Source organism: Dermacentor andersoni, chromosome 6 (genome assembly GCF_023375885.2).
Source record: "Dermacentor andersoni chromosome 6, qqDerAnde1_hic_scaffold, whole genome shotgun sequence".
Lineage (NCBI taxonomy): Eukaryota > Metazoa > Arthropoda > Arachnida > Ixodida > Ixodidae > Dermacentor > Dermacentor andersoni.
In genome coordinates this window covers 112907254-113044345 of record NC_092819.1, presented here as the reverse complement: position 1 = coordinate 113044345, position 137092 = coordinate 112907254, and the positions used below count along the sequence as shown (strand labels likewise).

At 47.2% G+C, this 137092-nt stretch overlaps 2 protein-coding genes across 4 annotated transcripts; both read right to left on the bottom strand.

The window, feature by feature from the left end:
* Window positions 1-44023: 44023 nt before the first annotated feature.
* On the bottom strand, window positions 44024-97285 carry Lkb1 (Lkb1/serine/threonine kinase 11). Of its 3 annotated transcripts, none has more exons than XM_055066319.2 (9): window positions 97008-97285; window positions 81886-82031; window positions 76754-76947; window positions 69667-69840; window positions 66518-66650; window positions 60080-60216; window positions 54240-54425; window positions 47416-47624; window positions 44024-44407 (listed from the first exon to the last, which is right to left on the bottom strand). In XM_055066319.2, exons 2-9 carry the CDS (start codon window positions 82027-82029, stop codon window positions 44310-44312), a joined length of 1275 nt encoding a protein of 424 aa, XP_054922294.1. In that variant the 5' UTR covers window positions 82030-82031; window positions 97008-97285; the 3' UTR covers window positions 44024-44309. The 3 variants fall into 3 exon arrangements, with proteins under 3 accessions (XP_054922294.1, XP_050026955.1, XP_054922295.1); XM_050170998.2 differs by lacking the exon at window positions 97008-97285 and adding an exon at window positions 96876-97001; XM_055066320.1 differs by lacking the exon at window positions 97008-97285 and adding an exon at window positions 85485-85635.
* Window positions 97286-100306: 3021 nt separating this feature from the next.
* LOC129382422 (putative nuclease HARBI1) lies at window positions 100307-111940 on the bottom strand. Its single transcript, XM_055066321.2, has 2 exons — window positions 111276-111940; window positions 100307-101156 (listed from the first exon to the last, which is right to left on the bottom strand). The coding sequence occupies exons 1-2, from the start codon at window positions 111834-111836 to the stop codon at window positions 101028-101030; spliced, it is 690 nt and encodes a 229-aa protein (XP_054922296.1). The 5' UTR covers window positions 111837-111940; the 3' UTR covers window positions 100307-101027.
* Between the last annotated feature and the right edge of the window lie 25152 nt (window positions 111941-137092).

Sequence of the window (137092 nt, the reverse complement as noted above, 5' to 3'; positions counted from 1 at the left end):
ACTAGATAACTAGCTAGATAACTGGTGAACTATTAGTCTTACACAATGGGTGCCAAGGAAGGGAAGTGCAGTCAAGGAGGGCAGAAAACTAGGGGAGGGAGTGAAAAACTTTGCAAATTTGCAGGCGCAAGCTGGAATCAGCTAGCGCGATACCCGGATAACTAGAGATCGCTGGGAGAGGCCTTCGTCGTTTTTGTTGTTGTTGTTGTTGTTGTAGCCTGTCACACGTGTGGCTCCTACCCACCATGGGGGATTGGCCAAGAAATGGGTGGATTATTCCAAATTAATATGGAGCATAAATTTCCTAATATCTATAGAATTAGCATCGAACAGCGTAGAATTACGTGTTAAAATAAAATCAGGAAGGTCATAGTGAATTAGTAATAATTAATATAAAAGAAAAAAAGAATTTAGCAGGGCATTCGTTTAAGTTTGTCCTGCAATGAACATAAAGATAGGCTGATGATGATGATTGGGCAGTATGTTTCACCTGCTGAAGAGAAGCCAAAGGCGGTGCCGATAGCATACCATTTTGCAAGGTATTTGGGCTTGGAACCACTTTCCAGAAATACATCAACATTGAAGTGTCGTGAAAGGCATTTCTGATTCCGCTAACAGTTTCGCACAGCACTTTATATAAACCAGAAGCACCTTATCTATAATACTGATGCAAATCCTTGTAAATCTTGAGCACATTGATTGCACTTCACGAGCGCGTGATCTCGTCATTAGTAAATACCCGCATTACAATCTGAAGCCGCAAAAGTAGGTGCTAAAGAAATGTCAGTTTTCCGCAAGCCGAAGAATTGAAAGCTATCGCAAGATTACGTGTTGCGCTGAGGGCGTCCCAGAACGATGGTACGATGAGGAGCTTGCCAGTGCCGCGGCACCAGCTGTCCCCCCTCGATAGTACACGAGTTGGGGCCGAGAAGTGACCGTCGGGGTTAGTCAGAGGCCGTAGACAGGAATTTCAAAAAAAAATTGCTTTACGTTCGCCATGGTGCGCTATGTATACCGCTGCACAGCACGAACGCTAATGTGTGTGCTCAGCCACGCCTGTTCCAGCCGTAGAACCAAGAACGCTGCCCTGGCACCGGCAGAACCGACTGAGCGGAGCGGGACGGTACGTCCGCTTGGATGCGCCGCTTTTTGAATCCAAACGCACTTCGTGGCTCTAGGAGCCATCTAATCCTGCAGACGCGGGCCGCCCATGTGCGGTCGATAGCAGCACATCGCGAAGATGACAACTAAAATGGCGACGCCCCAAATGTGCCTCCAGCTATCGTATAATTTGCCATCGCAGTGGAAGGGGGGCCTGTTTATAGTGAACTTATTCTGCTCACCAGGATCACCCGGCTGCCGCTGTGGCACGTCTGCCTCCCCGCCTGCTTGCTGTTCGAAGTCTTCTCCCCTGAAAAACACACAGCTGCAAGAAATTTGTTTAGAATTTCACTATTAGAAATCATCTAGTTAATGTGAGTCAGAACACTAAGGTAGCTTTGACAATTAGAGACGTGAGAACACTTACATAGTTGTACTGCGGTGGTATCATGCGTGCCACTTATATGCATTAACGACATAGGTAATAATACTACCTGTATTTTACGACTTTTCCCCGATGACTTTGTATACAGACAAATAACTAACCTGCTTCACGTAATGCTTCCACAGTCTGACATGATTCGTTTATATATTTGTTCTGTATCATGGCATATGAAGATCCTTACTATTAAAGCAAAGGTGATTACATTTTATGTACCCACCAATACTCCTACGAATACTTATACTATAAACAAAAGCATAATCGCATAAACATACATTTTAGCGGCTTTGTGCGCTGTTATTGTTTTCTCTAAAGTGGATATTCACACAGAGTATATCACTAATGAATCGCTTCAAATTTTGGTCCCTTAAATGGCCATTTGTCTGCTGCCAACTGCGAAATGATGCTTCATGCCTACATAATCCTAATTTGCACACCATACATCAAACTTGTGCGAGGCTAAAGCTTCGCAAGTGTACAGCGCGATAGCATTTGAGACTACAACGCTTCCCGGCAACTGCAGCTCATACAAACGTAATCTTTACCGAGAAACGCTTGCAGCGAACGCTATGAACGGACGTGAGCTTTCTAGTTCTTTCTTTTTTATTTAGTCCTCACGGCCAGTGCCGATGCTGCCACGCGTGCACGTAGGCGAGCGTCATCTGGTGGTGCTGCAAGGAACCGAGCGCCTATCTGTGACTGGCAGAAACGCGGCGCCCCACACTAGGATTGGTAGGTACATTTCGCACACAGTCAACTCATGGTCAACTCACAAACAACGCCGACGCCACCGAATTTGTACGCCACGAGGCCCTTAAAGCTTCACTTTAATACGCGTCAATAACAGAACAATGCAGAACAGGGCAGCCAGAGTAATTTACATACTCATTATTTTCGAAGTGCGTCGCAAAAAGCTTCTCTCTAATTTTGATGCATGGTGCAGAAATTGTTTGCGATGTTGGGTAGAACATGCGTGCCTTTTGTTATTCTCTGTGTTAACCTGTTTGCATAATTTCTGTAGACGCTCAGGGGCTGAGAAAACTACGTGAACCCCCGATTTTGCCGCTATAGCTGGGCCACACTATTAGTGGAGGAAAAGCGCCAACGGCTTTCCTGCAAGAATTGTTGCTTTAAGCGCGGGAAGAAGGGACACATAGCTTGCAGTTGCCGAACAGCAGCGTGGCTGAAGCGTGACCGGCGCTCAAGACGTCACATTTCTGCAGTGTGCGGCATTTGGGGAGGGCAATAAGACATAGTCCGCAACCAACTACTCCATTTGGAGCTCAAAAACGAAAGGCGGCCGCAAAACAAGAAACACAGGTAGCAACAGCTCCTGCAAGGAGCAAGCGCTCGGCATCTGTGTTTCTCCACATAACCACAGTGTGGGCATCCGGAAACCGCGGCCGCGTGCCAGCACGGCTGCTTCTTGACACCGGCAGCCAACGGACCTTTATCCCTAAAGATTGTCGCAGCAGCTATCTCTGCCTTGCAGTCTAACTAAAGAATTAGAAGTGTCTACATTCGGCGTGTGCGACTCCCCGAGGCAGTGCCAAAGCGGAAGGGTAAACGTCACAATCTGTGGCCGCATTAATTCGATTGACTTCACTCTTGAAGGTGCGTACCGTAAAGGGTACCGTAAAGGGTCCATAGATCACCCCGTTATTTATATTATGCATGATCGCAATCTAACCTTCGCTGACGAACCTCAAGAGAACCGACTTCAAGGCTCGGCGATAAACGTTTTAATCGGCTCAGACTATTATTGGAGGGTAGCGACCGAACGCGCCGAACGTTTCACCGACAGCCTATAAACAGTAGAGACTAATTTGGCTACGTAATTCAAGGAATGTAGGCTAATATCTGCCATGCTCTGTCACCGCGTAACACCAGTGCAACTGCATTGTTCCTGTCTTGTTACTGATCACTTCCGACTGCTGACACACTGAGGTCCGACCTGGAGGCCTATCAGAAATGTGGTGGTTCGATGCCTTTGCTATAACCGATAGACACGTGGGTAACGACACCAAGAAGAACCCAGCGCGCATCCACTCCATCACGGTGCAGTACATCAGATCGCAGGACGCTACGTTGATGCTGAAGACGCCAGATCTCAAGTCATGTATGAACCGGGCTGTTGCTGAAGGCAGGCTCAAGCGTCAGCTTCAGTGGTTCGAAAATCACCCAGCACTTCTGGAAGAACGCGACACCGCAGACAGCGAGTACTTGAAGGAAGGCCATGCGGAGAGAATAGTGCCGTCTGAACGCCTCGCACTACTACCTGCCTCATCATGCAGCACTACGTCGCGAAGCCGTGACTACAAAGGTCCGCGTCGTGTTCGATGCCTCATCGCATGAATACGGCGAACCGTCTTTAAACGACATACTCGATAAAGGCACCACTCTTGGTCCCCACTTCTGCAGCTTCTCCTGTATCTTAAATGCAGCAAGTTCGTTTTGACCGCTCACATCCGGAAGGCCTTCCTCGAGATATACATCCGGTCGGAAGACAGAGACGGTCCCCGTTTCATGTGGATCGACCAACTGCCGGCATGTGAGCATCGCGTCCCAACAATCGTCGAGTGGCACATGACCCGGGTCCCTTTCGGAGCGTCTTCTAGCCCATTCTAGTCCGTTCTACATCTAAATATGGAAAACAACACAACTGGACCATGCATCTCGCCTACAGGGGTCAATCTACCTGGACGACTTAGTCATAAGTGCGCCTTCTGAGGAGGAGGCACTGGAGATCTACCGCGAAACAAATGCCATTATTACCGTTGCCGGAATGGCGCTGAGAAAATGGTGCTCGAACTCCGATGCCTGCTCAGCACCGAGTTCTTGAATGACGGCCTCTCATTGGAGAATGTTAGTGAGCAGAGCTTTAAGTCCAAAGTGCTTGGTCTCCTTTGGGACCGCTCATCAGATGACATCATCGATCCAAGCAAGAAGTACTCTCATATCTTTCAACTCAACCACCGAGAAGCGAACCATTTTACGAGCCTTCGCCAGGCATTTCTACCCATCAGGCTTCGTCGGGCCATTTCACGTGAGTACTCGATTCCTCTTTCAAGGGCTATGACGGAGGGCATCGATTGGAGCACGCTTCTTCCACCTGGTGTTGAGAAGTTGTGGAAGATTTGGGTATCGGAGCTGCCTGTCCTGTCTACCCTCCGCATACCACGTTGCTTATAAATGGCATCGCAAGATCATGGAGGCGTGACAATACATTTGTTTGCTGGCGCCAGCCCTGATGCGTGCGAAGTCGCAGTGTTTGTACGCCAACGGATAGCCGACGGAAGTTTTACCGTCTGGCTTCTCATTAGCAAACCTCGCCTTGCACCACTGAAGACGATCTCTCTACCGCGATTTCTCTTGCGCGTCTTTTAGCGGCGAGATTATGGCATAAAATCCGAAACTACCCGGGGTCTCGTTATGTCTCGCCTACTTTCTACTGATTCAACGACAGCGACATTGCGTCTCTGGCGACGCTAGCCGCTTGGAGACCTTCGTAAGGAACCGTGTTTCTGAGATTCAGATTTTGACCCAACGCTATACTTGGAGACACTGCGTGAGCGCAGACAACGCGGCAGACCTTTTGACGCGCGGAGTGGCAGCAGCGATTCTAGCACGAATAACAAAGTGGCGGACTAGATCTCTGTGGTTGGCCGATCCAGAAGACAACTGGCCTTTGGACCCTTGCACTGCACAGATGGTGCATGACCTTAACAGTAACCTTGCGTCCGGGTTCCCAACCGCAGTCTCACCACAAGCCATACGTCCACTGACACCACTGCTGGACCTCCACAACAACAGATCATTCTCCAGAATTCTCAGAGTAACCGCCTAGATTTTGAGGTTATTTGCGACGCTTTCCCGAACCAGCCATCCTTCTTTTGGCAGCTGACGTCACTGGAAATAAATCAGGCAGATCGGTACTGGCTCAAGTCGGTTCAAAAACCGCCTTCCTAGCTGAAGTCGCCGCATGTCACGATGGCCAGCTGCTGCCGTCAGGTTCCAGTGTGCTGACCCTACGGTGGGAGTTTGACTAGGACGAGTTGCTAGAGTTGGAGGCCGCTTATAGTAGCTCGATGGGCCAGAGGAACTTAAGCACCCAATCTTATTACCAAGTAAACACGCGTTTGCATGGCTCTCGGTATCTGCAACACATGTCCGTCGTCTGCATGCCGGACCAGAAGTTACGTTTCTGGTCTGCCGATCAACATTTGGGATCTTAAAATGAAGACAAACCGTTAAGGAGTTGCTACAGTCATGCTTGCCGTGTCGCCGTCGACGTTTGCTTCCAGCATCGGTCCCGGTGACACCATTACCGAAAGACCCCGAAGCAGAACCGTCACCGCTACACCTAGTGGGATTAGAATTTTGCGACCCACTTTACTGCTGCTCTATGCATCAGTCTACGAAGCTTTATATTTCTCATCATGCCTTGCTGGTGAAGCAGTGCACTGACATGGACACAGTGAAGACACACAAGAAAAGACGACACTCTTGTTTGTCGACTGTGTCCGTGTCAGAGCGCTGCTTCACCAGCAAGGTATGATGATTAATGAGACAACTAGCCCAACTTTCCACATTACTGAACTTTATATTGCTGTTTTCTTCTGAGCGGTGAAACGAGCAGTACACCTAGGATATACCCTCGGACTTGACAGCACGAGCTTTCATCATTGCGTGGGCGGTTTCTGAGAGCGCGTCATCCGGACAATTAAGTATGTGCTGAATGAAGCGCTGCGTTAGACGAAGCAGCCTCAATTACGAATAAAACTGCTCACAGTGCCGGCTGAGCTAGAAACGATTGTCAACTGCCACCCTCTAACGCAGCTCTGCGAGGGCACCGAGGTTGCAGAGACGCTAACTTCGTCGCATTTCTTAACCGGCAAGCGCGTAGTGGGACTACCAGCAAGAACCACCGGCTGTTTGCCTAGCTCCACCGCGTATGACTTGCGAAAGCGGGTGAAGTACGGAGACGAGCTTCTGCGCCAATTATGTAAGCGCTGGAAGAGAGAATATTCGCTTTTCCTCCGCTTCGCTCATTACTGCCAGCCATCGCTTTCGTCCCGACTTTGCGATGGTGACTTCGTGATTGTCAAGGACGGCAACGTGCCAGCGCTGCAGTGGAAACTCGGCAGAATGGTCGAGGCGTTTCCAGACAGGGACGGCATCGAGAGATATTTCAAAATTGCCTTCCCAAATGGCCAGCAAGTCAGGCACGCGGCTCAGCAGTTGTACCCCTTGGTGGCAAGCCATCACACTGCGACCCCGGAAGGATGCACGCTCGGAAATGCAGTGGCGGGGAACGCCATGCGTCGCACAAGACAACTGTGTAAGACGAGTCGCATGCGTGCGGCGAGCGCGCGTACTCGTGAACACGCAATAAAAAAGAAAAAAGATGAAGTGTTCGATCAGGGTAACGCTGGTGCCGGTCACTTCTATGTCGCTGCAAGCCTCTTAGCTGTAATTACCCGTAACCCCCCGCAAAAGTATTGCAGAAGCTGCAGCGCTTACCTTTTTATTAGAGAGTTTAGAATAGGGGCCCCAAAGAAATAGCGTCGAAGCCACTGCGCATGCGCGAGACGCAAACTGCGTTTGGGTTTTGCGTTGGGAACGCTATTTCACCGATTTAGCGGGAGCTCAAATAGTGTTCTTTGCGTCAACAAACATGGCGGCACCCATCGAAGCGACGGCTCTAACCTAGCACCAAACTGGGTTCGATTCGCGGTAATGCGTGAAGTTCGCAAGCTAGGAGAAGTGACTGCAGTTATCGCTTTCTCTCAACTAGCGTGTGTTATTAAGATTGATTCATTAGACGCCGCTGATTCCGAATTCGAGTGTGGATTTTATGGCTCGTAGGCCTAACACGGCTAAGCTTGGCTGGTGAAGGCACGTAAAGTTGGTTTTGTTGCTCCAAACTAAGCAAAACTAATTGTTTGCTGCTTGAAGAATAACCTCTAAATTGTAATTAAACGCGAATACACGCAAGTCAATATTGCTATTCATATCTTAAGATGGTATATTTTAATTAATTATTTTTAATCGTTTTTCTTAGACGCCGTAGTGGCGCTGTCAGCGCAAGACGCTATCTGCAAACGCAAAGCCCTGTTCTAAAACTATTCACTCCTGCGTGCCCCAACGCTAACACCTGCAAAGCTCTTTGGGGCCCCAAAATATTGGGGCCCCTATTCTAAAACTCTCTATTAACGTGCTGCTTCTCAGGGTGCAGCGAAGGGAGGAATCCTAGGCAGATTATGGGTAAACCAACGCGTTTTTTTTTTGTCGTCTTATGTTTTCCTTCTTTGTTTTCCTGCTTTCCTTCTTTCTTTCGTTTACATTGTTTACCCACGAGAGTCCACAAAACAATGTATTGCAGTTCTTGGAACTGAAGCTTGAGTTCTGTGAACGCCATGTGTGTTGGGCGTATCAACCCCGTGCAAAAAAGGAACTTTTGTCCTTTAGGTCTGCGCAGTCGAAGATTGTGAAAAGAGTCATTGCGTCGTCATGTATGGAATTGGCTCTTAAGAGTTCGTGTGTGCACAATATGCAAGAAAGTTTTCATAATCAGATCAGCCGACTTTTGGCAGCTGGGTTCCCTATGTCGCTTTTGACTGCCGTGGTTGTAGCTCCGATTCAGAGAAGAAAAACCACAAAAAGGCCGGCCGCCGAACGTGAAGCGCGAAGGCCTGCGGTGGTCCCTCATATGCGTAAGGTCATTCATCAACTCAAGAAAGTTGCTTGCAGGCACGGTGTTCCTTTGGCGTTTTCTGCGCCTAACAAGCTTTCAAAGCTATGCTCCCGCACCTGCGGAGAGAGCAGAGGAGGATGCCAAATTCGGCATGGTGCCTCATACGAGTCGTGCGCTGTTGGCGTGGTTTATGGCATTCCACTCTCATGTGGTAAGACGTACGTTGGCCAGACAGGGCGTTGCGTTAATGAGCGACTCAGGGAACATGCGCAAAAAGTAAACAAAAATGTAGATAGAGGAGCGCACCTTGTTGCGCATATAAACTCTTGCAGCAATTGTGAGGTGCATCTTGATAGGACGGTAATTCTTGGCAAAAGCAAGAATGAGCATGCATGGCTTGCCTTAGAGGCAAGCCACGCATGCTCATAAAAACATAAAAAGACAAGGCGATAATTGCATCAGTGACACATCTTTGTCCCGGCACCCATCTGAATTTGAATTGCTAAGTTTGCGTATGCGATAAGTTGGCAGATCTCAGTAATGTAATATGTGCCTGCGCGGTCATGTGGCCTAGGGTTTATATATGCATCAACGACGAAGAAATAAAGAAGTTGTTAGTCAGCGCCAGTGATTGTCGTGTCTTCCTTTTGTGGTTCGTCTAAGGTGTTTGCGCTGTAAGGTTAAGTTCAGAATTATGTACCAACTAGGCCCAAATGAAGTTTTAGTGAATAAGCTGACGCATTTTCTGCGCGTACTGCTTGCCTCATAAATCCACCGATTTTGCACCATTTCGATCCATCTGCCTGCACGGAAGTTCGCATTGATGCAAATGGCTACGGCATTGGCACTGTCTTGTGCCAACATCAACAGGATGCAAATCGCGTAATGACTTAGGCTAGCCACCTTCTTTCAGCCTCAGAGTGGAATCAGCCAATGACCGAAGGCAAGTGCCTTGCGCTCGTTTGGGCCATTGCCAAGTTCCGCCCTTACTTGTTCGGCAGCCATTGTTCTGTCATCACAGATCACCACGCTTTATGTTGGCTTTCCTCACTCAGAGACCCCACATGTCATGTTGGGTGCTGGGCTTCACGTTTACAAGAGTACGCCTTCTCTGTGTCCTATAAACCTGGACGGCTGCATAAGGGTGCCGACTGCGTCTCCTGCTATGCGGTCGATCCACCCGACGCCAAAGAACTTGAAGCCGATGCTTGTGTTTTGTCGATTTCCGACTTCCCCAACGTCACCTTTGAGCAGCGTCGTGACCCGCCTTCACGATACCTTATCGAGCGCCTCACCTCAGAAAAGCACGACCGTTCCCTCCGCCTGTTCCTACTACTAGATGACACCGCTGGGTAATTTCAGCCGATATAAATCCCAAGTGAACCTTTTTGCCGTGTCTGCTCGAGTAACAAGTGGGTCGCCGTCGCGACGGACCATGCCACGCGTTATGCCATTACACGGGCGCTTCCGACTATCTGTGCTACTGATGTAGCCGTTTTCCTTCATCCCGAAGTGATCCTGCCCAATGGCGCTCCTCGTCAGCTACTCACTGATTGGGGCCCTCGCTTTCTTTCAAAAGTTGTCGACGACCTTCTCCGTTCTTGCTCTACTTCGCACAAATTCACCACGGCTTACCGTTCCCAGACAAACGGACTTTCTGAGCGCCTAAAGCGCACATTCACAGACATGTTCTCTGTGTACGTCTCCGATGCCAATGGGAATTGTGACTGCACTTTGGCGTTTGTTACATTTGTAGCGACCGTCCGTCCCTACACGTTGCCTCCGCATATGGGAAATCCAGTTACCTCGCCTGGCCTCCACGTGGCGTTCATTGACCTCTGCTCTCTCTTGGAAGTGAAGTGGCTGCCTGACTGGAGCGCTACCACAGCCACTCGACAAACCTGTTTTTACTGTGGAATAAAATCAATCGACTCTCCGTTCTCAACCTGTCAAAACGCGTATTACTTGGCTCAGCTAAACCGGGCTCCCAACGATGCTGCTCCTACTCCTGCTGAGAGAGGAGACACCACGATTACGTATCATGCCATCGCCGCAGAGTTTCAGTTTCCCAGTTTTTGGTCAAAGAATCCTCGAGTTTGGCTTATGCAAGTAGAGTCCCGTTTTCACTCCGGCGCATCAATTCAGGAACTGCAATATACCTGCACGTCGTCGCCGCGCTACACTCCAACCTTGCCGATGCCATAGACGACCTGCTGCGGGTACGCCTTCAGCCACAGCATACAAGGACCTGAAACGCAAGGTCCTGCAGCTCCTCGAGCCATCGCAACAGAGCAGGTTTCAACAGCTCCTCTCGAGGAACTCGGCGACCAACGACCGTCACAGCTGCTGCACCGGTGGCGTCATTTGCTAGGTGGCTACTCCGCGAATGACAGCCAGCTTCCAACTTTAATCTAGCTGTTCTTGCGGCGCCTCCCACAGTCAACACGCATGGTGCTGTCGGGTTCCGACAAGACGAGCCTCGATCGACTAGCTGTACTCAGTGACCGCATAAGCGACTGCTCGTCTGTGGCACAGCTACCAATCGCCGCTGCGAAATTCTCAGAGCCAGGAGACCGACTCTCGCACCTGGAGCAAAAAGTCCACGGCCTTACAAGTGCATTGGTGAAGCTGACGACGGGTGCAACATTGACGACCAACTTTCGCTGAACCATTCGCCTTCACAATCCCACAGCGCACCTAGAGACTTGCCGCGGCAGTTGTGCTGGTATAACCGCCGCTTTCGCGAACAAGCAAGTCGCTGGACTCAGCCCTGTTCCTGGAAGGGAAACGCACCGGCCAGTCGCTAACTGCGGCTTGCGACGTCGGCCCTCACGCAAGCCGCCTGTTCTGCGTAGTCGACCGCATCACCGGCACCCGCCTCCTCGTCGACACCGGAGCTGAGCTATATATCGTTCCCTCCATGGCCTCAGATGACCAACGCGACAAGTCCACACCCATGCTGCACGCAGAGAAAAACATTGCCATGGCACCGTGTGGGCTCCGTTCAATAACGCTAGACATCGGTCTCCGACGCTTGCACAGATGGGTGTTTGTGATCACCGAAGTCAGCTTTGCCATACTGGGAGCGGACTTGCTCAGCCATTTCAACCTAGACGTGAGTGTTCGCGATCGGTGGCTGAAGGATACCGTCACATCCCTCGATGACGGTATCCACCTCCCTTCATCTCCACCATGATCACCACCTCCCTTCATCTGACATCCGTTCGTTTCGGCTGGCCTCAACGCACGACAAGATGCTTGCTGCGTACCCGCAACTCCCGAAGCCCTTAAACGATGCGCTGCCTAGTAAACACAAGGTGATGCATCTTATCACCACCACGGGCACACCTGTCGCCGCAAGGCCACGAAGGCTCTCTGGACGGAGGTTGGAAGTCGCCCGCAGTGAGTTCGAACACATTCGAACACATTCCTCTAACAATTGGTCTTCACCTCTCCATATGGTTCCAAAGCAAGACAGTGGTGACTGGCGGCCTTGTGGTGATTACCTGGTTTTGAATCCCGTCACTGCACCGGATCAATATCCCCTTCCCCACATACATGACTTCAGCGCCTGTCTCGCAGGCACCAAAATATACAGCAGCAAGATAGATTTGATGTGCGCGTACCTCCGAATTCCTGTCGAACCCAGCGACACTATGAAGACACCAATCATTACTCCATTTGTCCTATTACAGTGTGTCCGTATATCGTACGGTTTGAAGTATGTGGCGTAAACTTTTCAAAGGTTCATGGACGAGGTCACGCGCAGACTCCCGTTCACTTACATTCTCGTTGCAAGTCGCACCGACGAAAAGCACAAAGAGCTTCGCCTGCTATTTGAGCGACTGGATCAACACGGACTAGTCCTAAAGCCTCAGAAATGGATTTTCGGAGTTGAAGACCTGCATTTTCTCGGCTATCGCATTTCACCCCAAGGCATCAAACCAATAAAATCACGGGTGCGGGCAATGGATGACTTCCCCTCTCCAACCTCCTCCCGAAAGTTGCGCGAGTTCCTGGGGCTCATGAATTTTCACAGGCGCTTCATGCCATCCTGTGCGCAAGTTCTTCGGCCGCTTACCGACCTGCTGCTTCGTGACTCCAAAAAACCGCCTACCTTTCACTGGTCCTCGGAACACGAAATGACTGCAGTGTTGCTGATTCATCAGTTGTCCGACGCCCCAACGCGCCTTATGGTACACGCGTCGACCGCGGCGGTGGGTGCAGTACCGCAGCAGTACGATGGCAGAGACTGGAGGCCGCCGGGCGTCCTCTCAAAGCGCCTCAAACCCACAGACACTCTTAAAGCACCTTTGTGATGGAAATGTTGGCTATCTATTGCGCTGTCAAGCATTTCAGCTTTCTTTTTTTTCTTGAAGGCTATAGCTTTTACATTCTGACCGACCAAAAGCCGTTAAGCTTTCTATTCAAGATCAACAGTTCCTCGTACTCAGAACGTGAGCTTCGGCAACTTTCCTTTATCTCTGAGTTCTATACGGACATCGGCCATATCTCTGGGACCAAAAATCAGGCAAATGACGCACCATCACGGATCGGAGCTGTGCCTGCTGCCCCTGTGGATTTCCAAGCTCTAGCCTCCGCCTAGAGAAACGACCCCAAACTCCGCCAGTGACGGAAAAAGGCTCGTCGCTCCAGCTTGCGGAGGTTCCGCTTCCCAACACAACATTGCTCACGTGCTACACATCGCAGGCAGCTCCTGGTCTGTTCGTGCCTCATCAGTTTCGGTGGCCAATATTCGATTCGCTGCATGGGCTAAGCCGTCCTGGCATCAGAGAAACACAGATGCTTATAACCGACCACTTCATCTGGCCAGGAGAGAGAGAGAGATGCAAATGAGAGAAAGGCAGGGAGGTTAACCAGACATAAGACCTCCGGTTTGCTACCCTGCACTAGGGGAAGGGAAAGGGGAAGTAAAGACGGAAGGAAGAGCGTGACAAAAATAAAAGCGTGAGAAAAAAATATGAAAAGGCATGAAATGGGGTCATTATAGTCTTTCTAATAGGCTACTGTCACGTAGAAAAGTCAACAAAGCCTTGACCGACTTTTGCTGCGACGACAGTTCACGTCGGCATTCCAAATTCTGCATTCTGGCCAAGGTTCAACAAAGATGTTCGGAGCTGGGCAAGAAGCTGCCAAGCCTGTCAAGCCGTGAAAGTGACCAGGCACACGCGTTCAGTGGTGCAGCTGTTTCAACCACCAGAGAGCCATTTCGATCACGTGCATTTAGATTTGGTGGGGCCTCTTCCGCCCTGCCAAGGTTTCAGGTACCTATTCACGTGCGTCGACCCGTACTCAAGGTGACCTGAGGCGACACCTTTACACGACGTCACGGCCGAAACAGTGGCAGAAGCATTTCTTGCTACGTGGGTGTCGCGGTACGGTTGTCCTTTGCGAATGACTACTGACCGAGGGCGACATTTCCAAAGCTGGCTTTTTTCTGCCCTGCCGAGACTGCTCGGCACGCGCCTTAATAACAGCATGGCTTACTACCCACAGAGTAGCAGCATGGTCGAGCGTCTCCACCGACAACTGAAGGCGTTGTTGACTGCCACCCTCAACAGGCAGCACTGGGTGGAAACGCTACCCTATAGTACTACTGCGGCTACTAACAATAAAGGATGACCTCGTAGTCAGCGCATCCGAGATGCTCTATGGATCAGCAATCCGCAATGCACGCCGGTTTTTCGGCATCCAGCAATGCACTCGGCTAGCGGCCGCGCAGCACTCCTGGTGCCAGCAGCTTCGACCTACACCGCCACGTATCACCCGCGGGCAGCCTGTGTTTAGCTTCCCGACAATGGATACAACCATGCACGTCTTTCTGTGGCACGACTCTATCAAACCACTCCTTTCACTCCTTTCGTGTGGTTTCGCGTTCAGGAAAAACCATGAAGATTGACGTACGCGGGAAAGAAGAGACATTATTGTTCTACCACACGTGAAACCAGCATATATCTTGAACATTAACGCTTCGTTTTTTCCACCATTCACACCTAAGCCTCCGGCATGCTAGGGGGGAGCCCTTGTGGCGACTGTCCGTCACTATAAATTGTCCCCGCTTCTAAGAAATCCAGTTACCTCGCCTGGCCTCGACGTGGGGGCCGTTGTCCCCTGCTCTTTCTTAAAATTGAGGTGGCTGCCAGACTGGGGCGCCACCACAGCCACTCGGCTGTGGAATAAAGTCAGTAGTCTCTCCGTTCTCCACCTTTCAAAACGTGTTTTACTTGACTCCGCTCTCTCCCTTTTATCTGCTCTATGACCGCGACTCGCTCCTGCCTCTAGACTCTGCTCCCTCCTGATGCCAACTCCGCTACTTTCTACGCTCACGATGCCATTGTTCGCGCGGCCATGGCGCATCACATCACCCGTGATTGACTTGAGGCCTCTCAGACGACCCAAAATCTCATTTATGACCATCACCATTGGGATGTTAGCTTCAGCGCTGGGTCCCTTGTCCAGCTCTGACTGTCTTCGCGTCGCATGGGCCTGTCCCAAAAACTGCTACCGCGCTACGTCGGGCCTTACCGGATCCTGCGCCAAGTGACCGAACCAACATACGAGATCTGATTATTTGCTTCGAATGCTTCCTCTGATCCACTACTGACTGACGTTCGTACACGTTTCCCGATTGAAGCCTTATAATTCGAACACTCATTCAACACACTAAAATACACCGGGACGGTGCTTCCACCTTCGGGAGTTAATGCTACGTACTAGTTTGTACAGCTATAGAAAGAGGTCGTGAGGAAAAGAGGAAGATGATGTAACGCTGAAAGCGATCAGTGGTATCGCTCTGCCCTGTGGTTTCGAGCTATGCATTCTCCCTAAATTTGTGTCCCCTGTAAATATTGCTCCCTGTAATATTACGGTCTTATAAGTCTCCTTATGGAATTAAACGAATGCACATTGTTTATATTTCACTGAAATTGGAGCAATGTTGTGCCTCATATACCACAAAATATTCAGCTCTGGAAGGTAATAAAAGCGTTTGTATCAAATTACTTATGCAAGTTTTCCAGAGTCTTACAAGCGTATTTTATGAACCGCAGAGAAGGTTTACACAATGTCTTGAAAGAACTTTACCTGCCAAACAGCCAAATTGTCAACCAATAGGCGCATTTAATTATTGACAGTCGTTGAGAAAACTTTCAAGAATGTCAAATAAACATATTTGAAAAAAAGTGTGTGAATCAAGCGCTCCAAAGTGTCCTAAGCGCGTTATCCACACTGTGTAAAAAATTTCTAAAGGATCTGCACTTGACACCAACTTTACATTCTGTGAACTTGTGAGGCATGTTAAATGTAATGCGTGGCGAAGCTTTCATGTTTGTGGCTTAATTTCTAGCTTTTCAAATAATTACCAAAACCTCAATATTCCCAATTTATTTATTTCCTACTTATTCCGTTATACGAGGACCGTTTCTTTTCCTTCAACCTCGGCGGACTAAATAACGCACTTGTTTATTGTAGATAAAATTATAGAGTAGGTTACGGTCTACCTGTACACAAGTGGGGCAATGCGTGTGGCCTTATTTCGGTCTTATGTATCTAATTATGTATGCAAGCACTCGCAGCGTTTTGAATGTTTGAGAATCGGCGCAATATTGATCCCACTACTTGACAGAACTCTGCATGACACCAGGAATAAAATAGTACAAGTGTGCAAACTGTTATGCGAAGTCCAACTGCTCAGTTATGTTAGATTGCGGTTTTATGGACTTGTGTAATATACTAGTTAAAAAAATCACAAGAAAATATTATACGGGCCTTTATCCGCTATATTTCCCAATTATCCAAGATTGGCCTACATTACGTGCAGCTTACACTGGAAAGACATCGAGGCATGTTAAGTTTTTCAAAAAAAAAATTGCTACAGATTTGCTAAAACTTTGCTGCTTCCAGAATAATTAGCTGCTTTGCAAATGAATAGTGAACGTTTGTTTTTCTTCATATTGAAGCGTTATACGAGGTTCGCGTTACGCTTTTCAGGTGTCCTCAAAGAATTAGACAAGGCACCTTGTTTACATTTGGTAAAAATAAGACGAATGCTTTAGGTGACGTGATGGCAAAGTGCAAAACATGCAATATTTATTGGACTAGTGACCCCAGACAACCTCCGGATCATTTCTGAATAACCTTTTTGGTATTTGTTGATAACCATCAAAATGCTAAACTTCCCTTCATTCGTTACGCATCCCTCTTCTATGCCATCATCATGCCTCGTCCAACCCTTATACACACCGGTTCTCCTCCGGCTGCTCTCCTTTCAAATAAACTCTTTCTCATAATGCGTGCAACCAATTACGCATGAGAGCGCTCCGGATTGATATACAGTGAGATCATTTTTAAGTTTTATGGAATTTTTAAAAACAGCCTGTTGCAGACAACGTAATTCAAGTCCTTGAGCTGGATTATTCAAAGAGGCGTACATCACATGCAGGAAAAATCGAAACACATATTCAACTAATTAACAGCAATCTTCCTTTTATCTTTTAAAGTAATTGCTTTGCGACACGTATTGCAATTTATTTATTTATTTATTTATTTATTTATTTATTTATTTATTCATTTATTTATTTATTTATTTATTTATTCATGTTTCCTTACCTGTTCCGTCAGGAACGTTGAGTAAGGGGGGCGATTGAATCAAACACAAGTTTAACAGAAGCAATGCAGTATCAAACAATACAATGAGGTTACGCAGTACAAATAAGCAAAAGGTTAACATGAAACAACTACACTATAGTTACAAAAAGGTTTTGGTTTGCGAAGGCGCGATAACGCAAGAAAGTAAATACACAAGGGGTTGAGACAGCATATTCAATGCGCAGGCAATAAGCGCACGGCAGCAACTGGTACCGTAAAAAAGAACAAAATGGCGACAATACACCCCCACGTATTGATCTTACTTTTGTAAACAATTCAAGAGGAGCCAATTGGGAAAATTCAAACTTGGATCTCGGAAGCGATCATTACATCATACACATTACCATACGCATACTGAGACAGGAAACTAGAATCTTTAAATTCACTGATTGGGATCAGTTCAGAAAAATCAGGGCGAACAGAAGGAAAGTGGGGCCTCTAGATTCCGAGCAGGAGCCCCTTCACACATGGGTCATCCAGCTCAGAGAGGACATCAAGGAGGCCACTAAAGAAATCAGGACAGAGGAAAATATTGAAGCTATGGACAGCAGGCTGGCGCATATGATTGCGGCCAAACAGGCTGTATTACAGAGATGGAAAACGCAGAGACTTAACAGAATGTTAAGGGGAAAAAAATAGCGCTATTAAACGGAGAAATTGATGATCATTCGAAGACCCTCGTGAAACAACAGTGGGATGAGATCTGTAATTCGGCTGATGGTAGACTCAAACATGGAGATAGCTGGAACTTCCTCAAGCACTTGCTCAACGAGAATGAAACAAGGACAAGTAAGAGAACAACTATAGCTAAGTTGGTTCATCAGGAAAGCCAAGGTAAAACAGAGAGGGATATCATGGATAGTCTCGCAGCCAAATATCTCCAACTTAAACAACCAAACGAAGGAGACGAGAGCCCCGAATATACGGGAGGCATATGTGAAGAACTTCACCGGGACTTCACTAAGAGTGAAGTGAGGGCGGCTCTTCACAGTCTTAATGGTATATCGGCGGCTGGACCTGACGGAATAACTAACAAGATATTAAGAAATCTAGATGATTGGGCCAATCTCTTATCTAACTGACCAGTTCAATGAATGTTGGAGAAAAGGGGTATACTCAGAGGAATGGAAGGTGGCCAATACTATCCTCATACCAAAGCCAGTCAAAGAACTCACTCTAGACAACCTCCGTCCTATTTCCTTAACGTCATGTCTAGGCAAAGCTGTAGAACATGTCCTCCTAAATCGACTCACGAAATACGTTGAGCAGAACGACATCCTCCCATACAACTTGATCGGCTTTCGTCCCGGGCTGTCAACTCAGGATGCTATGCTGCTGATCAAACATCAACTTATACAGGCCAGCCCAGCGCATACGAAAGCTCTTTTGAGATTGGATGTGGAAAAAGCTTTTGATCGTATAAAGCATAAGGCAATATTTGACGTTCTCTCGGAGATGGGTTTAGGTAAGAGCAGGCACGTACGCAGGATTTTTTTTCGGGGGGGGCCCACCACCTCCATCATCATCATCATCATCATCCTGTTTTATGTCCACTGCAGGACGAAGGCCTCTCCCTGCGATCTTTAATTACCCCTGTCCTCATCCAACCGATTCCAACTAGCGCCCGCGAATTTCCTAATTTCATCGCTCCACCTAGTGTTTTGTCGTCCTCGATTGCATTTCCCTTCTCTTGGTACCCATTCTGTAACCCTAATGGTCCAACGGTTATCTAACCGGCGCATTACATGACCTGCCCAGCTACATTTTTTTCCTCGTGATGTCAATTAGAATATCGTCTATACCTGTTTGCTCTCTGATCCAAACCGCTCTCTTTCTGTCTCTTAACGTTATACCTAGCAATCGTCGTTCCATCGCTCTCTGCGCTGTCCTTAAGTTGTTCTGAAGCTTCACTGTCAGTCTCCAAGTTCCTGCCCCATATGTCAGCACTGGTAAAATGCGCTGATTGCACACCTTCCTTTCCAATGATAATGTTAAGCTTCCAGTCAGGAGCTGGCAATGTCTGCCGTATGCGAACTCACCCATTTTTATTCTTCTGTGAATTTCCTTCTCATGATCAGGGTTCCCTGTGATTAATTGACCTAGGTAAACGTACTCCTTCACAGTCTCTAGTGGCCGACTGGCGATCCTGATCTCTTTTTCCTTTGCCCGGCTATTTATCATTATCTTCAACTTCTGCATGTTAATATTCAACCCCACTCTTACACTCTCTCTGTTAAGGTCTCCAAACATTTGTTGTAACTCGTCTGCATTGTCGTTGAATAGAACAATGTCATCGGCAAACCGAAGCCTGCTGAGATATTTGCCGTCGATCTTTACTCCTAAGCCTTCCCAGTTTAATAGCTTGAATTCTTCTAAGCACGCGGTGAATAGCTTTGGAAAAATTGTGTCTCCCTGTCTGACCCCTTTCTCTATAGGTATCTCCCTGCTTTTCTTGTGTAGAATTAAGGTAGCTGTAGAACCTCTGTAGGCATTCTTACGCGAAGGACGAGTCAGTAAGACGAGAAACTATTTACAGATTATATTTACGACAACGGTTGCAGCTCTGACCGGTTAGATTCACAGCGCGAGCCCAGTTCGTTCTTCCTCCTCTTTTCTGGAGTGATGGCGCCTACGCGCCTCGTTCAAACAAACAAATACCACACGCATGTAGCAATATTTTCCAAGCTTTTTACGTAAGCGTTCTGTACTCCTACATTACGTAGTGCCTCTACGATTGCTGGTATCTCTACTGAATCAAATGCCTTTTCGTAATCTATATAAGCCACACAGAGAGGCTTATTGTACTCTGCAGATTTCGCGATAACCTGATTGATGACATGGATGTGATCCATTGTAGAGTATCCCTTCCTAAAGCCAGCCTGTTCCCTTGGTTGACTAAAGTCCAGTGTTTGGAGATTATTTTGGTAAATATTTTATATAATACAGGGAGTAAGCTAATGGTCCCATAATTTTTCAATTCTTTAACGTCTCCTTTTTTGTGGATTAGTATAATGTCTGCATTCCAGTTTTCTGGGACCCTTGCAGTCGATGGACACTTCGTGTAAAGCGCCGCCAGTTTTCCAAGCATTATGTCTCCTCCATCTTTGATTAAATCGACTGTTATTCCACCTTCTACTCCCGCTCTTCATCGTTTCATGTCTTGCAGGGCCCTTCTGACGTCATCGCTAATTATAGGAGAGTTTCTGTATCCTGTTCATTACTGTTTCTAAGTGAGGTATCGTGACTCCTCTGGGTACTGTATACAGGTCAGCTTAGAATTTTTACGCTGCTTTTACTATATCTTCGAGATTGCTGATAATATTATCCTTCTTATCTTTTAGTGCATACATACATCATGGTTTGTCCTATGCCAGGTTTCTGTTTCACTGATTTCAGACTGCGTTCAGTTTTTACGGCTTCTTCAGCCTTTCTCATGTTATAGGTTCGAATATCAGTTATTTTCGCCTTGTTGATCAGTTTTGACAGTTCCGCGAGTTGCGTAACGCTGTGCGGCCGCCAGTCCCACACGACCGCGTAGAGCGCAGGACTCTGCAATTCTAGACGTACTGCGCTCAACTTTCGCGGTGAGCGCAGTACCCACATAAGCACAGCAGAGAAGTGGCTACGTGTGGCGGTTCGACCGATAACTGTAGAAGCGTCATTCAAAACAAGTAATTGTTCTCCACTTCCGGCGGCGTTTTCTCTACTTCCTTTTTAAATAAAAAGATGTTGCTCCATAAATATTCTCATAAACAACGGTTAACATTTTTATTATTCGCTTTTGCTTGCAGTTCGGTTGTTGCCTTGGCTCTCTCCCTTAGTAGATCGCTTAATTTCTCAACTCCTTGCGATTTTTGTTTCCAGTTGCCAATTTTGCACGAAAAGTGCTATACAGTTAGGGAAAAACAGACGAGGTAACGGGCGACATTGATCTTGCTTATGGGCTTAAGGGTTATTGAAGGGTTTCATGATGGACGCTCTTTCACATTATTTTATTTGCCACCTTATCTAACCCATATCACGTGTATATGGTTCCGGGCATCTGCCAGCGTCGCGGCGAGTCGTAACTCAAGGAAATAATGAAGCAAAGGGATAAGTTAAGCGCAATTGGCGTTTTCTCCCGCCGCAACTCGTTCCATGAGAGTACAGACCGGCTGAGTAACAGCCGCATCCCTCTCCTGGTCCGAGGATCAGCCTAAACAAAGAAGGTTGAACTAACAAAAGCAACAGCTATGCGCGTGACGGTTGAACAGATGGTGACAACTGAACGCATATCGAGTTAATCGCGCGGGTGCGGAATCTATGAGAAAACTGTCCTTCACATTGCAAGAGATGCCGATAACTACCGCCATCTAAAAGGAGTGAAAAAGGCAGCATAATGCTGACCGATGAAAAGCTGCCAAGTCTCAACATTGATCTGGCGGCGCTTTAGGAATGTGTGAGGAGTGGTGGCGTGGGTGGGGAGGGGGGGGGTATGCCACTTGATTTCGGGGGGGGGCCCGGGCCCCCCCGGGCCCCCCCTTGGGTACGTGCCTGGGTAAGAGACTTTTTAACATGATTAAGGACTTTCTTAGAAATAGAACTGCACAACTCATGCTGGGTGCGCTTAAATCAGAACCTAAGAATTTGGGAAATAGGGGCACTCCACAAGGGGCTGTGCTCTCACCCATGCTATTCAATTTAGCAATGCCCAAGGTTGCAAGAAATCTGGAGAAAATTGAGGGTATTCATTAGGTGGTACATGCCGACGACATAACCATATGGAGCGCCAAGGGTAATGTAGGACAGACAGAGACCAGATTACAGGAAAGTTTATATGTTGTAGAGAACACACTGAAAGACATGGGGTTGAAATGCTCGGCAGCCAAATCAGAACTCTTAGTCATTAAACATCGCAGAAAAGGTCGTAAACCAAGAGGTTACATTCCGAAAGATGAGCCAAGAGTGTGCTTATACACTCATGAAGGATCCGCAATTAGGCTAGTTGAAAAAAATCAAGGTTCTTGGGTATCACATAGACGGAAACAATACTAACTATAGAACAATACAACATATTTAGAATAAAACAGATGAAGTTATTAGGTTACTAAGGAGAATTACCGATAGACACAGAGGCTTAGGAGAAGACAGCGCTTTGAGGCTAATACACGCCTTTGCTCTCTGTCACTTCAATTATGTGGCTGGATTATTCAAATGAAAGCAGGCAGAACTTAACAAACTTAATGTGATGCTCAGGAAGCTCGTTAAAGTAGCCCTAGGGATACCCAGTAACGCTGCAACCGACAAACTCATTAGTCTAGGGGTGCACAACACAATGGAAGAAATCGCGGAGGCCCAACAGCTAGCGCAACACGAAAGATTGACAAAGTCACGAGCTGGCAGGAACTATAACGTCGTCCGAATAAACCGAATAAACGAATAAACTATAACGTCGTCCAGATAGCACAAACAGGCGGACCACTTGAACCCCTGAAGCAAAGAGTCCATCATTCGTTCGAAGGTGGCGGGCGCGTTACAGAGACCGAAAGGCATCACCTTGAACTGATAAAGGCCGTCAGGGGTAACAAATGCAGTCTTCTTTCGGTCCATGTCATCGACGGATATCTGCCAGTAGCCGGACGGTAAGTCGATAGAAGAAAAATAGGTGGCACCGTACAGGCAGTCGAGAGCGTCATCAATACGTGGCAAAGGGTACACGTCCTTTTTTGCGATTTTGTTCAGGTGGCGATAATCTACACAAAAGCGCCACGTTCCATCCTTCTTTTTGACAAGTACGACGGGAGATACCCAGGGACTACAGGAAGGCTCGATAAGGTCCTTTGCAAGCATCTTTGTGACTTCCTGTTGGATAACAGCTCCTTCTGACGCAGAAACACGGTATGGACGTCGGTGAGTAGGGTTCGCATCGCCAGTAATTATGCGATGGGTCACGACGGACGTTTGACCTAAGGGTCTGTTGTCAAAGTCAAAAATGTCGCGATAGCCTTCAAGAACGCGGCAAAGAGCTTCAGCTTGAGCAGGTGTAAGGTCAGAGGAGACCATCTTCTTAATGTCGACATCAGTACCGTGCGATGACGTCACGGTATGGGCTGAGCTGTAACGATCTTCCACTGTGAATGGCTCGACCTCATCATCCTGCAAAGCGCGAATTATAGCCAAGGAGATCCCCTGAGGCAGAACTTGCGCGGTTAGCGTGAAATTGACAAGTGGAAGGCAGGTGCGGTTGCCAGTAATTTTCAGCACAGTGTGCGGCACGGTAACACCATGTGTAAGCATAACGGCCGGAATTGGTGCGGCCACGTAATTGCCGTCAGGTACAGCTGGAGAGGACAACAAGTCGACGTGGGTCATAGAGTGAGGTGGTAGGCGAATAAAATCTATGCAGCTCAGATGGCTTGGAGGCGGGTCCACAGGGTCGGCAAGGAGAGGCAAGTCAAGGCGAAGTGAGCCGGCGGAACAGTCAATGAGGGCAGAATGATGGGCAAGAAAATCCAGACCGAGAATGAGTTCGTGAGGGCAATGCTCGATGACGGTGAAGAGAACGACGGTGTGTCTCTCAGCAATGGTGAGTCGGGCAGAACACATGCCAACAATAGCGACAGTTCCTCCGTCGGCGACTTGTACAACTCGGTTCGGGGCAGGCGTCAGAACTTTCTTGAGCCGACGGCGAAGAGCAGCACTCACAATGGACACATGCGCCCCGGTGTCAATCAACGCGCACACAGGAACATTGTCGACGAGAACGTCCAAAAGATTCTTGTGCGTGGGTAAGGTGCAGCGAGGATTTTGTGCCAATGTCGTCAATGCAGCTTCACCTCCAGAAGCTGCACTGTCTAGTTTTCCGGTCGGGGGTGCGGCGAGTAGGTCGGAGAAGGAGCACGGCGTGACGGGGGCGAGCGAGATTGGCGGCGGGAGGGAGAAGGCGAGCGGGAGTAGCGGGGTCATGGCAAAGGTGTCGCAGGGTCAAATGATGGAGCGGGCATAGAAGGGGCGAAGGAAAAGGATGCGGTATAGGGGCGAGGGGGGTAATCAGGATAATAGCGCGTCGGAGAAGTCCAGCGGCTGCGGCAGTGGCGAGCGACATGTCCAATGCGTCGGCAGTTAAAACAAATCGGCTTGTCGTCCACGGTTCGCCATTCCGAGGGGTTGCGCTGTCCATAAGAGGAGTAAGAAGAGCGCGGTGGGGACGTGCGTGGAGGCAAAGGTTCCGAGCGTACGGGACGAATGGATTGCACGCCGACGTTGGACAACTCTTGACGGACGACGGCCTAGATCAAGGAGATTGTCACCGGAGAATGTTCAGGTAACAGGAATTAAGGGGCCGCCGGTTGTGCCGCTTCGACCTCACGACGAATGATACGGGTGAAGTTGTCACATCGCGACGGCTGGTGGAAGAGGTCGTCACAGGATGACGTAGCAGCTGTGTTGGGAAGTCGCGTGATGTGCTGGGATACCCGGCGGCTTTTAGTATGCTCGAGACGGCGGCACTCCTTGAGGATGGTATCGATGCTGGTGACGTTCGTAAACACCAGTAAATTGAAGGCGTCGTCAGCAATGCCTTTGAGGACGTGATTAACCTTATCCTCCTCAGTCATGTGCGGGTCAGCCTTGGCACAAAGGGCCAACACGTCGAGAATGTACGACACGTAGGACTCGGTTGACGTCTGCACACGTGTGGCAAGGGCTTTCTTGGCGTTGACTTGTCGACCAAACGGATTGCCAAAAAGGTCGCGTAGCTTGTCTTTGAAGAGATCCCAGCTCTAGATCTCCTCTTCGTGAGTCTGGAAACACGCCAATGGAGCTCCGTCGAGGTAGAAAAGTACGTTGGCAAGCATAACAGTCGGATCCCACCTGTGACTGGTGCTGACACGTTCGTATAAGCGGAGCCAGTCGTCAACATCAGGACTGCCGACTCCATTGAAAACACCAGGATCCCGAGGTGGGGAAACGGCGACGTAGGTCGGGGCTGCAGGCGGAGACGCTTGCGCAGATGAAGTACCGCCAGCAGGAGCCGAAGTTGCATTGTCGCCGTTACGACCGCTGCGAAGCTCCATGACGCGTACGGGGAACGTCCACCTCCACCAAATTAATGTTACGCAAAGCTGAAGCCGAATACTGTTTACAATTTATTTACAGGTAAGCTCACGGAGGCCAAAATGGCGACGCTATATCAAACCGGCACACACGTCGTCTTCGCCCTCCTCAGTGCAGCCACACTGTGGCGGCTGTTCCGTAGCAATATTACAGGCAGAACTGCAGGTGCAGAACTGAATATATCAAGGAGCCCAAAAGAGGCTGAAGTAGAATTAAGGACTCAAGTTAGGAACAAGATCAAAACCAACCCTCTCCCCAGAAACATGCATCCAGAATATAATGTCGAAAGGAGAAAGGCAAGAGCTAAAGCACTCTTGCAGGAAATAGAGCAGCAGAACCAACAGGCAGCTATAGTTGATGCTACCTAGGTGAAAGGTAACGAAGCATATACGGCCATTGTATCAAGTTATCAAGGGAAGGTGCAAGACGCTCTCACTATTTTTACCAAGGACCCCATGGTGGCGGAACAAGCGGCAATTGCTCTAGCCATCAGGAGTAATAAGTGGGCCTGCATTTACAGTGATTCGAAATCCGCTGTAAAGTGTTTTGATAAAGGCTTCGTAGCTGGAGTTGCAGCTAAACTTTTTGAAAACATTGGGATTATGAGAACTGAAATCCGATGGTTTCCTGCGCATATGGGGAAAGTGGACGAGACTCGCGTAAACCTCAATGAGGTTGCTCATGACTTGGCACGAGGACTTGCCAACCGTGACGGTCACAACCGAGCCGTTCACCATCAAGCCAGGGAATCTAGAGATCATTTAATAACACACAATGACGTTACCAAACATTACTATTTAGGACGCAGACAATTCCCATTGCCACATTCAAAACTGAACAGGGCTCAGGCAGTCTCACTGCGCTTATTGCAAACGGGTACATATCCCACACCGTACACCCTTAATAAAATATATCCAGAGAGGGAGATTAAGGTGGTCTGCAACGATTGTAATGGCATCATTGGAATCAGTCATATGCTGGCGGGGTGTCCCGCGACTCTCCCCAACCTCGTTGAAGAATGGACACAGTGGGAGAAAAGCATTCAAAGCCCATTGTTTCAGGACCAACTAAGGACTGTCCAGAGGGCCCATGATGTCGCTGAAAAGGCTTGGCCTGACAGTGCCAACGTGGGAGCGGCCCGCCTTGGCTTAAGAAGTCGAGCCTCCGGACCTCATCACAATAAAAGTTTTCACACACACACACCCCCACGTATTCCCAAGGAAACATCGTTGCAGTATTTAAGATATGTAAAGCTGATACACTTAGTTGCGGAACGATGCGTGATCATTTACTGAAACGATGTAGTTGGGAAGATCATTTCATAATGTTATTGCTCTGGGCAGTGTCGATGAGTTGAATGCTTGTGTGTGGCCGTAGATGCGCTTTAAAGAGCGATGATTGTTTAATCGATTGGACATGCGCATGGGGATTCGAGGAGTAGAGGTAAAAGATAAGCGCACTTTATATATTTGTGCAGCAAACAAACGATAGCGACAGAACGACGGGTGTCTAAGAATTCGAGAGTATTATCAGTTTTTGTTTCAGTTATGCTGAGATGACGGCTGCATTTCTTAGAGATGAAACGAGCAGCACGGTTTTGTATCGCTTCGATTATGGAAATGAATTGTAGCCGGTGAGTTTGTTGCACTTGGAATGGATTTCTAGAATGACACCAGTTTAGATATGCGCCATCAAATTTACCGAAAAAATGTACTGTTGTTCTACTTAACTCTTTTTCACAAAACGCTCTTTTATGCATTCGAGCACAAAAGTAACTGGAACGCCATTGTATTTCTTTCTACACTTTGTCATAAGAAGCCAACAAACACTGACACCAAGGACAACATAGGGGAAATTACTTGTGCTCAATAAATGAAACAAAAAAACGATAAATTAATGGAAATTAAAGTGGATGAAGAAACTACGGTGGTCATCCTAGAAATTAATTTCAAGTGGATACGCCGTGCAAGCTCACCTGCTGCAATTCGTAAATTGCAACAAGTGGCATAAAATAATTAAGAATTATTCAATTTTTCTTAATTAGTTGAACACGTGTTTCGATATAAATGACCACCTCTTCGAAGAAACCATCTCAAGGGCAACAATTATGCTACCTGCTAAAGGCGATTTCAAAAACTTCCATAGAACTTAAAAATCATTGCCCTATGCTTTTAGTAACGACACAGAATTGAGGCCCTTGCCTTTTAGAAACTCTGAATGCCACCGACATCAAATTTATTGACAACATGGAGAACATTTGGGCCCATCAGCATGCGAAGTGTAGATAGACTGAGCAAATGGCAGCCATTCTGAAAAAGTTTTTGAGCAAGGGTTCGAGCGAGTTATACGACAGTTATGCGCTATGTTATCTAGTGTTCCGAAATCACTGTACATCACACCACGCCTTTGTTTGGGGAAACGACAGAACGTGTTAATGGCGATGTAGCAAAATGTTATTGCTCCGGTCACAATTCGCAGTCCTGCGAACAATCACTGAGCCCTCACTTTTTCCTTCTTTTTTGCGTTATATGAGCTAGCGATTATGTTTTCCCATCATCCTCAGTGAGCTAAATGAAGGACCTTGCTTATTTTTAGGTTTAATAAGATGTACGTTATCGGAAATGGGTAAGCAAAGCTCGCAAAATTCGATGTAAGTGAGGTATCTCTAATAAATAACGTACAACAATGTTTCGCACATCTAACGCTCGTTTTGGAATACGTGTGAGGCGGATAATCAAATGCTATGAAACTGTTCTCCGACGCATATTGCAGCATAGGTTTGATGGTAAGCCGAATGCGTGACGACGACGGCATCACGAGAGTGGGTTGACGAGGACTTTGTGAAGACGATGGTGGGACGACGACAGCATAATGAGAGCTTGATGACGAAGTGGAATGACCCCGATGCAACATGACAGCATCACGATGGCCGTATGACAACGAGTGCACGGCGATGACGACGACGCAGTGGCGACGATGGCATGACAACGGCGGCATGATCACAACTTAATAACGACAGCATGATTACGGCGGCTTGATGAGGCCGGAAAGATTTAAAGATAATTTTTTATCCAGAAGCGTCATAAAAAGGACGGACAGACAGACAGACAGACAGACAGACAGACAGACAGACAGACAGACAGACAGACAGACAGACAGACAGACAGACAGACAGACAGACAGACAGACAGACAGACAGACAGACAGATAGACAGACAGATAGACAGACAGACAGACAGACAGACAGACAGACAGACAGACAGACAGACAGACAGACAGATAGATAGATAGATAGATAGATAGATAGATAGATAGATAGATAGATAGATAGATAGATAGATAGATAGATAGATAGATAGATAGATAGATAGATAGATAGATAGATAGATAGATAGATAGATGCTGAAATAGGCTAGCACTTCTAATCGCATTATTATAAGAAAAAAAATGCCATCGGAAATGACGCCCCATACCATGAAGAGGTGTGTGTGCTTTATAGAGAGCTATGAGGCAAAATTATATACGCAGGTATTACCTATGTCATGATATACTGTTTCATACGCAGAACAGAGGCACGCTCACTCCCATGAATTTGACAGTCAATATGCAGTGGTTGTAAACCCCGATGTTATATAGATACGCACAAGCATATCCTCCAAGATAATGATGGACGCAGAACACAGGTGGGCTAAGCAACCAAAGCTTCCATTTATAAAAGGCTGTTCCGCATGCATTCTCAGTTCCCGGTACTTCAGTCCCGCAATGAATAATCTTTGATCTCAATGCAGCGGCTTTCACTTGTGACCGTGCTAGCCCTTTTGCAGTCGTTCTTTCTCCAGTATCGTGCACAGGTGCATCCGTCCGAAACTCGCCCAAAGTCATTCCCGATGCCAAAGTCACTAGGAGTTCGCATTCCTCCTTCGCTCGAAACTTTCTCTTTCAGTATCTTTCAGTATTCAAGCCTGACTGCACTTTGGCCCAGAAATGCATAGAAAAGGCCTTGTCTCTTTTTTTCTTTTTCCTTTTCTCTTGGGGGGGGGGGGGGGGCGTCAACGAAAACTAGGCGCCTAAATTTTTAAGCCGTATCGTTTACTACTCTGAAACGTCACTTGAGTAAGAAGCGGGTATGGCATTCGCTCGTTTGTGGCCAATAATTCGTCGAGGCTACTTCCAAGAGACAGCCGTTAAAGCTCATCGCCAAGATTAAGTGCACTGACGCTGCGTACATCGAGGCCACATTAACAAGCATGTATGTATGCAGACCAGCGCGCACACGTAGCCAGCATCTTGCGGAGGACGACGTGCCAGGGATCACTGATCAGCAGCTTCTGTCGATAAAAGTGCGGTCAACATGCGGCACACGTACTGCCGGGAGGAAAGTCGTGCTGCTGCCTGCTGCCGCTGCTTGTGAAAAATACGTTGTAACATCCCCATGCGTTGTGTCCGTGTTGTGATATTCAAACTCCGCTGCCACCCGACTTTTCATTAAAAATATTCGTAAAGAAGATTGAGGCAGGATTGCTCCGATAAACAGTGAGTCGGGGGGCAGTCGCACGTCCGAGAGAATAAAGTTGGCGGAGATGCTGTAGTTTCGTGATTTGACTTTAGGCCGAACACAGGACAAGCAGTAGCAGGGAATACATGGTGAGCGCTCGCAAATAGACTTAAATTCTTTAGTGATGTCTCTGCAGATTCACAACGCGTAGGTTTTGGCTGTTGCATTTTAATGCGCTAGCAGTCTTAGGGTACATCACGCACCTTCCTGGGGCTGTCTGCATGTCTCATTTCTATATCTATCTCTGTTTCCACCTAAACGTTTTCCCGCCTGTCTGCGTCACTGGCTAGTCCGTGGTCTAATGATTAGCACGTCTGGCTCAGTGCATACCCATCGCATCGATGCCTAACCTTCGGGTGGGTAAGCACCGCTGTTCGAGGAAACTCTGCGACACCAACCTGGAGCACTGGGTATCTGCTACTCGGTCTGCGCTGGTATTCAATGAATCTTTTTATGCCAACTAGGGTAGCTATAGGTATGTTCCACTGGATATGTGCTGGCTTACAATGACAAAAAAGATCCCTGAAGTCTATAGGATGCTGATGTGAATTAAACGCACGTCACAAGGGTCACTCAAGGACCGCGATCCGATGCATTAGCATTCTGCGCCACCAATGCACTGGGCACGTGCTGCTTTTCAATGAGCGCCTTTCACGCCAACGCTTGAGCGAGATACGCCATAACTTCATTGGGCATGTGCCTTTCATCAATGAACTTAAATAAAAAACAAAAAAACTGTTCCACGTCCGTAATATCAACAGTGAACTTTCTCTCCTGCTCCTAATCTTTAACCTCTCCCCAGTGTAGGGTAGCCAAACGCGCTCAGTACTGGTTAACCTACCTGCCTTTCATTTATCTTTTTTTCTCTCTCTCTCTCTCTCGTCAACTTGACTATGTGCCATAGAGTTTGCAACAAGCTAGGGAACAATTCTCAGCCTCCGCAGCCACCGGCGCGGCAAGCTTCTCGTCTCGTGTGCCACACACGGCCTTCTAGGCAGCGCCACTGGATGAGGCCGCGTGTCTAGAAATAGGCGCTAGTTCCCGCCGCAGCACATCTCTCATACATAGCCCATTTCGACGGTGGTAATATGTTGTGCGGCTACATTGATTCAATGCTAAAGCATTACCACGGACAGTCCTCGTCAGATGGGTTCTGCCGAATTTTTTTGTTTCTTGTCTATGTAATAATGTTCTGCTTTGAGTAATCATAGGAGGCATTATTCGTTTGACCCTTGCGTCTTTTACCTGGCAGATTCAACTCCAAGTGACATCACGCGTAGAAACTGCGTGTGCATTCGGTGGATGTTGTGCGCATATATGCACGCACGTCTTTGAATGAAAAGAGGCGATCGGGAAAACTGGTGTGAGCGACTTGAGTCCTAGCAATCGGCTATACCGGGCATTCATTTAGACTTTACAGATTTCTTTAATTGTCTGTACAAATACAGTACAAGCGTAATCCTCAAATTGGATTGGTAGAAGAGGCTGAAACTACTTTCACGATAAATAAAATGCATATTTGAGTAACAAGATGTTCGAATAATCTGGTTTCAAATTAGGCACATGTTCAGATCGATGAGTTGTAATCAGTGATATAGAAAGGTATATCCACATGGAACAAATTCTGAGGAAGACACCCTTTTCGACGTAGGCACAGTCAAACTTGTGGTAAAAATACATTTTTTCTACTGACATATTTGAAGAAAGACGCGGTTTTAAGGATTGGATAACAATAGCCACTGGAATGTCAATGCATTTCGCCACACCTTGCCACTGCAATGTCCAAACGCGGTTCCACATCTAGAAAAATAAAACAAGTCGCGTACGTTTATTTCAGGCCACGCGAAGTACATTTTAAAAAAAAAGGACTGAAATAATGTCTTGAATATAACCTAATTACGGCCGCAATGTCTAATTACTAATTGGTTTACAGAACAAGTCATAACAAGAACCTTTCTCGAGCCTATCAAAAACGCCAGTATTTGCCACGCAGTAGATTTTCCGTGCCGAACTGAGAATGTTGAGCTATCAAAACAGCGTATCTTACATCATGCGTTGGGCATTAAAGGATTGAACGCGCGTCATCCAGTGAACTCGCTGCCATTGGCTACGCCTTGTGAATATACAGCTACAATTTATAAATTACAACTGTGTGCCATAAATATTTCGTTATACGCTAATTTAGTAAAATATTATTCATCACTCTATGATATGATTTGAGGTTTCTCGTGAATGTCCACGTTGTGTTTTATGTCATGTCTACCTTCATTTGTCCCTAATATGTTGGTGAATGCGTATATGTTGTGTACATCACACCTATCGTATCACAAGTTCCTACGAGATACTGGGCCCAAAGCTATATTCGTTTGCATAGAGTCCTGTCATATTACTGCGGAAAGCTAGTTGCATTTACGCTCTGTGCACGCTGAAGTAAACACATCAACTTACACGAGTTTTCAGGAGACACCGCGTGAGAATGCCTGAGTTGCGGAGCGCATTTGCGAATTTGTCAATTGCAGCTGAAAATTAAAGCAATCTTGGCACTGTTTAGCTGAAAACCAGTGTTACGGTTCACTTTGTGCGGCAACGAATGGAACGGATGCCAAACACATGGGACACGGCGTGCCTAACCGTCACGCTAGTCACCATGAACAGACTTGTCCGTCGGGTGTGTGCGAGGGGATAATGAGCGGAATGTGCAAATCCTACTCCCCTCTTCACCACGCTCATCCCTCCTACGCCAAAGGTAGCATCGAGTGCTGTCATTTTACTGGAGAAAGCTAGTTACACTTACGCTCTGTACAAACGGCAGCAAACTCATAAACTTACGCGAGTTTTCAGGAGGCACCGCGTGAGCAAGCCTCACTTGTGGAGGCATTTGCGAATTTGTGAATTGCAGCTGAAAATTAAAGCAATCTTGGAAAGGCCTAGCTGAAAACCAGTGTTATGGCTCACTTTGTGTGGCAGCGAATGGAACGAATACCAAACGCATGGGACATGGCGTGTCTAACCGTCACGCTCGTCAGCATGAATCGACTTGTCCGTCGGGTGTGTGCGACGGGATTATGCGTGGAATGTGCAAATCCTACTCCCCTTTATACGACACTCAAGCACTCTACGCCAAGGAATGGATTCCCTTCCGCGTCCCTCCGGATGGGTTGCCCCGACGTGTCCTGATAAGGCCGTCTAACAGAGGGTAGCACATAATGCGGATGTCCGGAAAGTGGAGGGTATAAGAAAGCCAAAGAGCCGTTGCCGCGCATAGTCGCATCTTCTCTGCCTTCTTTTTTGCTAGGAGCGCACTGCTAACACGTAGCGATGTATTAAACTTCTGTTATTTATTTTTACATCACCTCGCCTTCCCTGCCGAACTCTTTCCTATGGTCAACCTGGTTCAAGCACCAAGCGACGTTGCTGGAGGTTCACAAAACCCCGTCCCCTTACCAACTGGTAAGCAGCGGTGGGGCACAGATCTACACGAGCCTCGTCTACCAAGTCGCAACTGAATGCAGTGTTTGCGATGATCTATGGCGGACCCTTGCGGCAAGGTGGTGAGTGTGGGACTTTCTCTGCTGAGTTTTGCCGATTTTTTTTCAATGGTTAGAACAGAACGGGTAATTCGAGCTATTGCTGTCACCTAGTTAGGTTGCCGCAACACAGGTGTGTGCAGTAGAGGGAGCAGCACTTAAAACAGCCATGAATTTGAAGTCATTACGTAAACCGGAGTCGTTGCCGCTGGCGAAGGAGTTGCACCGGGATGTCCCTGACGCACTCTGAAAACCAGAGTTGATAGAGGCTGCCCTTGCTCTAGAGGCTGACGATGATTAGGTTAAGGAATGCCTGGAGATTATTAGAGATGGAGCCTGCAAAACGTCAGGCAGAAGATCGTGAACAACGGGAACGTAAAAAACAGAAAGAACGTGAAGAGCGGGAACGTAAGTAACAAAAAGAACGTCAAGAACGGCAACGTAAATAACAGAAGAAAAAAATTCAATAATGGGAACGTAAAGAACAAAAAGAACGTCAAGAACGGGCATGTAAATAATCGAAGACAATGTCAATAACGGGAACGTAAAGAACAGAAGGACCGGGAACGTAAATAACGGAAAGAACTTCAATAGACAGTTTTAGTTACGCGTACGCAGAGACTTCACGCACGTAAACGTGAAAGCTCTACGTACCATACGCGCACTGCACCTGAAGCGCTTTTAGCTACACGTACGCGACGCACGCTAAAAGCTAGGGTGCCTCGATGTCCTCCTCGCCCGCCGCGAGCGCCGGGCGAGGAGGACATCGAGGCACCCTACTAAAAGCGACCATGTATCGCCATCTATCGCCAGGTATAAACACTGGTGTAGCCATTGACATCCAAAACAAATCAAAGCCAAGCCAGTCGAGTTGGATTGGCGCGCAAAACACGTAAAATTTTGTTCTTGGGCCGATCGGAGCTTCGCAATGCTTAGAAGTGCTATACCACATGTCCTCGAAGGGGTTGCACTCCCTTACGTCTCGCAACAAATCCGAGTCATTTTTAGAAAAACGAAGGCGCGGAGCTACCTTGTCGGCGTGTTTGGCTGCCATATTGCAATGATTCTCTCGCTTGTTCGAGATCTCGCGTGACCGCCGCGCGGAGCTCGCTACGTGCGCAAAGAACGCATGCAAACTTTTGAGCATCACATACGTCCGTGAGACTCACGCAAACCTTTTGCGTTCTGCGCAGGCGCACTGCTCCCACGTTAGCGCTCTCCGTACGCAAACCATTTACGTACGTGAAACTAAAACTGTCTAATAACGAGTACGTAAAGAACGTCAAGAACGGGAACGCAATGAACACAGAGAACGTCAAGAACGGGTATGTAAAGAACAGAAAGGATGTAAAGAACGGGAAGCGTAAGGAACCGAAAGAACGGGAACGTAATGAACAGGAAGAAGGTGATGAAAGGGAGTGTAAAAAACACAAAGAACGCCAAGAACCGGAACGTAAAAAACAGAAATAACGTCAAGAACGGCAACCTAAAGAACAGGAAGAACGTCAAAAACCGGAACGTGAAGAACAGAAAGAAGGTGATGAAAGGGAGCGTAAAGAACAGAAAGAATGTCAATAACGGGAACGTAAAAACAGAAAGAATGTCAATAACGGGAACGTAAAAACAGAAAAAACGTCAATAACGGGAACGCAAGGAACACAGAGAGCGTGAAGAACGGGAACGTAAAGATCAGAAAGAAGGTCAAGAACGGGAACGTTAAGAACAGAAAGAATGTCAAGAACGGGAACGTAAAGAACAGAAAGACTGCCGAGAACGAGAACGTAAACAGAAAGACTGCTAGGAACGGTAACGTAAAAAGCAGAAGGACCGTCAAGAACGAGAACGTAAACGACGGAAAGAAGGTGAAAAAAAGAGAGTAAAGAACAGAAACAGCGTGACGAAAGAGAACGCGCTCTTGAATAGAAGCGACTGGAGCTTGAAACAGAATGCGCTAGAGCAGCAGGGCAGACGGGCAAAGGAAACATTGCAGGAGAGCGCGTACCTTTGAAGATGACAGAGCGAAAGCGGCTCTAAGTTTGGAGAGGACACTGGTTTGTTCTTGGTGACCTTCGAGCGGACGTGTGTGAAGCAAGGGTTCTCCCGCGAATCGTGGCCACAGCGTCTGCTCACACTATTACCGGGCTAGGTAGGCAATGGGCGTTACGCTCGCTTAACAAGACGGGAAGATGAGAATTATGGTAAGTTAAAAGTCCACTTTGCCGAGGAAGTGTAGGCTGTCAGCGGAAGTACCGCGAAATGCAAAAGGCTAGGAATGAGTACTATGCAGAATTTGCATATAAGCTTACTTCAAACGTGGAGGAACGGCCAAGGAGCAAGAAGCCTATGGTGATCACGCGGGGGTTGTTCAGTGCTTTGCACTTGAACAATTTTGCAACTGGTTACCTGAGAACGCGAGGTACTGGGTTCAAGATAGGCCAAAAGTTAGCATGATAGCCAGAGCCGCTGATTTAGCCCAGGAATTTCTGACGCTTCGGGGTCGCGAAGTCAGCGACGATGGAAAAGTCGATCCCAATTTCAGGCGCGGCCCGTCGAAGCTAAGGCCCGAAAAATCAAAGGACGAGCCTATGTTAGAGGGTACCTCAAAATGTAATACTTCCTGGTCGGAAGGGACCCCTGAAGTCAAGGCAGAGCAGAAAACGAAATCGGAAGTGAGGAAACCCTTTCTTTGCTACAACTGTCACAAACCAGGGCACATTTCTGCGCAATGTAACAAGGCAAAGGTAGCGTTTTTATCGGTCGGTTGCAATGACGAGAACATGAAGCTGCTCGAACCTACATGTGCTACTTTGAGGCAAACGGGAAACCATGTCGCGTACTGCGCGACTCCGCGGCTGCTATGGACGGGTGCAGTGGGCTGCCAGCTTGCTTGGTTCGGTGGTCGCTTCGGTGACGGTTTAGTCTTCCACCGTGACTTCGGTCTCCCGCTTCCTTTTTTTTTTTTTTTTTGCGAAAGGTCGGTACATTTTTATTCTCGCGCCAAAATTTATTTCAGGGATTGCTTTTGAACGTATAGAGGCATCGTTCCTCGCCTCAGTTTGGGCGAAAAGGGGTTATTTCTGCCATTTTGCGACCTTTCCCCGAGGCTAGCTGCTGGGCAGAGAGCCATAATGGCGCATACCGGCTAGCAGGGCATGGCTGAAATCGAAGTCCCCAGTGCTGATGTACCTCCCGAGGGATGTTCTTCTTCGGCAGGCAGCTCCCCGAGGTAGGATCAATCCGTATTTTGCGGTGGACGGCGATCGTCTAATCGCTGATGTTAAGGAGAAGCCCGCTGAGCGCCGGCTGGGTGGGTAGCGGATTGCGGAAACGTGTTCTGAGCGCGAAGGAATCGATGCGCCCTTTCGGCTTGATTTCACCGTTCGTCGAGTATCATAAACGAATTACAGACATCACGTTGAACAACAACTGTAAGATAACTATGAGGATGGAGATGCAGGAGTGTGCGGACATGCGGGCGGTCGCGGCGCGGCAATGCGGCAGGGCCGACGAGTTAGGTTACTGACCAACTGGCGCGAGCGTGTGCGGCTTGCTGCACCCAGGCGCCGTTCCCTCAGCACCGCCGGTGATGTCATATATATACCGTCGTGGGCCCTGTAAGGTGCATCTTTGGCGACTGCGGGAGTTTCTGTCTTCCCAACTGCTGCTGCGTCTGCCCCAGTGCTTGCCTCCATGGACGCCACCACGGAGAACGACTTGCCATGGCGAGAACATGCATAAGTGATGTGTTTATCACCTCGCGCTCCCACCAGTCCTGCGCACGCGACCTTTCGAAAATACTTAAAGCAAACATTGACCCGTAGAAGAAAAAATAGGAGAGGTCAGGAGACGCAAAACGCCGCACGGTCTGACCGCGCTTTCCAACGATCTCGCGTCAGTGCAGCGGCTGAGGACGACGATAGAGAATAACACACTAACGAAAACGGCAATGCCGGTCAGGCTAGTCGAACAAAGAAAGCCGTAAGTTAAAATTACTGGTGTTAGCCCTGACGTGCCGGAGCTTATAACTTGATCGCACAGATTAATTCGCGCCACCCGGACCTTAACCTCGACCCCTCGCTGTGCGAGGTACGTGTTTCATTTAGGGAGTGGTCGGGTAATCTTACACGTCATCGCGCTGAACCCCGCGGCGTTCCCCGCGCTCATGAGTCGCGGGCGCGTCACAGTGGGGTGGACGTCCGCTACCGTAGTGGAGGATCTGCGCGCGTGTCTACGTGCACGTTTTAACGCGACAGCGTTAACGAGCTCGTGTCGTAGAAAAGCCGGTGTCGTCGGTGTCGGCGTCAGCGGCGTTGGCCGTGAGCGATAAATCCCAGAAGGCACTTTATAAATAAAAAACGTCTAGCAAGATGGGCTGGTGGGAATCGAACCAGGGTCTCCGGAGTGTGAGACGGAGACGCTACCACTCAGCTACGAGTTTTTTTTTTTATTACCGGCTTGGCAAAAGAAAATACAATGTGAGTATTACATGGTCATAAAAAATAACTAGTCAATGCCGGATCAGTGTGGTGTGATAAGAACGATGTAGGCTAGTCACTTTGTCCAAAGCACTTAGCCAATCAGGAGGATCACTCGGTGCACAGAAGAATTCGCGTATATATAACACACTTTCAATGAAGTCAACCGGAGACGATTGAGCATATCTTTTTGGACTGTCATGACGCAGTGTTTTTGTGGGATATTCTAAAACGTAGCCTTAAAAAGGAATTGCCGTTAAGTGCTTTCGGGATACGCTTCCTGCCATGTGCGAAACCAGAGGGAGTGCCTGTCGATCTGTTTATGCTTCTGTGCATGCACAGTGTGTGGCGAACGCGTATGGATTTTAGACATGAGCGCATTGTTCAGGCTCGAGCACATGAACACTCAGCTACGAGTTCGTTCCTTCAAAGCGGGACAAAATCGCCTCTAGTGAATGCGGTGTTACCTTAGAAACGTGCCGCAGAAAGTTTTACTGCGGTGTATATCGGTAAGTATGAACATGTAACTTACAGAAGTCGCAGTTTCACGAGTAGCGAAGTAAGTTTCCGCTACATTTCTTCTGCGCTCTGCGCACACGCAGAGCCATCTTGCGGCAAACACAGAAGACCTCCTCCTCGCAATGTACGGCGTTGCCCCGACACATGGCGCGCCACTCGCCCCATGATCGCGTCCGCCTTCATGGCGCGTCGGGGCCCGGCTATCTGTGCCGATCACGACGTTTGGCTGGCGTAGCGCGTTTGAGTAGGCGGTGCGAAAGGGGTGCGATAACGCTATCGCGTTCCACTCTTGAAGGCGAAGCTTAAGCGTCCTCCAATATTTGTGCCACATACTGCCACCTCCGGCGCGCCTCTCCACTGCCGTTTGCTGTTGACGTTTGCTTCCGTGCCGCTTGTTAAAGACGGCTGCAGCTGGTCCGTCTCTGAAGAGGAAATTCTCTCCGACCATCGATGTATTGAGTTTTCGCTCTTTGGTGCCACAAGCGCGCCGTTGCGTAGGCACACGAACTTCGCGCGGGCGCAGATTTTTGAGACTCTTCGGAACGACCGGTAGTTCCACAGCATCTGTAGTTGTGCTTCTTCTTCAGCGCTGATGCTGGACGTCGCGGTAGAGCGATTTTATGCCAAGTGTAGCGCCCTCCATAAGAAAAACCTTCGCATAGTTATGGGGAGAGGACGAAGTCATGGTGGACACCTCAATTAGGTGAGGAGTATCTCCAAGTACGCGCTTTGCGACGACGCTATCAACGTGCGCGCGCAACCCTGCTATGCGTAAAATTTTTCGTAGTCAACACGCAGTAGCCTTTGGCGTCTATAAACGTCACCTCCATCAGGCGAAGGAGACAGCTGATAGAGCTTTGTGCCACAACATGACGGCGTAAAGCACCTTTGGCGAGCCGTTTAAACTCGATTTCGCAAAGCTCTCGCCTGCGACACGCTTCCCCCCTCTTGTGGCCCCGAGCGGCGCTCTCACTGCCTCTGTTCTGGCCTCGGATCAGCTGCTGTTGCAATCGCATGTTGCCGTGTATGAACCCATTGCTGATAACAACTTCCATCACCGCATTCGGACAGTTGTGGGATGTCCATGTCCCGCAACACCAAACGACCACCCTTTCACGCTACCAGAAATACAGCGAGCACTGCATCTGGGGAACCCGCGCGCGGCGCCAGGACAGCACGGGCTCACAGGCACATTCATGCAAAATTTGTTTCGCTTACATCCTGAGTTTTTTCTAGTAATCTTTAACGCTGCCTTCAGATTACGACATTTTCTCTCCGTTTGGAAGGAAGGCCGCATGATATTTGTCCTGAAACCAGGTTGTTCTCTTCACCTGCCTTCCGCTTATTGACCTATAGTGTTATGAACTCATTATTCAGAAAAGTATTAGAATAATTAATAAATTCCCACCTCTATTACTTCAATTCGCACAACCTTATACACGCTAACCAATTTGGTTTTGCACATGCGCGGAGTGCCCCTGTGTATATCTTAAAGCAGAGACTACTAAGTACACTGAAAGCGGCGAAGACACCGGCGAGCTTGATTTGAATGGATTTCACTGGTGCTTTCGACAGTGTATGGCATGACAATGCTCTATTCTTTTTACGGAAGTATCGATGCCCCTCGAATACGTACCACATTCTTAATATATTTCTGACGGGCCGCAGGGTGGTGTTTAGAGCGCACGCTGGTGAAGTATCGTCTTGCCCTTCGATATATAAGCCTGTAAGGCTCACCGATCAGCCCTTTACTCTGCAACCTACTTATTCACTCCCTTCTGGATTTACATCTTCCAGAGGGCGTGCATATCCAAGCATACGCAGATGACACTAACATGTTTCTTTCCGCTTCGTCGCGACTGCAGTTGCAGGCTCTTGCCGAATCTGTTCTCCCCTTGGTTTACTGTTGGGCCCTTCAAAACAAGGTCAACATTAGTCAACAGAAATCTTTTGTTTTTTCTTCGACAATGGGCACATTGGCACATCCAAACGGCGTCCACCCATTTGACTAGTCGGCGCTTTCCTAAAACGCAAAGACCACCTTAAACTTCTCCGCGTGGTCTTGGATGACAAACTGAATTTTCACGGCCATGTTTATTACCTCAAGACTAAAGCCGAGGTATTGGTTATACGATTGCCAAATTTTATCCGCATGCATTTCACGATGCATCCAGTGATGTTACGCCGCTTATACAGACAGGTTTTGCTTCCTGCAATGGCAGACACGTTCCCTGTCTTGCGGCCCGCTTTCCCAACGACGCACCTTACAACCCGCATGCTGTCTGTTCAGCGCTCCATTGTTATTGCTTTGACGGGAGCACATCGCGCTACTACGACATCGGCGCTACACGTTCTCGCCAAGTGCCTACTACTTACAGTATGTGGAACTTGACAGATTAGGTGCAGAGTTCTCTCTATTCTCGCTCCACCAGTTAATGCATTATGGCCAAAACACATTTCATCCGGATGCTATTGAACAGCCTTTGGCCAATGGTCACATCACCCAAGAGAAGCCTGCCGAATTTAGTTTGAGCGATTCAGCCCTCCTTAAGCTAACCGCATTTCTTGCGCTCACGGCTTCCACATGTACACCGATGGAGCCTTTACGAGCACTGTAACGGGCGCGGCTTTTGTCATGTGCAACCCACACGGTAGATTGACAGCTGCTCGCAAGTTACGGATGACCAAAGCGACTAGCGCCTGCAATGCTGAGGTCATTGCATTTGCCGAGGCGCTTGCGTTCGTACCATCCCTGAGAGCAACAACAGACATACCACTTTATACTGACGGCCTATCCTTACTGACTGCCCTTTCGACCCTCCGCATCACTGACGTGCGCATCTGGCAATGCAAAAAGTCGCTTCTCGAACGTGCCCTTGGGGGAAATCGAAATACAGTACCTGTACTACGTCCCAGGCCACAGGAGCATATTTGATAATGAGCTTGCTGACTCGGCTGCATAATCTGCATCAAGCATGGGCTTGCTTCGTGAAAGTCACGCCTCAGTGAAGTCAGTGCGCGCACAATTCTTTCACATCGCACGAAGCCAGTGGCACAGCTATTGCTAGCACGAAGGGAAAACCACCACTTTATAAATGTGTATACACAGAATATATACGATATTCCACTTTGGTTCCCGTCTAATCGTCTTCTAGTCTACCTTTTCACTGGGCATGGGCACTTTCCTTATTACTTAAATCTATTTAATCTCCGTGCTTCCAACTTCTGTGCACGCCTTGCTCAAACAAGTCACATTACTTCATGTCATGCCCACGCACTGCGCATATTGTGCATCAATTGAGCACCGCCACACATGGCGAGTCCTTCCTGCCTAGTACTTACCCGACCTTGCTCCCCATACTCGGAAATTGCGCGCCCTGCTCCTGCAGATTGCGCACATTATTCTTTCTGTCCCTCCCTCTCCTTCTCCTGGTTCTTCTGTTTTCCCACACGCACACTAACTTCTTTCTCGCTCTCCTCATTTCACTACTTCATATTACTTTTGCAGGTTTGTTTCATATCATCTCCACTGTTTAAGCTAACCATGGTGGTGCTTACCTGTGCAAGATGGCACTAGCTGCATACAACGTTCTCATTCTCCTCTTCTTTTCCTACCATCTTTCTTTTTCACTACCTTTCCTGGTCGTTTTCTCCTATCTCCTTCTACGTGCACCTCTTTATTTAAAGTCATGTGGGCCAAATCCTTTTCTGCAGGGTGCTCTCCTAGGACGGCACACACTTGGAAGTCATGCTGCGCCCGCCTTCTGGAAACCAAAGCAACGCACCAACACCTGCCTACTAGACCTTGGAAGGGGCTGTCACATGCCGAACACCTGCCCTTTTCCATGCATTCATAAATGTGCAGCATCGTGATAACAGCGCATCACTGCCAATACTTTCCCTTTTCAGATGGCTACTCTCCTTCTAAACTTTATTTTTGGGGCTCGGGGGGGGTGCGCGCGGCTTGGGGCTACACCATAGTTTAAGCAACCTTGGGGCTTATAAGCATTCACTTCGCCTAGACTTTTCCTATCTCTATTCATATGGACTTTTTGACCATATATCTCATCCAACGTTTCGGCCCCTACTATATTATTTTTCAAGTTGGCTTGATTTACTAAATTCTCTTATGAGGTTTATGGTTGGCGGTAGGGTTAACCATACCGCCTTTTCATTTGTTTCTATCGTTGTTTTTTTTGCCCGTTATACCTTATGGTGGTGTGGGCTCAACCCCATATTTATTTTTAGTTTTTTTTTCTGTACCGGGAGAAACATAAATGCTATGAACGTGATTCACAGCTCTTATGTCTTGCATGAGATGTTCACAGCTGAATGCGGCTGGATTAAGCAAGCTGTAGAAGCTCAGTGTTTGTTTTCCGGTCGCAAATGTTTCTAGCTATTAAGGGTCCTTTCCACACATTTGAGATGAGAGATGCCATATCTCCTCCACTTCCTCCGCAGTACCTTACCTGTTCTTAAAAAAGCCAGATCAGATTCTGTGCGAGAAAGGGCTAATATTCGGGGCGGCTAGCTTGATAGCACTAACGAGATCAAAAGCTGGTGAGTTAGCTGCAAAAGCAGTCGCGGAAATGGAACTAACTGAGGCGGATGACGTTTCGGAACCACAGAAAGCGGAGATCGAGAATGCTTTCGCGTTGAAGCCACAGGAGACTGGATCCACGCAAGCAGTGGTCCCGGTAGTTGGCGAGCTTCCTCGGCTTTCTCGACGAAATGTTCAGTGGTGTCATTCCTTGTGGTTCCGTGGTCTACCGGGAGCATGGCGTCTAAGGGGGTTGTAACGCGACGTCCGTAACCAAGCTCAAATGGTGTAAACTTTGTGGTCGAATGCACAGCTGTGTTGTAAGCAAACGTGCCGTATGGCAAAATTTCATCCCATGTTCTGTGTTCCACATCAATGTACATGGAGAGCATGTCGGCTAATGTTCGAGAGCAGGGGGAAAGTAAACATGTCTGCAATAGAGATTAGTAAGAGGCGATTGGAAGATTGGTGGTAGGAAAGTAGGGAAACGACAAAAAAACGGAGGCGTACAAAAACAAAGTTCACAATAGGGGGTCAGGAAATTTGGTTATGGGAATTTATCATGCATATTTTTTTCTTTTTTTACCTAAGTAGGACATTAGGCAGTATAATAAGAAGAGCTTGGTGGCGCAACCCACCGCCGTGTTCCAAAGAGAATGCTCATAACATCCATCCATCCATCTATTGTCTTGTAGCAAACATGGAGCGCAGTGTGAGAAGAAAAGCGTAGTGCTGCATAAGAGTTGCAATGAATGCTAGGAGATGGAGCTAGAGGAGCACTTCGTCGTCTATTCACTGATGGCATGCAGCAAACGCATCCAATGATATTATATATGGAAACAAAGTGCTGCATGAATGGAGGTCTGTCGGCAGCGGCTGGCGGCTGCTGTGAATCGTGCCCACCTGTCTCCAGATTAGGGGGCAGTCGTGCCACACTTTGCTCCATTTGCAACGTGCCACACAAGTCAATTTCTCTGTGCCAGCCACTATACAGTGAAGAAAAACACGTATACAGCTGTGCTCAAATTTCACATAAGGAAGTATCATAATCAGTGAAATTTTTTAACATGAAATATTTTGTAAATGCACTTCTTTAGACCTTATAAGCGCCCAACATTTTTAAATAATGTCATCTGAGAGGGCCGAGGTATAGGTTTGTGTTTAGCATGGAATGACTCAAATGAGTTTTCCACGCGACAAAAGACAGCCCATACGCACCGGCATCGATGTCAGCCAACACCTCCCAAGTCAGTTCAGGTATGATTGTGTAAGGGTCTATTATTCTTGACTGATGGAAGAATGTAAGGAAGAGAAAAATGGGATATGTCCATTTTGTAGTTAATGACTGATGTCCACAGTTAAAACAAAATTGAAAATAAAGGCTAAGTAAAACACCAAAACTGACAACAACGAAAAAGAAACCGGTTTATTGGGCAAATATCTCAATGCTCTGCTACTATCGTTAGATCCCTTCGCAGTCCGGCTGCTAGAGTGTCTAGTCGATACAAGATGGGATGCACATTTACCCCATGGGATACCTTCCGGGAGTGGAGGAGGGGAAGGGGGGGGGAGGGGTCAGAGCTGGGCCCATGCGCCGCAGGTGTCACCGTTGTCTGCAACATAGTGTAAACAACGAAGGCAGTGGGAAGAAAAGAACACCAGCAGGACTTGTGCGTGGGGGGAAGTGAGCATTCAGGACGGCTGGCAGCCGCTGAAGACACGCGATCGACTCAGGAAACCTCGCCGAGGCACACCGGCTCCACAGCTCTCGTCCGTGCGCTGCCGCAGCTCTGCATTAGAAACAGACAGACCAAAAGGCCCGGGGACAGGCTTGCCAAGAAGAACCAGGATAAACACCCAGCAACATAAAATGCCACTAGCTTGTTTGCATCTTGCATGATTAAGGCTGGATTTATAATTGCTGGAGCCTGATGCAAGATAAAATGCCGTAACACTTTCTCATGATGCTCAAGTTTAATTGGTAGAAGGCAGAGGAATTCTGATGATAGATGGAAAAGTGCTTTAAATCCTCAATGCTTTGAAGATACAGTTGAACCTCGCAATAACAAAATCGGCGGGGAACAGGGAAAACATTGCTTTTGGGAGAATTTCGTTGTTGCAAAGCGAGACAGCACACATAAGTAATGCGCCGCAGAAGGAACCTTTACAGTCAAAATTTAGTGAGCCTACTTTGGCAAGCTTGCTCGAGGATATAGAACCACACTGCTGACAGCACAAAGTGTGCTGCATGCATTGATCAGCAGTGGCAGCAGCATTTGTCCAGCGCACACTATAACCCGTAGGCGCCAACGCGTCCGGTGCCGATGGCAAAAGTGATCGTATCTCGTATACCTGAAGGAAGTCTATCGAGATTACGGCCCCTTCGCGAAAATCTACATCCGGTGCCAAATCTGCATGCAATGCCTGTCAGTTGGCACCAAAACCAGCAGACTTGAAGCAAGGAATGTGTAGTCCCGGACGATCGCTGAATCGCTGCCGAATGCATAGCACTCCCCATGCTACGACCACCATCTCACGCAAACATGAATGTGGGTTTCTTTGTTTTTGCGGCATTTTTCTCACTGAGGCACACATTATGCAATTCACTAGGGGTACAAAAACTGTCGTCACATGTCGGTAGCAACATGTGTGCCGCTTCAAACAGGCAATCAACAAACAAGATGGCAGCCATGATGGGTTTCTGCCATGAGCGCTTCTGGTGCTTGGTCGTTTTTGTAAACAAAAATGCAATTTTAGTGCAACACAATTGCATTTGAGCACAGTTTGGAGCCCGCTAACCTTGCATGAGTAGGTAATATGTGGGGTTACGTACCATCAAATTTCATTGATGCGGGATTTTAGTACACTCACATTTCATTGTAAAGAGGTACAAAATGCACTTAATCCTATGGGCGTTTGCCGGGGATACGAAAATATTTCATTGTCGCAAGAATTTTGTAGTCACGGGATTTCGTTATCGCCGGTTTTGACTGTATAAGGGATGATTTCCTTGGTATATACATAGGTGAAGATTGTGGGAATCCTCGGCTCCCATGACCGTCACACGCGAGGTGTTCGTCGTGTCAGGGGCACATGCGCCAAGCAGGTTGGTGAGAGGGGAACACTTCCTTTCACAGGGGGGGGTGCACGGGAATTGCAAGCGCTATCAGTGCCACCGGGTGTGTCATGTGAGCAGAGTTTCTTTGGTCAGCAGCAAGCAGCGAGTGTGGAAGTCTTCGCCGCCACTCCCGTTTTTCCGTACGTGGTAAATCAACCGCGTTTTTGCCTTAGCAGTTGCTGCGGCCGCCCGTATCCCTACTTGGCAAGTCGGAAGCCCCTTTTTTACCTAGCGTATCATTCTCTTTGAGGGAACCCTCAATGATGTCCACTACAGCTAGCTGGCTTGCTCAAAGTGTTAGTTGCAATCATAATGAATGCTTTCAGAGTGTACATGTGGTTGTCGTCTATTGTTTCCTCGAGTTTGTACTGGACGACAGTTTACGGGCAGGCATGTACCAACCGTGGGGCTCAGTGTGCCGAGGCATAGCGCTGTGGGCACTTCCCCCCTTTATCGCGACAAAATTTACTTATAAAGCACATGATTAGGGCGCAACTTGTTTCCAAAGGCACATATCTGGCACATGAGAGCGCGAAATAACCTGCAATGACTCAAATGGAAACTAAAATTCAGATAAAAAGGATGGCAGGCTATGGCAAGGAGCTTAGACTTACAGTCATTAAATGATAAAAGGAAACATTGTTGCTGAATTCACTAATGTTAGCATGACGCAGACAGGAGCTGGGAGACAGTTAAGGCCTGATGAGGCAACAAGCTAAGAAGGCAGAAGCCTAACAAAGCTTGACAAAGAATATGGCATTGAGTCTGTTGACAGCGGTCTAATGGTTGTCACTGCATACCTGTACATGGCTTTATCACATGATAATGTGGGTGCGTCCAGTAATATGGGTGCATCCAGTTTCCTAACTGTAATATCGCACATAAATTCACCCCAGGTGCATCAAGGTCACCAAGATCACAAGAGGTCACTTAGTGCACCAAGGCACAAAGTGACCCCTGAAATAAGCAGGATGACACATTTCATAGTGAAGGGGGTAATGTAGTGGTAGAACATTATTGTTCTAAAGCTTTTTGGTAGCACAACATTTTTCTAGTATCGACATGCACCTAGTAGTTTAACAACATGTACTATTAAGCATTTAATGTCATTCCTAAGATGCATGTGGCAGGGGCATAATTCTTAGCTATCAGCAAGTGAATTTTAATTCCCTTACCAGATATTCTACCACCTGTACCATTGAGCCCAACCATAGCAAACAGGTTCAAGAACAAAATGCAGCTTGATGTATCAATTAATTCAATATACCCGAACTCGTGAATAAAGAACTTAAACTTCTGTGATGGGTTTGTTATATATACGGATCTGTCATCTCCATCAGAGAAAAGAAGCAGGGAAGAAATCCCTTCGCTGAAACAAACTACACACAATAGTCAGTAATTTCTTCCTGTGCCTGAACATTAAAAGAAATAACTGCTCTGAATCCTGTGTTTGTGGCACACAAGCAGCTTGATAGCACTGGCAATGGAAGCTCCTTGTTCAATGTATCCAATGCCCAGTTTATTTTGAGGGAGTTATTTTCCGTGAGTACTGGGAAGTGCCGCATGTTCTAGGTAGAGAGAATTTTCTTTTATGAGAGTTTGTCTTAATCGTCTTTGAATGGATCCATGCCACGCATTACTTGACCTGCTCAACTACATTTTGTTGTCGTGCAATTGTACCCTGGAGGTCGTGCTCGGTGAAGTACTCCTGCGAGTCGTCGTCGTCCTCTTCACCCTGGCTACCCCCTCCGCCCTCAGCACCTGGCGTCCGTCCGTGAAGCAGAGGCAAGTACGGGATCACTGTCATTGACCGGAGTGGGTTGCTCCCATTGGTCCGGTCGGGAATGCTGACGTACTCGAGAAGCCGTGGTGGCTTGCGGCGGACCCAGCTGCACACATAATGACAGCAACACTGAGGCTGGAAGCCCAAGAAACAGAAAATCTCTTCACAGTTATCCCATGCCTGTGTAGTTTGGATAGCTGGTCAAAATGCATTTGATAGTTACAAGTAGTGAAGCACCATCAAAATGGGGCAAAGACTGGCTATCCTGTCATTCATTTCACCAAGTTATTCAAATTCGAAAGCCAGATAACTAAAGCGATCAGTTAGGTTGTCTGGTTTTTCGTTGAATAATATCTGGATATTCAGATATGTGGATATTTGTTTTCTTGCAGTGGTACCGAAGTTCTTTGAATTGCTGTATTCCATGACGTGAATATTGAGTGAATAAGAAAGTCACGAACTACTCCAGGCGTATGTAAACACTGTGCATTAGTCTGAGCAGCCCGTTTTTGAAAGCCACGTGCTGCACAAGAGCTAGTGGGATAAATGCACTGCAGTTTGCATTGGTCCAGCAATTTCAGCCTTTATTGAGAGCCACGAAAGCACAACATTTTAAGTCAGGACAGGGGCCCTAAGGCCTAAAATTTACAAAAAAGTTTAGTTTTGTAAAATTGCATTTTTGAAATTTCAATAATCTATTATTTCCTTTGTCCACCAAGTTTCTTATTCTGCATTTCGATATTTCAGGCACAATATTTCAATTTTAATAATATAGGGTTGGTGATTTGTTTACTGTCTTCATTTCGTCAATATGCTAAACATGCACACTAAACAAACCTTTTACTTTGATACATCTACACTTACCACAGATAGAATAATTCTTTGTCAAGCATGAAGCTAGCTACATGATTGGAGCACACATGAGGAGCTCAGTCTGCTATAAAATAACAAATAATAACCCATTTATAAAAGTGCTTCTATCCCTGCGTGTCTTCTGCTTTCTACTATCGATCCATGTGTCATATGTATATTCTTGTGCAGTAGTTATTTGTCTATAGTTCTAAAAGAACAAGAATTTTTTTATAACTAACCCATGAAACAATGAACCTACAGAAACTGACCCACCGTGGCAGCCTACAGTGGGTATAGTGTTTTGCTTCTGATGACTATGTTATGGGTTCGACTACCAGCTGTGGCGCAAAATGTAAGAAAGAACGACACTGCAGACCTGTGTGACCTTGCAGAATCACAGACCATTTTCTAGCAATGCTGTTTCTTTTGAGCAGTTGCAATAAAAATTTCAGTAGGGACTAATTAAATCACACACATTAAAATGTTGCCCCTATGTAAATGGTGCGTTTTAAACCTTCTTGCATATTGTTACATTGTAGCGATGGTAAAGAACACAGTAGCAAAACTGAGAATAAGGAAACTACTAACTTTTTATTGAGCGAACCGGTGCCCACAAAAGTAAGTGACACTCGCAGCACAGCAATAGTGGCCAGCAGAGCCGGCAATCATAGAAATTTGATCTGCGGGTCAAGCGCACTGGCTTTTATACATGACTCGTCGAACGTTCCTGCGTAATCGCTGGTGCCCACGTGTCTTCCAGAAAGTACTATACAATTCATGTTGTGCACACAATCTGATTACACAAAGTTCGGTGAGAACATACGCAACAGGTAGAATCAACAATAACAGCTGAGTAAATTCTAAACCATGCAAGCGCCTCCTGCGCTGAGCGATAACCTTAATCTCCAAAGTTGAGGCACAACCAAGGGCCTTGGCTGCATCTTCACTTCGCAGAATAAGATGAACCAACTAGCCCAGCAACAAGCACTGATAGCCTTAGCCTGTTAGCGCGTGAAATGCAGTCTCCAAACAAAAGGATAAATAAATACTGTGTTTACTTGCATAGTGATCGCACCCCTGAATTCTGTCCTCAATATTCAACCTTTCTTTCTTTCCTGCGTAATGATCACACCCTGAGCTTGCCGCAGCGATATGTCGTGTGCCAAGTCTAGCTAATTATGATCGCACTTACCATCTGTGGAATGCTGTCGAACGCTACGCAAACGACTCTCCAAGACATACCAAGCGGTCTACATGCACCCAACAGATTCTTAAGCACATGCCCCATTTCATCCCTTTCATCACTTTCCACACTTCCATGAAAAAGGAAAAGCTACAATGAAACTTGCCTTCGCTTTATTATTTGTAGGCTTTATGGTGGTTGTGATCAAAACAACAACAAAAAAAGCGCCTTTTGATTACTCTCGTCTGCACTCGTGGGCACGAAAAAAATCGCGAGTGGGAACGATAGTAGCCACGCTTACACTGATATGTTAGAAGTGTACCCTATTCATACGCCGACGTTTGTAACACAGCTAAGCTATTGGCCCACCCTTAGTGGAAACGTGCCATATTAGGATAGTAGTGAAGACAAATGCCGCAGTTTTCACAGCATGCCCACCATGTGTTTCCATGTCACTGGCAGCTAAGCGCGCCCATCTATGTTTCTGTCTCCTCAAAGTGGACATGGCTATATAATTGCCACAACCTTGCCACTATTAACAATAACTTTCCTTACTGATATGGAATAAACTGTTTCAATGCACATAATGTACTCACGAGAAGAAAAGAAATTGTGTTCAGCTTGCTCTGCCAGCCGCCATTTTTGTTTTGGTGTCCCGCACTGTTACAGAGGCAGCATTTTCTTGTTTATGTGGGTTCTAGCGGCCGGAAAACATATCGTACAGTCGCAGTTTGGTGACGTATTGAATGTTCATGCCGAAAAATCATGTTTCCGGGGAACGTTTTTACCGGTTCATACGAACCGGTAAAAAATTAGCATAACTCAACTGGGTAATTTTTTCTGTTCTCGATCGTGAATGTTGGCGCCGGAAAAACATATGAAATGGAACATATCAACGAGGTTACCATATCATATCAACATACATAACCCCCAGAAAGTGCATGAAGTATTCTCTAAGAATGCTAACATATTAAAATAAAAGGAGTCTGGCACTCCCATGCCACCAACGTCTCAATAGATGGGTGTCATTCGAAGTGTCCCGAACTCTAATAGTTGCTGAGCACCTGGCCGGGAGTGCACTGGTACTGATTTTACCGAATGGTACCGTATAGTGCAGAATATAGGTCAAGGTTTTTTCAAAAAAATATTACTAAAAGGTCACCCCTCGACTTATATACCGGCCCTTGGCACAACATGAATAGTCATCTGGCAACATGTATGAGCGCAGACCTTTCGGCATCCGCATCGTTATCGCCCCCTTGGTGACCGACCTGGCCCGACGTTAACGCGGCCTACGCAGTTGGACCAACGCCATCTTCTCTTTTTGTGCAGCTATCGTTCCTGGCGTTGCTAATTTCCCGACAACCCACAAAATGAGTACCAGTACTCAACGTAAGTTCACCGCAGCGTTTAAAAAGAAAGTCATCGAATATGCTGAAATGCATGGGAACATGTCTGCCCAGCGGCAATTTGGCGTCTCTGAATAAAACGTCCGGTACTGGCGAACGCAGAAAGTCAAGCTGTCTGCCTGCAACGCGTGGACGACGTCCTTTCATGGGCGCCGCGCGGTGCACCCGGAGCTCGAAGACAAGGTGGCGGATTTCGTTCGCAAGCATCGTGCCAGATCTTTGCCAGTGACAGCGGAACTCATCCGCATCAAAGCTATTAAATCGCCCGAGAATCCGGACTGCCCAAGGAACAATTCAAGGGCTCCATTTATTGGGTTCGTCGCTTCATGTGACGCAAGGGATTCGCACTTCGACGCCGCACATCAATCTGCCAGAAGCTGCCAGAGGCATACGAGGACAAGCTGGTTGAATTTCAATGCCATGTTATCAGTCTCCGGCAGCAGCATGGCTACATGTTGGGACAGATCGGCAATGCTGATGAAACGCCGGTGTGGTTCGACATGCCGTCGCCCACCACAGTGTGCGAACGCGGCGCAACAGAAGTCAAGCTTCTTTCTATGGGGAACGAGCATTCGCGCTTCACGGTGATGCTCGCGTGTACCGCAGGCGGCAGAAAGCTGCCCCCATACATAATCTTCAAGAGGAAGACGCTGCCGAAAGAGGCTTTCCCGCGGGATGTTGTTGTTCGCGTGAATGAAAAGGGCTATATGGACGAGGCCCTCATGCTCAATTGGATTAAGACCGCTTGGAATCAGCGACCCGGCGCACTCCTGCGGTGTCCGAGCATGCTCGTCTTGGATGCCTTTTGCAGGCACTTGACCGCAGGTGCGAAGCAGGCACTCCGCGACGGGAGGACGGAACTCACCGTCATTCTGGGAGGCATGACCTCAACACTTCAGCCACTGGACGTCGTGCTCAACAAGCCCTTTAAAGACCGTGTCCGTGAACAATATAATCAGTGGATGGCCGGCAACGACCCCAATCGGCCGGCTGCGCAGGCCGCCTCTCGCCACTGTGGCCACACGGGTGTCGCAGGCTTGGCGCTCGCTGCCCGACGATATGGTGGTGCGGGCATATGGAGGTGCGGTCCAAGGAGTTGCATCAGCAACTCCTTGGATGGCACCGAGGATGACATGTTGTGGGACACAGCCAGCAAAAAGCAGTCGTCTTTGGACGAGAGTTCAGACAGCTCAGACGAATGAGCAGGTGACGAGTCTGGCGGCACCACTAAATAAAACAAAGTTTCATGCCTTATAATTTTTATGTTGACTTCTTTGCTTCAATGTAAGGGGGTCGACCTATATTCCACCTCGACCTATATTCCACATTATACGGTACCTGGTGGCAGCACTTGTCCGCCTCCCTCAGCAGCCACAGATGCTCGGATATTTCACCAAAGCTGTAGTGGTGAGACTCTCACAAATCTTTATAGTGCCCCCTTTCGAGATAAGAACCGATATAAACAAGCGAGCGCCAGGTTGTGGTGCATATCTACTCATTAGAAAAAATGGTTGGTTTCCAGTGGCACCACGATCAAGACCTGCCAGATCTTGAAGCCTATGATCTGACGAGTGCGGTGTCAATCGGAGGAGGCCTTAGGGGGTATATGTATCGGCACATCGCATCTGCACATTCCATGCATATATACTTTCATATTCCGCGCGTGCCTTGCATCAGCACCTGATGTGGCCTTTGCTTTTAGAATTTTTAGATGTGCCTAGTGCTCCCTACCGGTTATGTCCCAGCCTTTTGAGGCTAACCCTTGATAAAATGAGGAGCGGGTACTAAGCTGTAGGCCCTTTCGCTTGATGCGGCTGGTATCTTACAAGCAATCAAATCTGTGAGAAGAAGGATGTCGCTGCTCGTTTTGAGAGACTACAAGGCTCGCTCTCCATGATTTATAAGTCAAAAGAAGCTACCCTTGACTACACGAAGGGACAGATTCCCGGTGAAAGCAATTGGAATATCGAAATCAACAGACTACTTTTGCTGCAAATGAAAGTGTTTCAGGTGAATGCACTGCACCAGCACCAAGTTTGGATATAAATAGCCAACCAATTTTTCAGAGCTGCTTGATTATTTAACTGCAGCATCGCTGCCTACTCTACAAGACCAACTTGCTGCTGTTCTTTGGAATGAATACATAATGCTGACTAAAATTTCGGATGCCTTTCGGACACCCTGTGAGGTCTCACTAGGACTTGAACATCGCCACCTATTCCATAAAAGAAATACTTAACGGAATGGCAAATAGGTGAGAAAAACATGAAGAGGAGCATACAAAAGAGAAGGGTAAAATTATACTAAAGACACTTGCCATCCAGAAATGGAACTTCACGCACTAACGGTGATATTGAAGGTGAACCCACACCAGTGTCACTGTTTTTTCTTATAAAAGAAGCTTCAACTGTCTCCATAGTTCACGAGTCATCATTGCGATACAGTTCCTTTTCTTTTTTGTTTACTCCTCTGTTCATGCTTTTCTCGTGTATTTATTCTGTGTGTGATTAAAATATAGTTGTAGTCTGCACTCGTCGTGCCTCGTTCTTTCCTCGTTGCATGTGTTTGCGCTTCCAATCAACCATGAATCTATGCCAACTGGGCCTGTTATCCACTCTCCTGTGTATACCAATGCTAAGGTGAACCACCATCTTTCGAGAATGAACATGTGCATACATGATTGGCGAGTTGGCATCGCCTTTACTAGAGCATCTACACATAGAGTTATCGGTTTTCGTTCTTTCCACATTTCAGCTGACGGATGGGGTTCATGCTGTGCTTTACATCTCCCTCGTATCTGTGTCTTTTGTGCTCGCTGTTAACATATTGTCACGTGGTGGTGACGTTGAAGAACACAGTAGCAATACTGTGAAGGACAATACTAACTTTTATTGGGCGAACCTGTACCCACAAAAACAGGCTGCACTTATAGCACAACGATAGCGGCGAGCACGGTCGGCGACCGTCAGAAATCTGATCAGCGGGTCAAGCGCGTCGGCTTTTATAGAGCAGTCGTTGAATGTTCCAGACTAATCGTTCAAACCCGTGTGCCTTCCACAAAGTTCTACACCATTCGCGTCAGGCGATGAAATCAGATAACACAAGGTTCGGCGACAACAGACTAGCGGATAGAAGCATCGATAACTTTCCAGAAACTTCGGATACATGCAGGCGCGTCCCGCGCAGTGCGATAACATTTGTTAGGCGGCGAAATGTGGTCGCCCGATTAAGACAAACAAGTACACGTGTCAATATGAACAAGCCCTTCGTCACTCACTCGTGCCGCCGCACCAGTTGCAGGCTAAGGCGTGCCTGTGGGTCCTTGCGCAGCATCCCACACAGCAGGTCGCCCAGTGTAGGCTCCACGTCAGAGGGCAGCTCGAAGTTTCCCCGACCAATGCACTCGAACAGGCGGTAGATGTTGTCCCCCTCGAATGGGTACTTGCCCGTTGTTATGTTGAATCTGCACGAGTGCATCGGTATATGGCTGTCTTTAATGCACATAATATATGTCACATACGACAACACAAATGTTCAATATTTTGCACTACGTGACCCCTCCAGTAAAAGGATGTTCCACATCTGTCATTATGGTTGCGAGTTGTGGCATTGGTTAACAGTGCCACGGCTAGATCTAGTACACATAAACTACCCCAGAAAGTGGATGAAAAAAAGGTGCCACAGCGGCGCAACTGGTAAGAGCATCGCACGCATAAAGTGGAGATAAGGTTCCATTCCCAACTTCAGCAGGTTGTTTATTGTCCACTTTCATTTCCCTTTACTTCATTATTTCTACATTTCAGTTTAAACAAGCAAGTAGTACGTAGCACCTCGTTCAGACGTTGTGCAAAAAAAAACGCGAAACTTACTAGCTGAGAAAGTGCAGTATCCATTATTACTACAAAATTTGGCTGACTCAACTGTAGTTGACTTCTACGTAAAGCCAAGTGTTACGCAAACTGTTGTTGCATGAGACACGAACACTTGCCTAGCAGGTTAGGCCCAAGCAGCCCATGACTACTACAATGCGCATGTCTGCACTCCTCAAGTTTAGCCCGAGTAAGAAGCTCCTTCAAGCGGGGCATTTTGGCAGCTAGTTTTGACGTGTCCAGTTGGAGTAAATTGTTGAGGCACGAGACGAGACGCCGATGAATGTCCTGCTGCTGGGACCTCAGATGCACATTGTTTTCCTACTGCGTAGTGCTTTAGACAGCAAGGCGAAAAAAAACAATATTGAGCTGGTAGGCAGCACTGGAATACGATGCCTATGATGCCACCGGAGCAAAACATCACTCTCATTCTGCACCGCCAGCAGCACGGAACAGTGGCGCGTTTGGGTTATACCTATTAAGGGGGGACATGGCTTTCAAAATCAAATTCCTTATTTCTTCATGGATTTTGATGAAAGTTTGCACAAATATTTGAAATGTCACCCTGATGTGCCCATAAAAGTTTCAGAGTGGTGTCTTGAGAATATGTTATTTAGCAGAATTTTTCACCTCTGCATTTTCTGGAGGGCCTGAGGAGCATAAAAAATGCAATGGAAGGATCATTGAGTAATGATTGCATATGGTAGCTAAATGCGTGCTGAAGGTTGCGACATTCTTGCTTTTGTTTTTGCACAAGTTTTTTGGATTGCCTTTTTTTCTTTTTTTGTAACCTTCACATCAAGCACACTTTTGAGGTGCACGGTCCGCGAGTTGACAATCGACGAGCTTATATGGGAGTTCGTGGTGCCGATATGCGAAAGGCCTAGCCGCGAGCCCGAGGAATCAACGTTAGATGCGCTTATTCATGCAGTCCCAGGTTTTGATGCGCAAAACGATTAGCCGCAGGTTTACGGAGTCGACGCTCGATGTGCTTATTCGCATATTCTTGAATTGTAACGCGAAGTGGCACACACACAGACCAAAAGAAGAAAGGACAAGAGCTAACTCTCAACTGAATCTTTATTGGCACTATCAACATATATATAAGTGATTGCGAATACAATAGCATACGAACGTGACAAGGTCTAAAAACGTCAGTTAAACATATCAAGAGAAAGGGAGACCAAAAACCAAACAACAAAAGGCACTACTTGTGATTGACACACATGCTGAGAAGCTATCGAAATTCGCTTTCCAACAGAGATATTGATGCTTGGCTCACACAAGTCTCCTAATCTTTTATATGTGAAATGACTCAATAATTTTGCTTGTGGTTTGGCATTTGTGTCTTGAAAGGAATTTTGTGTCTTCAAAGAAAGGTTTACAACCGCAATTGAAACAATGCGACGCTAGACGTGAAGCATTGGTTACTGGGGTTGTTAAGTGATTGTTCATGTTCTTTTAGTCTGATGTTGAGCAGCTGCCACTCTGTCCAATGTAAGCTTTCCCACACTTGAGTGGAATCTGACAAACTATGCCAGTGTTACAAAGCACAAAAGGGGACACATGCCTAATGCCGCAATCATTTTTTCTTGTTTTTCCCCCTGTTCAAGTTTCCTATTTATCATAGGACACATGATAGACAATTTTCTGGGGGGGGGGGGGGGCAATAAAACTGCATTGAAGTCATATCTACTGGCCATGTTCATTAAACCGTGCGACAACCTATGTATGCACCACAACAAACCTTTTTCCTTTTTCTGTTTTTCATATTTCTAAGCAGCACATTTTACCCATTTCGAAAGCTTTTCGCATGTTAGTGATAACAAATGAACAGGATAACCAGCCTTCTCGAGCCTATCTATCTGTTGCAAAAATCTGTTGTATACGGTGTTGACATGACTTACCAATGGCAGACCTAAGAGCTGAGTATGCTATCTCCTGTTTAACAAGCTTGGAATGGCAAGAAGAAAATTCAAGCAGTGGTTTCTTTGCCCTAGACGAATAGTACCAACAGACATGTTCCTGTTGGAACATTAAGCACAGATATAAAAACTGTCATTTGTTGTTCTAGATATGCTCAAGCATGAAACCAAGACCCCCCCCCCCCCCCCTACATCCTCTAAATACTTTTAAAATATCCGTAGCTTTCTTGGTATAGTTATCGCATGAACAAAACACCAGGTAATCATCTACATATCGAAAGGTACACACAGCCAATTCCTTTAGATTGTTTTGTAGCTTTTTATCGAAGTGACTTAGATAAATATCACTAAAACCGGCGCAACTTTAGAACCAATACAAGCTCCTGATTTTTGTACATACATAGAACTACCCCATTTTACAATAGTATACTCTAGGTAAAACAATAAAAGCTCTAAAAAAGGTTCCAAAGGCATCCCACAGTCCTGAGTAAACCGGAACTCATCATTGTAGAGCCTAGGGCCAAGAAACCATTGTTTTAACCGTTTCAGTGTTGGGTGCTTACATAGAACCAGAGCTGTGTCATTCATGATGAACGCAGCCAGTTCACTATGCAGGTAAGGAACTCTGCATACCACATTCACACGTGACAGGCAGCACGCTTCTGCTTTCAAGAGGCAGATTTTCCCCTGAGCACCACCTCAGTGGTGCCACTGACAAACTGAGATTTGGAGCAATTTTTGGAGCAGCAATATGCTCATTTTGGAGCAGTTAAGAGCCCCCCCCATATACACAGATATTTGAGAACTTTTGGGGAATCCGGCCTTGCGGAAACAGTCCCGCATGCAAGCGGCTGTCCCCTCTGCCCAGGCCGCCTTCACCATCTCAACGGCTGAATACAATGCAACTCGAAGCAGCAATCTGGCGGCCGGGCGGTCAACATCGATGAGCAAGTGTTCCACAATGCGGCGCCTATACGATGCCTTAAAGGCACATATGTCCAAATGAAGCGACTGTGCTTTCGAAGTGGTATTGGGCGGCAGGAAAAGTAGTCACTGCTGTCAGAGAAGTTCGCACGTGGTCTGCCAAGCAGTTGTCCAGCACGAGCAGCACGCGCTTGCCTAGCCTCTGCATGTCAAACTCGCCCAGCCACTCTGCAAATAAATTGCGCGTCATCCAGGCCTTAGTATTGCGCTCGTAGGGCACGGGTACACAGCCCCGAAAGTAACATGACTTCCTTGATTTTCCGATTACAAAGGGCATGGGCTGGTTGCTACCATCCATATTAGTGCACAGAAGTACTGTAACGTGCACTTTACTGTGTTTGCCACCAGCGCACAAGTCGCCTTTCATGGCGTGCCTTTTGTCCGGCATCATCCGATAAAATAAAGCAATTTCATCTGCATTGTGCTTGTGTTGCTCCGTGTAGCTTCCAAATAATAGCTCGGTTTGTTACAAGCCAAGTGGCAACGTCTTGGTCACTTGCCAAAGCTCCCTCGCCAACAATCGATTTAAAAACAATCCCATGCCGCACTTTGAATCAAGGTAGCCAGCCACTGTCTAGGCAATAGTCAGGAAAATCTAGCAGAAATGTGAAGTTTTTGGTTTTTCCCAGCATTACTGGTCCACTTATCGGAATGTCGCAAGCCTGGGTGTCGATGAACCACTTGAGCAGCCCATCCTCCACGTCCGCACAGGTGGCCTTCCGCGGGCACTCCCTGTCTGTGGAGTTGGCGTCCAAGTTGGAAATTTTTTCCTTGTTCTTCAGAATCGTCGAGATGGTTGATTTCGACAGGTTGTACTTCAACGATGTGCAGTTTTTAGCACCTTCAGACAGTTCCATCAGAATTGCTTGCTGCGTTGCAATGTCCAGTGCTTTTCGTTTTGTGAACACTGCAGGCACGGCTTTCCTGTCCGCCACCCTTAATACAACTTAAGCCGGACTAGAACAAACTAGCTCGCTCCAGGACTAGCTCGCTCCACACAAATTGAAAGGAAGAACAAAGCACCACAATTGATGAAGCAGACGTGCACAACGAGAGGGCAATTTTGGAAGCCACAAGCCTACACTCGTGGGCAGTGCGTGTTGGGGGAGGGGGGCAGGGTAGCTCGCTTTAGAGATCGCATGACACGGCCAGTTCGCCTGCGAGGAGGCTGGGATAAACAGCCGGTGCCTTTAAGGGGTCAGAGGCCATTGTTTTTGTACATCGGTGCTGGGTTCATGCCTCCCCTTCGCTGTAACTGATCGGTAGGGCTTAAAGACATTCGTTATACGTGCGATTTTGAGCCGTTGAAATAACTTACATTTTGATGGTTACATGGGTCTTATTCACTTTAAGCGAAAGTTTGTCTTAAGTGGGGCCGTTATTTGTGGGCTCGACTGTATCCCCAAAAATGGTCATCCAAGAATACGGCACACTTTTTTAGCCACTCATGGAATAATGTCACTTGTTTTCTGGCAAATTTTGAATTTTGGACTCCCGATCAATCGCACACTTAGGGGGTCACCGTCGAGTCCGAATTCTTGGTCATCAACACATAGATAACGTGAAGTTCAATTTATTAAGCCATGTGCGCTAAACTTTCGTTTAAAACAAATGAGACCCATGTAACCGTCAAAATGTAAGTTATTCCAATGGCATAAAATCGCAAGTATAACAAACGTCTGCAGCAGCCATATACATACTATTGTGCAGTTGCTGTTTTTTTTCACAATTCGGTGTAAAATCATGCTCTTTTTTTATCAGGATGGCGCAGGAAATCTCCCCTGGTGCAATTTGGCACAGGGCTGGCAGCTCTGCCACCTTCTTTACACATTTCTTTGAACATCTCAGCAGGTTTTGGCTAATGCTTGATTACTGATAATCTTCACAACATGACTCACCAAAAATATCAGCTGAACGCTGTGCTCTTTTTGAGGCTAAGGTGTCCCTGTGAATCATGCAATGAATGAAGAGCACTTTGAACTTAACTTGTCTTATCAAATCTATCAGAATGAGTGCCACAACAACCAGCACGCCGACTATTCTGTTAGGAGATAACATCAACACCGGGAAGATTACGAAAAGCCTGTGCATGCACTTCATGCAACACGCCACTGTCTACAAACACATGTTAGCACCAAGAGTTTGTGACTTGATCTGCTAAGTGTCAGACCAATAGCACCCAACTGTTTGGCTTGGTAGGCATGTTTCTTTCATCAGTAATGTAGCCACCCATTCATGCTCTGGCACTCAAACACACTATTAGTTCAGCAGCTTGCCATCACATCTCTTGCATTTACAATTCCACACCTCATGACAAACCATGCTTCTTGGCCACTCACAAAGTGACGCCCGACGACCAGACATCCACTTTGAAGCCAGAGAAGGAGTCCAGGCCATTGGCAATCTCAGGCGGCTGGAAGGCCGGTGAACCCTGGCTTGTATGACAAGTGTCGTCCACAGCAAAGCGATCCAGTGCCTGCACATCATAACACAAGGATGACAGACAATTGGAATATAGTGGATAGTTTGGTGAATCAGCGGTGTTAACACTTTCCGTGCAAACTTTTTTTTTTTTTTGAGAAAGCCATCAGAAGTTCAAACACACTTTTTATACTGATTAACTGTGAGCATCTTTTGTTAATGTAATGTGAGCACTTAATTAGTTGTTTTCTGTAGATATGAAGCTGGAAATTTCTTAGACCGAAATTGAAGTGTGCTTTCATCATCCTCCATGTGAAGCACAATTCCTGGCTCTGCAAGAAAAGGAAATCACAGAGGCGCAGGCAGTGCAGCGTTTTCGCTGAGCCACATCCACGCGAGAGAAGCCATGAAAGGCTCGAACTCTTTCTCACAGCCGTCACTACTTAGCTGAAGATCTGAACACTACTCACTGCAGCTTTCCAGGTTCAATTGTTTAGTTCAGGTAAACAAGCGTCGAAGAACCCACCAATTCCGACATTGAAAAAGGCAGTCATCGCTGCAACTGCCTAACACATTGACACCACTTTTAAAACCCAGAGGAGCCAGACATCCACTGAGTTTCTGCCAACATCACCTATAAAAATATCCATTTTCTGGGAAGCTAGAGCCATCTAGTTGCACCACGTTCACGCCAAAATGATAAAACGACTGCCACTAGTTCGTGGCACTCAGTATATGAAAAGAAATCCCTGAATAAGTGAGACACGTCCTTGGCATGGAAAGAGTTAAGGACTTAAAGCAACACACCGACCACGAGAAATGCTGTTTTGAAGGTCTTCAAGTTAATGTCAACCACCCAGAGCTCATTCATGTACGTCTGAGTCATGCTATACAAACATTTTTGGATTCTGCCCCCATCAGATTATGGCTGCCGTGGCCCTGAATCGGGCCCTCAACTTTGCGCTTAGCAGCAGAATGCCACAGCCAGCCAGACGATGTGGCAGGTGGATAACTGGCCTGACTGGTAAATTATCAACTTCAAATTGTGTATATCTTGTATACAATTGTGTCATGTCTGTAAACATGATCAACTGCACGAACAAACACAAACCATACCAGGAGACATGAGCAACGTGCAGAATTGCACTTCTCAAAGTCACATCTCCTTGTGTGGCGACTTTGTTGGTCGAAATTCTAGGCTATACAAGCCGGAGCATCTGGTGTCACATACACAGTTGCCTAAGGATCATCATCATTATCAGCCTATTTAGGTTCACTGCAGGATGAAGGCCTCTCCCAAGAATCTTCACCTTTGGGAGAGGCCAGCAGACCCCATCCTCCTTTGCCTGCAAATTTTATAATTTCACCACACCACCTAATTCTCTTGTCTTCGACTGCACTTCCCTTCTCTTGGCACCCATGTGCTAACTCTAAGGAACCACCGGTTATACGCGCTACGAGTTACGTGACCTGACCAGCCCCATTGTTTCCTCTTAATGTGAACTAGAATATCGGCTATCCCCATTTGCTCTCAGCATCAAGCTTTTTGAACCACTATTAAGAACTTTGTTTTATTGCGATAGCAATTATATGAACATTCCAGGCGCAATTTTGTCGTCGGCATCGGTGTCGCCGAGAAGTTCCGTATAAAGCCCAAGGACAATGGAATCATTGCCGCGTGCTGTACGTGCGAGTGAAAGCGTGAAAGCGTGAGCTGGCGACCGCGGCTCAATCTCACATGTGCGAGCAAGGAAGGCGGGGCAGAAGCGCCCTCTTCCGTCATGCACAAGCCAAGGAGGTGAGGCTGCTTAGTATCTAGGCTGGACCCTATTCTAAGCCAACCCCCAAAAACCCGACGTAAAAAAAAAGCATTTACATTGAACGTAGGCCAAACAAAAAAGCAAGAACAGCGTTCACAAAATGAAAACAGGATTTATTGAATATGAACATGCCTAGCTCATTTTACGTCATCATCTCTGCTAGCCTCACTACTGTCAACCTTATTACTGCCATCCCCTCGTTGCAGTGCACACAAAAAGCGTCTCCCATTGCCCCCTCCAATGACGGATGTTTTTCTCATCAATGCCGAAGTCCTACCTGGCTTCAACATTTTACAATACCTCTAAGGCTAGCACAACTTTTTGTGTGAAAGCGGCACTATACAGTCGAACCTTGATATATCGAACAGCGCGGTGATCGCAAAACAGTTCGATATAGCCAGAATTCGATATATAAAATCACGTAGAAAACGCGTAAAAAACTAGCGCAAATCAATCAATGAACCAATCGTGGCGCAATAGATACTCACATGAAGCTTCAAACAAAGTATTTATTTAGTTCGCTGAAAGTACTGAAGCAGCGTAGCCTGCTTCATATTGGCAACCGCGTGCTTGACCACGGCGTCCTCAACATAGTCCAAACGGTCCACAAGAGACAGTCCGGTGACTTCTATTGCGCCGCAGTAGCGGCGTACAACGGCCAAAGCAGCTACAGCCTCAGTTGCAGTCGGGAGCGGGGCAACATCAGCGCTTGCTGGATCAGCCTCGGCAGCGTCTTCGTTTGGCCGCTCAGCAGTCACTTCTGCCGCGATCTCCACGTCTGTTAACTCCGCCACTGTTCCGGTGCTGTCGTCACCGCCAACGATGTCCGCAATGCACATGATGTGTGGCTCAGCACCGACAAAGCGCTCCAACTGGCTCCACGGCCGCCTCGATCACGCGCGCACGGCGGGGGCAAGCCTCGCCGTGCGCGCGTGATCGAGGCGGCTTGCCCCGCCGTGCGCGCGTGATCGAGGCGGCCGTGCTGGCTCCAAGCCGCCGCGTGTGTACGCCGCTACGTTCAAATGGCGCCCTCGGCGCAACCGATGTGGGCAGCTGTCGTACGCAGCAGTCTGGAACGCCGATCGCGCCACCGCTATCTTCGAGAGTGTTGCGGGAAAGCTCGCCTCATGTCAACAGAGCGCACTTGGTCTGGGGCGGCGGAGTTCGATATACCCATTTTACATCCGGCCCCGTTCGAAATAAAGAATTAAAAATGCATGCGATTTTCCATGTGATATGGAAATTGTTCGATATACGCAATAATTCGATATATCCGTGTTCGATATATCGAGGTTTGACTGTAGTAGCGTAGCCTGTTTGGTGCTATTACAATAATGCCACCCGCCGTGGTTGCTCAATGGCTATGGTGTTAGGCTGCTGAGCACGAGGTCGCAGGATCGAATCCCGGCCACGGCGGCCGCATTTCGATGGGGGCGAAATGTGAAACACCCGTGTACTTACCGTACTTACTCAAATCTAGGCCGACCCTGATTCTAAGTCGACCCCCTAAAGTCCGAAGCCAACAAAAAAAGTATATTACCTCAAATGTAGGCTGAACAAAAAAAGCGAGGACAGCGTTCACAAAATGCAAACAGCATTTATTGAATCTGAACGTGCAGAGCTCATTCAACGTCGTCCTCGCTGCTAGACTTGTGGCTGTGTTCCTTGTCACTGTCACCTTCAAACTGTGCACTATCTTTGGCACCGTCAAGCGCATTAGATATGCTGCACTTTTTAAAGGCGCGCACGATCAAAGTACCTGGGATGTCGTCCCACGCTGCAGCTACCCAGCCCACCAGCTGCGATAACGATGCCCGTTTGATGCGGCCCGTTGCTGTCACAATAACACCATGCCGCACACCAATACGGCCGACACGACACAGGTCAAAATGGCAACCTCGCTTGTGCACGGTTGGCTACTGGCACGGCTAGTATTGGCTGCAATACTGACTTTTCTAGATGGCGCTAGCTATGTGCCATATTTAGCAGTTTCTGGTGCATTTCTTAATATCCTCGAATCTAAGCCGACCTTAGAGTTTGGAATATGATTATTTGAAAAAACTATCGGCCTAGATTCGAATAAATATGGTAGATTTAGGTGCTTGTTAAGGAACCCCAGGTGGTCGGAATCTCCAGAGTCCTCCACTACAGTGTGCCTCATAATCAGAAAGTGGTTTTGACACGTAAAACCCCATAATTTAATTTTTTAACAATAATGCCACGCCGCATGCCGATACGACACAGGTCAAAATGGCAACGCCGCTCATGTACTTCAGTTGGCTACTGGCACGGCTAGTAGCGGCTGCGATACTGAGTTTTCTAGATGGTGCTAGCTATGCACCATATTTATCAATTTCAATGAAACACTAGAGCATTTTTATTTTTAAATCCTCAAATCTATGCCGACCCTAAAGTTTCGAATATGATTATATGAAAAAAGAGCTATCAGCCTAGATTCGGATAAATATGGTATTGTTTTTTACTGTTTCCATACATCTATTGCCTTCGTTTATCCATACGCCAGGGTATTTGTATTCTTTTACTCGAGATATTTCCCGACCCCATGTTGACACTATCCATTTACTGCTTTCATTGAATACCATAATACCTCATTTTCTTTAGGATAAATTTCCATCCTAAACTCGCAAGCTGCATATCACTTTGCCTGTCAGCAAGCAACACAATGTCATCCCCATAAAACAAACCTGGGAGTTGCTGCTCTACTACCATGCTCGCCTGCTTGTTCTGGGACCTGAACTGCCATATGGGTGTTGATCCATGTGCCCTTGTTTCCACAAATGAAGAAATGCTCCATTGCTGAGCCTCGGGAGGACAGAATAAGAGAGACTGTGCCACTTACCCTGACCCCCTTCTGTTGAGAACTAGAAAGCAACACAAGCAGCAGCAATGTACCATGTATGTGTTCAAACATCTTGAGTGTGCAGTGATATACCACATGGCTTTTCAATTTTTGTGTCGGGGTGCGGCTGCGAAAAATATACTCCTGCAGCCACTGTGAACTCCAGTCACATGTTAAGACACTTTCTCCAGGACACTGCTTTTCTCTCGTCATTTGAACAGAGATGTAACTTCGCAACGTGGATGACTGGGCCAGTCGGTAAGCCCAGTCATCCAGTTGTACGTGAACAGTCAAAAGGCGACATAGGGACAAAAATCGCACAAAGACAAGCACTAACTTCCAATGGACTATTTATTAGTAGGTGCGCAACACAGTAGACTTCTGTTAATCGAACTTCGGTTAATTCGACCCCAACCAAAGGTTTTGGCCGGCGCGCATTCATTTCTACAGATCCAGACTTCCGTTATTTCAATCTTAAAATTGATGTCTGCTGGATAATTCAAACTTGACCAGTCAGCATGCACCTGCCTGACCTCTAGGTGACCCCAATATCGACAGCAGCCTCTTTAGTGGCACTGCCTGTCTCAGCAGAGCTTAGGAGACAGTGAATGCATTGAACACACATCGTCTCCTGTCAGAAACACCTACTTTCGGCCTGCCCTAGAAATATTTTTCAAGCAATAACAGTAGCTCACAATGTCTGATTATGGTATTTGCCCAATTGTAACATGTGCCATCATTTTCCCCAGGAAATTGGGCTGAAAATTGCCTGCGTGGTGCAATTGGACACGAAACCCAAACTGCCTTCGTGGTGTTTGTATGCTTTAGTGCACAATACTGATGTGATGCAGCAAAGCTGACTAAGAGACCAGTTGCCAATGTGCAACATGTATAAGACCTTTGCCTATTTCTCTTGCTAGAAAATCAGGTGCACATTTGATTTCTACTTTTTAGGAGCTTCAGTGCCTTTTCTAGGTTATTTTTCTGCTTTGTACACATTGAAAATGGGCGTGCATTTGATTCGGGGACGTGTTAGAATAGGGCAAATACTGCCACATGAATCAGCAGTGTGTTTTGTCGTATTTTCTGCATCTTGTTCAATTCGGCTCACCAGATAATCTGATAAACCTCGAAGGTCCCATCAGGCTCGAATTAACGGAAGTCAACTGCATACTGAAACGTGTACACAATGATATTAAAACATTTAAAGAACACCCTGTGCAATCCCAATTGCCCGCACCAATCTCTGTCAGAGAGGGCCACCAATGGGTTGCTGACACATCAGCATGTTTGTAGTATGCGTGCACACTGCAGTGAGACCGACACTGCACAAAAATACCGTCGCTGGTAGGTGCCAATGCGTTTTGTGCCGGTCACGTGAAATCTTGAGAAAGTTATCACCGAAAGTGATCAACGACAATAGGGCACCTCTTTTGAACACTTGTGGAATAAAGTCCCTAATGTACTGGCCAATCCAATATTTCGAACTCCCGGTTATTCTGACATTTAGGCGGTCTTCGTCGAGTCCGAATTACTGGTTGGTGACTGTGAATTGCAGCCAGCAATAAAACCCAGTAACTTATGCTTACCACCAGAAAACCACGTACACTAAGAAACCATAGTGGATCTCTAGAGGAACTGCTGCGCCATGCTGTGTGGCAGAGAGATTGGCTCACCTCAGCGACGCCCAGGTCGGAGATCTTGAGCGTCTCGCAGTTTGTGAGCAGCAGGTTGCCCGGCTTGATGTCCTTGTGGACAATGCCCTGACTGTGCAGGTACTCCAGGCCATCCAGCAGCTGGCAGAAGTAGCTGCAGCCACACACAGGGTCAAAACTTTAAAAAATACAATGCTGTTTATGAAAGACAACGCAATGCACAGGCTAAGAGATGAGCAGCACCGAAGCGGGGCCCCTTGCATTAATTTACACGAGAGCTTCGAGGTGACAGGAATTTCAAACAGTAACGGACAGCACAGAGGACGACCAGCTTTGGGAGAGAACCAATGAGACAAACTGGTTAAATGATGAGGGCAGTAGAAGCGACGAGGATACATGCAGCAACCTACCCGCCTACCCGCCTGAAAATTTCGCGCCTGAGTGCAAAGCTGGTGCTCCTGGATTGGCCACGCCATCTGTTGACTCTTTCTACAAGTTCGTATATTCACCCCGATCTGTGTTAATCCATGTATTGAAGAGTACAGTGCGAGTGCCACTCCCCACTTTCTCTTTGCTGAGTGGCGCGGTGGCTCCGCGTTCGCTGGATCATGCGTCGCGCGCGTGTGGTTATGGGTTAAAGGGTTGTTCTGCCATCTTCGCTGGTTTGAAGGTTTTTATTTTTCTTCTGTTGGTGTGTCTGCTACGGCGCGTCAAGTTCAGGCGCACGTGCCGTTGCCTCTCCAAAAAGAGTGACTCGATTGCTGCTTTCGCTCTCTCGCCGCACCCTCGCTTCCGACTTGCAGCAGTCAACGTAAAGCCCTTCGAACTTTGTTTAGCCTTTTTCGATCTCCCTCTGTCTTCTTGATCACGCAACGTCCCATTTCTCTCCGTTGTGCGGGCAAGTGAAAGCGCATCCTCCCTGCGCGCGGTTACTTTCGGATAGCTGAGTGCGCAGGACCTTCGTCTGCTCATTGGAGCGGTGGCTCAATTCCGATTCAGAATACGAGCCGAGCTCGGATTCGGACTCGGACAGAGTCGCATGCGAGGAAGAGGGTTCCGCATCGTCAGATTCGGATGTTGAACGGATTTTATAGTCAGGATGATGATGATGATGATGTTTACTAACAACAGCTGCAGAACACTGAAGTGTGCTTATTGCATTGACTATGTTATTTGTATACCAATCATAATCAAAAATAAATTACTATGTTCATTCCCTGTTATGCTCGTTCCCTGAAACGAAGCCGACACTGGGGGTGCGTCACGGCCAGAAAGGTCCGACAGCGAAAGGGTTAAAAGGACACATAGAATGCCTGTGAAATTCATGGCAAATGCGAAAGCATGGATGACACGGGACATATTTAGTGACTGGTTGAGAGTTCAATATTAACAAGAAACAAGGCCGCAGAATCTGTCTATTTGTAGACAACTGTACTGACACCATGACACCACGTTGAAGGCCTCAAGCTGTCTAACACTGAACTCCAGTTTTGACTCGTCAACTGTACATCACTCATTCAGCCCTTTGACAGAAGAATTATTACCAGTGTGAAGTGTTCCTATCGGCGTAGACTAATCCAAAAGCTGCTTATGAACATTCGTCTTCAGTGGGAAACAAAGGTGGATATTTTTCAAGCAGCTGAGATACTTGAAGCATCCTGGTGGGAAACAAGTGCAGACATTATTATGAACTGCTTCAGCAAGGCCCGGATCACAAAAGAGGTTCAGGCTGCGGAAACTAACAGTGGTGAGGGGGAGCTTTCAGGCTAGCCCAATCTCGCCGAAGCTTGGGTTTCACTGCGTGCGAATGGAGCAACCCCGGACGACGAGCAGCTTCGCAATTTTCTGTATACGGACGACTGCGCTGTCACTACCGAAGTGATCTCAGACAAGGCATTGGTGGAAAGTGTCCGATATCACAGTGATGACGACGGATCTTTGTAAGTCGATTCATCACAAGCTTTGCCTTCCGCAAAGGAAGTGCTGGATGCCATTAACATTTTGCGTCATGTTGCGAGCTCGCTAGACGATGATGGAGCAGCATTGTGTTCCTTGATGCCTTACGAACATTCTTCAGTGTTGCCGTCCATCATGAACAAGCAACAGGGCAAAATAACACCATTTCTTGCCCCTAAATAAATGCGCTATGGGTGAGTATCTACAGTTCCCCCTTTGTTTAATTTGTGCATTTCTTTTTCAGATTTTCATGCTGAGACTGCATTTAACAAAAACCTCTTTGTAATGATAGTTTTCAAGCATTTGTCAATTTCGTTATATCCGGGTTTAAATTTACGAAAAATATCCCTTAAATTTATTCGATGCTGAGCAAAATTCAAACCATGTCACAAGCAACCAGATGCATTAGCAGGCTGCTCCACATCTGCCCTAGGTACACGCCGCTTTTCGATGAACGCCTTTCATGCCAACGTTTTAGCAAGCTGCGCCATAAACGCACTGCGTATGTACCACTCTTCAATGAACCTATCGCCAGCTTGGGTCACCGAGTATGTGCCAATGAATGTTTGGCAAGCGAGGGAAGAATTTTCAGTGTTTGCATGCACCGGCACGCCACACTTCTTGTCTTGGAGGCCAAGCGTGCACTTCTCGGCAGTGCCACTAGATGGCACAGCGCGTCCACAAAGAAGCACAAGAAACAGCTGCACGATGCGATTCTCAGCATTCGCAAGTACTGGCGTGCCATGCATTTTGCAGGCCACATGCAGGCTTCGCGGCAGTGGCACTGGATGGTGCCGAGCGTTCTCAGGAAAGTTCAAAAGAGGAATCCCACTGCAGTATCCGCCTCATACATAGCGCGCTTTGATGGTGGCAATACATTCTGACGCTACATTGATTCAATGCTAATGTATTACCGTCGACAGTCATTGTGAGATCGATTCTGCCACAATTTTCTATCTGAGAAACCCATACATCCTTTGTAGATTGGTGTCACTGTGCAAATTGAAAACAAGTAGTACTAACAGCATGCACGTGGTGCAAGTCCTATGTTCCTTAACTAGAAGCCACTTATAGGCAGATGCCAAGCCAAGGACAGGCAATTGCAGAGTAGGGATCGTTTTCGATATTCAAACCACAAGCCGGCCTCCACTGAATGCCAACCTGGACCGCAACGTCCGAATGCAGAAGTGAGGCAGATGAAGAGTGGTGCCTACCCGTGCGCCTGCCACAGGGGCAGCCGATGTTCCTTGGCGCTGTCGAGCAGTTCCTGGAGGACAGCCACGCAGTACTCCATGACCATGTACATCTTCTGCTTCTGCTCGCTGTGCAGCACCTCCACCAGGCGGATGACATTGCGGTGGCTCAGCTGACGGAGGAGCTGGATCTCCCTGCATTGCATGCAGCACACACCCCACCCCACCGATGTCACTAACACGCATTCACATTGTGTCTTGAAGTCAACTCTATGAAAAGTATTGTCATTTTTTCTACAAAGCTGAAAGCTAGGTGAGTTAGCTAACATTTTTCAGCACAAAGCAGCACACTGGCACATTAAAAAAGGAAAAGGTAGTAGTATTTTTAAATAGGTAAGAAAAGCTACCTTGATGTGCATTGGTAGTGCACGCAAGCCTCTACATACAGAGGATGCAAATGTGACCATGAATTCAGTTTAGCTTTTAATTCAATAGAAGGTTTACGAAATTTTGCTACTAAAGATAAATCTGAGTCCACCCGTCCAGTCCTCTATCTATCTATCTAGCCTCCTATGTCATGATGCCTTCAAGGTCGTTTGTTCAACTGGATATATATAAAACAGGCACAATGTAGGGGCATGACATGTGTGCATACATAATAATATGTAACGACATCAATGCCATGACAGAAATGCTATGAATGACATGATAACACCTGGGCCATTTCCTGAACTTTATAAATATCAGGATATGCATGACATGCAAGCATGATCTGACATGGACGACATACATGTGATGACATGAATGGCATGTATCTCATAATATGAGATACAGATTGCACGATATGTCACGTGTGTCATGACATGAATGACAAGAGATACATGCCCATGTCATGTTATCATATCAATGACGTCATATGCTTGTCATGGCACATATTTCATAACATAATTGGTATGAATGGCATCATGCCATCGTGGTCCTTTCGTTAACTCAATACAGTATACAAAGTGTCCCAGAAGACCTTCCCTGATCACAAACATGCAGATGAGTTCCTCGGGCATCTGCATTCCCGGAAAAGGTCCGTTCTTCGAGATTTGCCTCGAGTTACGCCGAGGGCGTCTAGCTCAAGACCAGCACGGGTGAATACAAGTGCACACTTGTTATTCCTCTTTATTCTGTACTGTACGTATTGAACTGTTAGAGCTTGTCGATCATTATTTTCTAGGGTTTCGTGAACACCTATCTGAACTGCATTGTGATGTGCCTAGCCAAAATGTGCATGTGTGTATGTAACCACCTTATTCAAAGAATATATTTCGTGGAATTTCGACAACTCTGGGCTCTGCCTCGGTCTGTGAACCACAACTGGCATTCGCTGGCGCACCAGGAGGCCTCTTATTAATTTTACATGCTTTCATGGAGTTATTTTCAGAAGCTGATAAAGACGGCTTTAGAATTTGGCCCGGCACTGGTGCCTCATTCACGGAGTGTGTGACAGCATCTGAGATCCGAACAGCGCAATGTCAGCGGCCATACAAGTGTGATGCTTATTTGCTGCAGGCTGCCACTAGATGGAACAAGTTACTGTCAAGCTAACAATGGCATCATCATCACCATATCCCACCGGATCACAATAATTGGATAACAAGGCACAAAAGATCCAGTGTGCTTCAACAGTATCGGCTGTTGCAGCACATTTAGCTGCATCATGGTTTCGGCGCATTAACAGTGCATCGTTGAACAATTGTGGCCGTGCATATTGAATGCGCTTTGTTCAGCTCGTTTGAGACTTATCAAGAGATTCATGGTGATGGACATTTTTAATGGATGGCTTGGAGGACGACCTGCTTTGCAGATTGCTGATGAACTGAATTCATTGAATGATGAACACAACTGAATAAAATGTTCGTAACTGGCCACTGGTGGTTATGTTATTCTACTCAGAAGTACTATGCATGTGCTTTGAGGCTTCGGTTAGTAAGCATAAACCTGCCTCATGTAAGGCCGTTTCTGCTCTTTTACGTAGCAAATTTGCGGCACTCCGTGCTTGCCACGCATTGAGCATTGTGCAACTTAACTGGTATGAGGTCAAATACACTAAATCCTCATTATAACGAACTAATGAACTAATGGATATAACAAAGTCAATGAAATTCCCCTTGAAATCCCCAGAGAAGTCCATGTATTTAAAACCTCATTTTAAATAAGTGAAATTGTATGGCCAATGGATATAACAATCTAGATTAGACTACAAAACCAAAAAATACCAAACCTGTTGCGTGCCAAGCACATCGCTTTCTGCGGGATTCAGCACTCATTCACCACAGCAGTTTATACCTGGCATGTCCCCGTGTTGAATACGTTGTCGAGCAACACTGGTCTTTCTCACCATTGCACGCAGCTGCACACGCACCTGTGAAAAGCAGCAGCTCAGTATTGTACTTCCCCATTGACTTTGCTTTTTGCACATGCCCGGCTGCACAGCTACGCGTGGTGGTGTGAAAGATTAGTGCATTCACTTCTACACGGCATGCAGGCATGCGCAGCTTGGCACGGCGTCCGAGATCTCCCCCGCGCAATTTGGAGGGTCACATGAAAGCCTGCTTAGCTACGCATGGCGGTACACAACATTAGTGCATTCACTTTTCTAGTACTCTATGGGGTGCCGTGCAAGCAGCCACAGCTGGACTGGCTTTAGAGACTACCCCGGTGCAATCTTGGGGGTCACCCCAGGCCATGCATTCACTTCTCCCCATCTCCCTGCGTCAAGCCGCACAGGCTGGCAGGTGGATGTGCCCTTCGAGATTGCACCGGCATTGGTGCGATCTCGGAGGCCAGCAGCGGTCGAGCCAAGCTGGTGTGGCGAAACTCGCTTACCTCCTTGATCCCACAGAGGAGCGCTGTGTTGCATGCCACATGCTGCTCGACCATGAGCCAAGTGGATAGCAGACGCAAAAAACCATCACAATACAACAGAAGGCAGTTATCTAAAGGCTGTTGCGTCGGATGCTAAGAGTCACGTGACATGCAGAAGATTCTTTTGTTGTTTTATTCAAATGTCATTGCATGCCTGGCCATGTAGCTAGCAGCTCCGCGGGCCATAATGCTGCCTTCTTAAATACATGTTTATAATTGTGTACCTCACTGGGCATATATTGGAGTAAATGGCAACAATGGCTATAACAAAGTAATTTCGGCTCCCCCTACAACTTCATTATAACGAAGTTCGAGTGTATGTCCAAATTAACTAGCGTTTTATGCCATTAAATAATGAATATGCCTACCAGGACACGAGAACAAGTCAGAACTATACAATTTTCTTAATTAACGAGGGTTGAATTAACAATATTTTACTACCTCTACCCATTTTGGCTAGTTAGTTAACTATAGCGCGCCATTGTTCTAGATTGCAACACGGTAGGACTAAAGCATTCTACATAAGATTTATCACCCTGAGCGTCTACGATGCATTTGTGGCCAGGCAGATGAGGACATACATCACCCTTTTGCCGTAATGTCTGCGCTATGATCGTGAAAGACTACCTGATATGCACGTTAATGGCAACAGACCGGAGGCCCTTATCCATTAAAGGATCCTAGGAGCATTAAAGGTGAGCACTAGTGAGCCTCCAAATATTCACGGAAGAGAGTAATATTGTTCGAAATTCTTAAGTGCTGTTTCTATTCCTTTCTGTGTCCATAACCTTCTGAACTTCTGTGACCTGACCTTGTGTTTTCTGTACTTAGTGTACGACAGCAGACTTCACGTTCCAGAATGTCTTAGGTGACGTCTGTCGTGATTTGCATTTATGATATGTGGGCTGACTGTCCATTCTAATGTGTTGCGAGTTGTCTTTTCCGAATTTATGTGACATGATCTAATGTTCAATTTTTTTTTTTTGATGTGATGTGATTGGTGTGGTGAAATGTTTAAGTGGATATATGTCACGTGACTGTCTCACTTTATTGTTGTTAACTTTCTTTTGTTAGGTGGCAGCAGCTTATGACATATTTAGTACAGTAGAACCTCGTTCATGCATTTTGGAAGAAAAAAAACTAGAGAAAAAGTGTACTAACCAGGAAAACATATAACCCGAAGAATGTAAAAAAATTTGACACACTCAACTATTGCTGACATCTACGTAATGCAAAGTGTCACACTGATCGTTCCAGCGCGTCGACCTGGTGGTGTTCCGGTGGCCAGAGGCGCGTTTTGTTGTTTTCCTATCGCGTGATGTTTTAGGAGGGTGACGGAAAACCGAAACACAATCGAGCTGGTGGACGACGCCGAATGTCGCCAAAGCAAAATGGGATGCCCACATCGCGCTGCCTGCAGCAGGGAACGGCGGCACGTTTGGATTATTGCATACTAAAAGCATGCAGTACGCTACCAACGACACGATGCACCACCCATTGCAAAACAGATGGATGAAGATGCCTGTTGCAATAGGTCTGGTGGCAATAGCTGTTAATGCGGCGGGCGACAACCCGTGCAGAGATTTGCTGGTACCGGAATAAGAAACTGCGTGTGCCGTCGTTTTCATGTGAGACGGGCAGCTATATGCCAATCTCGATCGCGAGTGTCTTGCGCCTTTTCTTGTTCATGTATGTTCTAGCAGCTGGAAAACATATGCTATCACAGTCTGCAGCAGGGAACAGCGGCATGCTTCGGTTATCACCTATTAAAACTGTGCGCTACACTTCTGACGGCACCATGCGGTGTGAACTAGATAAGTGAAGATGCTTATCGCAATGGGATTGGTGATGATAGCGGTGAATGGCACGTGCGACGACCCCGGAGCAGATTTTCTGGTACCAGAATGAGAAACTGAGCGCGCCGGCGTTTTCACGTAAGACGGGCGGGTGGGTATTACGGTGAAGCTGCCGCCGCGAGCAGCTATATACTGTTCTCAATTTGGCATGCCTCGCACATCTTCTTGTTTACATGGAATCTGATGGCTGGAAAATCATACCATCACAGTTTATCACAGTATCGTACCATCACAGTTTGGCGACGTACTGAATGTTGGTGCCAAGAAATCGTGTTTTTCGGAAACGTATGAACCGATACAAAATGAGTCATCTAAAGTCAGGTCATTTTTTGTGTTCTCGATTGCGAATGTTGGTGCCGGGAAACTTACATTACGGGAACATATCAACGAGGTTCTGCTGTACATACTTATTGTCTGAAAAAAAGAGCAGCCAGTGTCACCTAAAGGCATGAATGTCTATGCCTAATATCATGCATTTAAATACAAGGAAAAAGAAATAAAAAATTTGGTCAAATTTGCTGCAGGTATAGGCTGGCAGTGTTTGGAACTGACAGGGTCGGCCTTCTTCAGCAGACCCCTCGCCCTCCTCATCTCCCCCCCCTTCTCGACTTCTTCCACATGAGAGTTAGCAACCCTGGCTGTACTACCTACAAAGAAGTGCTGGCCTTACACACGTAATTACGGGATGACCTCCGAGATAGGCAGCATAACGGAATGTTATGCCGCAAGATTTCGAAGCCATTCCAATACAACGGCATGGCGTGAGTGGAGCCTGGAAGGTATTGCTCATGTGGGCAAGGTGACACACAGCACTGTCGAATCACAAAGAGGAAGGGGCCAGTCGCAAGGGTAGGGCAATCACCACACAATTTCAACCATGCAAGACACTTTCAATGAGGATAACGTCTTCCAGTCAAAGCATTTCCAAAAATGTTTCGTTGGAGAAGAATCTTGACCAGATGCCTTTTAGCACCTGACACAGTCCATACTTTCCATGAAACATGTTGCATGGCGCCCCCCTAAAGCAAAGCCAAGCCCTTGTAAAATCTGGAAACAAGACTTGCAAATTGATCCCTTGATCTATCTTCAGCCATTATCAATCAGGCTTTCAAGGCATCATCACCCGCAGACATCACACCAGAACAATCAACAAATAGAACATCATGCCAGCTGATATCTTTCACATCGACATACCAAAATGCCAGCTGATATCTTTCAATTCAACATACCAACTGCCATTTACAATTTGTACCTGTAACAAACATGTCCTTTTGTTGTGAGCATGTGACAACGCTTTGTACATAAAGATTTCCAAACACTGTGTGCACTACAATTTTCCACATAGAGTCACCGTCCAATTTTTCAGATACCCTAGGGACCACGAAAACGCATGAAAAATTCGGTGGTCTAAAAAAGTTACCGCGTACGTTTTACTACCCTCCAGGGCTAAGATCGCCACAGCCACCTCCGAGATAGCATTGAAGGCCTGGCAGTAGACATTTTAGATGTCCCAGCGCTCATACTGTGACAGGAGATACCAATGCGTGGGTATATACATAAAGAGCAGATACTCTGTCCCATGACAGTGGCCCCTTTCCACACTTGGTGTGCTTCACCGCAATACACTGCATATGCTTGACTGCGTAACATTACTGTATTGATGCAAAGCTGACTTTTGGAACTGGGCATTATCCCGTTTTAGACCTTCGTCGTGCTTTCCACACTTAAAAGCTATCAGCAAGGATGGTAAAGGCGGAGTTAGTGCTGCTGATAATGGCGATGAATCTTTCCAATGAGAAACACAGCACAGAGCAACAGGAAGGTCGGTAGCAAACATTGAACAAGCTAGGCCTAACGACAACACAAAAGGACTACTATGGCTGCCAGTAGATCAGTGTGCAATAGCGTCGGTTTGATGCTGCGAGATAATCAAAATGGCAGCAGTGTTGGCTTTGATTAATGCCGCTTCGGACCTGTGGTCATGGCAGACGGTCGAGAAATCTGACAGCGAAAGGTTATCTTCGAAATTTTAGCTGTCTTTATACAATGGCTCTTTGGGATACGTGGCGATGCCACGAAGGCGTACAAAATATCATGCATGTTTGAAAATTTGGTTGACTCTATTTATTATTTCTATTACTTTTTTTATTTAACAATGGTTCAGACTCAAAATTTCGGACGCTGCATGTTCATGAAATTATTTTTTTTATTTGTTCCCATGGTCCTGATTCTACCATTATCCCCTCCTGCTTGGAACTTTCTTTTGGTCTGCAGTATTATGTGACTAAATAAAGTATCAATAAATAAAGGCAGACGCAAAACATGGAGCCACCCACCTTTGCACGTTCTGCTCGCCATTGGGGATCTTGCGCAGTTTGCGCCGCTTGAGGATCTTGACAGCTCGCCGGCAGAGTGTCTCCGAGTCGAGCACCTCCTTGACCTTGCCGTACGAGCCCTCCCCCAGCACATCCCCCATCAGGTAGCGGCCCACCATCTTGGGGCGCTTCTTCTTCGCCTTGTATATGATGTCCTGCAATACACAGGAAGCGCACCCACGTTCTTAAAACCTGGTCAGGTACCCCACGATGCACAGAGCACACTGTTCCCCACTGAATGAACACAGATCGCGGAGGACAGGGAACATGTTCATTGCAGACACATAACATCAATTTAGGCTGGTGAGTAACTTAAGAATTCATTATTATTTCTTTGGCAGCAAAAAGTTATTAGGTGAGAAAATTACTGCCGAAATGTTTTTCTTGTGTTTCATGCCCTAACTGTTGTGGGTTTCATGGTGTTTTCAATTGTCTGGGCCCTTTCCTGCAATAGAAGTCACCGAAAACTGCTGGCCTGACTTGATTTATTTATCTACACGTGGCATGACAGATTCTGTAATGGACGGCTCTGAATTACTGTATTTATTCGAATAACGGGCTAAATATTTTCTAAAAAGCTTTGGCATCGAAGTCAATCCCCGCCTTATAGAGGCTGGTGGACTCAGTTCAATATGATGTCGGCAGCGCCACATTTACAGCAATCCAGATTTTAGATGGCAGTGCAAGTTGTGGCAAGTAATAAAACTTGGCATGCGAGGCAGTACCGTATTTTTTATCAGATAACCCGCATCAAGAATTTTTAAAATTTCACAGCTAAAGCAGGGTGCGGGATATATGCGAATTTCACCTTCAGGTGTGGTTTCATGGCAGGGCAAGCCACAATGCTATAACACCCCACCATAAAGCGAAATTCACACATAACCCGCACTGAATCCCCGCTGAGTCTAAACAGTTCATCTGCTACTCCATATCACTTTACAATTAGTGTGCCAACTTAACTGCTTGTTCTCGGGTATCCTAACTGCACGCTTATGTTATAATCGTGACCACCTTACAATTAAATAAATACGGTACTTGTGATCATTGCAGCTTCTTTAGCACAGAGTGCAGTCTGAAATATTAGTAAGCAAATTTATGTACATATGTGTCCCTGCCCAACCAAAAGTTAGTCTGCCATACATGAAAATCAAACATGCAACCTCATGCCTCTTTCCAATGCCATGCCCGCATGAACTTGTGGCCTAGACAGTACACAGCTAGTCTAGTAACAGATAGGCCTAGGATTCCATTCATCGCTTCGATTTATGAGTGCTGGCCTTTCTTTTCTTTCTTTCTTTTTTTTTGCCTAGCCTCGTTACCAACGAACCAAACAACAGTGCAGCTCAGTGATACTCAGTGAGGAACTACGACAAGCAGATGCTGCCCACAAGCAACATATAAAAGATTGCAGAAGAATAAATTAAAGCATTGATTCGGTCTCTCACAGAGCCCTTAGATAAAACAGAATCTTTACACTTCTTACACCTTCTAAATGGTCCTCTCACCAGGTTTGGGTAATACAAACGGGTGAGCATGGCATGCAGGTCATGTGCTAGCAACTGTGCCTGCAATGTAGTATCACATCGATATAGTCTTCATTTGCTGCTGTATTGTTCATTGGGGCCTTTGAGGTTCACACAGATGTGACCACTCTCAGAGACCGCATGGCACACAAACAGCACCACACAAATTTCAAAACACCAGGCTGTAAACAGCGCATTGCCACAGAGGCATGAATATTATTCACAGTGGTTGTGATCGTGATTTATATTTTGTCATACCGCGAGAGTAACATTGACGACGTGGCCTGACAATGACACAAGAACGACAAATTGACGATGATGATGTAATCAATCATTGCGTGACTTCTGTTTAGGAGAACACGGTGGAGGAATGCAACACATAAGCAATGGTCAAGGCACCAAGACTGCATCTCGAGGCCGCAAGTATGCTGCGAGGTGGGCAGCTTACATCCTTATTACATTGCCTCACATTTCACTTGCTTTTATCTCCATTAACACTAAATACCTTTAGAGGGCAACTCCGGCATTTTTAACCCTGTTAGGATATTGTCATTTTCAAATGGCATTGACAGTCCTGTCACCTGTCATCATCATCATCATCATCAGCCTGGTTACGCCCACTGCAGGGCAAAAGCCTCTCCCATACTTCTCCAACTGCCCCGGTCATGTACTAATTGTGGCCATGTTGACCCTCCAAACTTCCTAATCTCATCTGCCCACCTAACTTTCTGTCGCCCCCTGCTACACTTCCCTTCCCTCGGAATCCAGTCCGTAACCCTGAATGACCATCGGTTATCTTCCCTCCTCATTACATGTCCTGCCCATGCCCATTTCTTTTTCTTGATTTCAACTAAGATGTCATTAACGCGCATTTGTTCCCTCACCCAATCTGCTCTTTTCTTATCCCTTAATGTTACACCTATCATTCTTCTTTCCATAGCTCGTTGCATCGTCCTCAATTTAAGTAGAACCCTTTTCGTAAGCCTCCAGGTTTCTGCCCCGTACGTGAGTACTGGTAAGACACAGCTGTTATAAACTTTTCTCTTGAGGGATAATGGCAACCTGCTGTTCATGATCTCAGAATGCCTGCCAAACGCACCCCAGCCCATTCTTATTCTTCTGGTTATTTCACTCTCATGATCCGGATCAGCAGTCACTACCTGTCCTAAGTAGATGTATTCCCTTACCACTTCCAGTGCCTCGCTACCTATCGTAAACTGCTGTTCCCTTCCGAGACTGTTAAACATTACTTTAGTTTTTTGCAGATTAATTTTTAGTCCCACCCTTCTGCTCTGCCTCTCCAGGTCAGTGAGCATGCATTGCAGTTGGTCCCCTGAGTTACTAAGCAAGGCAATATCATCAGCGAAGCACAAGTTACTAAGGTATTCTCCATTTACTCTTATCCCCAATTCTTCCCAATCCAGGTCTCTGAATACCTCCTGTAAACACGCTGTGAATAGCATTGGAGAGATCGTATCTCCCTGCCTGACGCCTTTCTTTATAGGGATATTGTTGCTTTCTTTATGGAGGACTACAGTGGCTGTGGAGCCGCTATAGATATATTTCAGTATTTTTACGTACGGCTCGTCTACACCCTGATTCCGCAGTGCCTCCATGACTGCTGAGGTTTCGACTGAATCAATCACAGTACACGTGGCGCCAACACAAAAGAAGTGAAGCTGACGACGCCTCCTGACAACACAGGGAGCTCTTACAGATCTTCCGAACTACTAGACCACGGTGATTTCAGCGACGATTTCAGCGAAAGCGGCATTGTAGACTCTGACATCACAAACACAGGGTGGCTAGAAAAAAGTAACAGGCCGGGAACATGCAACCAATCTATAAAATTTATTTTCAGGAAAACTAAATTACTTGCAGCCATATTATTTGGCATAGACGATCAGAGTGCAAAACAGAACGTATATTCAAAATTTTATTAAGATCAGTAGACATTGAAAAATTGCCATAGTTGCACATGTTCTCTTGCGATAGAGTGCTGCTCTAACGGCATTTTACAAATTCTAATCTAAAGCCAAAATTTTTTATCCAGCCAGGTTAGGGGTCTTAAGGTAACATAGGATGTGGGTGTGGAAACTTTAGCTACATCCTAATAAATAAAGTATGGTAACCATCTACTTTATATTGGTAGTAAAAACAACAGAAACTAGAAAAGGAAGCGAAGTGCCACTTGACTAGCAATTGAATGAAAAATACACAGTTTTGCCTGAAAGGCAAAAGATCAATTGCAACACATTTTTAGACAGCTATATGAAGTAAGGATAGTAGTCTTATCGGCCAGAGAAACTTGTGTAAACATTTGCTTACTAAATAAATTAAAGAGCATGGTGTCACGAGTGCACAGGCAAACATTAACATATCTCACATGATGACTGTGGACACTCTGTCAAAATGCTGGCATGTGGAAGAGTGGCAACAGCAGCAAGCGAATTGCTCTTCATGCTGCCTCTTGTTGCAACATGAAGTAGCAAGAACACAGTGCACACAAAGCTATCAGGCCTTGGCGCACCTAAACTCTGTACCAACCACACGCCACTTTCAAAATAGAGCCCACGCAACCACACTCAGCTTCACTATATGCAGCCACAGTAGAACGTCTATATAATTGTTATAGCTACCGGGAGGCGTGACAGTGTGATTCCGGACAACAGGGATCCCCTTGCCTCGTACAACGAACCCACAAAGTACTCTTACCTGGGGAGGCGGAAGTATCCGCCGCTGCACAGTAAACTCAAGAGGCCTCAGGCATTGACACTCAGACTCTTGCAAGTCCGGGCATACCGTAGCCCCGCACTCTTACACCGGATCTATCCGGAAATTCAAACGTCAAACACTTGCACGCTTTGCTCAGACTTTGGAAACTTGGAACATATGCTTTGGCGGTACCCCATGTTACAGGACAATGAAGACGTTACATTGTCCAAGTGGGAGGCTGCCCTACTCAGTCCCAATCTTGAAGCCCCACTATGGGCGCTCCAACGGGCCCGCGATGTGGCAGAGAGGCTAGGCCTATCTGTCCTGTCGTGGGAGCGGCCCACTATGTGCTAGTGCATGTTCCGATGGATCTCAATAAAGTTTTCCATTCCATAGCATTCAAAAGAGAGCAAATGTAATACGTTGAGCTGAGCCAGTTGGTATGCATTCATTTCTCTAATGTGTACAAATGAGGACAGAGAGAAGACGCACAATAAACAATAGAAAGGCTCGTATTGTTATTTGTTTGCCTTCTCTGCATCGTTGTCTGTTCACACCAAGTTAGGGAAATTAAAGCAAATGTATGAAAATTATATGCAAGTTGAGATTAAAGGAAGCAGTGAGTTGCACCAGCCCTGTAATGCTTCCAGCAGATAACTGGTCGTCTGTTAGATTAACAGGGTGGGCACCAAGAAAAGGAACATGTGGTCTAGGAATGCAGAGGATTATATGGAGTGCTGAGATTAGAAAAATAGGCAGGCATATGACAAGGCCACGTGATGCATGACAGGAAAAGCAGGCTGGTGATGAGAATGAGTATGTCTCCAGCACTTTCAAAAGGTGTAACATGCCCACCTGCGAGTTGACACGGTAGAAGACCAGCGGACCTTCGTCGTCGTTAAGCCATCGCTCCAGCGGCTGCCCCTCGTCACCCAGTTCCCCATAGAAGGCGTCTGGAGCCAGGTCCTCTTCGGGAATGTGTTCCTCCAACTCCTCCATGCCTGCACAACAGTGACACTCATTTATTCATTTGTCTTCCTTATTTATTTCTTTTTCGGGCTACCAAGGCCCACTGGCATTACAATGTGGATAGGCATTAGTAACACTATCAAGAGGAGCATTCCTGAAGGACACAGTGTCGGTGATAGCAGTACCACAGGTGGGAAGCTGGTTCTATCCACCACCAGTTAGGGGGATAAACAAAGTAAAGCAGGCAGTGGTATTACATGCATCAATACAAAGCTTGGAAGAATTCTTACAGAATGAAATAAATAATTGGATGACATTTCATTTAGTTTAGAAGTAAATTCGCACTGTAAGGAAATGAAAGAGAATGCCAGACAATAGGCGTAGGACTCAAGCATAAGTTCCAACAAGAAAAGGCCCACCTTTAAATATTACAGGTTGGCATGACAGACCTTCTGGAAGCATAGGCGCCAACTACAAGGGGGCTGAAGGACTCGAGCCATCGCCCCCCCCCCCCTCAGAGATTAGCAATGGGGTCAGGGGGCACCATGTCTTTTTTTTGTATGGTCTTGGACAAATCAAATGAACTACAGTTGCCTAAATGTTCAGAACACCACAGCCTTAAATTGCCACTGCTACATAGGTTTGCCTCCCACCAACAATGGAGAAGGATGACAACACCAACACTTTTAGATCCATCGGGGATTCGGACTGGCAACAGCAGCTCTCTGAATGTCCAATGTCCTAAGTTTCTGTGCAGAAACAAATGAATGGCCACTTGATAAGTGCATCTGTTTCTTTCATGCACATTCCCTTCTAAGACTTCAAACCCTTCCTGAACACCAAATCAGCTCTTCACTCAAAACTTCAACTATGAACTTACCTTTAAAAGTAAGCCCAGTAAGGACTACATATAATTCTTGCAAATATAAATATAACGTTTATAGCAAAATGAATGGGACTGTGAACTCCATAATAAACTCCACAGCATTAAACCCATCTTGAGCGAATGGCAGAGTGCCAGACACTAAGAATGGTTCTACAAAGTGGTCTTGTGTAATCTGGGAAGCGTTTTTACAATTGCTAGTAGGTACAGCGGGGCGTGGTGTTTCTCACGGTGCTTGACGTTTCTGTGCAGGTGCAAGTAAGAGTGGGTGCAAGAGAGAAAATCTGGGGACCTTTGCTCCTTCAGTCTGCCTACACACTACGGAGGTTTCTTAACGCGTGTTGCATGTTTGTCCCCTAGGCGTGCCAACATAGCGGAGTGTGGTCCAATTTGTTTACGCTCCACCGCTGGCTGCCCCCGTGGTGAGGCAGTGGGCACACACACCCCATTTGGTGATCACTGTGTCTGGAGGGGCAAGGTTCTGAATGGTGTTGTATAAGTCACGAGTCGCTTTTTTAGTCGCGACGATAAATTGCATTTTTTACAAGCACTGCTCCAGGAGGGCACATGTAACTGGCAAACGGAGGCCTCAAGAGAGCATTCGAGGTTATATTAAAGCAGGCAGCGCAGGATCTCCAGGGCACCCAAGCGGTAGCGGGGCATGAAAACTGAAGCAAGGCGGCCCGTGGGTTGGGGCCGCGGAGGCCAAAGCATGCCAGGAGGCGTCCGCATAAAAAAATGGCTGTCCGCAATAGCAGACAGCCGATGTTATACTCCCCTGGCACACGCAGGCCTCAGCGAGCCCCAACTCACGGGCCAGTCCGAATTCTAGCTTTGATGTCCCCGTTGCCACTTTGGTGTCCTGGAGGTGCTGCCAATAATGCAAGATAATGACACATTGTTTAAATTGGTAAGAAACACGATTGAATAAATATATTTACGTCCAGCCACCAACTTGCGACGCTAAACCGCACCCCACGACTTCTGCCGGCACACCTAGGGACAAACGCATACAACACGCACTAAGAAACTCCTCCGTAGTGCCTAGGCAGAGTCGTAAATTCTAGGAGCAAAAGTCCCCAGATTTCCACTCTCGCACCCGCTCTTACTCGCGCATGCGTGCAAACGTCCGTCGTCTCCACAAGTGCCACAAATGCCGGGAACTGGCCACACACACTTAACCCACAGCCATCTCTTAAGAAAGGGGGACCCACTGGTCTGTGAAGTGTGCTCGGACTGCTTATCATCGATACATTCCAGTGGAGTTCTTCTCACGGTCTCTACGGGAAGCCGTCATTCTTCCCCTGGGTGTTTAGTCAGCTTTGGCAGCTAGAAGCGTACGGTGAGGGGCTAGTTGGTATGACATTATGAGAACAAAGAAAAACTGCGCTAAAAAGGATAAAGGATGTCCTTCTTAGCGCAGTTTTTCTTTGTTCTCATAATTTGGCAGCTAAGTGGAAAGCTTTTGTTACTTCTGTGTGTGTGCTACAGTAGTGTTTTTGAAGTGTTTTATAAACCAAGTTATTTTGCTTCTCTGTGTGTTGTTCATCCATCGTCTGCAAGACCGCCTGCGACACATCCACCACCAAATCAGTGTGTGCCTCATGGTAGGTACCAAAGTGAAGAAAGAAGAACCTTCAACTTTATCTATCTGTCCTTTATACGTACGGACTGCAACATTGTTAGCACGGACAAATGACTGGCGTGTTTTTTTGTGTTTTTACAGCGAAGCTGTTTATCTCTAACCCCCGCCTGAATGAGCTACATGTACGCTCTCGCAGAAAGGGCATCTCAGTTGGCAAATGTACATGTAGTGGACAAAAACGTGTTGCGGCAAAGCCAACTTTATTGTGAATGCACTGCAGAAAATGGCTGCAAGTCGTTTTATCAAAAATATGCAAAAGAATTATATGACAATTGGCCGCTAAGACGACTATCATTACACCAAGTTTCATTTACTTTTCATAATTGGGTAGTCCACAGTAAAGTTGTATAATTCTCGTCTGCTGTCAATAGATGGGCTTCTGTGGGAGGAAAACAGACAGCCCCATGTTTTTTTGCTAGGATAAAACTCTAGTCCGTCCGAGTTTCATTAAGCTAATTAACCAAGAAGTATGCTCAATTGCTAATTACAAACGTGTTCTGTTTCATGGACTCGTTTGGCTTTGCTACCCAACGATGTTCACACCATGGTTTGGGAGTGAATGTGGGAGCATGACAGCTTCGCTGGCATTCCACCTTCACAGAGTGGACTGGCTCCCAATTTTTTATCTTAACCTTGGAACATGATTTTGGCACTCCATTCTTTGGTGGTCTTACCACCCTGGTATCCTATTTCAGGAAACCGTGAAAAACAATGTACAGACATCTCATCAAGAAGAACAGAACAAGAGGATGACGCAAGGAGGACGATGCAAACCACCTGACATGGGACCTTCAACGTCTGCTTCTGAACCTACTGAGGTTAGCCTTAGTAGCAAAAGCTCGACAATTGCCACTGCATAACCACTGCCTTTGCACACTTGCAAATAGTTGGGGAGGATCAAGTCCGCAACATTAAAGCACAACAAAGATGACATTACGAACCAGCTTGGAAACATGCCTACAAATGGCTTCTGTATGACGTGTCAGTGGTCAGGGCATTTTGTGAGACCTGTGGCGCTGCTTGTGAGATGAACATTTTTCTTCCAAGTACTTCAAGTTCCAGGGATAAGGACTCTTGCTTGACACTCCTGCAAAAATGGGTTCTCTAACTGGAAGAAAATAAGATTTAAAAGTCATGAGGCCTCGAATCTGCACCGTGTGGCCACGAGCAGAACCACAGCTGTGAAAAGGGGGTTAATGTGGCAACTGCTTGTGTAATTGAGAAACGAAAAGAAATGGAAAATGCAAGGAAAGAACTGATAGCGACATTATCCTCATTGCAGTACATAGCATGCCAGGGATTGGCAGTAAGTGGTCATGATGATGCAGAAAGTAATCTAAGACAGCTTCTGGAACTTCGTGTCAATTACATTCAGAACTGCAATCACGGCTTTCTTGAACCAAGTATAGGTGGCTCCTCACGACATTTTAAACGAAATGTCGAAAATATTGGCTTATGCTGTTTTCCGGTCACTCCCAAATGAGTTTCATGAAGTGGAGCACCATGCTGTGATCATGGATGAGATGGCGGACATATATGCCAAGGAGCAAGCATCGATCTGCTTTCATATTTTCTATATGAACTTCGAAACACATGAGCTGTTCTGTGGATTTTATAATGCTACGGACACCAGAGCGGTCAGTCTTCTTGCCCTTCTAAAGGGCGTCCTCTTCTGTTTTGATCTTAGCATTGACAATTGCCATGGTCAATTCTATGATGGTGCTACAGGTATGAGAGGGCAGCACGGTGGGCTGCAAGCCCTCATAGAACAAGAGGAGCCACAAGCACTGTGTGTACACTGTCATGCGCACATGCTTAACATGGTGTTGCAGGACATGAGTCAGAAAGTGGAAATGTGTCAATTTCTTGGGCATGATATCAGAAGTTATAAACCTTGCTATGTGCTCCCCAAAGAGCGTAGATATGTTCCAGGCATTTTAGAAAGAAGATGAGAGCGTAACCTTGCAGAAGTTTTGTCACACGAGAGGGATGCTAAGGGCTACTTCTTTGAAGTCAACAGACCAGAACTATAGCAACCTGATCTCATTTCTTCATGCCATAGCATCCCAAGAACAAAACGGCACCAGAGCCAAAGCCAGTAGATTTTTGAATGCGCTGTCGAAGTTCGACCTCTACTTCATCCTCGGGCTCCTGACATTCGTGTTTTTGCCATTAGAAACAGTAAGTACTGCATTGCAGAAAGCAGCACTGAGCACTGACATTTGATCAAGCAGAAAAAATGGTCACCGTCATGGGAGAGTCTTAGTGCACTTAGGAAGGATTTTGCCGATTTTGGAACGAACCACATGCAGAGGTGCGTGAATCGGAACTCAATGTTAAAGAGAAAGAAGCTCCTGCACCAAAGCAAAGGAAGACTCAACGACGGTATGATTTGGATCTGCACTTCGCGCATTTCCTTCGGCCGAGGACATGTACTGCCAGCGGCTCTACGGGGTATTGGACACACTAGATTCCTCGCCTAATGACAGGTATCCACCACAAATGTGGCAGTACATGACACACATTGAGCAGTTTTTGACTGGGAATGGTGACAGCATGTACCTGTACAAGCTCTATAGGCAATCTCTTGAGCCTGAACAGCAATGTTCACCGTAGTATGCTCATAGATATAGCAAGGCAGTGCAATACACCCTTGAAAACGCTTCAGGATATTCTAGAGATGCTTCCAGGCAATAAATGTGATCAGTTGCGAGATCTTTTGCCCGAGGTGGCTCAGCTTGTCAAAACTGTTTGGACTATGCCACTCACTTCATGCGCATCTGACAGATAGTTTTCATGCCTGCATCGTGTAAAAATGTACCTGAGATCAACAAATGGGACAAGCGCCGTTAAATCACATAGAAGGTCTCCATGGGTACAAAGAGCTAGCCCGCAAAATAAATCTCAGTGACATTGCGCATGAATTTATTCAGAAATCAAATATGCGTAGACACACATTCTCGATTGTACAGTAGCCAGTGTATAAAATGACAGTGTGCTTCATCACAGTGTAATGACCCAGCTTTATTCACGCTGTCACAGCCCCTGACCTTAATTTATCCCCATCCATAAAATCTGCATTTTGCCACTTCGTTATTACAAGCTCTGCCTTTTGAGTATTGTTGTCTTTTTGTTTTGTATCGAGTTTAGTAGTTCGTTTGCATTTTTGAAAGACTAAGAGTTGAAGATCTGTCATTAGATTTTATACTGTTAGCCTACTGTGGCAATGTTTGTACTGTAAAGTATTCAAAGATTTTAAGATCTCTCTTTAATTTTTGAATTGTTAGCTTATCGAAATGTTTGTATTGTCCTGTGGTTATTGGTGGTATTGTAATGATTTTGTAATATTAATTGCCAGCTTCCGGAGGAAATGTTCATGTTGCCCAATCTTTTCTCCCACTTTTATTAAGGGCGTTATGAATGTCTACCAAGAGTTTACATGTTTTTCAGTTTCTTTTTTCATTTATCTATTTAGTATCTTAAGAACCATGCGGTCATTCTCTTTTGCATATTCGCCTGACTTTAGAAATAAAGGAAACTGATGTCTACATATATTGCCTCTCTGCCTGTGCACCCCTTGCCAAGGAACATGTGCGGGGGGAGGGAGACCGGGGGACAAATGAAAAAAAAAAAAAAGAGGGCACAAATTGGGCGCCAGTCCTCCCGCCAGGTTGAAAACTCGGCATCTATGTCTGGAACAGACCCAAACAAGGACAATATCAATTTACATAACCCTTCTATATTACCAGACAGAACATTTGTGTTCATATGATAATTTAGGCGAACCAAGATCATCCTTAAGAGGAAGCTTTAGCTCGGGTGCTCCCATTTAAATACATGTAAAAGGAGAATTCGTTTTTCTCGGCAACCACTGCACCAAATTTGCCAAGGTTTGTTGTATTTAAAAGAAAAACTTAAAATCTAGTGACTGTTGATTTCGAAATTTTGATTTAGGTCGTCAATTTTTTATTAAAAATGTTCAAAAATTGAAACTTTTCAGTAAACGAAACTATCAAGTTTAAAACTCTATAACTCAGCAATGAAAAATTGTGACACAATTCTGTTCATTGCATCTAATAGTACATCTAAAGCGGACAAAATTGATACATTACACATGAATCTAAAGAATTTAGTATCATGGAAATACAGCTTTTGCAGAAACCTTGTAAACAATGTAAGAAATTCACGTAAGATATAGAATGACATATTTAATTTGTCCACTTTAAATGATCTAATAGATGCCGTTTACAGAACCGCAATATCTGTTTTTGATGTGGAGCTATTAATTTGTAAACTTCCTGCTTATATTTTTTTCAAAGTTGCGAATTGTTGAAAAATCTTTTATTGAAATTCTGCTTCCAACAGTCACTAGAATTAAACTTTCTCTCTCGAATACAATAAATTTCATTAAAATCGGTCCAGGGGTTATCTCAGAAAAACGGTTTTGCATTTTACATGTATTTGCATAGGCCGCATCAGAGTTGGGCCCGAGCTAAATCTTCCTCTTAAGTGAGGAAATGGTAGTGGTGCAGTAATGATAAAGAAGTATTGAAACTAGACTGGAAACAAATAGTTAAAGGTGCTCAATAGACATGAGTCATTTCCACTTCCACAAATGAAGAAGCAGCTTTTCAAGCTGAAAGCCCTCGAATCCTGGCAGACAAGACAAGGTCAGGCTGCCTGGCCAGAAAGATTGCATAAGCCAACAATAACTTATTCTCTGACATTTTCTCGCTTTTTGTTTGAGATCTAATTTTCATATAAAATGTATGCACTTGAACACAAGCACAGCTTTGGATAAAACTGCTGCAGGTTCACGTTTATTTTGGCAGGAATTATAGAAAAATTGGCGCGCAGATGTGCTCAAGGCATGGCATGACTTTGTCGCATGCTAGTGGAATCTTGGGATACTTATATGGCCTCTTCATCACAACTTTCCATGCAAATGAGTCATTTCTTGGCACAACGAAAACACTAAAAGTTTTCTGGAAGGATGATTTACCATTTCAGATTTGTTTGACATTTTCTTTTACCATGCGCACAACCATGCTACATTTTGGAGCAGTAATCTGTTCTTTAGCAGAACTGTGTTTTCTAGCAGCTTGGTAAAGCTTAATGAATCTCAAATACGAGCAAAATAAGAACAGCAAAGAAAATAAAGCTGGCTAATCGAAACTGTGGAATAGTGTCAAGCAGCTCCGATGGTAAAATAATTTTTTAGCTTGAAGCACAGCACAAAATATTTTAATATCTTCACAACTTGTGCAACCAGTGTAGTAGATTCACAAGGTGAAACACCACCGAAAGTATTCACTGTCCTTTCCTATTTGTTTGAGTCCACCCATTGGATGATGGCTTCAAGATATCTTCCGAATAAGTAATAAGCTGCAAACCTCCCGAGATCCCTTTCCTTCAAAGATAAAAACAAATTCAACAAGGCAGAACTGGTAGTTGAACTTAAAGAATTTGCCAATTACTGCACTATTTTACACGTTTGCTAGTATTGCAGAACAATAACTGCCACTTAAAAAGGAAATGCGTGAACCACTTTCTCTTTAGTTTAACAGCACTGATGCTGGGAACACAGAAAGCCATTCTTGTCTAGATGTGATTGCACCTTTATACTAATGAGTCCAGAGCAGCAGTTAGCACAAAACAACTGGGCTGCACATATGTGTTCCTCTATTAATGAAAACATAACTATGCAACCAAAAATAAGAAATAGTGTGTAAAGCGACAAAAAGATAGGAAAAATAGATCGAATTTTGCAGTGTGAATAACATGCAACATAGCAAAAGAGAAAAAAAGGGAACTCATTACAATTAAAACATACATTAAATCATAATTGCAACCGTTCACTTGACCCAAAATAATGAAAGCCAAGATAAGGGGTAAAAGTAAAATCTCTACTTTTAATAACTGAAGACAATCATTGCTGGAACAATCTGCACGCTTTAACCTTCAATCTGCAGCCCCAGGCCGAGTTCATGCACCATCTAGCCTGCAGTCTGTATGGACCTCTTGCTATTCACAAGCAGAGGCACCACAAGGCTTGCAATCTTGCAAAAGGGCGGACACACGGGTGAGATGAAGTGGATTCACAGTTGGTTTCAGTAGCGCGACAAGACAAGTGCAAAGAAGTGTTGAACGGACCAAGCACAAGTTGCTCGTGCTGCCATCGCAAGCAAAAATCAAGATACGACCATGCTTGTGCAGCAGAAAATAAACAAGACATGATAAAGAAAAACTGCAATGTGTATCGTGGCCTAAGCCTGGAACATTGTGGAAGCATTCTGTTCAAAATTCTGGCGTTATCTTGTGCCATAATCCTGATCTGCTTATGAGGCAGGCAATAGTGGGGGACTCCGGATTAATTTCGACCACCTAGGGGTTCCTTAACGTGCGCTCAATGCATGGTACACAGGCATTTGTTCATTGCGCCCCCATCAAAATGCGGGCACCATGGCCGGGATTCGATCCCACAACCATGTTATTAGTGGCACAGTGCCCTAGCCACTAAGCCACCACGGCGGGTCTGGGCGTTGTGTTCAAGACGCCCACGAAGGAGGGTCATAATGGCGGAAGAGGCAGCCTGCCGGACTAAGGGCCTGGGCTTCTCCTGCTCATGCCTGGTGCTCACGAGGCTCTGTATCCTAAGCTGGTGCATGTCTGGGCATCCAGTCAGGCACCGTATACAACCTCTGTGTTCACGTCATACGTTTGTGGGTAAATCCCAAGCACCTCCTCAGAACATGTCATTCTGCTACACTTCTACAGTTGAAGTCCTTCATCAGTTAACGTCTTGCGTCACTGTTCCTGGAACCTCATCACAATTTACACAGCGCCTTGGTGATGCGTGAACCTCGGTATTTTCTTTAGCGTAGTTCTCGGATTCACTTCTTGGCAGTGTTCGTTGCAGATTTGTGTATGAGGTGTGTATTTCAGAATTGATAAAACGAGTTTGTGCAGGTGTGTGCACGAGAGAAAATGCATGCTTCATCTTTACTTCCTATGCCTGTTCACATTTATTTGCTGTTAACCATTAATGATGGCACGTATAAACATCTGATAGAAATGTTTACTGTCTTGCCAAATTTGCAAAAAAACAGAGAATAAGCCATTCAACAAAAATAAAAAACGTTTTGATAAAAATTTTTTTAGCAATGGGAAGGAAACAACAGGCAGAAAACTGGAAGTGGGCTTCACCCCAAGCTGCCTATGGCTTCGTTTGGAATTCCTACAGACAGCCCTCGTCTTATGTGAATCATAGGCATAAATTTCATTTGCTTTACATCAGGTGCGTCATACCATTGCAGATCTTGCATCGGTATGTCTCTTCTGACCATGCTTTCAAAAGAATGAGTCATGTGCTAAACATCTTTGTCCTGTGTTCCTGCTCTAAACCAACAAATGATGCTTGCTGCTTGTCAGTGAGTATTGGCCAAAGACATTTAGCAAGAAATTTCATAATTAACGCCAAAACAAGCTAGAAAAAGTTATTCTTCTGGAAAATTGCCTGTATGCAACACTCCGCAATAAAGGGTAAAGACCTGCCACAGTAAACACGCTTAAACCATGACGCAGCACATGTCCCGTCAGTTTGCTACTTCCTTGTCCTTGTGTTGCTGCACTGCCAGAACTAGCTTGCAATTTTTAACTCTAAATTGTTTGCTATTGTTATCAGACCAGAAAGATAATGTTGGCAAGAACAGTATTGCAAGAACTGTCAAAATTGGGATAAGCTGGGCCGAAAATCATCCAAGGTTTATAATTTATTTTGGACTAAAATAAGCAAGAAAAAATATGCACATACATGCAACATACAAGGCGTGTTTAATTCAGTGCATGATGATGACAAATCATTAATTCAGAAAGGATTGCGCTGTTCATGTGGTAAAGGAAAGGGGGGCAGGTACTTAATTCAAGAGAGAACTTGCCTTTAGTTTTATGCAGTAGCCATGATGCCTTGGCATATGCCAAATGAAAATGACATGCCACATAAAAAATAATAATTCTGGAGCTTTATGTGCCAAAACCATGATGTGATTATGAGGCAGCATGAAGTGGGGGGCTCCACATTAATTTTCACTGCCAGTGGTTCTTTAAAGGGACCCCCAAATGATTTTGATGATTTTGTACAAACGTACAGAGTAGGTCCTTCTGATAATTAATTGACACATTTAAGTGCTCCACTTAAAGCATGCAATTTATCATAAGGTTTCAAAAATGTAGATCGCTGCCGATCGCAGCGTACTCCTCGGATGAATTTTCAGCTGCCCCTACCTATTTGACGTAAATTGCCCTAATGACGTCAGTAGGGCGAGCTATCCGATTGGCTGCCCAGGGCACGTCATCAATAATTTTTCCAACTTTATAGTGAACAAATGTTCATAATAGTTGGAATGTTAATTTTTTTTCTATAAAAAGAAAGTAACAGAAAGAGAATGCACAAGAAAAATTTCTCTTGTGTTACAACGTGCTCCGTCTTGACAAGAGCTCCACGGTCAGTGTCAGTCAGTCTTTTCGTTAGCACCATGAATTGCATTTGTTGCCTTGTGGGCTGCAAACGTAGCGACTGGCAATATGTCAAGCTGCGACATCTTGTCCCTCTGCAAGACAGCAGATGAGCGGAGTGGCTGCAACGCACCGGACTAGCCGTATCCGATCGGCACCACGATTTGCGCGTTTGCAGCCATCACTTTACACCGGAGGATTACTAACACAATAGTGTTTTGCGAGTCTGGTATTGGGATAAACGGAAGCACAAGGGGAATAGGCCAGGCTGTTTGACCGTGTCGTTTCCCGGGATGAACAGAAGCGCAAACGTGAATAGTCTGCACAGTGCAGCCACCTGGTGGCACAGGGGTAAACCAAACACAGTAGCAGTAACACAGTGTATTCTTTTTTGCTGCTGGCGTAAATTTCTTGCAGGAGCGTAATTGTTAACACACTTTTTGTATATGTTTAAAATGTTTTACACTTGGTTAGAGCAATGTTAGTCTTTTGTTTCGCTGCTTATGCTCTGCGCCACCAGGTGGCTAGACCATGCAGACCAATCAGGCTGCTCACGTACGTCTGCGCTAAAGTTTCATCAGCTTGAGCTTATGCCTCCACCCATCCATCTTAACACCTAGCTCGCCTGTGGTTACCAGAATACCAGACACATTTGGCGCTGCGACTGAATGCTCGCAACGCAAGCTGCTTCGATAGCTCTCACTTGGGGTTGACTGCTAAACAGTTGGCAGAGGGGGCTTCGCGCACTTGCTCCTGGACAACCGGAAATAGATGACACGACGTGCCATCGTGACGCAGAGCCAGTGAAGGCAGAGCTTAGCCCCAATCACTCGACAAACGATTTGAGGAGAAAATGCATGACTATGGAGGAGGGTAACTTGTAATCATCCGTAGCTCTCTTAATATGAGACGCTTCACACAAATTGTGATATGAATGATCAACCTTAGCTATACCCTACGCATCTACCGTTTCATGGACCCTTTAAGGTGAACCTAAATCCAAGTACATGAGCACTTTTGCATTAGTCCCCCATTGATAGGCGGCCACCGCGGTTGGGATCAAACCCACAGCCACTAAGCTACCACAGCGCTTCAGGCCACACGACAGTCCCCCAGTTGAATTCGCTCCTCGTAGCTGGTGATCCCTTCCTGACAAAGTAGTATTTTACGTGTCATTAAAAAAAAAAGAAACATACTGCACCTGTACTACAGTGAAGAAAAAAAAAGTTTACTGCTGAGCCGGCAGGCATGCACCAATGCTACGGCACAAAAGAAAGCATCAACAAAAAATAACTTGCGTGCTTTGTTGTACAATACGACACACAATGATAATGTTGCACCAGTGTCAATAAGGCTGCATACATACAGGCACACCTAGAATTCTATTGTAAACTCTGCTATTCCCGAATTGGGCCCTTAAATAATGGGACCATACTACTGCAATTAGGCAGGATATCTCTTTCAGCACTTAGATGGTCAGACACCTTCATGATCTCCCGAAAGAGTGGCAAACCAGGTCTGTTATTACTCTTTGCCAATGCACATTTTGTAAGTTAAATTCCCCCTGTCGTCTATAAGTCACGCTTTGTGAACACAAAACTAGAAAGTCACCAGTCTGCAGGTAAGCAATTTCGCAAGTTCCGTCGCCTATAGGTGGTGTGCAACGTGACTCAATATGGCACTCACAAAGAGTATAGAACCCCTGGGCACATGTGCGTCTTTCATGTCAGCTCATATTTGGCTTAGCACTTGATGGCTCTAGCTTTTTCGAAATCACTGTCGCTGAGTGACATCATGCGCCGCATAGACACCTATAAGAAATGCAGATAGCGTGCCTCATTGAAGGGGAAGAGATCATGAAGGCCTGCAGCACATCATCTGTCGCTGTGAAAGGGCTTTGTCTGCAGACGTCACTTGCCCGACAGAAGTCGCATGAGCTGGAATTTATCACCGGGAAGGTTCTATCAAGGAACGTTAGCTTGTCTTCTATCTTTTTCTTCGGGCTAATTCTGATGGCAAGCAAAGCGTGCCTTCCGCGCATTGCCGTTTCGCAACAAAGAGTAATTTTACTGCTCTGCGATGTTGTCGAGCTCCTTTCACGGAATGAGTTATGAGGAGATATTTATATTTGATAATTAAAGGAAGAATATCCCTAAGGTTATCACAACTGCGACTTTTCAGACTTCTTTATACATTAGCGCATGCAGATGTAATGAAAGCCGTGCCAGTTGCTTGAGTTTTCACTTGTACAGTTGTATTAGCGTATGAGTGTTGAGAAGTCATGACAGAAGTTTGTTGTGTTCATGTCGTAAATTCGGTGCCTGTTTTTTTTTTCTCTACCAATCTTGTTTTCAGGGACACTGTAGCCGCAAAGCTTGGCAGCGCTTTGGTGGACGGGGTACAGCCCAGAATGTAAACACAAGCATTTCTGGTGGGACGATACAACGCTGACCGCACTGCGGGCTGCTGCCGGTGAAACACTGCCAAATATTTACCACACCCGCCCACGTACACCTACTGTAGCATTTCTCTAGAGCTGCGACAAAGTGCTACAAACATGTCCATTTTTATGTTAAATACTCGTGTGTTCTCGTTGCACTGGCCACAAGTGCACAGCTCAAGCTCGGCTGCGCAGAGGGCCACGAGGTGCAGCGAGAACGAAAACGTGCATTTCTGGTGAAACGGCACACCACGGGAACCATACACTATGAGTTAATGCAGGTGAAACGTGAGCAAATACTTCTAACGCTCGTCCACATACTACATATACTCGCAATCAAAGTTGTTTGCGCTGCTGCAACACACTGTCACAAGCTCTATTTTTCTAACTAATGTATCGATTCTCCGACGAAAAACAAATACAAGAATGCACATAAGCAAAGAACTTTCGTTTTCTTAACTACGTGGCTCCAGAAAAAGTCCCTGCCAATGAAATGCACACTGCACACTTCCATGGGTGGTGTGGCTGCCTTGCCAATTCACAACTTGAAAACCCATTCTTTCTTCTTTGCCACATGTTTGGGTGAACGAGTAGAGGCTCACTTCACTTGCCACAGCTTTCTTGGTGCATTGCAGCACGCAGTACATGCGATTTCTTTTGAATTTGATCTTGCACAAACGATGCATCAAAACATATAATCAAACCTACCAGCCACCACGAAGAAAGCAAGCAAATGTGCTACTGCCACACCGCCTGCGGTTACTCCGATTATCCTTGAAAACAATTCACCCATGGCTGTGGGGTGACGTGACAGTCCACGGAACTTGCGAATTGATTAAGTCAGTTAGCATGTGGAGCTCCCTTTGTGCTATGAGGTGACAGTTTTTGAGGACTCTTGTCATGATGTACAAATACAAATGTATTTCTGTGCTGTGTAGAAAGGAGCAAGGTCGAGTCGAAAGGTTTTTCTATTATTTTTTTTCTATTATTTTTCAGGTCTATCACCAAGTTCAAGTTATTTATTTTTTGCTCCACATTTTCTAATGCTAAGTGGGCCAGAGTGCAAGATGACGCCTTCTAGACAACCCAAAACGGACGGACGTGCAGAAATGTGCGTTTCCTTTCATTCGGGGCTTGCTTACTTGTGGCATGCCTTGACACTACTACAATGATAAGGACGAAAGGACTAAAGACGGTGGATCTAATCCAGATTGTCACGTTAGTCAAGTAACAGGCAGTCTTCCTTAGAGCGATGCGTCGCCTAGTTAGCATCTTACAGCGACCGGACGCCTCACCCGCTCGCAATACTGGCGGGTATCTCGCAGCGACACCAGAACGAGCAGCTCGTACTACGCAGCGCAACAGCAACTTCGAGAAGTGAGCAACATACGCACCCGTGGTTACGCGGTACTCTTCTATTTTACAGGAACCACAACGGTGTCATCCGCTTCTCTATGAAACTGCGCGCGTTCTAACTGCCAGCGACATATGCTAGGCACAGCATCCCGACACTGAGTACTTCCTACCTCGGAGTTTAACGCCCGAGTCGCTAGAGCGAAACCAGCGCGCCTGGCATTCCTCGCAGTTTTCCGCGACGTGAAGGCTTCACGCCAGCAGCCAGCAGGGGCGCACACGAGTGCCGGAGCACCGGAACATGGCCCTCGTTGACCGACAGTTGCTGCGAAAGTCCACTGGCTGGTCCAGTAGGCATGAACTTTGGGAAAAGTTAGCGAAGCGGCGGCAACCGCAATGCACTCGGCCACACACGACGAACAAGCCTGCACAGCTACGCTATCCTACAATTTTACAGGGTGCCGTGAACTTAACAAGACGTTTATTTCGACGGTGTTTGTCGTCATTTCGTAGGGCGGCGTAGTCGAATATGCACGAGCTTTTCTGCATGAGCGACCTCGCTATATTTCAAAAGCAATGTTCCTAGCTATTGTTTTTATCATAAAGATTCTAGGACTACTTGTTCCACATCACAAACTTGACCGATTTTCAGTCGTCACCGGCAGCCTCTATAGCGGGAAATTCGAAACTTCAGAGTTGTCCAGCGCTGCGTTTTACACGAAAACACAAATGGAGCGGACAACACAAACGAAGGTGCGAAAGCTGAAATTATCAACCGTTTTATTCATGACAAGGGGTTCCTATGGGGGATGATAGGCAGGTTACCGTACAATTAAATTTACCGAACCGTTGCGCTGCACTCGCAGCAAATAGCGACGCAGAACTTGTGTCAGAAGCGTAAAGCAGAACACCAGCACGTTGCCAGTTTGAAAAGGGAGTTCAGCGAGCTCACTAAATATCAACACACTGACATTTGCCAACACAGTTCTACTTATACTAGACTTCAGCGCTGCTTGTGTTCAGGCGGAGTAGCGGCTGCCGTAGCACAACATCGTCTTCGCTATTCATCCTCTTCTGCTGTGGGAATTCCCCTTAGAAACATTGATGGCCCTAAGGTGCTGGCATTACGCAAATTAGGACCATCAATTACGTCAGCCGTGATGGTCACTGATTCGTTATCATTGTGCTCATCCCTTACTGCTTCTAGTGATTCTCGCGTGATGAGGACATTTCAATCATTGGTATACTGGTTACTTGAGAAGCGTGCGTTTGATTTGGGTGCCTGGCCATAAAGGACTAATCATTAATGAAATTGCAGACTCTCTAGCCAAGGCATCGATAAGTGGCCCGATTCTCCCTTGCTGCCCTTTGACTGCTTATGTTACTGCTGCTAGATTTCGCAGGAGTATGATTATATAGTCAGTATCAGGCTCCGCAATTACTAACTCTGTGGATTACGGACATCTCCTACACCCTTGGAACAGAGATTTTTGCCGAACACGGAAAATTGAAGTGTCCATCACGAAGCTGCGCTGCCGTATACCTGCATTGAACTTCTACCTCCACAGGTCTGGTCTGGTCCCCTCACCATTATGCTCATTCTGTGGCGAAGCGGAGACAATCGACCATTTCTTGTTGTCTTGCAGACGTTTTTCTACTATAAGAAAACGGCTACTCGAATTCCCGCTTCGCTCTATTGGTTTAACTTTATCAGTGCCTGTGATCCTATCCTTTGGAGCCTCCATTGTTGGGTTCAGCCACAGAAATGTTTGCTTGGCGATCCAGAATTACCTCATTGAAACCAATCGATTTCCATGTTAGATTGATCGTTCTCCCTCCCAACCATAGCTTTCTTTTATTTCTTATCGCCTTCGTGCTATGCCACCTCGCTTATTCAGGGGCTATGCACAACTGGCTCGTATCGGAGCGCAACAAGATCAGTGCCCTAATTAGAAGAGTCTTCAAGCTTGCCCTCGGCCTTCCCATCCGAACGCACACAAAAGACCTCCTCAATTTGGGAATTCACAACACGTTCGAAGAAATCGTTGAAGCCCAAGAATTTTCCCAGTTTGTCAGACTCTCCGGTACCCCAGCGGGCCGAGCCATACTTGGCAAGCTGGGACGTAACCCCACGGTCGTCAGTCTCGACGCTGTGAAGCTGCCTAGCGACGTAAGGTCCAAGATTTACATACACCGGTTGCCACGAAATATGCATCCCACCTACAACGAAGGACGAAGACGAGCCAGGGGTAAAGCTCTGCTCGCCAGTGCCCACTTGAACAAGGACCGAACATGCTTCGTAGACGCTGCTTCGTATGTTCAAGAAGAGGCCTTCTCCTCAGTGGTCATCGACGGTGATTCTAAAATCCTTAGCTGCGCTACCGTCCGCACTTCTAATTCCAGCGTTGCAGAGCAAGTTGCTATTGCTCTTGCATTAACGGACAGTGTACATGACACGATTTATTCTGATTCCAAGGCCGCTGTCAGGGCCTTTCAGATGGGAATGGTGGCTCCCCAGGCCCTACGTATCATCCAAAGTGCCAAAGACATGAAACATCACTCTTTGGCCTGGTTCCCTGCGCACCTTGGAACCATTGAGGGTGCCTCGATCAACCCCAGCGAGGAGGCGCACTCGGCTGCACGAGGTTTGACTGACCGTGCGCTGGGCAACGCGTCCTCTCTTGGGCGACCCGAGCCTCTCTGCTCGTACAACGAAATCTGCAAATGTAATTATCTGTCAAGAAGAATCCTACCTTCGCCGCACTCCTCGCTGTGCAGGGCCCAGGCAGTCACTCTAAGGCTTCTGCAAACAAGCACTTACCCGAGCCCCGCGGCGCTGCACACAATGTACCCCGAACGGTTCCCAAGCCCGGACTGCCCTCTGTGTGGTGATTATGCGGACTTCGAACATGTCCTGTGGGGCTGCGCCTCTGCCGGTCCCCCTTTCACTCAAGAGAAAATGATGAAGTTAATTAAGGCCCAGGATCAGACCTCTCAAATCCTGGCAGTCCAGAGGGCTCGCGAGAGGGCCGTCAGGTTTCACCTGATGGTCCCCGAGTGGGCCTAGCCAGGTGACGTGGAGCTTGCTTACGTCTATAGTGGACCAAATAAAGTTGTTTCTCTCTCTCTCTCTCATGGAAGTGCACGAGGACGTTAATACATGGGATCATTAAGCACTCAATAATTGCAGAATATTTCCGCAAATGCGTAGTACGAAAACTTGTAAAATAGGCATTGTAACGAATAGCCACGCTTATGACACTTTCCAGCAGGCTGACGTCCCCACCTGCGCCGTGGAAGTCGTCGTCCAAGCTACAGACGAGGCTGCGGGCGTAAGGAGCACAGCGGCACGTAAGCATCAGAGGAATGAGTGTTTTAATTATCGCCAAATGTGTGTGCAGTTAGTAAACATTTAATGTGTTTACTGTACAGCGGCAGAGGATCCACCGCGCAGTGCGTCGCCTACCGAAAGGGTGGCCGCTGCCCCTGGTAAGTTATTGATCCTCAAGCTGTTAAAGAAAATGAGCTCTCGTATTTTTTTAAACTAGCCCAATAAGCCATAATATGGCCATAGCCACTTTTATTCGTACCATAATATGCAGTGCAACTGTAGAAAATGCTGCATGCTTTCAGTGTTGCAGCACCCTGTTCGGCCACCACGTCGACAGCGACCGCGACGGGTGGATACCTTGACGACGACGTCATCGCAGTGCGCCCGCAGCGTGGAACAGGGCGACGAGATGCTGCAGGTTGGTTGGTCCTTTGGTGTCATTTTACATGAAGGACATAAATATTCTTTATGCTTTGTTATAAGTAAATGATGAATCTGAAGAACAAATCAGCTTGGGATGTAAACAAGAAATATGCGTTGTACAGAGGGCTCGGTATCGTGTCTTGCCTACGATCAGCGGCAGGGCAAAAGTTTGGTTAGCCCTGAAAAGGGCTGTTTGGTGGTGAGAGATGCATTTGAGTAGATGACGGAAGAGTAGTTCCAGCAGGTCTTTGTCTATCCAGACAAAGAAGGCATAGCTTGTATGCGACGCTTGACACTGCCAAAGGATGCCATCAGGCCAGTGGCTCTTCAACAGAGAAGGAATCGTTGTGCACGTTGCAATTCTTGATAATAGCAGCTTCCAGGCGTGAGCTGGTTGCGAGTAATCGGCAACTCATGCGAACAGTTCCACCATGATTATTCATTCCAGGTGCTGCGGAGAATCGAGGCCTCTACCAGCCGCCTCGCTGTCGCGGCAGAGCGGACGGCAGCAGCTCAAGAAGGGATCTTGGAGCAGATGCGCGCCATAGCGCAAGACATGGCTGCCCACCTGCAACAAGACAGAAATTAATTTATCATTTTTTCAATATCATTTTATTCATTTGTTTCATCAGTTCCATTTGTTTTATTTATTAAGTGCTTGAGTTTTAGTGTTTTTAGTTGCCTTTATAAGTAATAAAGGAGGATTTTTTGGTTGTAAGGTGTAATGCGTGCACCCATTTTTTGTTCTGTAGTATTTGCTTCTTTCTATTTATGCTTATCTAGCTGCAATGCCAGCGTGCTTTCTTTATTTACACATTTCAAAGGTGCCTAGTCATTAGAGAGTTTTAGAATAGGGGCCCCAATATTTTGGGGCCCCAAAGAGCTTTGCGGGTGTTAGCGTTGGGGCACGCAGGAGTGAAGAGTTTTAGAATAGGGCTTTGCGTTTGCAGATAGCGTCTTGCGCTGACAGCGCCACTACGGCGTCTAAGAAAAACGATTAAAAATAATTAAATAAAATATACCATCTTATGATATGAATAGTAATCTTGACTTGCGTGTATTCGCGTTTAATTACAATTTAGAGGTTATTCTTCAAGCAGCAAACAATTAGTTGTGCTTAGTTTGGAGCAACAAAACCAACTTTACGTGCCTTCACCAGCCAAGCTTAGCCGTGTTAGGCCTACGACCCATAACATCCACACTCGAATTCGGAATCAGCGGCTTCTAATGAATCAATCTTCATAACACACGCTAGTTGAGAGAAAGCGATAACTGCAGTCACTTCTCCTAGCTTGCGAACTTCACGCATTACCGCGAATCGAACCCAGTTTGGTGCTAGGTTAGAGCCGTCGCTTAGATGGGTGCCGCCATGTTTGTTGACGCAAAGCATTTGGGAACGCTATTTGAGCTCCCGCTAAATCGGTGAAATAGCGTTCCCAACGCAAAACCCAAACGCAGTTTGCGTCTCGCGCATGCGCAGTGGCTTCGACGCTATTTCTTTGGGGCCCCAAAACGTTTGGGGCCCCTATTTTAAAACTCTCTATTCACACTGGAATCATTACAAATAATTGTCGATTTCTGTGTATGGGTTTTGTACTGTGATATTTATATTGCTTCACTGTGTTGTAGCTTACTGCACTCATTATGAAGCGTTAGCGCATAGTGTTTGCACTGTGATATTTTCATTTCGGCACAGTGAGGCTAAGGTGCAACAACTACACTGTGCTCTTTTTTCAGAGCACCAAATTAGTCACTCTTTAAGTTGCATAGTTTCACAAATGAAAATGACCATCATCATTGCACCACGCCAGTGATTGGTTTCCTCTAGTCTTCGTTACAAGGGAGTCATTGCAAGAACAACTTTCACCTGTGACACTTTCTGGGTGCTGTGAGATTGTAGAGCCAATTATTCATGTTTTATGTAACATGTTTCATCACAGCTGGCAAGTGCACTCACCTTTTTACAATTATGATTCACCTGTTGTTTAGCATCGCACTACAATTGCTGCCGAGAAATGAATGCTTCTAGTCAGTGACTCATAACACTGACAAGGGAACGGACATACCTGTGAAAGTCATACTTTCTTGCAAGGTCACGTAAATGTAACTGAAAGTTTTATGTGCCGTGGTGAAAACGAATTGTGTGATGCTGATGTTGCAATGATGTCACATGCTTTGCTACCTGAAGCATGCTGTACTACAAGGTTTGTGATGTACTTGTCATCATAGAGTGTGATAAAGTTGACCTATCTATTTTTTGCGCTTTTACGTTAATTTACGTCAACCATTTGGACATGATGTGACAAGTGTAATGTTGTCACTACACTCAGCGTTACATTTTGTTTGTGTTTGAATCCGCATTCATTACGCTTTACTTGCTTGCCTCGCTTGCCTTTACTTGCTCTACCACGATAGCGCTTTAAAACCACGGCGCTGCAATTTTGCTTCATAGACTTTCCTTTCCTTCCTTCTTCTCCGCCCTTAAACTGGCTCTCTTAACTACTACACGCAGAGACAAAGCAACAGCGCGCGCATCAGATCCCATAGATGAGATGAATATTTACAATTATTATTAGGGTTATAATTATATTCGAGTGCTGATTGCCGTGTTATCGTTTGTTACCGAAGCTTTCCCTCAAGTTTAAATATTTTAAGGCAGTTTGTCGTGTGCGTATCATGGCTACGCACGCTTATACCGCCTTCCGTTTCTCTACCACGGGTGCGCTTTAAAACCACGGCGCTGCAGTTTTTGCTTTCCTTTCCTTCCTTCTTCTCCGCCCTTAAACTGGCTCTCTTAACTACTACACGCAGAGACAAAGCAACAGCGCGCGCATACAATGCCATAGATGAGATGAATATATATATATATATATATATATATATAGAGAGAGAGAGAACTATCAGTCATAGCTCTCGTAGTATAGCCCTCTGGGCCGTTTCCTTCTTTTTTCTTTTTTCTTTCGAAAGTAGTCCTATTAGGGTTATTATAATTACACGAAGGTATTTCGCCCTCGTCAGCAGCAGTCCTTGAGATTGTTATTCTGGCGGCTAGCTTCCCACGCTATGCGTGCCGCCATCGCACCTGGTTAAGCTTCTCCTAGACGCTAGAGTTACACTATGTCCGCGCAACCTTGAGCGATCGGAAAGCGCGTTTCCCCCTTTTGGCCGGCGGGGACGGGAGGCTTCGTTCCGGCCGCGAAGCTCCCCACGTCTCAGTAAGGTGCCTTGTGGTGGTCTCGTACGGACGATGCCCTCTCGGTGAGCGCAAATTTCCCCTCATCTTTTAAGAGGTTCAATACTTACAAGCATTTGTCTCGCAAACCATATTTATTTCAAGGAAATTTTCCACGTCTCAATAATTTCTCTCGTCGTATTCGAGTTCTGATTGCCGAGTTATAGTTTGTTAACGAAGCTTTCCCTCAAGTCTAAATATTTTAAGGCAGTTTGTCGTGTGCGTATCATGGCCACGCACGCTTATATCGCCTTCCGTTTCTCTACCACGGGTGCGCTTTAAAACCACGGCGCTGCAATTTTGCTTCATAGACTTTCCTTTCCTTCCTTCTTCTCCGCCCTTAAACTGGCTCTCTTAACTACTACACGCAGAGACAAAGCAACAGGGCGCGCATACAATCCCATAGAGGAGATGAATATATATATATATATATATATATATATATATATATATAGAGAGAGAGAGAGAGAGAACTATCAGTCATAGCTCTCGTAGTATAGCCCTCTGGGCCGTTTCCTTTTTTTTTCTTTTTTCTTTTTTGCTTTTTTTCTTTTGAAAGTAGTCCTATTAGGGTTATTATAATTACACGAAGGCATTTCGCCCTCGTCAGCAGCAGTCCTTGAGATTGTTATTCTGGCGGCTAGCTTCCCACCCTATGCGTGCCGCCATCGCACCTGGTTAAGTTTCTCCTAGACGCTAGAGTTACACTATGTCCGCGCAACCTTGAGCGATCGGAAAGCGCGTTTCCCCCTTTTGGCCGGCGGGGACGGGAGGCTTCGTTCCGGCCGCGAAGCTCCCCACGTCTCAGTAAGGTGCCTTGTGGTGGTCTCGTACGGACGATGCCCTCTCGGTGAGCGCAAATTTCCCCTCATCTTTTAAGAGGTTCAATACTTACAAGCATTTGTCTCGCAAACCATATTTATTTCAAGGAAATTTTCCACGTCTCAATAATTTCTCTCGTCGTATTCGAGTTCTGATTGCCGAGTTATAGTTTGTTAACGAAGCTTTCCCTCAAGTCTAAATATTTTAAGGCAGTTTGTCGTGTGCGTATCATGGCCACGCACGCTTATATCGCCTTCCGTTTCTCCACCACGGGTGCGCTTTAAAGCCACGGCGCTGCAATTTTGCTTCATAGACTTTCCTTTCCTTCCTTCTTCCCCGCCGTTAAACTGGCTCTCTTAACTACTACACGCAGAGACAAAGCAACAGCGCGCGCATTAGATCCCATAGATGAGATGAATATTTACAATTAATATTAGGGGTATAATTATATTCGAGTGCTGATTGCCGTGTTATCGTTTGTTACCGAAGCCTTCCCTCAAGTTTAAATATTTTAAGGCAGTTTGTCGTGTGCGTATCATGGCTACGCACGCTTATATCGCCTTCCGTTTCTATACCACGGGTGCGCTTTAAAACCACGGCGCTGCAGTTTTTGCTTTCCTTTCCTTCCTTCTTCTCCACCCTTAAACTGGCTCTCATAACTACTACACGCAGAGACAAAGCAACAGCGCGCGCATACAATCCCATAGATGAGATGAATATATATATATATATATATATATATATATATATATATATATATATATATATATATATATATATATATATATATATATATATATATATAGAGAGAGAGAGAGAGAGAGAGAGAGAGAGAGAACTATCAGTCATAGCTCTCGTAGTATAGCCCTCTGGGCCGTTTCCTTTTCTTTTCTTTTTTCTTTTTTTTTCTTTCGAAAGTAGTCCTATTAGGGTTATTATAATTACATGAAGGTATTTCGTCCTCGTCAGCAGCAGTCCTTGAGATTGTTATTCTGGCGGCTAGCTTCCCACGCTATGCGTGCCGCCATCGCACCTGGTTAAGCTTCTCCTAGACGCTAGAGTTACACTATGTCCGCGCAACCTTGAGCGATCGGAAAGCGCGTTTCCCCCTTTTGGCCGGCGGGGACGGGAGGCTTCGTTCCGGCCGCGAAGCTCCCCACGTCTCAGTAAGGTGCCTTGTGGTGGTCTCGTACGGACGATGCCCTCTCGGTGAGCGCAAATTTCCCCTCATCTTTTAAGAGGTTCAATACTTACAAGCATTTGTCTCGCAAACCATATTTATTTCAAGGAAATTTTCCACGTCTCAATAATTTCTCTCGTCGTATTCGAGTTCTGGTTGCCGTGTTATCGTTTGTTACCGAAGCTTTCCCTCAAGTCTAAATATTTTAAGGCAGTTTTCCTTGTCTCTAAAGCCGCTCGAGTTCGCTCTTCTCCTCGGGCAGCCATTTTTCCAAGAAAGTATGCCTTCCAACCACAAAAACCGATTATCGCGGACAACATGAGTCCCTTTCCACGTAAGTGTGAGGTTTGGAGCAGGAGCTGTGGCGCTTGAAAGTAGCCTGGGGCCTGACAAACCAACCGACTGAGCTATCTTTTCGGGCAACATCGGAGGGTCACGAGTTCAAATCGGCTGTTATGTTTCTTTCTTTTTCCGCCCCTTTTTCTTTCTTTTTTTTTCTTTCTTTTAATGTCTCCTTTATTTTATCACTGTACGGGAACCCTCCTAAATTAAAAAAAAGAAAGATATATATCTTCAAATATGTATGACGTCACATGTGCAGGTCATAAATACCAGGTTCTCTAGCCGAGTGCCATCCGTGCGGTATATCCGAGCTCAGATTGGTACACCTTGACTGATCAAATAGGGCACCACTGTATATTAAATGAGGCGTACAACTCCTGCTGGACCCGCCGTGGTTACTCAGTGGCTATGGTGTTAGACTGCTGAGCACGAGGTCGCGGGATCGGATCCCGGCCGCGACGGCCGCATTTCGATGGGGGCGAAATGCGAAAACACCCGTGTACTTAGATTTAGGTGCACGTTAAAGAACCCCAGGCGGACGAAATTTCCGGAGTCCTCCACTACGGCGTGCCTCATAATCAGAAAGTGGTTTTGTCACGTAAAAGCCCACAATTTATTTTAAATTTAACTCCTGCGCGGACGGTACAGTATCCGCCTCCCGTGCAAGAGGACCGTGATTCAAATCCCGGACCGCAGAATTCTCCACCGGAAAATACCAAAAAAAAAAAACCGTGTGTTGAGAAAATTGCACAAACAGGCCTGGAGTGCGGCCTGATCCCGGGGACCAGAACCGGTAACGCACTCTCTCACCAGAGCAGGATTGGCCACCCTGGTGCAGTACTTGGCCACAACCTCCTATATGAACACAACAATCAAACCCCGGCCCTCAGTCCCCAGCAGCTGCGAAGCAACTGACCACGGCGGCGGTCAGACCTGCGACGCTGCAGAGGGTGCTAAGAATGCCTGGCTCCGGACAGGCCGCCATTGGAATATTAACCTGGCAACGTTTAACGCTAGAACGTTATCTAGTGAGGCGAGTATAGCAGTGCTATTGGAGGAATTAGAGGGCAGTAAATGGGATATAATAGGGCTCAGTGAAGTTAGGAGGCCAAAAGAAGCATATACAGTACTAAAAAGCGGGCACGTCTTGTGCTACCGGGGCTTAGCAGAGAGACGAGAACTAGGAGTCGGATTCCTGATTAATAAGAACATAGCTGGTAACATACAGGAATTCTATAGCATTAACGAGAGGGTGGCATGTCTTGTTGTGAAACTTAATAAGAGGTACAAAATGAAGGTTATACAGGTCTACGCCCCTACATCTGGTCATGATGACCAGGAAGGCGAAAGCTTCTATGAAGACGTGGAATCGGCGATGGGTAAAGTCAAAACAAAATACAGTATACTGATGGGCGATTTCAATGCCAGGGTAGGCAAGAAGCAGGCCGGAGACAAGTCAGTGGGGGAATATGGCATAGGCTCTAGGAATAGTAGAGGAGAGTTATTAGCAGAGTTTGCAGAACAGAATTATATACGGATAATGAAAACCTTTTTCCGCAAGCGGGTTAGCCGAAAGTGGACATGGAGGAGCCCGAATGGTGAGACTAGAAATGAAATCGACTTTATACTCTGCGCGAACCCTGGCATCATACAAGATGTAGACGTGCTCGGCAAGGTGCGCTGCAGTGACCATAGGATGGTAAGAACTCGAATTAGCCTTGACTTGAGGAGGGAACGGAAGAAACTGGTACATAAGAAACCAATCAATGAGTTAGCGGTAAGAGGGAAACTGGAGGAATTCCGGATCAAGCTACAGAACAGGTATTCGGCTTTAACCCAGGAAGAGGACCATAGTGTTGAAGCAATGAACGACAATCTTATGGACACCATTAAGGAGTGCGCAATAGAAGTCGGTGGTAACGCCGTTAAACAGGAAACCAGTAAGCTATCGCAGGAGACGAAAGATCTGATCAAGAAACGCCAATGTATGAAAGCCTCTAACCCTACAGCTAGAATAGAACTGGCAGAACTTTCTAAGTTAATCAACAAGCGTAAGACAGCGGACATAAGGAACTATAATATGGATAGAATTGAACAGGCTCTCAGGAACGGAGGAAGCCTAAATGCAGTACAGAAGAAACTAGGAATAGGCAAGAATCAGATGTGTGCGTTAAGAGACAAAGCCGGCAATATCGTTACTAATATGGATGAGATAGTTCAAGTGGCTGAAGAGTTTTATAGAGATTTATACAGTACCAGTGGCACCCACGACGATAAGGTGAGAGAGAATAGTCTAGAGGAACTTGAAATCCCACAAGTAACACCGGAAGAGGTAAAGAACGCCTTGGGAGCTATGCAAAGGGGGAAGGCAGCTGGGGAGGATCAGGTAACAGCAGATTTGTTGAAGGATGGTGGGAACACTGTCCTAGAAAGGTTGGCCGCCCTATATACACAATGCCTCATGACCTCGAACGTACCGGAATCTTGGAAGAACGCTAACATAATCCTGATCCATAAGAAAGGGGACGCCAAAGACTTGAAAAATTATAGACCGATCAGCTTACTGTCCGTTGCCTACAAAGTATTTACTAAGGTAATCGCAAATAGAATCAGGAATACCTTAGACTTCTTTCAACCAAAGGACCAGGCAGGATTCCGTAAAGGATACTCAACAATAGACCATATTCACACTATCAATCAGGTGATAGAGAAATGTGCGGAATATAACCAACCCTTATATATAGCCTTCATTGATTACGAAAAAGCATTTGATTCAGTCGAAACCTCAGCAGTCATGGAGGCACTACGGAATCAGGGTGTAGATGAGCCATATGTAAAGATACTGGAAGCTATCTATAGCGGTTCCACAGCCACCGTAATCCTCCACAAAGAAAGCAACAAAATCCCAATAAAGAAAGGCGTCAGACAGGGAGATACGATATCTCCAATGCTATTCACAGCGTGTTTACAGGAGGTATTCAGAGACCTGGAGTGGGAAGAATTGGGGATAAAACTTGATGGAGAATACCTTAGCAACTTGCGATTCGCTGATGATATTGCCTTGCTTAGTAACTCAGGAGACCAATTGCAATGCATGCTCACTGACCTGGAGAGGCAAAGCAGAAGGGTAGGTCTGGAAATTAATCTACAGAAAACTAAAGTAATGTTTAACAGTCTCGGAAGAGAACAGCAGTTTACGATAGGTAACGAGGCACTGGAAGTGGTAAGGGAATACATCTACTTAGGGCAGGTAGTGACCACGGATCCGGATCATGAGACTGAAATAACCAGAAGAATAAGAATGGGCTGGGGGGCGTTTGGCAGGCATTCTCAAGTCATGAACAGCAGGTTGCCAGTATCCCTCAAGAGGAAAGTGTATAACAGCTGTGTCTTACCAGTGCTCACCTACGGGGCAGAAATCTGGAGGCTTACGAAAAGGGTTCTGCTGAAATTGAGGACGACGCAACGAGCCATGGAAAGAAGAATGATAGGTGTAACGTTAAGGGATAAGAAAAGAGCAGATTGGGTGAGGGAACAAACGCGGGTAAATGACATCTTAGTTGAAATCAAGAAAAAGAAATGGGCATGGGCCGGACATGTAATGAGGAGGGAAGATAACCGATGGTCATTAAGGGTTACGGACTGGATTCCAAGGGAAGGAAAGCGTAGTAGGGGGCGGCAGAAAGTTAGGTGGGCGGATGACATTAAGACGTTTGCAGGGACAACATGGCCACAATTAGTACATGACCGGGGTAGTTGGAGAAGTATGGGAGAGGCCTTTGCCCTGCAGTGGGCGTAACTAGGCTGATGATGATGATGACTTGCTTGCCTCGCCTGCGTGTTCATGCTTGCACAGAAGTTTTTATACGCCTAGCACAAGAGATGGCTAGCAAGCATATCGTCTCGCTCCTACCAATGTACACTGAGAGTCCGAATGCACAGGATGCGGCGGTTGCGTTCATTCTGGTGTGTTTTATGAAAATTTTGCGCACCTTTTGCTGATAGTGACAATGAGCACAGAGTGACAATCATATGTACTGCTTCCATAGAGTCTGTCATGACTATGATGGGTCAAGGGATGTTTCCATTTCATATTTCATGTGATATTTAAAGAAAAGGCTGCACTTTCACGTTGCTACCATGTTTCATGTTGCACTAGGAAATAAGTACTTTGTGCCAATTTTCCATTACTGTAACCACCAACTATGGCAAAACAAACACATGTTTGGACATGAGTAGAAAGTAACAACTGCTGCATCTACAGAAAGTGGCATATCACAGGATGCAAACAACACATACAAGCTGTTGTAGCGTCGTATTTCTAATGTTACATGGGGAAAGAAGCACTTTGTGATGTGCATATTGCACAAAACTATGCTAGCTTGGGAGCAGCAGCAAATGCAATTCTTCACAGATAAAGGGGCATGAAGCATTGCCTCACGACTGCTTCACGAGTACTACTGTTAATAAGTGGCAGTCTTGGAGACTCGTGCATAGTGAAGAGGGCACAATTGTTTCCGAGTCCACGGCTGTGGCATTCTACTTAGAGGATTTTTTGTATAAGTGTACTTCGTTTGTGTTTAAATTATCATAATCTGTCGGATGTGTGGATTTGGAACATTGACCATCCGTATGGAGGTGCACTTGTTGTGTATACAAATTTTAAATGTATTTTCTGCAATGCGCCCCGCCCCCTTGTGTGGACGCCTATGGTTCGCACTAATTGATAGCTAAATGAAAACTTGAGGCCCGATATTGCGCAAGAACACCCATACAAGCCAAAGCCAGCCCATGCAATGGATGTAAGTACTTCCGTGTTCAAAATGCTTCCATCGTGTCTTCCCTACAGTGTATCCATTTCTGCTACGAGTGCTGCCCATTTAAAACACAATTTTGGAACGGCATACGGATTATGCACACAAACACATGGCACTCATCATTACTCCCGACATGTCAGACTTCAACGATCTCGTGAACAGTGCCCCGCATGTCCTCTTTTAATCGCTACATTACTAGTCATGCCAGCTTGGGCATTAAACTGAACAATTGCAACTATGGGCGAGTAAAAATGGCGACCACAGTTTGAAGTAAAACATTCCAACGGTACTTACGACCATGACGTTTAGGGCGTAATAACCCTTTCTCGACATGAAGTTCGCCGTGTCGGCCGGGCTGAGTCCCTCTGGCTTCATGATGGCGATCAACGTGCCGTCGACGCACGTTAGCACGCCTGGAATGGCGCCGCGTCGCGCAAACGCCGCCTTAGCCTCATCCTTGGCAGACGGTGTGAAAGGAAAGTCCACCAGCTTTCTCCGGGCAGACACGGAAATGATGGCCTCCGTCACCTCGTGAATGGTGCTGCTCACGGCCGACTGTGCCATGCCTACGTGTTCCTCGCGACCAACGCTCCTCTGGAAGCTTCCGGTGCCGAAGAATCGCAGCGCGCACAACACATTCCTTTCTGTGGAAAGGCCACTGGCTCGCTGACATCCAATGATAGGGTCAAGCTCGTTGCACAAGCTACGCACTGTTCGTTTGGACAGACGAAAATACTGCCGGAACTCTTCTTCCGTCAAGTCTTCAAATGCATCATCTACCTCGGGTAGTCCTCTCTGCGCGACTGCAGCAGCCGCACAGGCGACACGAAGAGGCACGGCAGAGAAAAACGCCATGTTCTCCAACTGTTGGGAGCGCGGAATCGGATTGAACCGGATACGAAAGATGCTAACTGTCCCAAGCACTTACGTTCTAATCCAATCCAAGCCGTCTGGTAGCCGTTCTAATTCGTTCCATCGCTTCGGACCACGGAGCTTCGGACGGACTCTCCGTCCGTTCCGTGGCGTTCGTCCGTTAGCAGACCGCACGGAATAATTGACAGCAGCAAGACGTCACGGCTCAGGTGACAATTGACGTCATGGCGTTCGTCGCGGTTCAAATTGACCAATCGTGTGTGGCTCGATGGAACGGACAGCCTCCGTTCTATTTTGGAACGCGTACAAGATCGCACCCCAGGTTGCGCGCATGCCCATGAGAACGAGAGGCACGCGATTAGCCGACACCACGTAGATATCATAAGGCCTGTTTACTCCGATCCATGACGTCACGCTACTTGGCCCGAAATTGTCATTGACAAGGCTGGGGCCCTATAACGTTAAACTATTCCAATGTCGTTTTATTCCAATCTCGTGACGTCAAATTTGCGCAACCGCCGACGCAAGAATCGGGCGGTCACCCGCAGGGTTGTCTCAACAGACCAATCAAACGCTCTTCTGGTAGTGGTCACTTTGGTTTGCTTGAAAAACGAATAACATTGCCTACACTGAGCGGCTTGTCTTATCTAATTGGCTCATGATAGGCTAGGAGCACGCTCAAGTGGAGAGGGATTCAATGGGGCGGAGCCACTGCATTGAAAATCTATAACCGGATGAAGAGTGTGGTGCCAGCGTTTGTGGTTGGTCCGCTTTCCCTTACTTAGCTTACGGTGGCTCGTCGACAATCGCGGCGGCATGCAACCAAACCTCAGGAATGACGCTAAAACGTATCCTCAGCAAAGAATAGTTGGCAGAACGAGGTCGGGAACGTGCCAAAAGAGCTCGAAAACGTTACACAGCCACGCAAAACGTTTTATTAGACTCAAATAAGCCCATGCTGTCCGGCAAGTGCGAGTAGCCAGTGCCTGAGCGATCGGCGGCAGCCATCTTTTATTCCTTTCGGAACGGGGCAGCCTGCGGCTATTCAGAAAGAAATTTAATTTTGTTCGGCATAATAATGCATCTTTAACACGTACACGTCACTTTGACGCGGTGACCTTTTGCGGTTTTGTGACGTCGCATGACAGGCAGGTGAAGTGGGTGCAGCCCGAAAACTTTTGACCAACAGCCGAGGGCTAATGGCGAAAAGGCGTCGAATCAGAAATAACTATTTTTCTTTTGCTCGTTCAAGTCATGCATAATCAATGTGCACACGTCATATCAGACGGGGAGCTATCGCGGTTTTCGTGACATCGTATGACAGACAGGTGAAGCGGAGGTGAGTGTGTGAGTGAAGTAACTTTATTTCGGTCCAGAGAAGACGCAGGGGAGACCCTGCGCCAACCGGCTAGTCCCACGTAGGCACCGCCAAGCCGAGCTTGACGACCCGATCGCGGGCACTCTGGACGACCAAGGTTTGGTCGTTGAGTTCGGGGCTGCCCAAGAACGCAGGTGGTCCAAAAAAGACTTTCACCAATCGCGGAGGGCTGATATCAGAATTGGAATAGAAAAGTTTGGAATAGTTTACGTTATAGCACCCCTGGTGTGATGAAAGCGGTGACGTCGAAATCACTGTTGACTACTCGGGAGTATTCCCATTAGATTCGATGGCAGTCTGGCAGGTAACATGACGTCAAGCTTCTAGTCTCTGCCTGGGTCCCTTCGCGCTACAATTAAAGATCATGTCACCGTACCAACTCGGCCAACTTTCTATCCTTTTGTATCTAAGTGGTGTTGGATTAACTGCGCCAGTAGTGACGTTTCGCTCTCCGTGGCAGCCGAGCGCGCGCGCAGCATTTTCTCTCCGTCTCTGAAATGGGTAGGCCACGCATCATACGTTCTGCTTAGGATCAGGCAGCTTTTGGTGAGGAACGCCGCGACCAGGGTCGTGTACGGCATGCCGGTGCTGCAGCCCGGGCTCAAGAACAAGCTCGTGCAGCCGAGCGCAAGCAGCAACTGCGTATCGAGGATCAGGCAGCCTACCAAGCCGTCGTTTAATGAACCATCGGGATTAACCCAGTGATAAACACAGGGGACGCACACTTCAGCTTCGCTGGTGAACTATCTGTATATACGGATTGCTGGGGCGGTGATTTTTTCAGAGATTCATACCCTTGGGTTTTTTTAAGTGTCCTATTAGAAGTGTTCCATTTGTAGCGGTGCGACTGAGAAGGGTGCGTGGGGAAGAGGTGGAACAGCGGGTTTTTAATGTGAAACTTGTAAGCTCGAATCCTCCTCTATAGTACATATCTCCAGGATTGGAGTGGTGCCTGACACCGGCAAAAAAAATACCGAGAGCCAGTGGGGCTATACTAGTCTAGATGCAACGAAATTAGGAAGGTCCACTAATTAAGCTTAAACAAAAGGCACTACCTCTGCAGAGCCGGAATTGGTCTCCCTGGTGCAGTATTCGGCCTCTGCCTCGCTTATGACTTCTTCAATTAACTAATGACCCTCAGACCCCAGCAGCTGCGGAGCACCTAAGCAAGGCGGCGGCCAGACCTGTAACGCAGCAGAGGGTGCTAAGAATCTCTGCAAACTGACCCTGGCATCGTTCAACACACGAACCGTCTCGAGTCAACCGTCTCGAGTCACTTTGCGGTGGTTGGCGAAACACGCATTCACGCGCACCGGCGTCTCCGGTCGCCGGAGTCGCGTTTGCGCCTGAGATCGTCGCGCGCCCCGTCATGTCCCAGGCAGGCCTTTCCGACTTATTTGCTCATTTTCTTTTGTCGCGTTCGTTGTAATCATTGTTCCGACTGCATCATCATCCTTGTTTCACTTATCTTCATTTTTGCTCGCACACTTTTTACCACGTGCGTAGTGGATGCGCTAACATGTTTTCTTTCTACCGTTCTCTTTGTTTTGCCTTCACTTTGTGGTTTGTACCACCTCCTCTCCGATGCTTGTGGCGAAGGACACCTTGCGCAAAGCATTATGTACGAATTCACCGCTCAGAACATCTTCGGCAAGCCTTCTAAGCTGGCGTTCGAAACGCTCGCACCGGCGACGCATCTTCCCCGCCCGATATCCCAGACGGTGACTCAACCACTTATGTATTTCACTCGGCGACGTTGCTCTTGCGAGAGCATATTGCCATTGATGATCCAGCCTCTGACAGATTTTAGTCGGCGCATTACGTGGCTCACATCATGCCCGGACTCATGGAATAATATTGACCGCAAGTTTACCCTGACTGAAGTAGAATATGCTCTCTACTTAGGTCACCCTCGTGCGACACTGGGGCAGGACAGGCTTACCGCCATGTTTATTAGAAATCTATTCCAGCTGCACCCTCACTTTATTCTTTCAGCATTTAATGCCGCGCTCAAATTCGGCCACTTCCCTTCGTGTTGGAAGGTCGATAGAATCATTTTCCTCTCAAAAGCTGGCCGTCCACCTAACTTACCTTCAGCCTACCGACCTATTGTAATGAATTCCTTAGAACGCTTATACAATTTCCGTCTTTACTATTTTTTACATTCCCGCAATCGAATTCACCCTCGCCAACTCGGCCTCACTCATGCCCGCAGTGCCTTTCTAGCCCTCTATGCTCTGCGTCAGCACTTGTACACGGTAGAAAACAACAAAGACTCCCGCGTGTTGATCTCACTTGACTTCACAGGGGCCTTTGATAGCATGTGGCATGACACTGTTCTTTTTTTTTAGGTAACATCGGTGCCCTGTAAACCTTTACCTCTTGCCTAATTGATTCTGACGGGCCGGAAGGCGGTCTTTCGGCCCACAGCGCTCGCCTATCAGCCTTCTCATGTGGAATGTCATTATACATTCCCTGCTCGATGTTGATTTCCCGCCACATACAGGCACATGCGGACGGCACGATCGTTCTCATTACTGGCACTTCGCGTTAGCAACTGCAGGATTTAATGGAATCTGCTCTTACCTTGGTCTGCAATCGGACTCAGTAGAACAATTTCAAAATTAGTCTCCAGAAATTGTTTCTTTTTTTCAATAATGAACACATTGGTACATCTAAACGGCGACCACCCATTTGATTGTATACCTCCTTCATAAAGTGCAAGGACCATATTAAATTAGTTAGCGCGGTCTTTGACGTCAAGCTTAACTTTTTCGACCTCGTAGACTATATTAAAAATTAATCTCAGGTACTGGTTGCCCGAATGTTATTTTTTTCCGCTTACACCCCACGGTGAATCCGACAATTCTTCGTCGGTTTTACAGACTGGTTCTGCTGCCCGCAGTTGCATACGTGTTTCCTGTTTGGTGGCCTCCTTTCCCTTCTGCCTATCTAACCACACGCGTGCTACTGGCCCAGCTGTGGCTTCTTGTAGCCCTGACAGTCACATACCACACGACCCGTACGTCGGCGCTTTACGTTTTAGCTAATGGCCCTCATCCCTGCCTTCCTCTATTCTTCTCTCTCTCTCTCTCTTACTGTGGAACTGGATCGCTTGGCCGCGGAGTTTTCCTTATTCCCCGTGCTCCAAAGGACTCACTATTGGCCTGACACCGTCACGCCCAGCCAAGTCGATTTCCCCTGTGACCCGTGGACTGACCACCCTAGTGAGAAACTCCGATTAAATTTTGCGCGCCTGACCCGTGTCCAGGCTAATCGGCTCTCTCGCACACCCGTCGATCATCTTTGTACTGATGGCGCATTTACCACCACCGCAGCGAGAGCAGCTTTTGTCGAGTTTAACCAGTTTGGTTGCCTCAACTGTGTCCGCAGGTTTAAAGTGGGGAATGCCTGTGGTGCACATAGCACCGAAGTGTGAGCTTTTGCTGAGGTACTCGCCTACATTGGTACTTTGCGCGGCATGGTTCCGGTGTATTTTTACACCGACTGTCTCTCGTTGTTGACGTCTCCGTCGTGGCCTGGTGGTACGGATGAGCACGTCCGGCTGATCAAGTGAGCGCTCCCCGCCATGGCGACCGACAGGCGTCGCGTCCTTTTATTTCATGTCCCGGGACGCAATGCCGTGCTGGGTAATGAGCTTGCCGACTGGGTGACCCCATCTGCCGGTACCACTGGAGCTCTTCGGTCCAGCGCTCTATCGATGAAATCGATTCTCACATGCTTTCAAGATACTGCCAAAACTCAATGGCATCAATACTGGCAGCGCGATGAGAAGTGCACTTGACTTTACAACTGGGTGAGTATAGAGTGCATGCGATATCCCCATGGTTTCACCCAAGCCGGCTCCTTGGGCCACCACTCGCCGGGCACTTTCCCTGTTATCTGCAGAAGTTTAGCCTCAGTGCCACGAATCTGTGTGCGTGTGGCACGGTGGGCGAGGGGGAACTCCATCATTTCTCCTCGTGCCCGCCCACAGCGCACATTGTTGCTCAGTTATGCGCGGCCTCTAACATTCAGACTGTGACATCATCGATTTATCCCATCTTTCTTGAGAGCAAAAGCTTGCGAGCCCTGCTTTTGTAGTTGGTTCAGATCATGATAACATCTGTATCACTGACATCTAGGGTGCTATAACGTAAAATTATTCCAAACTTTTCTATTCTAATTATGCGATCAGCCCACCGCGATTTGTCAAAAACCTTTTTGGACTACCCCCACTTTACCTGTCCGTAACGCGACGTCACGAAAACCGCGATAGCTCCCCATCTGATAGGACATGTACCCATGATTATGCATAATTTAAGGAATAAAAGATAGCTGCCGCCGATCGCTCCGGCACTGGCTACTCACCCCTGCCGGAGAGCACGGGTTTATTTGCGTGTAATAAAACTTTTTGCGTCGCGGTGTAACGTTTTCCAGAACTTTCGGCACGTTCACGACCTCGTTCTGCCAACTCTCCTTAGCTGAGGATCCGTTTTAGCGTCATTCTTAAGCTTCCGTTGGAAGCCGCCACGATTGTCGACGAGCCACCGTAAGCTAAGAGAAAGCGGACCAATCGCAGACGCCGGCACCACCCTCTTTCTTCATCTGGTTATCGATATTCATTGCAGTGGCTCGGCCCCACCGAATCCCTCTACACTTGAGCATGCTCCTCGCCTCTTGTGAGCCAATTAGATAAGACAAGCCGCTCAGTGCAGGCAATGTTATTCGTTTTTCAAGCAAACAAAAGTGACCTCCTATGAACAAGGCGAGCATTTGATTTGTTTGTTCAAGCAACCCTGCGGGTGACCGCCCGATGCTTGTGTCGGCTGTTACGCAAAGTTGACGTCAGGAGATTGGAATAAAAACATATTGGAATAGTTTTACCTTATACGGCATCCAGTCCTTCTGTTTTTCCAGACGCTTACTAACTTCCTTTGTTTTCCCCATGGCCTCTTTCCTATCTATGTCCCCTTACCCCTTCTCACTTTTTTCATATTATTTTTGCATATTTGTTATTCGCCATCAGCACTGAGCAAGCCAACTGTGGCGGGGCATACCCCGTGCCACATGGTATTAATTGCATGCTTCATTTCCATTACGTCCCCTTCTCTTTCAGCTCTTTTTCGCTGCTCCGACTTTTTCTTGCCCTGTAATTCTCCAGCATTATTGAGAGGGTAGCAGTGGTCGTAATAAAACCTAATAACAGGTGCAGAATAAAGGTCGTATAAGCCTACGCTTCAACCTCCAGTCAGGATGATGAGGAAGTAGATCAGTTTTATGAAGATGTTCAATTAGTGATGAGAAAAGTGCAAACTCAGTATACTCTAGTCATGGGCGACTTTAATGCAAAAGTGGGGAAAAAGCAGGCTGGTTAACAAGCAATTGGCAACTACGGCATCGATTTTAGCAACGCTAGAGGAGAGACTTGTTAGAATTCGCGGAAAGGAATGATTTCCGAATAATTACCGCCTTTTTCAGGAGACGTAGCAACAGTAATTGGACCTGGAAAAGCCCTAATAAAGAAACAAGAAATGAAATATATTTCATACTTTCTGGCGGTGCCCGCATAGTGCAGGATGTAGAAGTGTTTGGTAGGGTTAAGTGCAGTGACCATAGGTTAGTGAGGTCTAGAATTTAACCTCAATATGAAGAGAGAATAAATAAAATTAGTCAAGAAGAAATAGGCCAATCCAGACGCAGCAAGAATAAAAGCAGACCCATGCAGGCTGGTGCTTGCAAGCGAATATGCAGCCTTAGAACAGAGAGGTGAATATGACATAGAGGTAAGGAATGAAACCTTAACTAGGCTGGCTTCAGAGGCAGCGATTGAAGTGGGAGGCAAGGCACCAAGGCAACCAGTAGGCAAGCTCTCCCAAGTAACAAAGGACCTAATAAAGAAACGGCCAAAAATGAAAGCGTCCAAATCAAGAGATAAGATAGAATACGTGCAACTGTCAAAACTGATCAACGAGGAGAAAGTAAGGAATATTTGAAATAATAACGTGAGAAACATTGAGGAAGCAGTGAAGAATGGACGTAGCATGAAATCAATGAGAATTGGATTGGATTGGATTGGAGCCAACTTTATTTGTGCCTGCAGTTGGGCGCTCGGGCGCCCCGACGACGGCCTACGTCATCTACGAAGTCGCCGTTACTCGGCGCGGGTCTCCGCTCACCGTTGCCGGCTCGCTGGGTCCCTGCCTTTCGAGCGCCCCGAGGACCTGCTGGACGGCCCAGAGCTGTTCGTCTCGGTCGTAGCTCTTTGCGGCTGCCTCGAGCCGCGGTGGGTACGTTCTTGATATTGCTTCTTCCGGGTTTTTAACGCAGTCCCACAATACGTGCGTGTAATCTGCCGTCTCCTTCCGGCAGACTCTGCACTTATCGGTCGGATATGTCTCGGGATACATGCGATGCATCAATCTCGGGCACCACACACGTCAGCGAATTCACCGCAATTTCCTTCTTTCCTTCCCTCCTCTCTCTCTCCCTGTTATCTTTGTTCCCCTTTCCCATTCCCCCGGTGTAGGGTAGCCAACCGGACGTTATTCTAGTTAACCTCCCTGCCTTCTACTTATCTCTTTCCCTTCCCTTGTAATCCGTCATGCGGTCCTAGGTTCCGAACCACGTCGGATGGTCGGTCGACAGGGCGCGGTTGGTTAGCGCTCGCGCCAATGCATGTGCCGTCTCATTGTGGTTCTCATTGCGTTCCGACGCGTCGCCCGCGTGCGCCGGAAACCACTTCAGTCTTACTTTTCTGTCCTGTAGTTTGACCGCTAGCAGTACACGCTCAGCCTGCCTGCAGATTTGGCCTTTGGCGAAATTTCGCACCGCCTGTCTCGAGTCACTCAGCCCCGTGTGGCAGTCTGCGTCGGCGATGGCCAGGGCGATGGCTACCTCCTCCGCTTGTTCCACTCCGGTGCTTCTCACGCTCGCTGCCGTCCTCGTGGCGCCGGTTGACGTCTCTATGACGACCGCTGCGAAGGAGTATTCGGCCGCGTCCACGTACCGCGCGTGTTCGTCGTTGGCATGCTGGTCGATGAGAGCCTTGACCCTCGCCGCTCTTCTTCCCTTGTTGAACTCTGGATTCATGTTCTTCGATATGGGGTCGATTCTGGTCTGGCATCGGACCTCTTCGGGGACGAGGAGCTTCATCTCCACCTCGTTCGAGCATCCTATTCCCAGATCGTCCAGTATCTTCCTCCCGGCTTTGGTCAAGGACAGCCGCTCCACTTGAGAGGTGCGTTGCGCTTCGGCTATTTCTTCAAGCGTGTTATGTATCCCGAGTTGTAACAAGCGGGTCGTGATCGTGGACTCGAACAGGCCCAGCGCCGTCTTGTACGCTCTTCTGATGAGCACGTTGATTTTGTTACGTTCGTGTTGCAGCCATCTGTGGTAGGCTGCAACGTACGCGACGTGGCTGATGACGAAGGATTGGACGAGCTTAATAAGGCTCTCCTCTCTCATGCCAGCGTTCCGGGAAGTGACTCGTTTAAGAAGTCAAATCGCGTTGGCTGCTTTTGCCGTGAGACGGGTAATGGTTTCGCAGTTTCTTCCGTGCTTTTCGATGACCATGCCTAGGATCCTAATTTTGCCGACCTCGGGGATCACGTTGCCGGGTTTGGTCACGATTCTGATTTTTTCGTTTTCGCGTTGTCTGGTCTTGTGTCTGCTGTTTTTGGTAGGTGGCAGTATGAGAAGCTCCGATTTTCTCGGCGAACATCTCAGTCCGGTGCATTCCAGCTAGTCTTCTATTGCATCGACGGCGGCTTGCAGCGCGCTCTCAATGTGGGCGTCGCTGTCACCGGTCACCCACAGCGTGATATCACCCGCGTAGATGGTGTGCCTGACGTCTTCGATATCCGCGAGTTTTCGGCCACTCCAATCATTACCAGGTTGAACAGCACCGGCGAAATGACCGACCCCTGTGGTATGCCGGTGCTCCCGAGCTTTTTCTCTTGCGTCTGTAGGTCACCTGCTCGTAGCTCGACGGTCCTGTCCGGGAGGAAGTCTTTGATGTAGTTGTAGGATCGTTCGCCCATGTTCAGCGTGGAGACTTGGGACAGAATCGCCGAGTGTTTCACCTTTTCGAAAGCACTCTGCAGGTCGAGCCCTAGTATTGCTTTGTTGTCGCGGGCGCTGCTGCCATCTTCGATTACTTGGTATTTGAGTTGCAGCATCGCGTCCTGCGTGCTGAGGTGCTGTCTGAAGCTGATCAAAGTGGCCGGGTACAGCCCTTCTCGTTCCAGGTAGTCTTGCCGCCTGTTTGTTGAGCAGGACGTGATCCAGCACCTTGCCCACGCAGGACGTGAGCGAGATGGGCCGGAGGTTATCCATGTCCGGCGGCTTCCCCGGCTTGAGGATCAGGATGGTCTTGGCTGTCCTCCACAGCTTTGGCAGCGCGCCCGCTCTCCATCACTTGTTGAAGTATTTGGCGAGGTTTTTAATCGAGCCGTCGTCGAGGTTCTTGAGCGCCTTGTTCGTGACGAGGTCCGGGCCGGCTGCCGACCGGCTGTTGAGGTCTGTTACGTTTCGCCTACGACGCGCGGTATAGCCGGCGCGGATGCAACGGACGCCGGGGCTTCCTTCAAAGCGGCGGACATTTTGGCCCGTTCGGAGCTGCCGCAAGCCTCCCCGCCAAGCGCGTCCAGGCGTGTTTCAGTGCCACGTGTCTTCGTGTGTGCGTGTGTGTGTGTGTGCCCACGCTTGTCAAAGCGCGGCAGCCGGGGAGAGGAGCTCCCCAAGTGTGAAGCGAGGAGGTCTGCCTGGCGCCTGCTCGGCGGATGCGTCACTACATTCGTCTCAACATGTCTCTCAGCGTGTCCGTGCCCTGTCACGTGCGCATCTGACGAGACGTTCCTCCTTGCCCTCAGCTGCGAGACTATAAAAGCAGCTGCCCCCAGACGCCGAGAGAGAGGCTCCGATTTCTTCTGCTGAGTTACGTGCTCTCCCGTCTCTCCACTTCGGTCGACCTGACCGCCCGCTCTTTTGCGATGTTAGAATAAACCAGTTGTTCTGTTACCAGTCGACTCATGCTTTGCCGGGACCTTCGGATGCTTCCAGTGCCCCAGGCCGCCAGGCCAACGCTACCCTTGGGGCTTGCGACCCGTTTGCAATAACGGGCGTCAGCACTGAGATTCCAACAACTCGTGCCAGCGGTGCGATATCCAACAACTGGCTGGTAGCGGTGAGATCGCGACAACGGAGGCCAGCAGCGAAGAGATGCGGTTGACTGTATGCTGAGCAGCACAACGACCATCCGGGAGCAGTGCAACGAGCCCTGTGTGATGACTGGTTGCCTGCAGCGGAACGACTGCGCTGAATTCTTGGCTGCGAGGTTTGGTGAGTGCGGGACTTTCTTCTTCTGAGTTTTGCCAGGCTTTTGTTAGTGTCAGAAACAGAGCTGGTAATTGTGGTTGTCGTTGCTGCCGGGTTAGTTTGCGGCAAGACAATAGAAGGCAGTAGAGAAAGCAGCATTCAGAGCAGCCATGGATTTGAAGTCGTTGCGCAAACCGAAATTGCTGGTGCTTGCAAGAGAGTTGGGTCTGGATGTCTCAGACAAACTCAGAAAACCAGAACTGCTGAGGGCTGTTCTTGAGTTAGAAGCTGAGGATGACGAGCTGTCGGAATGCCTTGAGACCATTGAGGAGAGGGAAACGGCAAAAAGACAGGAGCGTGAACTTAAAGAACAGAAAGAGAAAGATGAGCGTGAACGAAAAGAACAGAAAGAAAAAGAAGAGCGCGAACGAAAAGAACAGAAAGAAAAAGAAGAGCGTGAACGTAAAGAACAGATAGAACGAGAGCAACAAGAGAAAGAAAGAGAGCGCGACCGTCAACGCGCTTTGGAAATGAAGCGTCTCGAGTTAGAGATGGAACGCGCTCGTAATGGAAGTCAGGCACACGGTGCAGGAGAACGAGTATTGTTCAAAATGACTGACCTGATGCGGCCGTTTAAGCTTGGAGAGGACATTGGTTTGTTCCTGGTTAACTTTGAGCGAACGTGCGAGAAGCAGGGGTTCTCTCGGGAAACGTGGCCACAGCGCTTGCTCACTTTGTTACCCGGCGAGGCGGCCGACGTAGTCGCTCGCTTGAAGAGAGAGGAGGCGGAGGATTTCGACCAAGTGAGATCGAGTCTGCTAAAAAAGTACAGGCTGTCCGCGGAGGCGTTCCGTCGGAAGTTTCGGGAAAATGAGAAAGGTAAAAGTGAGTCATATACAGAGTTTGCCTACAGGCTTATGTCAAACATGCAGGAGTGGCTCAAAGAAGAGAAAGCGTTTGGTGACCACGAGAAAGTTCTGCAGTGTTTCGGGCTGGAACAGTTTTATAGTCGGTTACCTGAGAACGTGCGGTACTGGGTCTTGGATAGGCCAGACGTTAGTACGGTGGCTAGAGCCGCGGAGCTAGCCGAGGAGTTTGTGACGCGTCGGGCTCGCGGAGCCAAGGACGGTCAAAAGGGTGAATTTGGCTCCAAGTTTGAGAGGCCAAAGTTCACGCCCATGAGAGCAAAGGGGGACACACGTAGTGCGGATGCGAGTGAAAGCAGTCCGACCGAACGTAAGGAGACGGCGGCAACCGAAGCCGAACGCAGAAAGCGGTTCGAGACGAGGCAAGCGCGCGTTTGTTATACGTGCCAGAAGCCGGGTCACTTTTCGGCGCAGTGTCCAGAAACAAAAACAAAAGTCGTGTTTTTGTCTTTATGCAGCACTGACGAGAACATGAAGCTTCTCGAGCCTTACATGCGAGACCTCCTCGTGAACGGGAAAGAGTGCCGAGTGCTTCGCGATTCCGCAGCTACAATGGATGTAGTTCACCCCTCTTACGTAGAACCCGATATGTTCACGGGCGAGTGCGCATGGATCAAGCAAGCAGTGGAAGCTCATAGCGTGTGTCTGCCCGTAGCAAAAGTGCTTATTGAAGGACCTTTCGGAGCGCTTGAGACGGAGGCCGCAGTGTCATCTATGCTGCCCCCCCAGTACCCGTACCTATTTTCGAACAGGTCCGATCACCTCCTGCGCGAGAAGGGGCTTTTGTTTGGTGAGGCTAGCGTTCAGGCCTTAACCAGATCGAAGGTTCGGGAGCTCGCTGCAAAGGCGGTAGTTGCGGGGCCGACGTTGTCGAACAATGAGAAAGGGTCAGAGGCGCAGCAAGCTGATATTCAGAGCACGCCCGAACTGAATAAAATTGAGCCTGTAGCGTTAAAGGCACCAGATACTGGAGAGGAAATTCCCGATGCGGGAAATTTAGAAGAGCTATCTGCAGATTTGCTCATCGCGCCTACGTCAGACGGACTTAATAGGTTGCTAAAAGTCAGCCGGTCGGCTTTGATAGCCGAACAAAAGAAGGATGGCAGCCTAGAAAACATACGCTGCATTGTCAAGGAAGGTATCGCCAAGAAAAATGCTCGCTTTGAGGAAAGAGGTGGGGTCCTGTACCGGAAGTATCTAGACCGCAGGGGAGTGGAGTTCGATCAGCTGATCGTGCCTCAATGCTATCGTCAGGATCTGTTGCGCTTGTCGCATGGGGGTTCGTGGTCCGGACACCTAGGAGTTAAGAAAACTAAGGACCGTCTCTTGCAAGAGTACTATTGGCCAGGGTGTTTTCGGGACGCAGACCACTTTGTGAAGACATGTGACACCTGTCAGCGGGTGGGCAAACCAGGGGACAAATCGAGGGCGCCGTTGAAGTTGGTACCTATCATTACGGAGCCTTTTAGACGGCTCGTTATTGATACAGTGGGACCTCTGCCGGTAACAACCACGGGGTACAGACACATTTTGACTGTGATCTGCCCAGCGACAAAGTTCCCTGAAGCAGTACCGCTTAAGGAACTCAGCTCAGTTGAGATAGTCAATGCACTACTGTCCATATTTGCGCGAGTTGGTTTTCCTGCGGAAATCCAATCAGATCAGGGCACAGTGTTTACTAGCGCTTTGACGACAGCCTTTCTCGAAAGGTGCGGGGTAAAGCTGTTACACAGCTCAGTGCACCACCCCCAGTCGAATTCCGTTGAGAAGCTCCACTCCGCCATGAAGCGCGTGTTGAGAGCATTGTGTTTTGAACATCAAACTGACTGGGAGCTGTGTCTGCCTGGGGTGATGTTTGCATTACGGACCGCGCCGCATGCGGCTACGGGGTTTTCGCCAGCTGAGCTGGTGTACGGTCGCTCGCTGCGATCTCCGCTTCGCATGCTTCGAGAATCGTGGGAAGGCAGGGGCGACGACCCAGTCGTGGTGGAGTACGTGCTTAAGCTCCTCGAACGCTTAAGAAAGGCACAGGAGTTGTCAGGTGAAGCAATGGCAAAGGCCCAGCAGAGGGCCAAGGTTTATTATGATCGGACAGCCAGGGCCCGTCGTTTTGAGGTGGGCGATGAGGTCATGATATTGCGCACATCGCTAAAGAACAAACTCGACGTGCAGTGGGAGGGCCCAGCACGGATTGTTCAAAAACTGTCGGACGTTAACTACGTGGTCAGTCTGCCAGGAAAACGGAAAGCACAGCAAGTTTACCACTGTAATCTGCTCAAACCCTATAAGCAACGGGAAGCAGTGGTGTGCATGATGGTAAACGTTCCCGAAGAGCTTCCGGTCGAGCTTCCGGGACTAGGCTCAGTGACGAACAGGAAAGACACCGATCAAGTCATTAGTGACTTAATCAGTAAAGCATCGCTGTCGCCTGAGCAGAAAACCGAACTACACCAGCTCTTACAAGAGTTTCAAGGTCTGTTCTCTGAGAGGCCTGGTAGGACTTCTGTCCTTACTCATGACATAGAACCTACCTCCCCAGAGCCAGTACGATCCAAGGCGTACCGGGTGTCACCCCGCCAGAGCGATATGATGGAGGCTGAGGTAAAGAAAATGCTACAGCTCGGTGTTATTGAGGCGGGTGAGAGTGATTATACCTTCCCTTTGATTTTAGTTGAGGTACCGGGCAAGGAACCTCGTCCTTGCGTCGACTACCGCAGGCTTAATTCCATCACTAAGGATCAAATTTATCCGATCCCTAACATCGAGGAGCGCCTTGAGAGAGTGAGTAGCGCTCAGTTTATTTCCACCCTAGATCTTGTCAGGGGTTATTGGCAGGTTCCACTTACAGAAGAGGCTAGTAGGTATGCGGCGTTCATTTCACCAATGGGAACATTCCGTCCTAAAGTGTTGAGCTTTGGTTTGAAGAACGCGCCATACTGCTTTTCAAGCCTCATGGATAAAGTGTTGCGGGGACAGCAAGGATTCGCTTTACCGTATCTAGACGACGTAGCGATATTCTCCGCATCCTGGCCTGAGCATATGGCCCACTTGCGGGCAGTGCTAACCCGCCTGCGCGATGCGGGCTTGACAGTCAAGGCTCCCAAGTGCCAGTTAGCACAGGCCGAGGTTGTCTACCTCGGACACGTGATTGGTCGGGGTCGTCGCCGCCCCTCTGAAATAAAGGTGGCCGCTGTGCGAGACTTCCCGCAACCGCGCACGAAGACCGATATTCGGTCGTTCTTAGGTGTCGCCGGCTACTATCAGAGGTACATCCCCAGGTACTCTGATATCGCGGCTCCCTTGACGGATGCTCTAAGAAAGACAGAGCCGCAAACAGTCGTCTGGGATGAGACAAAGGAAAGAGCTTTTAGCGCCCTAAAGAGCGCCCTAACAAGCCAGCCTGTGCTACGATCGCCCGACTACACAAAAGGGTTCGTTGTTCAGTGTGATGCTAGTGAGCGGGGCATGGGCGTTGTACTGTGCCAACGGGAAAATGGAGAAGTAGAACACCCCGTCCTGTATGCTAGTCGTAAGCTGACCAGTCGTGAGCAGGCGTACAGCGCCACCGAGAAAGAGTGTGCGTGTATCGTGTGGGCCGTTCAGAAATTGTCATGCTACCTAGCCGGCTCGAGGTTTATCATTGAGACGGATCACTGCCCTCTCCAATGGCTGCAGACCATATCTCCCAAAAATGGCCGCCTCCTGCGCTGGAGCCTCGCTTTGCAACAATATTCCTTTGAGGTGCGTTACAAAAAGGGGAGTCTCAACGGTAACGCCGATGGCTTAAGTCGAAGCCCCTAACGTGGGAATCAGCCTCAAAATTGTTTGTTACTGATGTTTTTCTTCCTGAGGCAGGATTTTTAACATATTGCTTTTGTGTAGTGTTTCAAAGTGATGATGTGCTTTCTAGTGCAATTTTCCGATTCCCGGTTCTGAGTGCTGCTAAACTACTGTAAGGAACTAGGCAGTAGTATAAAAGGGGAAAGAGCCTGGCAGGGCTTAGTGAGGGTTGTGCCGTGCTTGCTGACTGAGCGGTTGAGTTTCGGCGTAGTTCTAACGCTTGCCGGGAACGAGAACAAAAATGTCAACTCTCCCGAAGTCACTTTGCAGTGTCCTGTGTGAACCTGAACGAGAGAACGAGGCCTTCTCTGTGCGCTGCGCTCAAGAAACGCCGAAGGACGACCGACTTCGGTTATGAGCATCATCAAGCGACATCCCTCCGGACAGCGGATGCAGTCCCCTGACCATCGGGATCTCCTTCCCCCGGCGGGGCGGTCTGTTACGTTTCGCCTACGACGCGCGGTATAGCCGGCGCGGATGCAACGGACGCCGGGGCTTCCTTCAAAGCGGCGGACATTTTGGCCCGTTCGGAGCTGCCGCAAGCCTCCCCGCCAAGCGCGTCCAGGCGTGTTTCAGTGCCACGTGTCTTCGTGTGTGCGTGTGTGTGTGTGTGCCCACGCTTGTCAAAGCGCGGCAGCCGGGGAGAGGAGCTCCCCAAGTGTGAAGCGAGGAGGTCTGCCTGGCGCCTGCTCGGCGGATGCGTCACTACATTCGTCTCAACATGTCTCTCAGCGTGTCCGTGCCCTGTCACGTGCGCATCTGACGAGACGTTCCTCCTTGCCCTCAGCTGCGAGACTATAAAAGCAGCAGTTTACGCTGCGCCGTGCTCCCATATGGGCTGCAGAACTGAGCGTATTTTCCCCCTCCAAAATCACGAAGAAGAAAGAAGAAGCTGCCCCCAGACGCCGAGAGAGAGGCTCCGATTTCTTCTGCTGAGTTACGTGCTCTCCCGTCTCTCCACTTCGGTCGACCTGACCGCCCGCTCTTTTGCGATGTTAGAATAAACCAGTTGTTCTGTTACCAGTCGACTCATGCTTTGCCGGGACCTTCGGATGCTTCCAGTGCCCCAGGCCGCCAGGCCAACGCTACCCTTGGGGCTTGCGACCCGTTTGCAATAACGGGCGTCAGCACTGAGATTCCAACAACTCGTGCCAGCGGTGCGATATCCAACAGGTCATGCAGGGCCGCGCGTACCTCCTCGTAGTCGATGTCACGATCGAGCCTCGCGTTACGTAGGCGGCTGTACGGCGCGTGTTGTTCGGAGGGTGTAGTCGGCAGGTATTTGTCGTTAATGCGCCTGGTGACTTCGTCGACGCCGTGTGCTGAGACTGCCCGATGTATGAGCCTGGCGAGTCTGTCCCTTTGGTGCGACTTGGGCTTGGTTTCGTCGAGCAGGTGCCGCAGCAGGTTCCACGCCTTCCTGCTGTCCATCTGCCCATCTGCCGCGTTGCAGATCTCGTTCCACTGTTGCGTGTAGAGCGCGCGGCAACGATCCTGGATCGCTTAGTTCAGCTCCACCACCTTCTTTCTAAGTGTGCGGTTAAGCCGTTGTTTCTTCCAGCGATTGAGTATCGACTGTTTGGCTTCGATGAGATGCGCAAGCCGGCTGTCTACTTTGTCGATCTCCGCGCCCGTTTCAATTTTTTTGGTCCCGTCGCGTACGCTCTTGGTGATTTCGGCCGTGCACGAGCCGATGTCTTCAATCTCTTCGTCACCGTCGCTCTTCTGGCTTCTGGCGTATCGAAAGGCATACCCATCCTAGTCTATCCATCTGTTTGTTTTAATGCTGCTGTCGTTGCATTCCGGTATGCCGATTTCCACGATGTTGTGGTCGCTGCCGAGGTCGGTCCCCGTGTTTCTCCAGGTGATCGCGCCCCGGATGTCGTTCTTGATGAACTTTAGGTCCGGAGTGATGTCCCGGGACACAGAGTTACCGATTCTCGTCGGATGTGTCGGGTCCGTGATGAGGGTGAAGTCGAGTTCCGTGGCGTCTAGGTACAGGTCGCGGCCCATTGCTGTGTACTTGTAGCCCCAGGCAGGGTTCATCGCGTTAAAGTCTCCGCACGCGATCAGCGTGTTGCGGCCCGCTGCGGTGCTGGCTCTGTGCAGTAATGTCTTGAATCTCTGTTTTCTCTACGATGGGTTGCTGTAGACGTTGAGCAGAAATATGCTTCCTTTTCTCTTCCTGCCCGGGAGGATTTCGGTGAGTGTGTGCTCGATCTTGATTTTGTTTTGCAGCTCGTGTTCGACAAAAGTACGTCCCTTCCTGACCAGGGTGCACAGGCCTACCCCGTCGGGCGGTCCCTTGTGCACTCTGTAGCCGGGGAGGGATGGTGCGGCGGTTAGTGTTTCTTGTAGTAATATAACGTCTAGCTTGCGCGCGGCATGTACGATGTGCTGTTGGATGACTGCCTTCTTCCTTCCGAAGCCGCGACAGTTCCACTGCCACGCTGTTACACCTGCTGCTGCTGGTGTTGCGCTGGCGGCCATGATTCCGTTGGCGTGTACGGGGCTCCCTGGTTGGGTGGATGTTGCACGAAGAGGGGCGCAAACGTCGGGTGGTTTATCATCGGCTGTAGGGTCCTTTCTATGTAGGAGAACCTGTTCGTGTTCTCGGCTTGGTAGGTCTCCATTGTTTGTTTCAATGCTGTCACTGCTGCGATGTTCGCCGTGATTAGCTGTTCGAATTTGGCGAATGTCGTTGCGAATTTCGCTTCGAGGCTGTCGATGCGATCGTTTTCTGTTTGCTTGCGCGTGGTCTCGACGGCTCGCTTCTTCGGTGCCGGTTCCTCTATGGCTGTCTCCTGCATGTTCGTGGTTGTTTCCTCGGTCTTGCTTGTGCTTGGCGTGGGTCTCTGTAGAGGCTCGTTGTTGCATAGCAGCAAATTAATGAGAAGAAAATTTGACATAGGACAAGCGAAGATGTATGCATTTAAAGATAAGCATGGTAATATCATCCGGAATTTCGAAGATATAATAAAGACTGCGGAAGAATTCTGTACTGACCTGTGCAGTACCCAGAGCAGCCACAATTCCTCCATTCGAAGTACTAATGAACAGGTTTACAGATGCTCCTTCTACAACTAGCGATGAAGTTAGAAGGGCTTTGCGAGACATGAAACGGGGAAAAGCGGCAGAAGAAGATGGAATAACAGTCAATGTAATCAAAGATGGAGGAGATGTAATTCTTGAATAGCTTGCGGCCCTTTATACAAAATGTCTCACGACTTCAAAGGTTCCAGTGAACGGAAAAAAGTGTCAATATTATACTAAACCACAAAAGGGAGATTCCACAGCTACCTTCATTCATGACAAGTACAAAGACTGTAAAAAAAGGGGTCAGGCAAGGAGGCACAATTTCTCCAATACTATTCACTTTGTGCCAGGAAGAAGTAGTCAAACGATTAAAGTGGGAAGGCTTAGGAGTGAGGATCAACGGTGAATCTCTCAGCAATCTTCAGTTTGCAGATGGCATTGTCTTGTTCAGCGACACTTGGCACGAATTGCAACAAATGATTTAAGACTTGAACAGAGAGAGTGTAAGAGTGGGGTTGAATATTAATATGCAGAAGACAAAGACAATGCTCAACAGCCTGGCAAAGGAGCAAGAGTTTAAGATCTTCAGTCAACTTCTTGAATCTGTGAAGGAGTGCGTTTACCTAGGTCAATTACTGACTGGGGACCCTAATCATAAGAAGGAAATGTACCGAAGAATAAAAATAGGTTGGAGTGCATACGGCAGACATTGCAAGATCCTGAGAGGAAGTTTACTGCTATCATTGAAAAGAAAGGTGTAAAATCAGTGCATTCTACCGGTGCTAACATATGGGGCAGAAACTTGGAGGTTGACAAAGAAGCTCTAGGACGCGTTAAGGACCGCGCACAGAGTTATGTAACGAAGAATGTTAAGCGTAAGGTTAAGGAGACAGGAATAGATAGATGTGGATATGAGAGCAAACTGGTATAGCTGATATTCTCATTTACATTAAGAGAAAAAAAGAAGTCGAGAAGAGCAGAAAACTAGGTGGGGTGATGAAATTAGAAAATTCGCCGGCGCAAGTTGGAATCAGTTGGCGCAGGATAGGGGCAGTTGGAGGTCGCAGAGAGAGGCCTTTGTCCTGCAGTTGACATCACATAGGCTGCTGCTGCTGCTGATGACTATCTTATGTGACGAACTGGTGATGTGTTCCAAAATAGCGTGGTGTCTAAAATTTGGGGAAGATCTCGTCGATAAAATCTATTAAATGACTGACCAGCGTAAATGCCTTTCGAGTGCAGTCAGATGTTGTAGGACGTAGCGTATTTATTGAGTACTATAAAGTTAATTAAAAAGAGCCGTTTCGCATAGTAGCGCGAAGCGTCGTTGTTTCTCTTAAAGAAGAATATGTCAGAATTTCGTTCATAATTTTCTGCAACTATCACGGTCGCCAGTGTGGTTAACGAAAGCATACAGGATCACTCAAGTCAGAAATCAGAAATCAAGATCGCACAAGTCAGAAACAGCTGCCCTGAAACGGTTAGTCTGCGCGCTGCCATGGCGGGTTATGACGTAGTTTCCGTTTCATTGTGAAATAGGAAATCTGTGGGAAGCCTAGCCTTCAATCGCTTCTGCGGTAGAAAAGCAGTCACTGTATCTCGATAGAAAAGGAAGGCTCGTTAAGGGTACATTTCTCTCAGTGCTAAAAGAGAATTGCTTGTAGGCAAAGGTACGCTAGTGAATCGTCATGGCTTTTGATTTCTATATGTCTTCTCCAGAATTAAGAAAGTTGACGGCTTCCTAACAGCCGGAGCTTGACCTTACGCCACGTTTTCGCAAGCAGCGCTTCTGAACTCCTAGCAGCTCTCGTTATTCTTTTCATCTCGCCGAATGTTTCATGTGACACACACGCGCAATCGATTTCTCATGCGCGTGCGGTACGTGCAAAGATAAAAGAAATCTGTGCAGAAACCGTAGACGGTTGTTGTCGTCATTAAGGAAGCTTGCACTGTTTGCACTGTGCCGCACTCGTCTCTGTATATCTCTTTCGCATTGTTCTACAGGCGTCCTTTTATGCCGTTGTGGCATGGCTGCACCTCGGAGTCGAGCGCAGGCAGGGCAGCAAAACGAACGGTTGCGCGCGAACTTCAGCGCGAGCGCTTCTCTTGACTTTGTCAAGTATAGGATAGTATTAAGCGAAAAATAACTCCGGGGCCGTGTTTTCGCCGCTAAGCTGGGCCGATCGCTAAGGCGAGAAACCCAGCCAGCCAAGCAATAACGGCGGGAAAGCAGGTCAAACCAAGTTTCTCTGTGTAAGATACAGTCGAGAACATTTCAAAACAGCGGCACAGCGCGCTCCTCACGCGATTTGGTTCACGTGTCACAGGCAAGTCCCCGACATTGGTGTCTCTGTATAGGAAGAGCGTTCATAGTGTTATTGATTTCTTTGACCTGCTATTTTCTTCCTCGGCGGTTCTATGAATGTCGGTCCAATGCGTGTTTCTTATCTTCAAAAGCGTTAAAGGATGGCGTGCGCAACGGCCAGAAAAACAGGGACACTGTTGCCACGAAAGGCGTCGGAAAACACTGTTTGCGCTCGCTCCCTCCTTGAATTGTTTGTCCAAACCAGACGGTGCTATCTTAAGCGAGCTCGCAGAATTGTCGCCTCTGTTTTGAAGCGGAATAGGGAAGTAAGATTATTATTGTTACTTAACAGACGAGTGCATTATCTATTTTACAGAGACCTCGTGGCTCCCTACTATCAATGCCTTTGGCTTATCAGAACACGCATGAACATTTTACTGTTTGACTCCTTTCCCGTGCTATTTCTCCTATACGTAAAGGCTGGTATGTGCAGGGTCTCAATCTAGTGATACATCACATTCAAGCCCACTTGCCGTTTCAGGCGCACAGAACCAGCTACAAAAGGAACAGCTTAGGTACAGTAGAGGAGAATTACCGATCGATACAGGCACCGATGGGTGTATAACCGTCTGCACGGAATGATAGCAGGCACGCAATTTTCTCTTCAAGCTGACCCCTTCAGCAACTTCACTGTTTTCTCTCCCAGCTAGGCCCGACCGGTGCTCCAGTTTGTACCCATGGTGGCGTGAATTCCCATTAGGCGTAAGGGAAAAGACAGCGCTATTAGGGAAAAAGAAACGTAGCAGCAGCAACGTCACTTCCGTTCCCGACAACGTTCCCGCGGTGTTTTAAAAAGTGCGGCTGGTAGCCTCAAGTTCAACACGCAAGAGAGAACTGAGGTAAGTGGTAAGGTGTGAATGTGAAGATTGATTACGAGAATTGTACGAATTGCGCGTTCTGCACGAGGGCACACTTATACGACGTACTTCTTTTCATTTCAGCGTCTCCGCACCGACATGGCTACTGGAAAGTGGCACTATGTCACTTCGGCATCAGTAGTGTTCGCAGTATTTCTGCTCTTTGCAGTGGCAGCCTATCCTTCTACACTTGAGGAACACGACCCAGCGAATTTGTCATCCCTCTTGACAGTTGCTGCCGACGTCATTCTCGTCACTTTGCGATGGAACGAAGCGCACGTGTTGTTTGCTCGGCTGCACGATGGACCGATATCCACGTGGCGCGTGCCGAACCAGGCGCTCCGTGGACATTGTGAGAGAAGAATGTCCGAAGGCAAGAAACCACTGATTGTCGTAGCCGATCCTCACGCACCTTTTGAAACATTAGGGAGGCTATGGAATGCCGCAGGGCTTGGCAGTGGTTGCGTGCCGTGGCTCTTCCTTCGACACCACTCAGAAATAGGCGCGTACGTGGCGACTTCCTGGCCGCCTCTCTCGCCATGTCAAGTAATCGCTGCCCTTGGAATGAACGACACTGCGATTCAACGTATCTTCTGGCCTCACGATTCTTCTACAGATATTTACCCCGAAAATGAAAAACTGTTAATGAACCTGGGAATCCTGCAGCGCCCAAGCGTAAAGAGTCTCTCGGGACATAAACTGACTGTGGGGTGCCTTAAGGGGAGGTATTACGGTATCAGTAACAATTCCTGCCAGCACCCAGTAATCAGTCCGTTTTTCGGCTTTCTATATGCAAAAAACGTTACTGTTACCAGACTTGATCTACAGGAGGATGAATTCACGCTGCATAAGTTATTTGCTAATATATTGAATGCTGTGTTCTATATGGTAGCTATAGTATCAGCAGACATAATGTATTTCGATTATCCTTTGATTTATATCTGCCATGAAACTTTCTATTCTCGAATGGAGGGTCACCGCATTGTCACGTTCTCAGAAATTAGCGCCGAATCCTGGAGACTCGTTGTGGCCACATTTTCACTTCTTGTGGTAGTCACTGTCGTCTCGATGTCTTTCACGGGAAAAAACCGGTCATATTTTCACGGCATCTCGGACACGGCAGTGTTTCTTCTGGCTGCTGTACTGGCGACGTCGGCTGTCGAGCCTCGTGGCGTTTCTAGAGGGGCAGCCTATCGCAGAGCACTTTTCGGTCTCTGGTTTATGGCAATACTGCCGCTTTCCGTGTATTTCCGCAGTGAACTGACGTCTATCGTAACGCTTAGGCGTCCTAATGACCGCATAGACACGCTGCAAAAATTAGAGGAGGCCGCTGGTAGAAGTGACTTCGCCCCTTGTGTTGTCGAGAAGACAGAGATGGTTGACAAATTAGCAAGTAGAACAGGCTACGGGCCAAAAAATTCTTTGATGCACAAGCTTCAGTTGGCATTCGCGCGGCACGGTGCAGAAGAACTTGTTACGAAAAACCTTGCGAGTTGTCTCCGCTGTGCGTCGAGGCCTGACCGAGTTTGCTACGAAATGCTGGAGCAATACTGCTCTTTCATAACAAAGTTTCGTGATGTTCGCGTATCAAATGAACACCTCAGGATGCAGCCTAATGGATTCCCAGTGCACAAGTCCTTGGAAGTGTACAGGCCGTTGAGAAGACTGTTCCTTGCGATTGAGGAGCATAAGTTGATTGCACAGACTAGGGGACAATGTGAGTACGGCAATGCTGAGACAAGTTTTCAGTTTGATGTGAGCGGCTTGTTCGTTCAGCTGGCTATATTACATGCAGCAAGCTTTGTTTTACTAGCGCTAGAGGTACTGGTTGCTCTGGGCCTTCAGCGGCTATCACGGCCACACTGATAGGCAACATGTCGTATACAATTACCCGCCGCAGCAGCTTACTGTCTATGATGTTGCGAGTTGAGTTGAGTTGAGTTGAGTGGTTGTGGGCTACTGGTGGGATTAGCCTTGCAGTAGCTGCCGGCAATTGCTCCACCGTAGCGACACTTAAAATACATAAATCATATAAATCAGACATAGATCTCACAACTACACATAGTCACTCCTAAGGTCACCATGTGGAGGCCAAATCCGTGTCCTGCAGGTAATTTAAAAGAAGGCGAGAAACCTCCTTCCTATCTAACTGGTTCCCGCGCGGGAAAACAATGTCCTGAAGAGAACTGTGGAGAATTCCTGTCTTCTTGAGGGACCCGAATAACACACTCCTTTCCGCGTTATACAGAGTACAGTACATAAGGTAATGTTCTATGTCACCGCACACACCACACGTTGAACATAATGGAGACAACGCCAGGCCAGTCCACGCAGGGGTGCGAGCAGAGCCCGTGCGAATGCGGAGCAGTAAAGTGGCTTGGTTCCTTTTGAGACCCTTAGTCACACATGGCTTGTGAGGTGAGCATAAGTTGATTGCACAGACTAGGGGACAATGTGAGTACGGCAATGCTGAGACAAGTTTTCAGTTTGATGTGAGCGGATGATGTTGCACTCCTGATTAAGCAGGAGTACATATACACAATAGCAAGTACAATAGAGGATCAGAACATTGCGCAGAATACTGCCCCACATTTGCAATGAAGAATATACAGCAGAACAGAATAATGCACTTGCAGTAAAACTCGTAAAACAACTGAAGTTCATAAAACGATAAAGCAGACTTGTGCAATCTTGGAGAATCACAGCCCAACTTCCAGAGAAGCGGGTTATTTCGATCAGACTAAAGACGATGCCAATATATGACTGATTCTTCTGAAACCTGGTCCTGCCGTAACACTTACCACCCTTGTTAATGAATTTTACAGCGATGATGTTAGCGTCTCGTTGGTCGGCATTTTTTGCGTCCGCGTCCGTTCGCAGAAATGTACTCCGATCCCGGCGGCAGTGCAAGATGGGAGAAGTGGCTCGTATCCCGGAGAGGTTCAAGCACAGAGTGAAGCGAACTGTGCATACATTCTTTGGAATCACGCATACATCATCCAGAACAACATACGTTTCAATAAAGCGCAAGCATTAAGCAAGCATCCGAACCATATAATTGATGATAACGCGCACCTGACAACATTGAGAAGTACGTATCATTCCCCGCATACATTTTCCTTTAAAGATTACTGTTGTGCAAGCTGCCGTCGCCGCGGCAGCTTACAACGCGGGAAATCACGTCCATAACCTTCCGAATTTAAAAGGACTATCCTAACAATTCCTAACAAGGACTAATAGTCCTGTTAGTTCCTGTTAGGACTAATAGTTCTAACAAGGACTATCCTAACAATCCTAACAACCTGGAGAGGCAAAGCCGAAGGGTGGGTCTTAAAATTAATCTGCAGAAAACTAAAGTAATGTTTAACAGTCTCGGAAGTGAACAGCAGTTTACAATAGGTAGTGAGGCACTGGAAGTGGTAAGGGAATACATCTACTTAGGACAGGTAGTGACTGCGGATCCGGATCATGAGGCTGAAATAATCAGAAGAATAAGAATGGGCTGGGGTGCGTTTGGC

Excerpts from the sequence above, each read along its gene's own strand:
- Lkb1 (XM_055066319.2), bottom strand. The coding sequence starts at position 82,029 with ATGGAGGAGTTGGAGGAACACATTCCCGAAGAGGACCTGGCTCCAGAC. Across the intron at positions 60,217-66,517 it reads CCGACCTGGGCGTCGCTGAG|GCACTGGATCGCTTTGCTGT; the intron begins GTGAGCCAATCT and ends TATGATGTGCAG. Across the intron at positions 47,625-54,239 it reads CAACTGGTGCGGCGGCACGA|CTGGGTCCGCCGCAAGCCAC; the intron begins GTGAGTGACGAA and ends TTATGTGTGCAG.
- LOC129382422 (XM_055066321.2), bottom strand. The coding sequence starts at position 111,836 with ATGGCGTTTTTCTCTGCCGTGCCTCTTCGTGTCGCCTGTGCGGCTGCT. Across the intron at positions 101,157-111,275 it reads ACGCCCTAAACGTCATGGTC|GTGGGCAGCCATGTCTTGCG; the intron begins GTAAGTACCGTT and ends GTCTTGTTGCAG.